The following is a 143,875-nucleotide window of genomic DNA, read 5'->3' on the forward strand; positions in this document are numbered from 1 at the left end:
TCGGGGGCAAAATAGGAATGATACATGCGTCGGTGTACAAAGTAAATTGCGCTGGGTGCAAGATAGGGCCCATAGTGGTTTAGCAGTATTTTATATGTTTTGACAAACATACATATATATAACTTATATTTAATACTGTTCCATGTTGTTTAATTGTTGCTGTGTCATCGATTTCAGATTTAAACACTTCAAAAATGCAAAAAAGAGTTATTCCAAACCTGTATGACTTTAGCCCCTTTCACACAGAGATTCCGGAAAATACATGGATAATGTGTCCCGGGATTTGTCCCAGGATCGTTTGATTTTGGCTCATTCACATTGACAGTGATTTTCCAGAATCTGTGAGTGCGTTCACACACATCCCGTAAAGACACGTGACGTCAGGATGTGTTGTAGAAAGTCCAGTCTAATCTTCTGCTACCGCTCTTTCCATTGTAGTCCCGCACTTGGTGGATTTTTTTTACTAATGATCAGCGCTTTCGATTATGTTCGCAATGTTACTAGGTTCCCATCCCGGCATCAATCCCAGCATCAATCCCAGGACGTGTTTGCGTGCACACAGAAGGCACTCTAGCAATTTTACAGCAATTTACCGGGATCAACGCGCTGTGTGAAAGGGGCTTTTCACTCTTCTGCGAAACGTAAAAGAACGTTGGGCCACATTGACCCCAACATTCATCAAAATATATTCTTTTGAGTTTTACAGAAGACAGACAGTTTTGTAATGAAACATTTGACAGACTATATATTTGTCCAACAAAGTCTCATTTCATTGTAATAATGTACAGTTACTAATTTTGAATCCACATTCTACATCAAGCATCTCAGCTGTTTGAAATAATCTCAGTACTGACCTTCTCACTGATATTTCTTCCTGACAGTTATTTTTTCTCTTGGCACATTGTTTTTATGTGCTGCCAGGGTACCCAGGTGTGCCGTCTGAAGAGCCCAGCTGTGAGTGCTCAAGCTTCAGTGTTTTTAATCAGAGAAAAACCTCCCACTGTCACAGTCTGTCACAGCCCACAGGAACTTCAGCAAGGCGTGCAAGAGAAGAGCTCTCCTTGGCATGCAATGCTGCTGCAGACTGGGATATGAATGCTGAGCCTCTCACCGAAAAGTTTCTAGGCTACTCCGGCCCACTTCAGTCTAAGTGACATTCTGTATAAACCGTCATAGGTAGAATTGCATGTTAGGTCTCTACCATTAGAATTTATTTTCAGCAGAAGGATGTAAACGATGAGGGTCGATTCTGCCGTACATTTCTTAGGCCGTGTGCCACAGAGGCCCCCTACATTTGTACCATAGCTCTTAATAATGAAGCCAGTGACCAGAACAATGGCGGTGCTGTGTGGTCTCCCACTCAGCCTTTTAAACTCATATGCCCCTACAGTATATATCTCCTCTTTCCCATTCTCTCTCGCTCTATCTCTCCCCTGCCCTCATCCTCCGTGTGCTCAGCATTCATAGAGCTCAGTGGTGCGAAAACTGGAAATCCATTTGAAATTCAGCCTCCGCACTCCATGTTGTGTTGGAATGACCCATTATTTCACACTAGGGCAAACTGTGCGAATTCATAAATATAAATAAGCAGCTTCACACCCCTGCCTCTCAAAGCAGCACGCCGCACACAAAGCAGGCCTGATGAATTCAATCACGGAGAGAAAAATACTAGGGCAATTATACGGAGAGGGCGGGTGATGGGCTCGGGGTGACTGTAACTCACTTCACCCGCCAGATCTGTGGGGTGAAAGTTAGAACCGGATATTTTATTCAAATGTGTGCATCGTAAAATCGCATCAGGTGTGGGTTTCTTCTTATCAGTCAATTAGGGGGCGGGGGGTATAATGTCTTTAAGCTTTACTGTTGTAACGGAGTGGAAGAATACAAACAGAAAAAGGATGAAATGTCAAATTAATTGTGGTTTAAATGTATGTAATTTTGTATTTTACTTTTGTATTTCATTTGATCATTTATGTATATTTTGAAAATGATTTAGTTTCAGTAGAGTTCTAATTTGATATGTTTTACTACATATGATTTTACACTTTATCAGAAACTGCACCATACAAATATTAACACCACCAAGTAAAAGTTTTATCAAGTTCGGACAGAATACTGCAGTGCTTTTAGGGTTATACTGCAGGTGCTTTTTTAAGTCAGTTAGGGGATATGATATGGAAGTTTCTACCACAAATAAAAAATAAATTAAAAAGGTATTAGCAAAAAAATAATCCTATTTTTTCCTCAAATTTGTTCACAACTTTATTTCTCACAATTACGAGTTTATAAGTTCCAATTCTGAATTGTTTCCTCAGAATTGTAAATTTAAACTTTTTTGTAAGAATAGCATGTTATTATCTAATAATGTGGAGTTTACAATGCGCAATTGTGAGAAAGAAGTCAGAATTGCGACAAAAAAGCTAAAAAGTAAACAGTTAGAATTATGAGATAAAAACTTCTTATTGTGAGTTTATATCTCACAATTCTGAGGGGGAAAAAAAACTCAGAATTGTGACTTATAAATCATAATTGTGAGAAACAAGGAAAAAAGTCAGAATTGTGAGATAATTCTAAAAATTTCAAGTTTATCTCACAATTCTGAGACAATTTCTTGCAATTGCAAGTTTATATCTCACAATTCTGAGACAATTTCTTGCAATTGCAAGTTTATTTCACAATTCTGAGACAATTTCTCGCAATAGTGAGATATTAACTCAAGAGTTGTGAATTATAAAGTTTGAATTGTGAAATACAAACTCAAAATTGTGGGAAACTAGTCAGAATTATGAGACAAAAAGTCGATGGTGGAAACAAGCTTCCATAATGATATTTCCTAGTGTTTAGCTTTATATTTGTTACGTTGTGGAAGAATACACTCAGAAAAAGAATGAAATGTCAAATAACTCATTGTGGTTTAAAAATAGCTGTTTTTTTTTTTGCTCTACAAGCTGTTTAATGTCATACCTTGTAACTGATGGTGTGGAGACAATTAGTCAGAGTAATTTCAGAAGTGATTGAGACATCAAATTTTTCATTCGATCATGCATTATGACAACATCAGAATTTTAAAATAGACGCATACGTCTGAGTTCGAACGAGCCCAAAATTCATCACTCCCCCTGATGGAAGCAGTATGGTCATTTGATTTGTCACTCAGGGCATTTGAATAAACTACAATCAGTAATTATGGAGGGGAAAATCCATTAGTGAAATATGCCAATCTAATTATGAGCAGGGATGGCGAATTAGCGGGTTGTCCTGGAAGCAGATTGCTGCTTGTGGAGACGCAGCTTGACTCATCATATTGCACATTAAATCTGAAGTGATGTAACTTACAAAGGTCAAACTGTTTTGCCTGATAACACTCATATTCTGCACATCAATTATGGTGCTCAGTGGCCAAAACAATTATGTGTCTTTTTCTTTCAGCCCTTCTGTAGTTAATGTGTGTGTGGGTGTGTATTCACAGTGGCCGTGCACAGATCACACAGTGTGTTAAAACAGTGTGAAGCACCAACACTGTTAAGTACTGTTTAGTTCAGAGTTAAACACACCCACAGTTGAATGCTGTGCCGATTCAGCACTTCACAATGACATTTGCATATTGTTACTAAAGTGCTAATACAATATTTACCAACTTTTCTGACAAATGTATCCCCAATGCACGACGTCCTCAAATAGGCAGAAGTGTCCCTTTGTTGACAGCAAATAAGAAACGTGTCAACAATCTGTGTCTGTGCTCATGAAAAAGAGATGCATTATTTTTTCTGTTATGCTTTCTTGTGCACAAGCAAAACTAATTTTAACTCTCAATCTTTTTGCTATGGAGAGATTATGGTGGAAAAAAGTTGTCATTATGACAAAACAAGTCAGAAAAAATAGGGCTTCCAAATATCTTATATGTTATATTCAATGGTATTTGTTTACAGCAGATTTTAAATTGGCCTTTGTTGGCATAATTATAATTCAGCAGCAACAAGGAGAAAAATGCAACAAAATCAGTAAAACATGAAGAGAGGTGTAATTTGAGTATGTGTGCCTCAACCTGATTGAGGAAACAAAACAAGACAGACATGTCTGCATCTTTACTTCAGCAGAGAGGCCAAGTAAATGCCTCAGACCTCTTCCTGAACCAATCGGCACAGCCGTCCAGCAAGACCAAAGCATGCGTTTCGGCAGAGCAGCGTGGAAGAGGGCTGGGTCAATGGGAAATTGATTTTCTGTGCTGTATCTACAGAAATGCCAACTCTCTTCAAAGAGTCACTCTGTGGAGGAATGGGTTTGCATTGTCTGTTCATCACAGAAAGCCTCAGGAGAAGCCAGAGGTGATAGATGGCAGAACAGAAAGGAAAGAAAACCATGCACTAGAGCCATATATAAAAGATTAAAAACCCACCATCCTGGGCTCTCACCTTTTTTATTATTATTATTGAGCCTTCTATTTACATTCGTCTATGTTGCTGAATTCTCTGTGCTGACTTCCACTGACTGTAACTTCCAGTGTAAGGGAATAACTGACTAAACTTAAAGGTATTTATAGGCATTTTTTTCTATAAACACTTTTTGTTATGCTGGTTGAAACTCTCTTCAATCAATCAATAATAGAAGTGGTCTAAATATTAAAACAACAAACACAATTTTTTCACCAAATGCAATGATATGATGTCCTACCTGCCAGTCAACCTATGTATTTCCATAACTCAACACACCCTGCTCGCACGTTATCACACGTCATCATCGTAAGGCTATGCAGAGTTGAAAGCTGTGAGGCTGCATCCTTCGATGGATGCAGACTTCAAAGACCATGCCTAGGAAGGTCGGAACGAGCATTGATAAATGGGACGGTCTAGCCTAAAGAGGACAGTTCTTGTCGCCTAGCAAATAAGACAGCTGCTGTTGATGAGTGGCTGTAACATTTGTACTGGACTGAAGACTGAATACTTTCTTGAAAGTTACATTAAACATATTATAAAATATATAAAAAATGTTCACCACAGTTAATTTCTGTATTTAATAGAGTATAAACTATATATAATCGGATCTTAGTAAGATATGTTAACATTTGAACTGCTTTAAAGTTTTTATTTTTTACATTTGTATCATTAGATATTTGAGTAAGTTGAAACCCAATATTTACGATTAAAGTGTAATTCGGCAATTTCTCTCCAAAAAATCCTGTCGCCACTGGCTCGCAATAAATTCTGGGGTAGGCAAGTCTGTAAAAAGATCCATCTGTTGTATCCTTCATTGCACGGGAAACCAAGGACGCATTTGAAGGAGCCTTCGAATTGGGACAGCCTTTGTCTCACTGCTGTGGCCATCGAATCCGGCCCTCGAAGGATGCAGCCTCTGAATTGGGATGCATCTATAGACAGACAGTCACCGGGCGTCGTAAACAAACAGCAGCCACCTTTTACAGTTTCTCCTGAACCAAAACAATGAGCTTATGCTGCGTTCATCCCATGTCGTAACAGTAATTACAAGATGGCAACCTGTGACGTTCTTGTCATGGGTTTTGAAGGAGGCATGGCTTTGGAGATGCTCTGAAGGGAGGGATCTCATGCTTTCAAAGCTATCTTGCTATTGCTAGCCTTTCTAAAATTACCTACCATACCTATAACTACATTTCTCAGTAAAGTGACAGCAGTTCCGCTATTTTCATAATAGTGTAGCTTTTCCATTAACAATCTTTATCCAACGAGCAGCGATGCAGCACTACCAAACACGACACAATCACCGCTTTTCACAATCAACAGTCCTCTCTCTCATATGTAGCACTGGAAAGTCTGAATCATTCTAGTGAATCAATTTGTTTAGATGATTCATTTAAATTAACAGATGCACAAAAATAATTCACCAATTCCAATCCATGTATGTACCAAGTTTTTGACTCGGTTATGTAAATTAGGGTGTTTTATTGTACTTTGTATAAATCTATCTGCTTAAGTTTGATACTATCACCCTAATTGTGATTGTTTATTCACTGTAGTTTAACTGTCTCTATCTCACTGCCTCCATGAAATCAAAATGGACTATTCTTATTTTCATGGAATAGTGCAGTATTTATTATAATGATATACTGATGAAGTGTTTTTTGGAGCAAGGGCGGGACAACCTGTCACTAACATGAGATCACAGCAGCAGCAAACCACAACGATCTAATCCATTCCCAATGGACAAAATCAAGACCCGCCCTACTTTTTTTCTTATTCGAGAAGCCGTTTCACTAGGGTATACATCACAGTAGGGAAAAAAAGACTATCAACTTCTGCTTCATGCTGACGACATATACTTAACTACACTGGTATAGTATAGTTTAGCTAAACTCAACTCTTGGACATCATGGACAGGACGTTGAACGAGTCTGCTCTCTAAATAAAGCTTTGTCAGGACCGCCTGTGGCTCTTCATCGATTTATCAGTGAACTGTATGAAAGCACACAGCACTCTCGAAGGAGCAAGACAGATCAGAAATGACTTGAAAAGAGTTTAAAGGATGTAGAGAAATGTTTCTAAGTCTGAATACCAATTCCCATAATCAAGAGCTGTCTTTTCTTTGTTTTATAATGAGCATTGATTGAATGTGGTGGGGAAAAAAGGAAGGCAAAAAAAGAGAAGAAAAATCATTTTTCAATTTTCTCTGTGTGACGGAATGTAATTAGACTGTGTGTAAGAAAGACAATACTATAATATTCATCAGGAATGATTAATTTGAAATATAAAGCATGATTCATTTGAAGTCGTTCCCGATTAACGGTCCCTCCATGGATGGGATTTATATACAGATTTGTGCTGTTCTGACAGACAAATAGATGTAGAAAGTAAACATATGCTGAATTTGTTATTGTAATTACATATAAAAGATGCAACAGACATTTGTAGATGCCTCAAGCGCACCACACAAAACCACAACCAGCCAGTTAAAGCATGCTCTTGCCGTTGACAACATGAGCTAACACAGACTCAATGTTTCTCAACATATATCTGCATTCTCCTGTCCACCCGCTGAATGTGATGGTCTTTGAATCAAGAGCTCCGAGCCAAATTCAAAGTGTGGGCACCTTTCATCCCGGGGGCATCCGCTGTGGGTGATATCCTGTGAAGAAATGTTTCCAGCTGCTCATGAATTCATTATGCATTATACACCTCCTCCAGGTGCTGCAAAGATACCGGCACTCGTTGACATTCTGAAGCCGGTGTGCGCCATCTATCCAGTAGACCTTCCAGCAGCTTGCCAAGGGACTTCATCCAATACTGAAGATGGGCAAGAAGCACTCACTATGGTTCACTCACCTTGTTATAACCTGACCAGAGGCCATAGGTTCCTCCTGGGAACAGTTGTGAGCCCTTGTCACATGCACTATGAAAACTATAAATGCAGAAGGCCGGATGTGTTGGTGAGAGAGGGTTTGTTTCAGAACAGTACAGGGATTATTAGAGAGCACAGTCAGGGTCACACAGCAGACATGTTCAGTGAGAATGAGACAAGGGGTCTATGGAGGACTGTACATGGAGGATTTGTGTTGATATTGTACAGGGATGAGATGTTGACATGTTGCAGGCATGTCAAGAAGGAAAAGATTTCATAGCATAAAGAATGACACACACACACACACACACACACACACACACACACACACACACACACACACACACACACACACACACACACAATAAAGGGTGTATAAACCTTATGAAGGGGTCATGAACTGCATAAAAAAAAGAAAAGCTTTGCATATTAAAATAATAATTTCCAACATCCCTGCCATTACATGTGTGGAATTGTATGGTGGAAAATCAATGACAAAATTAACAGAGCGCACAACTGATGCTGGCGCGCGCAGTAAATGGCCTTCGCGAGAGGATAATAGATCTACACGCGAGGACACGGGAACTCGCGAGCTCATTCAAACCCCGCATGAACATTCCACACGCTCTCACGCTTGATCTCCTCTCGCCTGCTGCTTTTTCTCGCTCGAACACTTTTATTTTTGGCAGTCGATGGGCGGGACTTACTGTTTTAATAACCTCAAATGTCATTGGTTACAATGTCATTGGACGCCTGTCCTTGACTTCACACATGAGACATCATTTAATTTGTTTTATTTATTTATATTAATATGTAATGTGATTTAATGCATTGTTAATATAGAATAGATTCTTACCAGATACTTTATTAACAGGAAGTCTTACTAGTGATTGCATTGTTGTTAAGAGATATTTACAGACTGTAATGACGCATTTCCATGGTTATTAGCATTGTAAATCTACCAAAATTCTTATACATTTTTACGTAATATAAATGGTTCATTATATTTCTATTAAATGTAAAAGGGGTTCTGGCTTCTCAAATTAAGATACAGTACACAGCATTAATTATAGCTTACAAATGCCTTTTCAGAATTTGCTACAGAATACAGAGGAACAAAATTAAACCCAGCAAATTATTAACCCAGCAAAGTAGATATTACAATATTATATAGTGATCTTAATCATCTAACTTTTTGTAAGTGAATAACCTAATAAGAGAAAGTATGAGGCAAGTACAATACACAGCATGAATGATTACACCCCATCTGAACATACAATATCTAAAAAAAAATTAACACAAATCATAGTGTTATAAATATAAAATGTAAAAATGTATAAGAATTTTGGTAGATTTACAATGCTAATAACGCGTCATTACAGTCAGTAAATATCTCTAAACAACACAATGCAATCACTACGACTTTCTGTTAATAAAGTATCTGGTAAGAATCTATTCTATATTACCAATGCATTCAATCATATTACACATTAATATAAATAAATAAAACAAATGTCTGAAGTCAAGTGAATTACGCGTCATTGGACAGGCGTCCAATCACAAAAAAAATTCCGATGTTAAAAAATGGCAAGTGGTGAAATTCAGCCATACATGGGAGTTACCAGTTATAGTTGACAAAGGATAACTTTAGGGTGTTTTGTGTAAACAAATTATGAATGAATGTACCATAGTTTGTCACACTGTCATTCCAACGCATTCTCATCCTTGGGCGTCATAATACTGACGCTTTTGACATTTCGTCTACATCGAATGCACATGGCACCCTTTAGCGTCAATATGAGACGCACAGAGCTTTGTTCGGTTATGGGTAGGTTTAGGTGTAGTGTAGGGATAGGGTTAGACCGCTAGGAGGCGCCTTCTGGCCCATTTCTATCTGCGTCTCATATTGACGCTAAAGGGTGCCATGTGCGTTCGATGTAGACGAAATGTCAAAAGCGTCAATATATGACGCCTTGGGATGAGAACGGGCTGGTCATTCTTATATTCATTGTTAATCTTTTTCAGTAAAGTGACTACATATCAAACAATCTGTAACAAACAAAGCTATAGTGACACATTGTTAAAAAAAACATTGTTACCAGGGCTTGACAAACTTTTTTGCTCAACAGGCACTGTGGATAGTGGTTTTCCAGTTACTAGACGCTCAGCATTGTCACTGGCCACAATTTTGACGTCAACACCATGGGAAAAACTGCCATATCGATATTTTTATATTATCTCATAATTTGGCAGCTGGTATATTAGGCTCCTGTCACTTTAAGACCTGAAGCACAGACCAATTATAGAGAGCCTAAGTCCCTCCCCTTCCGGTTGACCACCATGGGACCTTAATTCGGAAAAATATTGTATGGTAGTCAATGGCGAGAGACAATTGTGACCATCTCGTTTGAATTGTGCCCTGAATTACACATATGATGTTTGTCCATTTAAAAGATACATTTTAAAGTCAAGAAAGTCGCAGTTTGATGTAAAACTGTTGAGGTATAAGACTGTGAAAATACATAATTACAAAGACTACAAACCCAAAAGGCGCACATGTGACATCATACCTTTTCTCTCAATGAATGAAGCTAACTTTACTGAAGCTAATGTCTGTCATTTTTTCTATAGTCTTACGTTATCGTAACGTTACGCCGTCATGCCTGAGTGTTTTGTACCAGACTACACACATACGAGCAACGGATGGTGACGTACATAGTGCGAGACGAGAGATGTAGTTCATTGAGCGATTTTCACATAAAACTAAATGTTACTCTTCTGTTTTATGACAAACTGCGACTTTCTTGACTTTCATAATTATCTTTTAAATTGACAAACATCATATGTGTAATTCAGGGCACAGTTCAGATGGAATAAAAAGATAAGTTGTCTCTTGCCATTGACTACCATACATATTTTTTCCGAAATAAGGTCCCATGAGCCGGAAGCGGAGGGAAGGGACTTAGGCTCTCCATACTGTTACACATGCGTTTTCTATCTCAACTGTTTACATTTACGGTGCATCCAATAGTCGGCACTGCATCATCTTTTATTTTCAGTCTCTCTGAAAAGCCTGCGTCGAACTGAGTCATGTTTAAAAACAAATCCCCAGAAATATGAAGCAAACAAATGAACAGTCTTATTGATGCAATCTTGAACTTCGTTAAAAATAAAGTTAATCCGCTTTCTTAATGTTAGGATCACAAGGAAGGCAATGCAAAGACTGATTTTCCACAACTCCGCAGAGTCCGCACTGCAAAACATCTTGTAATCCTTAAGGCATATCTATCGTTTTGTTGCTCCAGGAATCTGTGTTTGCATCTCTCTCCTATTTACTATTATGACATGCGCAAATCGTTGGGCGGGACTAAAGAGGCAATGATGTAGAAGTAGGCGTAGATTTTCTTCTGCTGAGGTAGTCTTTCATCACACTAAATGATGCACACAAAATCAGAAAAGAGTCGTTTGGGCAGCTTGGTTTAAATAAAAGCTGTTTTCTTTAATAATTAAATATTTTTTTATTGGTAAATGTTCCCTTTGGTGTTCCCTTTGGTCATGTCTTATCTCACCTAGAGCATTAAGTGAGCCAGGACCGGCACTGGTGCATGGCGGCCCCAAACTCTGCCTCACACCTACGTCAACCACCCTCAACCCCAGACGCACTCATTCCTTTTTTATCAGTGGATTATATGGACATATTGCTCCATTATATGATACAATTTCAATCCTTCTAATACATATGAATTTTTCATTTACCTGTGATTTATGAGTACTCTGCACTGAAAAAATATTAGAGCATTTTGACTGGCACCGACATTTTGTTTTTATTACACTGTCAAAATGTCTGATGACTCAAATCTCTGATGAGGTTACTATCTGCAGGGTATGTATTCATATAACAGATCATTTCCTTCGAACATTTAACGTCCATTATTTGTATTTCTTTCAGGCAGAACATTAATTCCACCTTTCAGCTCACAAAGACTCATTGGTCAACATTATGACAACCGCATGGTTTAACTGTCAGCTGTAGGATATAATCATGTATCATGGAAATCTCGGAATAAAGGTAATTTTTATGTCCCAGGGGTTGTTTTTTTATTAAAATGAACAGATTTTAACTTTCTATCTTTTGGTTATATGAAAATCACATTATTTGAAAGTCTTGTGAACTTTTGACCGTGCACTCATTTATTATTGCTAATTTTCAAATGCCTAGATTTTCAAATGCACAGATTTTATTGCTTTACCCTTGTCCTAGACCCAGACTTTAAATATGAAAATATGAAAGTCATAAAATCAAGATGAAATATGAGATTAAATATGATCAAACAAAGGAAAAATGGTATTACTGTGCATCATTTCCAAATAAGTTGTAATTGTCAAATTATGCAAAAATTATTAAACTCCACAATACATGTAAAAAAAATTGCTTTAAGAAGACTGGTTTATACTTGCCGCTTCTGCACATGTGCAAAGGTAGGTGCGACAAAAATTACGTTATCACGGTGTGGCTGGTAGTGTGCGCTGAGTGCGTGGCAATATGCACAGAATTGTTTTGTAACTTTTGTGCGCAGCTCCGCTTCCGAAGAGCCGAGCAGGTACGTCTGTACTGGCATCCAGTTAGCACTTGTCTAAATTAATTGCTTAAATGTAGGTCTCTGTTTAATAAAAATTATTAAATAATAATATTTAATGAAATTAGAAAATATTTAAGAGACTGTTGTGGATACCTTCTTCTCACCGCTGTTTCCTGATGGTTTAGAGGACAATTACTCAGAGAGTCGCCTCCTGTCGTTTCAAAGAATAGTACAACGGCGAGCAGGTCAAGTATAAAGTCCTCGTCCGTTTGGGGAGGTGTGCGCGCAGACATCTTATTCCAGAAATATTTAAAATGTTATTTCCACCACTGCCATGCTATAAAAAATTTGAGATGTGGTAAAAAAAAAAAAATCATGGACATCGAGTTGGAAAATGTTTATAAGGGCCAAAAGTTGAAGCAACACCCTCACATTATACAGGTACACTGTCATCAGTCACCGTGTTGATTGATAGCCCAGTTTTGCTGCTCTCCTCAATCCAAAATACATTCAGCTTTTACTTTGTCACTTCCTCTGGCTATTTGCCTCTAGACTCTCAGCAACAAACAGAAGAAATAGGTATGAATGAGCTCAGTGTCTCTGTGGGTGCCGGCAGAAGGAAGCAGCACAGACAAGGTGGACAGCCAACAGCAGGGTGGAGCTGCTTTAGAGCCCCTCTAAACTGTGCTCTCGAGTGCGGTGCTGCACTCATGAGGTGTTTCTGGACAGTGACAACAGTCTGGAGCTCATGCAGGAACATATCCATAAGCAATCATTTATATGAAGCCAGTTGCCAGGCTGCAATGTCATCTCAGGGCAGACAGTGCCAGTGGTAGGTTATGGTTTTTAGCGGCTGTGCCTCGGCTCCCAGAGTTAAATAACCCCTTCTGGATATTAACAATTCCTTTCTTACTACCTATTAAAGGGGTTATGTTCTCAGGTTTCCTGAGCTTTAATAAATAGCTTTCTCCAGTTTAGTACATTTTGCATTTTATTCATGCTGCTCCAACCTATGACCTCTGTATTCAATGTATCTCAAAGGACCAATGAAAAACTCAACTGTGTTTTCAAATAGATTTAAAGAAGAAAACCATTAAAGAAAGTTATATTCCTAAAAGATTTAAAAACTTAAGTAAATCCTAGGAAGTTCATTTCAGGACCATTATTAGCACTTTAGTTCAGTACTCTGGGTGAAAAGTCATTTGTTTAACATATGAATAGGGAGCGTTTTGTGAAGTTCCCGTGGAGAACATATCTCTCCGTGACAATAAGAAAAAAGTTTTGAATCAGTGCTATGAGCAACCCCAGGTCTTAGGATCGACAGCTCCCTCTGAATTAAGCCCATTTTTCATCAGAGCGTGGAGCTTTCGACATTAAATCGATTCCCAATTGACACAGCAAGGTACAATGCAAGGCAGAAGAATGATTAAATATACTCAGTTAAGTTCAGTCTGAGAGTTCACCCAAAAAATGAAAATTGAAAATATTAAAAATGAAAATATTATTTAATATTCCATTTCATTTTTAAAAGTAAATATTTTTGATGACTAAAAATAGATGACATTTTAGTCAGAGTAAAATGGACTAATATTAAGGAAGGTGTCAAAATATTGGATATTTCATGTGTCAAAATGAACACTTAATCAGAAGTCTCTGAATAGCGCTCAAGTCATATGGACTTCCTTTTAATATCCTTTAATGGTGCTTTTTGTTATTTTGAAGTTTGGTAGCCAAAGTTCTATTTACTTTAATTATATGGGGAAAAAAGTGTCCAGTACATACAGGGCTGTGCCTGTATGATGTTGAGAAAATAATGACAGAATTTTCATTTTTTGGTGAACTATTCCTGACCAAGCTAGAAACTCAAGCCACCTTCTTCCTTCCATAAGGTTTGTCATACTGGCCAACTGGTTCATGTCACAAAACCATTCACCAAGCGACTAGACTGAGATACACATTCTTTACCAAACTGACAGGACAAGATGGAACTCTGCTCCAAAAGTTTGGCACAGGGGGAAGCACACAATCCAGGAACCTTCAGACTGATATACAGACCTTATTTCCAGTTTCTGCACTCCCATCACAAGCATCTGATTACTTCCACTCTCAATGAGGTCACAGAAATCCTCTTTCTCCTTGTGGAGAGCAGGAGATTGTAAGTCCTCATTATCTTCTCTGTTTCTTCTTAAAACTCTCCACATGTGGTCTAATCGTATTACCCAGCTCCTTATTACCAGTGGTATTAGACAGAACATCAGTTCTGATGTAGGGCTTAGCTCTGTTTCTCAGCATTAGTGCCGAATAACAGGGGGTCTCCTCCTCTACACATTATGGTTTATGTGCCTGTCAGTTATTTGCTGTTTTCTATATTACACTTCATGTGACGCAGTAGGGCTTCAGTCCTTAAGCCACAGTTGTTTTTCTGTGTCTTACACCACCCGTGCTGTTCTAACACACCTCTTACTTTAGAGCAGTAAACAGGTGCTGTGAGACATAAAAAAACAACTGCAAGAGACATGTTACACGTAAAAAGTGCAAGACTGACATCTTTAGTGGGGGTCCACCTATTATTCTTTCATCTCCAATTGAATTTTTTTTAAACTATTATAGTATTATATTGCAATATTAAGTTCAGTTCAATACTTAAGCTAAATGTTTCATTGCCTCTCCCGCAAAAATGTTTTAGGTAAAAACCAAAATGTACAAATACTGTACATGTGTACATCAATAATAATTATTATAATGCGATGTAACAAGGTAAAACACACTATAATAACATGAATTTCTTTCTGTCACCATGTAAAACAAAAAAACCCAACTTTAACACACAGTCACTCAGAAATAAATCTCATTAGAAATTTCTACCCTTAAGTAAAATAATTTCCAGTTATATGCAGAAGAAAGCAACAGGGCTAAATAGACGAGAGAAAGAAAAAAAGCCAGCTACGGGGAACCTGACAGAGAGCTGACAGCAGCAAGCCAAGAGACTAGATGCTTCAGCACAAATCCAAAGGCACAATGGACTGGCAATTTAATGAAATAATGAAAAATTAATAGAAGTCGCTTCAGGTTATCATGCCTGAGCTCTAGCGGCTGTACGATGAGGTGAGTTTCCACAACGGCTGATGGAGTCTGTACCTGACTACAGGGGGAAAAGCGAGACGATAAGCAAAATTAAACTAATAGAGCTGCTCTGCTGTGAGCAGAAACTGCTGCTGTTTTCTTACCGTTGCATTAATTAATCTGACCTTCTACTCATTACTGCCAGTGTTACAGCCAAACCAGAATTAAAGAGCCCCACAGCAAGTATGCATAATATAATTTGCCCCCTACTTGCAAACGGGGGAAGGGCATTTCAATAAGTTATGGCACATTAAACATTGCCGAAATAAGAGACTAAAACATACATTGGGATATTTCCATCGACGTAAAGGTTTTAACGAATTATAAAGCTATAAGTGTCATGATTCTGCCATCTAGTCTTTAATTTTCCCTGGTCTTGAGGCAGGATCATGACAGACCCATGTTTTATGTGTAAGCACATGGCCATTTGTTTGGGCTGTGTGCTTGCGTTGTCTCGTCATGTAACCCCGCCCACTTGTTACCCTCGTTTAGTCATCATTGCTTTACCCTTGTCACCTGTTTCCCTCATTAGTTTCTCCCTATTTAATCCCCTTGTGTTTGCTGTCCTGTGCCGGTTCATTGTCATTCTTTATGTGAAACCAACTGTGAGTAACCTGTTGAAAGTCTTGTGAAGAGTTTGTTCCTGTCTTAGCTGTTAGTTTATTGTTCAGTTTTCTGTCTGAGTCTTAGTCCAGTCTTGTTAGTCTTAATATTGTCGATCATGTCTTGTTTTGCCCCCTCGTGGGTTTTGTTTTCCCTGTTTTTCTGTAATAAACGTAGTTCACTTGAATACTGTCTGCATTTGGGTTCATCTCCTTGCACCATCATAACAGTAAGACCCAAAAGACCAGCATCATGCAAAGTTTAGCTGTACAATCTTATATTTATTGGGAGTAGGTCCTGATAATTGCTCATCAGATATTAATAGAGCAGATCACATAGGACAAAAGACCATCAGTGTGTGCAGACAGCTTATCAATAGGTTGACCAATGAACCTATAATTTGAGCCATACAGTAAGCTTCTCAGTGAAATCATTGGTGATTTAAAAATTATGTCAAACATTACATTATAACTAATTAATGCTAGACAAGAGGGATCAGCTCAGGCATAAGAGAAGTGTATTTCTTGCTGAACTGAAGCCAAAGGGCTTCTTGCCAACTTGATCGCATTAGTAATGGTTCTATACACATACATTTTCAGGAACTGAAACATACTGACAGCATCTGAAGTTTAGCAATATATACTGTATATAGTTTGGGGTTAGTGAATTTTTTTAATGTTTGTTCAAAGAAATCTATTATGTTCACCAAAAATAAAAAATATAATTTTTGTGGAAATAGTGCTATTTTTTTCAGGATACTTTGATGAATATATAAAGGTCAAAAGAACAGCATTTATTTGAAATAGAATATTTGGTCACAATTTAGTTTAGGTTTCAATTCTCACTATTAACTAACTATTAACTACGACTTTTGCCTCAATAAACTCCTAATTACTGCTTGTTAGTTCATAAGGTAGTTGTTAAGTTTAGTTATTGGGTAGGATTAAGGGATGTAGAATATGGTCATGCAGAATAAGGCATTAATATGTGCTTTATAAGTACTAATAAACAGCCAATATCCTAGTAATATGCGTGCTAATAAGCAGCTAGTTAACAGTGACAATTGACTCTAAACTAAAGTGTTACCCAAATGCTTTTGTAACAGTTACAAAAACAAAAAAAACTTTGTAACAAAGTCACTTTTTGTCACTTTTTGACCTTTTTAAAGTTAAAATGCATATACTTTCATGTTTTAGATGCTGTCAATACCTCAATATTGTATATTTCAAAGTATATGAAAATGTATGTGCAAGTTTTACATATGATACCAATAAATATTAATGAGATCAGGGTGTTTTTTGTCACTTTTATTAACAGTGGAAAGATAGCCGAACGATAGAGCGAGGGATTCAGGAAATGACACAACACACACGTGCACACGCCAGACGCCACCCACCCAGCCACATCGCCAACATTATTTTCAAAGATTGCTATTGATTATTGCAGGGTGAAACCACCCGTTTATCAGGCTGATTTAATAAAGATGTGAACGTTCGGTGCTCTCTAAACACTCTTCAAGTGTAAAATATTATGTTTGAGTTCAATCAGATTTTTATCAATCAAAAACTACAGAAGGATTGGCGCATTTCCTGTTTATATTGAAAACCACAAATTAGCAGACAGAAGAGCAGTACTCTGACAGCAAAAAAAATCTGTCGAAACATATTATAACTTCAGAGCATGCATGCTTTATGATGTGTTTTCATATCACACAAACCTGGTGAGACAGGATGTCTCTGCACTCAAAGTATCAGAGCCCAAGTTCACTAATGTCAACAAACCTCGACCGACAACACAGCGGGGATGCAGGAGTCAGCCAGCGAACAGGCCAAACATCATATTACCATACCATAAAGATTAGCCAGAAAGCAGACGGATGTGTTTTCTGTATCCCAGCCTCTGTCATAACAGCGCCCACATGGAGAGATTCAATCACGTCTCATTCAGTTAATGTGAAAGCAGCCAAAGCTGGGCCTGATTACCTCTCCAAACAAATCACCTGAGCTTCGCACCCACGACGGCTGACTTGTGCATGAATTCACTTACATACTACACCTCGTAAACCTTTCATAGTATATTAGGAGGTAGTCATAACTGTGGCAATCATCCCTCCAGAGGATGTTAACCGCTCCAACTGGAACGAAATGCCTAACAGATCTGATAACACAAAATAATTTGAGTGGCATTTCGGAGGGTGTCCATATAGCTGTTCATTACACGGCAGGCAAATTACTTCTAATACACGTAATCTTTATGTTCTCTATAATAAAAGTTTAATCCGAGTGATACACACTCAGTAGCACCTTTCAAACGGGATTAGTTTTCTGCATAATGTTTAAGTTGACTATTAACAGGATGTCTGTGATTTCATGATTCGAACAGAATTGGGATCTCTATGGATCATGCGCTCTGGGTGCATCGTGAAACCCTTTCAAATAAACAAGACTTTAATTATGACATTATTAACATAATTAAATAAGGTATTAATTAAAGTAAGGATCATACCTGACGTGATCAGATTTTGTTCATTTAATTTTCCATTTTAATAGAAGGGGATGCCAACTGTATTTGATACTACCAACATATTCAGAAAGTTAACAAAAAGGTCTAAATCCATAATGCAAGTGCACTAGGAAGCACAACAAGAAAAAAAAACTTTATGGTATTCAATGAAGGCCAAAATAAGACATCATTTGATAAAAAAAAATTATATTTCTTCGAATTTTATATATATGAATGTATCGAGCAGACATAACATAATGTGCTCACTACATGTGCATTGTGAAGATATAAAGATGCACAGTAGGAAGAATATAATGGATATGCCTTAAAGATTATTTATTCATGCCTAATTCTAATGAAATATTGCCTATCTGTGTGGGAAATGTATAGACAAGTGATTAAGATATAAATCTGTTGAACATGGACATTTTAAATGCCACTGCATAATAAGACAAGGACTTGACACAACCAGCCTGAGAAATGAGCCTCCTCATTAGCAAAATAAGAGAGCTGACATGATGAAGTGTTATATTAAAATAATGGTTTTATTGTTCCATTTTTACAACTGGACTGGCATTTATCAAAAGGTCACAGACAAAAGTGAAATACTGAGATGTTCAAGGACAGTCAGAGGACGAGGAGAATTCAATAATTGGGCATTAAATGCTTGAAATGTTTAAGTCTCGCCAACAAACCGCAAATGGATAACCACAATAAATGTCACAAAGTCTCCTTATTTTCTCTCTCCGAAGGCCTCTCCGTCGCTCACACGCCAATGCTGGATATGGCAATGGGCTAGCTGGCACAAAAATCCGTAATGACCAGAGACAGTCAACAGCACTTACAGACCCACAGGCATAACTAACAAGTCTGGGTATTGTTATCATCTGTTTGCCGAACTGACCCAAAGTGTGGCTCTGTCAAAAGATAAACCCTAATTACTTTGGCTATCAGTCTTCTTCTGTTTGTCCACATTCTCCTGGGCTTTTCTATTCAATCTAATTGAACAAAAGTACCACATGTAAAGGCCATAAACATGTCCTCTGAGAACATGCTCAGACCTAATGGTGAGCTAAACGGCTCCCTTGTAGCTCATTAAGTGCTTAACAGCCAAAACCAGAATATAATGAGAATAAAAGATGCCTTCCATCTAAATCGAGGGAGCTTTTAATGTGGAGATGCAACTCCGCTGTAACTCACGGTCGAGTTCAGCTGTATGACCAAACAATTGCGGTTATGTGAGATCTAATGGTCCATCCAGAGAAAGTACTGTGTAATTCTTGTTACAAAATGAGGCCAGGCAGATAAAGATGATTGTATGTGTTAATTATCAAATTAATATTTCTATTTGCCATTCAGACTGGGAAACCAGCTAGCTTACCAGCTGAAATATAGGCTGATGTCTTGTGTCTGAATGTCAGACTCAGTAAGAAAGGATAGTTCGCAAACTGGTTCTAAAATTTAATACAATAATTTTTTATGATCAATTTAATTTTTATTAAAACTAAACAGGTAAATTAAAAAATAACTGGAAAAATTCAATGAAATTGGTATTTCAATTTTTTCCATTTTATCTAAAAATGTTGATTTATATTCTATTTTCTCACCATTATATATTTAAATATTACAGTAGAAATATATTCGTTAAATATAATTAAATTAAGCATCTATATACTCTCGTGTATTAAAATAGCATTATCTGATTTACCTAAACTGCAGGAATACTGTATAAATCAAATCAAAATGTGACATTATGACACTCTTAGTTCCACAGAATGCGTTTTTCCATTCCAATGGGCTTTACTTTTCCATTGTTTCTCTATGTAAACCCGCAAGAGTCGGACGTGTATGACCAATGCACTCGCGTCTTTTTCAGCGTCTCGCCCATGACACGGCATTCTAAAAGCGCGTCTCTAGTTTTTCGTTTCACTGACCTGCGTTTTTTTAACAGCAAAAAAGTGTGTTCTGTGTGACCCAGCCTTTTCAATCCTTGCAGTGAAATAGATAAATGCTCAATTCTGAATAAATTACACTGTTTGGACACTGTTGAAGTTTTTTGATTTGATCAAATGTGGTACTTGCCCTGAAACGTTTAAAAAGATGAGAAATGCTATATATGGATGATGATATCAGAGCTAATGGTTTTTACACACTCTTCAGAATTCACAGAATCATCCAATCACACTATACAGCACATGGTGCCACTGGTGTTTCCTTCCGGAGAGAGAAAGAGTGACCATACTGGGGCGAGCCAGTTGGTGATAAGCTTTCATTAATGCTGAGCAGTTCAGCAGGGTTTGTCAAGCAGGGGATAAAAAGCGATCAGATGCAATTAAGCATCAGGAGAGCACCGGTAATTGTATAATTTTTATCGTCAGCATGCTTTATTGCCCCACGTCTCTGAAAAGCAAGAGTCTGCAAATTACTGCATTAGAGCCGGTACTCATCTCATGGCCTGCACACTGCTTGCTTATTAAAGTACCGTCAGTACAGCCACTCAACAGGCAGAGTTGATGAATCACCAGCTAATCACCTCCCTTTACCCTGCTCCTTTATCTCCATACAGACTCCATCTCCTTCCCTAAGCAATCCAGCTGTTTCTGTCTTTTACCCTTTAGCGTCCTGTTCTCCACATGACACGAGCAGCATCATCTAGCAAACAGCTCTACAACATGCGATAAACTGCTGTTTCTCCACAGTGACAGTCAAAGAGTTCAACAAAGCGATCCATTAGTATTCACATTCATCTCAATGGCAGTTGCTTTGAAAATTTAAATCTATTCACTTAGATGAATGCTTAAAAAAGCACCAAGAGGTGTCAGCAAAAAATATCTATGGCTCTCTAATCATGTTTTAAATACTCAGATCGGTTTTACTGAAAAACAACCCAATACTGTAGTTAAATAAAATGTACATTAAAATCGTGGAGACTGCTATTGCTCTCCTGTGCGCCTACTAGCATTTCAAAGTACAATTGAGTTTGCCAAAATGTGCCGTTTTTCTTCTTCTTCTTCTGGTGTTTGAATGCCATTTGGTAAACCAAATTAAAATCTCAATTTCTAAACCAACTATACTTTGGTGGGAAGTGCTTTACAGTTGCTTAAATAGTCGTTGTATACCAAAAAGCATTTAGAAAATGAACAGCCACATTTAATTCTTTGCAAACATTCTTGCTTCATTAAGTGTTAAAGTGAGAAAATATGTACTACCATTATATTAAATTCACCGAAAAGGACATTCATTAAAGTCGCAATTAAATGGAAGTAGCGAAAGATCTTTTTTTTTCCATATTGTGACGTGCGTCCAAGTGAAAGAGATTTATTTTAAAGTAGGGTTCTGTCCATCAGTTAGACTGGATGGAGGCAGATCGATTGATTGGGAGCTTGCAGTTGGCTGTAATAAAGGGGCAGGGTTTGAGTGGGCTAAATGATTGGAGAAGTCCTGCATACATCATCAGAGAGAAGTCTGTTGTTTCACTGGAACGTTATTTCAAAAACACATTTAGCAAATAGAAAAAAAAAAATGTATGCCAATTTCCTTTGTGTTCTGCAGAAAAAAATAAAGCACTACTTTAGTAAAAAGAAGAATTACAAAATATTACTATACTAGTCAAATGTTTATAAAATGTAATACAAGGCTAATTTCTGTCAGTGGAGAAAAATGCTTGTTTGGAACCAACATCTGGTGTAGTTCCAAAATCTACCAGGAGGGGCAAACAAGGCCATGCTAACCAGCTAAACCTTGAGCCCTTGGTGACATACACTTATTCTGAGTACTGTGTCGAGTTACATTGTATCTTGTGACATATGATACTTCTAATCCCATCCTAAGGGATCAACCAAACGCTGTCCCCACAAGGGGGCGAGTGCGCGAGAAACCCAGTCCGAACGGTGACTCATAACTTTATGAAAATAGGCAGCGGGGAGACCTGGGGAGAGGAAATGAGATTTCCTCAGTCTGTCACCGGATAGACAAGGTCGCTGAGAGGAGAGCAGGGTTATGTTTTATGAGGCTTTCTTTTTCTCCAGCTTTCATCGCTCATGTGTCACTGTTGAAAGAGTTTATAAGAGCTGCGGCTTCTGAGTCTAATGTCCCATAATGCCCTTCGCTTCCAGTAATCATTGGTTCATCTGTTCAAATCAAACCAAATGCAGAATCAATCTTTGGTTTGTTTAACGTCTTTTTGAGCGTTTTAAACAATGGAACTGAAAGTCCCCTCCTTCTCTCGCTGTTTTGTTTGTGCTGGCACAATTCACTGCAACAATGTGTTATTCATATTGAGAGATTGAGTAAGTGCACGCGGAAAGCAAAATTCATCCCCCACAAAAACTGCCTGAATTCCCACCATATAACACAGAGCTTTCATTTTGATTTCCATCCTGTCAGAGGAAAGAGCTATGATGTTATTTCTACAGTCGACTTTTCCTTTGGATTTCTGTTTTGGATGAATAGCAAACTCTTTTTTTCGGGTGAAATTAGCTCAACAAGCAATAGCTGCAGGTGCTGGCTCCCGCTGACAATGACAGGCCATTTCATCTTACGCACTCCCGCACGTTCCTTGCAGTGGATGAAAGCATCATTTTCAGCGGCCATCCATTTGCTCCAAGCCCTACACGGTAAGCAAAGCATGCCACTAAAAGGCTCTTGAAAACACGGGAGCAAAGCTGAATCAATCTATTTGCTTACCCTGGAAACGACAAACATACACTCCCGTTTCCAAGCAGCGAGATATTTTTAAATGCATTTATCCTCAACAAATAACAATGTCATGGTTACCTGGAGGGAAGATTTCCCAGAAAACATGATAAATAACGCGATAAAATATCAGAGGGCAAGTAATAACACTGGCTTGACTATGAAGACAACATCAATATGAAAATAAACCATACTCTTTCAAATCAAATATTTAGGCCTACAATATTATAAAAAATTTATATAGACACTATATTGTCACACATATGTTTTGTAATCATTTAATCCACCCACAAACTAAGCAAAAATTGTTTTTACTTGCATTAAAATAAAAGGTCAAAAATAACAATGCATCATTATATTTGAATCCAGAAAAGTCTGACTGCTTATACTGGCATATAAAGTGATCATGAGACTGCAAAAAAAACAACTTTTTTAGACATTTTATCATATATGACCTTGTGTGAACAAGGTAGTGCGTAGCCAAATGTAGACATCATTAGTCATGTCTACTTTAATGAATCTACAGTTTATAGCTTGTGTACAATAATGTCAAACAAAAGGAAAATTTTAACTTGACTTGGAATTACTAAAGGATCAAGCAAAACATCTGCTTTGCTAAATACTATAAATGACTAAAATAACATAAAAGCATCAGTAATTAAAAGAATAGACCAATTATGTGCCTGCGAAGCTTCATACACAGACATCAAAGAAACGACTCATGTGAAAGTTCATCTCTTCCTCATCATTGTGTCGAACCTGTCCTGAGATTTTCCTCATTTCATCAAGTGAATCATTTGTGCAGATGTGTTTCATGCCAAAATTCATCTGTAGAATCTTTCTTCACAAGAACAGTGCAAGTCAACACACCTGAAGCATCTCTTTCAAATATATGCATTTGTTATGTAAATTGAAACTGTTCTGATGGTGTCATAGCAGAAGTTACGTTCATTTTGCACACATTCTCCATTTAGAAGTCTCATAATTACTCTCATTTGCTCTAAAAATTGACAACTACACAATCCATCTGGTATTATATTGACTGTTAAAGAACAACTGAATCATTATGCTAAAAGAAAGATGTATATAGTAGTAGTTCATTCTATTCATTTCTTTGGTGCTTATTTCAGGTGAAATATGAATAGAACAATGACTCAGTTTCCTTCCTATGTCTTTGATTCCATTATATAAATGAATGTTTTTTTTGTTCACATTTAATGCTATAACTCTAACTGAATTTATTCATTCAAAAACAGCTGATTAAATGATCAAATATATCAGCAGATAGTCACATAATGATGCTACATAAATGCTGGGGGGAAAAAACTGTCTGTTCATGTATATCATTATAAAGTGGGCTAATTTCTTCAACCGTAACTCAAACAGCAAAGACTCAACCGAAAGAAATCAATGAATATAATTTTCATAGTTCCCTGTTAAAATGTTTGTGGTAATGCCAAGCATGGATGTGCAAACAGCCTCTGTGTCTTCATTTGACGAAAATTGTAATGATGGTGTTAAGCAGCTGCAATTTTGCATAGGCTTGTTTAACTTGAAAACTTCCCAAGGAGTCAAACGCGGTTGTCGAAAGCAGCAGTGCGACTTTCTTCCCTCAGACTAAACGGTAATTACTATTGCAGCCCAAGCCACATCCCAGACGAAACAGAGAGAAGGAGGAAGAAGAGAGAGGCAGAGAGAGCTGTAATATGAGCTGCTGTCTCTCTACTCATTTCAATTAAACAGTCATCATTAGCATGAGCCACACTCTCCTGTGGACTCCTATTTACTTTGTTTATCTGCAGACTCACTGTGTGTGTAATACACGCTGAAAAACACACATTCAGAGACACCTTATACATCAGTATCTATCAACACATTTCATTTTATCTTACTAATTCATGGCTAGTTCATGTATTAACATAAGCATATATTTAACCTCCAATGATTATTGCTCATGCTTTAGAATTCCTCACCATTCCTGCCACATTTTCAGGTCAAAAGGCTCATGCAAGTCAATGGGCGGCACCAGGCAAAAAACATGTTACGTTTCATTTCTGAAACACTAGGGAAGCACCAAATACAAATCTCCAAAGTTGTTGTGGCCCACTGCGATATGGAGATCTGAGTGACCACCCAAGTTTCGCATATCAAATGTTCCCACCTGGACAAATCGTTCTCACCACTAGCCAGTCACCATGTCAATATGCAACATAAAAAACAGTGATCTTCTGAGATACATACCCTCTCAAGGGGCCTTTAGAGATGCAAAAAGCTTGTTGCTGATGAGCAGACATGTATCTTAAAGCTACACTATAATTTAAAAAACTGCATGTCTTGTGAAAGAACATTGTTTTTTGGTTGCGCTTCAGCTCCTCTGCGCATGAATGTGGTTTAAGGTCTCTGTGTACATTTGGATACAGGGTATCTTATCAGAGCAAATGGACCAAAAAAAATTCACAACTGGTGATTCCCTTGAGGTTAGCCATTTCGAATAATCCATGTTAATTTCTCGTATTTATTGTAATAAACTTTCAGCTTCAACTTCAGCTTTTTTTTGTGTGCAATTTCTGTCCCGACAGTTCTAATATATAACATTATAATAGGGTTTTCAAAGTGTATATGGGTAAAGACGCGGTTTGCGCAATTAATTGTTAGCACTCTCTTATTAACATTTTTCATTAAAAAAAGTTTCATAGTGTAGCTTTAAATACATACATTTTTACATCATGAAAATTAAAATGGTGTCATTTACTTACCCTTGTGTCGCTGCAAACACTTTTCTATTTTTGAAGTATCTTCACAGATCTTTGCCATCTAACTTAAATTTCAGTCTGTTCCTTGCACATCAAATATCATGATCCCCTTTGGAAGACATCTTCTTCCTAAAACATGAAAGCAGAATTTTCATATTTCTAATGTCTGAGAACAAACTCGATTTGATGCAAAATACTGACTTTGTTAAAAGTGTATCTTTTTGAAGATAAACACTGATCTTGTCACTGTGAAAGTTGAAAAAAACAATGGCAGCGTATGGGTTAAAATGAGTAAATAATGAACAAAAGACTCATAGCCTTCCTATTCACATTCCTATGGTAATTCGCATCAATATTAGGTAGCTTCATTGCACATTAACAATGCTACAAGTTTAAAAAGTCTAGACAAGCAACCTAAATGTTTGATAATGGGCCACTAAGGAAACTTACATCCACAAGATCCCAGGAGGGGTTTATAGGGCAGGTGCCCACCTCACCACCCACTAGAGCCATTACAATGACCTTTACATGGTCTTGGGATAGTTCTGGCACAGTCTCAGGATGTTAATAATAACATAATAATAAAAGGCAGATATTCACATCCCTCAGGCCAAAGCGGTCATTCATATGCATGCAAAACAAATAGTCCTTGACCCACAGCTCACAGATTGTTTGTTGCCAAAATCACATCTCAAATGAAATATTCATAGCCAACACATGCCTACACATATCTTATTATTGCACAACACTGCTTATGCATAGTTAAATAGATGAACACAGTTGCAAAAAGTGCCACTGGATTTGCAGCTTTCAATTCCGTGCCAGTAAGAACAACATCGCCTGTACGGCCTCGACTCTCGAAGGAACCAAGGAGGTCGGTCCCTGGTGAGAAATGTGCCCTGGGTTATTTCTAACGTTAAACACATTAAGATAAAGTAAGTGTACAGGAGGGCCTTCTGGGTGCCTACCATGGAGAGTGTGAACTAATTAAACAGCTCTACAGTGCTGTGTTTGGACTGCACTTCCATAACCTGTCAGGGCCATGTTGTATCACACCACAGGGAGATCAGTAGTTGACTAAGAGAGAATCACCTGAGGGCATTTATCCACATTCAATAGGCTAGATGACATGGTTGGGTCAGGGTAGGTCAGACCACACACTGGCTGTGCCCTAAAAAGACAGAAACCGAATGGAATACTGAAGATCTCCAGCGACCTGCTTGTGTTTTAATGAAAAAGAATAAGTAATTCAAACATTGCAAAGTCCTGAGCTGGCTGTCCAACTCTGGTGCTGGAATATTAATATTTTGATTAGTCATCTCTGAAGATGTTTCAAACATGGTTAGTCATTTTCATCACAATGACACTGAAATGATAAAGAACCATAAAGAAAAAAACGTTTTAAAATATTTCACGTTCAAATACAACCATGGAAACCGGAGCAGGAACTTTAGTCACATTTGTCTCTTAAAACTAGAAAAACTTCAATGATTACCTCAAAATTCATTCTTGCTGTCAAAAACACACTCATTTTTTACAGATTGTTCTTATCCTAACTATAAATAATCGAAGATGACGGCTAATTCTAGCGCATTTTGTTTTCATTGCCTGTGTTTTCTTTTTTGAGTATTTTCGGGAAGACACTTCAGGTGAATATATGGTGTAAAAACAAATACTCCTGTGAAATATAAGCTATTAATTTGGCCCTCACAGTAATTAAATTATAAAAAAAAAAAAAAAAGATATTACAAAAGACTTTAATATTTAAGCCATATCACACAAGGAAGAAGAGTGTTGTGTTGTTTACAGCCTTGCTGATATTCGGAAAACAGCGTAATTTTGCTTTAATACAATAGGTTGATAAACAAAGTGAATATTGAGGAACTTACTTTTTAGACACAATTTTAGTGATTTTTTTAGTTTTTGCTCCAATGGTGAAGAGAGATGTGTTCATGCCATGTCGTAATTACAAGATTCCAACTTGTAAAATGCGTTCACGTCATCGTGAACACAGTATAAACGTCTGAGAGAAACACACAGTAAGCTGTGTTTTGTTTCTGTTTGAATCAGTGTTTTGAATAAAAAGGTTGAATGAATGATTCAACAATTCACTTAGTTTGTTCCTGTATGAATCGGTGTTTCGAACAAATCGGTTGAATGAACTATTCAATGACTCACTCATTAAGACAGACACTTGTTTTATTTCTGAACAAATCCATGTTTTGAACAAATCTTTTGAATTAATGATTTAATAACCCACTCATAAAAACAGTCTTCTGTAACAATGTAACTGGCAGAAAAAGTCTATGAAAAATCCCCACTAATGCAGGCTTTCAAAATTTACTCTTGCTGTCATAAACATCTTGATTTTTATATTTTAGAATATAATTAGGAAATGATTAGGAGCCCACTGCTCCGGGTGTGTGTGGTTTGCAGTGTGTCTGTATGTTCACTACTCACTGCCCCTTATGTTTGTGCACTAACTTGGATGGGTTAAATTCCAAGGACAAATTCCGAGTATGAGTTACCATTCTTGGCCTTCACGTCACTTCACTTCTTATAAATAAGTTTGCTTGAAGATGACAGCTGATTCAACCCCTAGTTTTACCAGTGCCTGTGATTTCACCATTCAACTCTTGATACTTATCCACATGCATAAAAAAGACAGCACTGCATCTTAAACAGAATTTGTAATGCGTATAATTCTATATATATCATCTCATGCATGTTAATTATCCATAGTGATGACTAATATTACTTGTTGCTTGAATACATTTAACATAGTAGACCTAATCAATACCAAGAAGGCTGAATTGTGATAGATACACTTTGTGCTGACACAGAGCTCTCTATACTCAGTGGGGTAGAGAGCTAAGAGGTCCCATAGCTACTGAATTAATAATGAACATGGGCACTGCTGATTGGCCTCCTCTCTCCCTGCAGGGTAAAAGCAGCCTGTGTCTCCAAAGTCCTGATTGATTAGCTGCTTATTATTAATAGATATGGGTTAAGACTTTGATATGTCCGGCCTGTTTGAAAACACGCACATCAAATGTGTATAAAAATAGTTCAAATATGTGCATATTGCAGTATGCATAATTAAATCAGAGCAAACCGAGTCTTGTGCAGTTTGTCTTGTTGTAAACAATTGTTCTGTGAAGTAGAATTTCTTTGTGTGAGATGAATGTAATTGATTCCCTAAAGTAGCATGTGGTTTATCAGACTCCATTTTCTTAGTCGACAAGTACATGCTCTTCTGGATTCAAGGTTTCTAACGGCTCTAGCCTTAAAGCCCTAATCAATATGTTGGGTTTGTCTCTTTGAGCTCTACACCTATTTACCATGGAGCACGACCTTGAGACACCACAGGAGAAAAAAAAAAAATATATATATATATAAACCTGCACCATAATTTGCCTTCATCCATACCGATCTCTCTCTAGCTCATTACAATTCATGTCCTACCAGGATCCTGCAATGTGATTATTATAAAAAACTATTTGAAAATTAATCAAATGCAAACTACAGGAACATCATTTTGCATTTGATTGATTTTCAAATCGTTTTTTACGATTTTACAAGTATGACTTAACTAGTAACTATAAGAAACTTCCATGAAACTTCAACACTATTTTAGTAGTGCAAACGCGAATGTACTCTATATATGGTTGGAAACGCTTAATTTCATCCATGTTTTTAAAACTGTGTAAAGAAATCAGGACGTAAATGTTGTATTAAATCATTCTGTAATATCTTTCATAACATGATTGAGAAACTATGTGCAAATGTTTAGTGGAAGTTTGAATTTCTGTGCCAAAGTGCTGGAAAAAAAATTACTCATTTAGATTAAACACTGCTAATTAATATGTACACTAGTGTACATACACAAATATAAAATATAAACATATGTCAGCTATATATAATCAGTGCAGAGGACTGTGAAGGAAATGAGCACAAAACCTAAGAATTTATATTAGTCTCTTACCTTTATTTTCTTAGTACCCAAGTCCTGAATTCTCTACAGAGAATTTATTTCTCCAAACACTATAAATGTCATGAAACATTTTTTTCTATTTTTTTTTTTTTGTTGGGGTCCCAGGAGGATAACATGAACAAATCCAACACGGATGAAATACAAGCAGGTCCAAGACTTTTAATGTCAGCTTAGTTCAGATCATCTCACGTTGCTTATAGGACCGACCGCTTCACTTCATCTGTAGCAACACTAAGCAAAAGACTGTGATTCAAGGAAAACAAGATCTCAATTGTTTAAGATTTAGCCTAACATTTGTTCAGGAAAAATAAACGACAAAGGTACAAATGCTTTTTTGGGGTTACACCAAATTCAACACCACACTGAATCAATCACTCTTTGGGTCCCGAGGCCAACGATCAATCACCATTTGTTTCTACGCCCCAGTGGATCTATATTAATTCAAAACAGTTGACAGTTAATTATAGTCACACAGTTCATGATCTCCCCAATAGCCACTTAAATACAGAGGGAAAGAGTAAGGAAAAGGGCTGATGGGAAAACACAAGATGCCAAGACAAAGAAAACTTTGGACTTGGGTGCAGAAAATATTGTACACACATCCTTCCAGTATCACTGCTTTATCCATCTGGATTCACTCTGTCAGCTACAATGAGCTCATGCATGTGTGCGTTTCACCAGCTCAACACATATCCACAGAAAAAACAGCCCTGAGAATGCAGAAAGAACATTTAAGCCTAACATTTACAATCATCTCAGTGTTAACGCAGCCACGGGAATCTGGCTCAATCCCCCTAAAAAAACAACAGACTCTCTTCAAAGACTAAAACAGTGTGTATCATATGACAACACTAAGACAAGACTCGTATAGCTCAAAGATAAGAGTGTCAGAGCAATCTAGAGGGACAGCGGAGCTGAAAAAAAGCAAATTCAGCAGATGAGTGTTTCTCTCACTGTCCATTTCCTCATCGAGGAATCTGATTCCAGAGTTCACTGCTGCCAGGCTTGCAGGACAGAGCTCCCTGGTTCTTTTCAGCAAGATTGGCAGTATGTCTAGCAAACTGCCAAAATGTATAGTGATACACGGTGAGTTGGAGGAAACAGCCCATTGTAAATTTAATTTCCTTTCACTATATGACTAGCAGTGTGACATTCCATCACCAGCCAAAGCACTGTGAGCTTAGAGGAAACTTGTCTACACACACACAGCAAGCACTATTTCCTGACATCAGAACTTTTTTTAATAATTTTTCAAGCAGTGGGTGACAGTATCAGATCAGTGACCCAGTTTTTCACCACTGCACAAGGGAAATAGCGTAGAAGTACAATGGACACCCGACTGGCCACAGGAGCACAAGGGTCAGATTTATCTTATTCTCTGGGGTGTTATGCCTCCTGGTGGTATAGTAAAGAACTGTACTGAAAAGAGGCTGAGATCAAATGGTTTATTTGGACTGCAGTTAAAGTTACCAGTTTTAAGTATCTCTCTACCCATCTCCTTTATCCATCAACGCTGCTTAAACTCGAGATAAACACTTTAAACTCAAACTGATCTTGACCTTCCTCTTCATATCTATCATTGTTTACACACTAATGTTCAGAAGTTTTTTTTGTTTGTTTTTTCATGAAAGTGTCTTATGCTCAGCAAGCTGCATTTATGTAATGAAAAATATAGCACAAGGTAAAAACATTTTTTTTATATTAATATAACTAAATGGTAATAAAGGTAGACAAATGCAATTAACCCATCACATAATAGAACCAAGAGATTGATATGAATTTAATGTCGAACATAAATAAGATCACAATATATTGTTACTTATAATATTTGTATCTAATTTATTGGAATATGAAAATGTTTCAGTGATAAAGCACAAGTTTATATTATGAATGTTCAGCTGCCATTACTCCAGTCTTTACATAAAACCTTTAGTCTAATATAACGAATTGTTGCTCAAGCTCAACTTCCTGAATGGTATACTTACTGTGTAAGCTTTACTAATTCAAACAGAATATTACATTTCAGTTCAACATTGTTCAAAACAATGTTCTTCAGAACACAAATGAAGATGTTTTTTAAAGAGCGATTTCTGTCCCTCCATTGACAGTCTACACAACTACCACTTTGACGCTTCAAAAAGTTCATATAGTAAAACTATCCATATGAATTGAGCGGTTTAGTCCAAATTTTTCAGAGACAAGATCACTTTATACAATGAACAGATTGAATTTAGCCTTTTTTATACACGTTTAAACATTGATCTAACAGAAGCCTAACCGAACATGCTTGACACGCGACGACAAACCTCACTGGTTCTTACAGGAGCTCAAGCGTGCTACGGAACACGAGAATGAACCTCATTGGTTCTCGCACTTCAAGCAAGCTTGAGCTTCTGTTTTCCATATCAGATGTATTCCTTGATGAATGTTTATATGTGAATAAAAGCATAAATGAAATCAGTTTAGCGTATAAGAGATTGTATCTCTTCAGAAAATTTGGACTTAACCATTCAATTCATATGGATTAGTTTTACGATTTCTTTATGAACTTTTTGAAGCATCAAAGTGGTAGTTGCGTGAACTGTTAATAAAGGGACAGAAATCACTCAGATATCATAAAAAAAAAAAAAAAAAAAAAAAAAAAAAAAAATTAATTTGTGTTCAGAAGAACAAAAGTCTTATAGTTTTGTAACATCATGAGGGTGAGTGAATTACATTTTGGGTGAACTAACCCTTCCACATTATGATTTATGATTAAATGCTTAACATTGGGCAATAAAGTGTTCACTCAGCGCAGGTGAAAGCCTTTAATAGCATGCTTTATTTTTGAACAAACCACTTCTCCAGCCTCAATATTAAATCCAATCAAGTGCAAAAGTTAATGATTAACAAGATGACAATTACAGTAAATGCAAATAACCAACTTTGTGGATTCTTTATTTTTTATAATTTTAAGTGCACATTGCTCATTTCAGTGTTACCAACATGGGTTGCAGAACAGTTTGTTTTTCACTCTCTTCCTCTGGAGCAGCACTAGGCCAGTGCAGGGAAATCTTCTGGATCATCTGGGTTTGGAGCCTTAGGAAATACCAAAACATGAATTAGCCCAAAACCACGAATGATCAATGACACTCTCACACAGCATGAACACCAAGCTGGCTTGCAAGTCTTGCATTTCACAGGAATATGTTGTCAGGGGCATGAGCACATTCTGATGCAACCAATACAACCAACTTACAAATTCAAGTTTTTGTGGAGATCTTTGGGATGGCATGGAGGGAGCCCCACGGCCACGACCACCTCCACCTCGTCCACCTCTCCCACCACGAGAGGGCCGAGCCAGGCTGCCAAAGTTGATCTCCAGTTGACAGGTAATGTCGTTGGCCGGGCGACGGAAAACTACATCCTCTTCATCAATGCCATTATCAAGTTTCTAGAAAGAAAGACTTGCAATTACAAGAGCAGAACTGCACCCAACAAACTCTGAGCCAAGAATGAGACTCCATACCTGAAGGAGTTTGGACTTATGGATAACCACGGCCTTGGACGGGACAGGGGTGTCTGCCTTACGAATATTCAGCTCTACCTTGGGCCTGCTTTGCTCTTGTAGGGCTTTCCACTCATCCAGTGTCATCTCTATGGCAACCTCAATCACTTCCTCAGTCTCAGATGGTCTGTAAGACGAGCAATCATACATTAACATCCATTATGAAGCCAGCACATAATAGTACCAAGTATTGTGTTACAACTATAAGATATTTCCTGCAGCTGTGCGAAACAGACCTGTTTTCTCCATCAGTTGCAACTACCTCTTGGGTCTCCTCAGTTTCAACAACCTCCTCACTAGGTGAGGCCTCTTCAATTTCACTACAGGACAGAAGGAAGATGACAACCATTTTCTCAGCAAACTGAGAAAAGTATTCCAATCGGACATAATATAACTATATAAAATGTGAAGTCACCTCATTTGGTCTCTCATAGAGCCCCAGTTGCGAGATCCACTGCCACTGCGCTTATCTTCCGAACGGACACTCCTAATTTCAAGTAAATGTCTCATTTACCAGAAGACATTGCGCACAAAATGTTTTAAAAGGGGTCACTTGATGCTTTTTAATGTTTTCCTTTAGTGTAATATATCCGTTATTGTGTGTATGAGATCTGCAAAGTTACAAAGCTCAGTCTCCCACTAAGTGATTTATTCTAACAGAGAACACCGCTCTAAACACCTCAATCCAAGCCCATATATTACTTCCTCAAATGTCGGTCACAATGTGAAATATGAGCATTATGAAGAGAGAAGACAAGGCTTCAGTGAATTGCAGTGTTACGTCGTGGAGACATCTCGTGCTTGGATGAGAAAACAAAACCGCTTTGTTTGGCCTTCCAAAAAGAGATGAAATTAGGAATCTGATGTAAATATTTATTTATAAAGCTGTTTTTGAGCAGTACAACCCAAAAGTTTTGTGCACAGCGCATTTTACAAAGGACCTCTTCCTGAACCTGGGAAAGCACAATGCTGGCTAAATACAAAGCACTTACCAATGTGAAACTTTCTGCTCAAGTTGTGCTCGCAAAGTTGCTTCCAATCGTTCAACTTGATCATCCACATTTTTAGAAAATACACTTTGGCTCAAACTGATACAGTAAAACGATGTTTACAACTGCTTAAAGCTGAAGCTCACAATTATGGTACAGGGCGTTACATTTCAGACAAGCTTGAGGCGTTTAGCCAATCAGAGCACTCAGAGCTTTAGGGGAAGGAGGGACTTTGTAGAATTCAGCAGTTTCAGACAGAATAGAGGAGCCGCAATAATGTACAGTATGTGACTTTTTACATCAAAGCTTTTAAACATTAAACCAAATGATGAAGCATCATATGAACCCTTTTAGCTTTCAGACATTAGTTCCCAAATTCTTTAAACCAGCAGGTTCCAAATAGTTATTTAACTAAAAAAAATGGGTCACAGATAAGTTCTTAAATGGTAATGAAGGTAGACAATGCAATTAACCATATAATTGCACATCACCCATCACATAATAGAACCAAGAGACTGATATTAATTTCTTATAAATAATATCACAATATATTGTTACATATTATAATATTTGTATCTAATTTATTGAGTATGAAACAATGTTTCAGTGATAAAGGACAAGTTTATATCTCAATTTTAATTAGGCCTAAGTGATATGGAATTAAATGGATAGTTCACCCAAAAATTAATTGACATTTCCTCACCCTCAAGTTGTTCCAAACCTGTATGAATTTCTTCGTTCTGAACACAAATGATGATATTTTGAAAAATGTTGGTAACCAAACACTTGACAGAAGTCATTGACTTCGGGGTGGGGTCCATCAACTGTTTGGTTAACCATTATTTTGTGTTTAGCAGTACAAAGAAATTCACACAGGTTTGGAACAGCTTGAGGGTGAGAAAATGTCAGAATGTTCATTTTGGGGTGAACTAGGCTATCCCATAAAGTCTAGGCCCTAAATCTAAACCAGATGCCAACCACCACATTACTTTTTTTAAACGGACATTTAAAAGACAGTAAAGAATCACTGCTCACGTTCGGTCACTGCCACTGTGTCGTTCGAACTCCCTCTTTCCTCTCTGGTCAAATCCATCATTGGATCTTGGATATCCTGGGCCTCGGGCTCCTCGTCCACGTCCAGTACCTCTTCCTCTGACAGGCCTGTCCAGCACATCCACAGGCCTACACACAGACGAAGATAGAATGAGTGGCACGCAAAATAATTCCGAAATAGTAGCAAAGCAAGAGCTTTACCTCTCAACAGAGAAACTGAGGGGAGTGTCGTCATCGTTGAATTTGCGCTCAAAAGTCACGCGTCTCTCTATTCGCTCCTCAACCTCTCCACGAGCAAGGCGGACTTGGCCTAGACATTTGGACGAAACACATGCCACAAACATATGAACACTTGAAATGCCTAAAACTCAAGCAACTATCGCACTCCACATTCAGACTCTTCTAGTGGTTGATTGAATTAATCTATAACTTTATTAAACGGTGTGTGTGTCGAGTAAAATTACCCCGTCCTTCACCCAAGTTACATTGTCCACCGCCAACTGCTGGAAGAACGATTGTCCTGTCCCTTTGAGACTCCTTCTTTCCAGCTTTAGTCGTGGTTGAAGTTTTCTTTTGCTCCTCTTTCTTCTTCTTCTGCTTTTTCCCTACTCCTGCTGCGAATAAGATGTCGAAAGGGTCGGATTCATCGTCCAGCAGCTGGCCGAAACGATTCGCAACGGCACATCCATACCCCTCATTAGGCATCTCCTCCACTAACGTTAACTCCTTCATCTTTTTCGATTATTATGAAGAAAACAATCGACTAGATATCATCGAAGGATCAAAAAAGTTCTGGTTTATCTCCCAAAGAGAAAATAGAGACTTTAAACAGAGCCCATTGACTGAGTTCTAGTCAGTGAACACCAACTAATTTAACCGTCAGAAGTGACACTTGTTCATGAAATTGAAATCAGGTTAATATAAAAACAATTAGTCTCCGCCCCGGAAGTCCACTTAGTTTTCAGAACGCCCTCATTAATATTGACTACGCATTCAAATTATAAATATATTGTCATTCCAATATAAGATTGGTACAATTTCTATTTGTGCATTTCCTCACAGCTGTACATTTCATAATATGACTGTCCCATACACAAAGTTACAACAATAACAAAAAGTTGTGCAATAAATTAGATCAAGTGAACTTTTGAGATAACTAAGGGAATGATTGCTGATAAAATTACTTCCCGGTATAAATAAAATGTTTTAAAAAGATAAATAAAATGTACACTGTTAAATTTACTTACATTAACCACTCCATCTATGCAACACAACGAATTGTGGGATATCTTAGATCTAAAAATCGACCAGGGTAAGGTATTTTAGAGGAATAGATTAGCAAACACTGTATTCAGACATGACATTTAATAATCAACTCTTATATTGAATCAAATAAAAAAAATTCATAATACATTTAATGTTAAGAAGACAGAGATGGTTCTTCATGATGTTTTTATTGCCATGACACACAAGTATTGATTCCCAGTCCTGTTTTGAAAATATAATTGTTTACACAATTAAAAAATACAGAGGCTTACACAATTTTGTTTAATTCAGCTTGCCAATCAAGACCCTACAGATCATTAGCTATGAACATAATAATGATATGCATTACATAAACTATTTCAAACAGCCCTGAACATGAGATGCAATGATTAATTCAGTGTAACCTTTGGTCTAGCAAAAATTGAAGAATTTACATGGTATATTTACATTTATGTTGCTTAAGATTTCTATGATCCACAAACTTTTTCCCACAGCTCTCACAACTGAATGACTTTAGACCGGTGTGCACTCGCTGATGGGTCCTCAGATGCACAGCCTGATTGAACGTCTTACCACAAACATCACAACCGAAAGGTCTCTCTCCTGTATGGATTCTCATGTGCATCTGAATACTGCTCGAATACCCAAACCTCTTTCCACAAACCTCACAACTATACGGCTTTTCCTTCGTGTGAACCCTTTGGTGTACCGTAAGGGCGGCTTGTGAGTAGAACTTCTTTTGACAATGTTCGCAACTGAACTTCTTCAGCAGAGGACTGACCAGTCGCTCATGATGCTTCTCTCCTGTGTGTACAAGCATGTGCTGATTAAGAGAACTGGGGAATATGAAGGCCTTATTACAGATCGAACACACACAATCCCTCCTTCCCGCGTGAATGATTCGCTTGTGCCTTTTCATGTAGTCCGAACTGGTAAATCCCTTACCGCAAACGTCGCAAAGGAACGGTTTGCTTGAAGTGTGTTTGTGCATGTGCATCTTCAGGGCGTACGCTGTGGTGTATCTTTTCAAACATATCGGACAACCGTACAGCTTCACTCCCGTGTGACCAGCTTTGTGTCTGTTGAGGTTTCCAGAGGTGGCGAACTTCTTGTCGCATACGTCGCATGCGTATCGCTTTTCCCTCGTGTGCACGAGCATATGCGCCTGCAAGTGTTTGCGAGCACTGAACCGCTTGTCGCAGAGTTCGCACGGATACTCGTAGGTTTTCTCGATGTGACTCTTCTGGTGATTTTTCAGATATCGTTCACAGCTATAAAACGCGCCACATATCTCGCAGCAGTAGGGCTTCTCGCCGGTGTGCAGTGTCTGATGATCGAGCATGTTTTGTTTAATTTTGAACTGCTTGTCACATACGGGACAGCTGTAGAGCGTTTCGACTGCTCTGCATCTGTGTCTGCCGAACGAACGCTTGCCAGGAAAAACCCTCTGGCAGTGTGGGCAAGTAACCGTCTTTTCTGCCGTGTGAAGGCGCTTGTGCTTTTCCAGGGAAGCCTGAAATACAAAAGACTTGGAACATATATCACATTTGAATAGCTGAGCTCCAGTGTGCATCGCCGCGTGTCTGATGAGGCAGCTTCTCATAGTAAAGCGCTTATCGCAATGCGAACATTTGTAATGTTTCACGTGAGCCCGAACGTGGTTAATGAACTTCCACCTCAGTTCAAAACACTTCCCGCAAGTTTTGCAACAGAACAAACCATCATTTGATTGCTTTATTATTTCTGTGTTAGGTGTGGCGTTGGGCTGAACGTCTGCATTTTCGATGGTAATATTCAAACCTTGCACAAGCGATTCGGTTGCATACTGACTGCTTTCCAAGACAGCACAAGATAAGTCTTCGTTGTCCAAGTTATTTTGTAGAATTTCTGTAAGGAGAAGAACACAGAGTATGTTTAAGAGAAACAAACTGGAAAAGATCAAAATTTTTCTACATTTTCTTTTATATGGAAATATTGGTCATTAGTCATTGTTATAGTAAATTTTAACTCATTAAAGCTGTTGTTTTTAAACTTTAGTCACGCCCCCTTAAACCTTGAAAAAAAATCTGGCACCCCCACCCCACAAAAAATGTGGAAAAATTAAATTTTAATTGAAATTGAAAACCTGCAATTGCTTCATTTTCACCGTGTCTATACCTTGCGTGACTAAAGAACTCATTATAATCAGTGATTCTGTTTACACTGGACGCAGTGCGATGCCACAACAAATCCCCGACAGTAAACTGACACGACACGCCATTCTATTTATGACGTACTCTAAGAACACTTGTGTCCGGTCAGGTGTTAACACGGTGTTTGTATTGCTGTTGAAGGGGAGTGGCGGGTTAACAATAGCAGCTTGTGAAGCCGTCCACTGAAGAGATGCTTTTCTATGGCAAGGAAGATCTTCAATGTTCAGACAGTTTGCTGTCAACGGTCTGAAGAAGAAAGTTTCAGAAGAATTGGCATTCGTTGCCGCTTTGTAAAAGGCAGAGCGCCAATCGGCATTCACACACTACATTTTGTAAATGAATATATTTTATTCAAAAAGGTTTTATTCAAATAAACTTTGTTCTTTTAAACTTACTATTTATCAAAAAATCCTTCTTTTTTTCACGGTTTCCACAAAGGATTAAGCAGCACAATTATTTTCAAAATTAATAATAAGAAATGTTTGGTAAACACGAAATCAGAACATGATTTTTTTAAGGATCGTGTGACACTGAAGACTGGAGTAATTGCAGCAGAAAATTCAGCTTTGCCATTACAGGAAATGCGCTTCTGGGTTCTACGTCAGAACGTAGGCTCATTATTGGCCGACGCTGGTCATGCGTGTGATCCTGGCCAATAGTGAGCCTATGTTCTGGCGTAGAACGTCAACAGCGTAGGAGAATGACATGGAAGAGAAGCGACTGTCGTTATTTTTCTGCACAAAAAGTATTATTGTCGCTTGATAAACTTAAAGGGGTGGTTCAGGATTTTCGACATCGGACCTCATTTTCAAGTGAGCCTGGTTGTTATTCATCAGTGGAGACAGTTTTCAAAAAAATTCATCCAGTCCTTACTTTTGGATAGTTCGCCGGTGCTAGGCTAGCGCGAGTCAACGGTGCACGTTAGCCTGCCATTAAAAACAGTTTTACCCACTCCACAGTACACCAAAAGCAAATAAATTATAAAGCCAGACTATCGATGTAAATGTCTGTTTAGAGAATGTTAGAAATCAAACTACCCTTTCATCACATTGCATTAGTTATCATTTGTTCCCTGTATTTATAAGCAGTCTACAGCAGCGGCGGAGTTATATTTGGTTACCTAGGAAACCGAGAGAGCCGGTCCACATAACAATCACGCAAGTGTATTTACCTGCCGATGATGATGAGACTTTTGCCTGAGATGCAAGAGTACTTTGATTTCTAACATTATTCTCTCAACAGACATTTAGATAGATAGATAGATAATTTATCGTTATAATTTATTTGCTTTTGGTGTACTGTGGAGTGGGTAAAACTGTTTTTAATGGCAGGCTAACGTGCACCGTTGACTTGCGCTAGCCTAGCACTGGCGAACTATCCAAAAGTAAGGACTGGATTCATTTTTTTTGAAAACTGTCTCCACTGATGAATAACAACCAGGCTCACTTGAAAATGAGGTCCGATGTCGAAAATCCTGAACCACCCCTTTAAGGTTGAGCCACTGTAGTCACTTGGACTATTTTAACGATGTCTTTACTAACTTTCTGGGCCGGCAAATGAAATTACATAGCAGCCTATGGAGAAGTGAGACAGCTCTCAGTTTTCATCAAAAATATCTTAATTTGTGTTCCGAAGATGAACGAAAGTCTTACGGGGTTGGAACAACATGAGGGTGAGTAATTACTGGCAGAATTTTCATTTTTGGGTGAACTAACCCTTTAAGCACAGCATTTGAAATCATGTCTTACCTTGAGTGGTGACCTCTAGTGTTTCCAGGGATGTATTGACAGCATCACAGGTTTCGAGCTGCACAATGAATTCTTCTTCGTTCAGAGTGGCTTCGAACTCAATGCTCACTTCTGGAGTCGTGTGAAATCGCTGGTGTTTCATCAAGCATTTCATCATTTTGAAAGTATTCCCACATGTCAAACAATTGAAAGGTCTTTCTTTGTGTAAAGCATTGTGAATGTTCAACAGGGCCAAGTCTTTGAAAGATACTCCACAGGACTCGCAAATGAAAGGCTCCCGTCTCACCTCTGCAGCTATATTTGTGCTTGTGGAAGGTTGGCTTTCACTCAAACCCACATTGCCTGCCAGAATGTCGGTGGGTGCAGATGGCAGCTGTTGGTACTGATTATTTGCTGCTTGTCCAGAGTTTTCCTGATGTTCTGATTCCAAATCATAATCCTTGTTCTTTTCAGGCCCAAGAAGCACATTATTTTCAGGCTCAGGTGTGGCTGCTTGACCCTCTGTGAGAATACAATAAGAATACATTTCCTATTGTAATGTATGCAAGTTAAACAAACAAGAAAAAATGTAGGGCGGGACATGGTATTGTCCATCTGGAATTGATTGGATCATTGTGGTTCGCTATTGCTGTGATCTCATGTGAGTGACAGGTTGTCCTGCCCTCATGCTAGTAAAAATGTCATCAGTAAAGAGAAAAGATGTCTATGCAATAAGGAGGGGAAGCTATTTTGATTAAAGATTACGAGGGCACATGAAATAAAAAAAGTATGATGTACACAGATAAATCATTTATAATAAACACTGCAATATTCCATAAAAAATAAGAAACGTCGGTATTGATTTCATTGTGACTTTAAGAATAAAGACATACCATTTAGTTTGTCTTGTTTTGACAGCTGAGACTTTGCTGTAGCTTCCAATACTTGAGCTGAGATGCGATCATGAATCAATTTCACCATTGTCTCTATTGTGGCTTTACTCAACAGCTCCATGAATGCAGCAAACTCCTTCTGAAATACAAAGATATCAGATTTTTAGTTGTATTGTACAGCACTTTGTGTGAACCTGGAGTGACATTGAAAGTGCTTTATAAATAAAGAAAAAGAAAGACAAAGAGATCATTTGAGATTTAGTAATTTGCAAGCACCTTTTACAATTTGCTGCATGTCAAAAAGCAGGATTTGATTAAAATAAATGATTTTTGTTATACTGTCTTACAATAATTACTTTTTTTTGGATCCCTAGAGAACTGCAATGTTTTCTTTTGTTTTCAACGCATTCTGACTAGAACAAGATGCCCAAAGGACAAACATGTTCGGAGGTATTCACCTGTTTGAGTGTAAATATCCTGCACCATTGTCCTCAAAAGACATGAATTTCCAATCACTCAATATGAGTGAACACCGACAGACACAAAAAGCAATGTTGCATATTACATAAATCACCAACTCTAGCATTCAGTTGAATGAATGAGACATGATGTTTTCTACACTATCTATTAAATTGTCAATTTGTCATCTCGTCGCCTTGCGCTGGTGACAAAACATTTTCTATTATCTATTAATGCAGTATTGATTGTGTTTTTCTGTTGTTGCTAGCTGCCTATGATCAGGAGGAAAATCATGTAAAAACACCAAACAATTTCTTTACAACTTGTGTGATGATGAAGGTGATGACTGTCATGACTTTTGACACACAAATTAAAACCTTGCCGAGCACATATGACTAGGTCACAGATTTTTCAGTATATAATTTTTCAAATATATCTGGCATGTTGACATTAAGTAGGTACAGCTGTTTAAGTGTATATTTGCTGTATACTTTAAAAATGCAACTTATCCTTCTGTCAGAACACAGTAGTGTATGGTTTCTTTACATAATGCATTTGTTCATATATTTTCATATGACTGTCATATGTCAAAAACAATTTAGAATTGTGTCTAACGTAATCATCTCTGGTTAATTTCCAATGTGGGGCATTCTTCTGTAAGAATCAGTATTAATTGGCTTTTAAAACAAGCAGGAATTTAAGACAGCATGTTACAAAAACACGCCATTTAATCAACTAACGTTACAGCTTACTGGGAAACAGATGGAGGTTGCAAGTTTAACAGGTTTATTATGTTTATAAAATAATTACATTCAATATGGACTTAATATAGTCGTTACTCTGTGCACTCTTCATATGCCAGTTGCAATTACAATGTAAACAACAACAGCCAGGCAACATTTAGAAGCGTGTTGTGATCAGGAATGGACACTTAATGCGCTTTTCTACTCTAGAACTTACAGTTTTGGCTTGATTCGCCTGTTTAAGTCTGTTTTTGTTCACTGCAGTCCCCTTGTTGCGCTTCCACTCTTCAGATAAGACAGCCGTGAAGTCAGAGAGATGTTTGCTCAACTCCGACACGACACTCTCAACTAACACCCCCATAACGGAGGACAGTAACTCGTGAATTACTGCCGTCATGCTCAAGGAAGATTCTCGGCACTTGACTCCCCAAAATATGCGTACTACCTCATTACATACAATAATGCAGGTTTAAAAAGTATCCTAGCTAGCCCGATTAATTTGCTTGTTTGTGGCGGGTGAACAAACGGAAGGAAATTCGTCTCCCAAACTAAAATCTCGACTGGAGTATGTTTTGTAATAGCAGTACTGCCACCTAGAGGGTTGGAGTTATTAGTACGCTTTACTTCAAGTGGGGGAAGTCAAATGTTTTTATTCCGTCTGTACTGGGAAGCATAAAGTCTCTAAATGTGTGAGATTCATATAAGAGAACTACATTTTTATATTTGCTTATGTTTTTTCAACCCTAGAAAACTCCGTTGTTGTTTTTTTCTGAATTTGTGAGATGCATGGAACAATTCTTAAGAAATTCGTATTATTTTATGCATGATTGTTGTGACTCAAAAATGAAAACCATATATATTTTTTTAACACAAACATTTTTTTTTACTTTTCAAAAATATCTGATTTGTGGATGACCGACGATGCAAAGTACACTGTAAAAAAATAAAATAAATAAAAGTACAATGAACTTGGATGTTTAAGTCATTTTCAACTTAAATTACATTAAACTGACATAAAAAAAATTGTTGAGTCTTGTAGGCTATAAATTAAAAAAAGTTGATGTGATGAGCTAAACCAATGTAAAAACATGTTGTCATAACTTACAGTATCATATCATTTTTTACAGTGAAGAAACAGTTGAGCAAAGCAAAGAAGGCCTAGGCCTATATGAATTAAGTATATTTTAAGAATGTTTTGTAAAAGCTTTAAGTGGATGAGATCCAAATTAAAGAGCTAAATACTGATCATTGCTAATATTTCACCCCTAGAAAAACGTTTTTGTGAATTTGTGAGATGCAAGCAACAATCCTTAAGAAATTCTTCATTATTTAGCCTAATCCATGCAGAGATTCGTATGAAGATTGTAATAACAAAAATGGAAGCAAAATGTATGAAATAAATAAATACAACTTAATACATTTACTAATTTAATAATTCTTTGTGTAAATCTTGCAAGTTACATAAACATGGTGGTGCCCCAGGACCAGATTAGTTTTTAGTTTATTGGATGTACACTTAATAATCTTGTAGTATAACAAAAACAAATATATTACTGAATTGAAGTGTTAGACTTCTGTTCCAGTAAATCTTAATGCAACGAACAAAATGTTAATACACTTCTACAAAATGTATAGCATCAATAAAGATCTTTTACAGCTTGTTTAAGTTCGAGCTTAATATGGGTGTCCCATAGAGTCATTAGTTGTGTTGTGGAGGCTAAGCTCAGTTCTCTGTAGACTCTGCCTCAACTGCCGGGTTCTCAGGCTGAGGGCTCTGAGGAGCAGGACTCTTCACAGCAGGAGTGTATGTAATGGGAATCACTCTCTCGTTGCTCACGGCATTAGGCTCTTTGGGTGCTTGTATCTGTAGCTGGCCATTGTTTAAAGAACAGGTCACCATTTCAGGACTCACACCTTCAGGAAGGTCAAACTCCTGCCTAAATTCTTGGCTTCTGTACGAGTACGATCCTTTCCCGTCATCTTGCTTCTTCTCTGTCTTTCCGCTCACCCGCAACTTCCTGCCCACTTGTTTGACGGACAGCTCCTCTGGAGAGAAATCCTTCGTATCTAGTGTCAGTGCATACTGGCTTCCTTCCTTTCCGATCTGGAATGAGATGGGTCTGAAAGTGGTCATGGGTGAGACATGGTCAATCTCGTCAAAAATCCTTTGGTGCAGGCGTTCCATGAACTCCAGGTTGTGCCTCATCTCCTGCATGTGTCTCATCATTTCTTTCTCGATCTGAAAGAACAGAGGTCTCGTCTCCGGCCACAGGCTGCGCACTGGCCAGTGGAAGTCCATGAATGGGCTGAGATGAGGCTGAAATGTGCTTGGGCAAAGCATCTTTGGTGGATTTTCGGTGCTGTGTTGAGCTGGTCGACTTCGTCTGTGCTTGTGTCCCGATGAACAAGAGTCGATGCTTTTATATGCTGCCTCAGAACATTCCAGTAACGCTCTGACATTAGCACTGCAATGTGTCAGCCTGTCGAAGAGTTGCTATGACTGAGCACTTGCAGTCATGTTCCAAAACAAGTCGGCTGTATTTTCGTGATCCATCTGTTAAATACCAGAGAAGCGCATCGTTGTTCTATTTACAGTGACTACTCATGGCACTCCAATGGGTCTGCATAACTTTCTATTAAGGGAAGAGGTTAATGCAAGAGTATGATATAAGGTTTTCCTTTTATATTAATACTTTATGTTAATGATTCTGGCTAATCAGGGTTACTCTAATAAATAGTTCAATGTTTTCTGTTTTCTGTTTGTGTCATAACTTACTTCATATTCTGTCAGTAGTGTTTAAATTGAATTTACGAGGATTCTAACAAGCTTTCTAATCCTGCCGGATTCTGAAACTGACACCATGCGTTGGCAGCGCCCCGGACGACATCACCGCCTGAAATAGTTTCAAAAGGAAGGAACAAGTTGAATCTAAACAAACAAACGTATCATCACTTGGAGACTGACAGCCTTAGAAAGGAATTCATCTTTATAGAATAACCATGACCTGTCTTGTCAAGGTTGAATTATTATTATTTTTATTTTATTTTTACAGGATTTATACAGATTGTACAATTTGTATTTGAATGACAATGGGCAGTTGACATAAAACTTTATAAATGTTTTTAAATAACTTTCTAAATATTATAATACTACTACTACTACTGCTACTAAATAAATAAATGCCACATATTAATTGAGAGATTTATGGAATATTTACACTTTAAAAAAAATTATAATTAAGTCCTATTTATCTCATTTAACTTGCTAAAAAGGATGTTAAAATGGTGAATAATAATAATAATAATAATAATAATACACAATAGCCTACTAAACAAATGATAAAATGAATAAAAATAAACAAATAAATAAATAATACCCAATGAGAGACTATATGGATTATATGTACTTCAAAAAACGTATTCGTGTACATGTAGGGCCATTTAAGTGAACTGCTAAAATCATTATCAAATATATTGAATAATAATAATAATTCATAATAATTTAATTATTATTATTAATAAATAAATTCCCTATGTTAATTGAGAGCCTGTATGATACAATATTTATCATTTACAAACTCAATTGTCATACTTACTACATGAATATTTAAGTGAACTGCTAAAAAGGTTATTCAAATTCTGGAGGAAAGAAAAGCCACAAAAGTGAATGGACATTTTGGGGATATTTAATTTAATTTTATCAATCAATAAATTCCTCTTGAAACAAACTTTGTTGTATTATTTTAATTTAATACTGTGAAGCTGCTTTGATACAATCTGTATTGTGAAAAGCGCTATACAAATAAACTTGACTTGACTTGACTTGACATGTGTACAGTGTAGCCTACTGACAGTAGGGAGAATCATAAATCATCCAGAGCCGAGCCGAGCACACACTGTCTGCCACTGACTTCCTCTCCTGCGGCTGAAGAGACCCATTCAAACATGGTTCCTCCCGTACAGGTCTCCCCGCTTATCAAGGTACAGAATCTATTCAGACTATGACCCTCAAACCCTTCTTTATATTCATTAACATGTTTCATTCTTATTCGTTTTTATTTATTTATCAGCGACCTTCATTCATCAGCGAATTAGTTTGCTATACGTTGCTATTTGTTAGCTTAGCTTAGCATAAAATGTATTGGTCAAACCCTTAGCAACTGTAGCCGGTGAATGAGCTAATCGTGTTAGCCTAGCTGCCTATCCTCAGCACTGCAAGGTCAGGCATGTTAACTTAAGTTGAAGATTACCACGACGTTGCAAATATACCGGCGAATGAACTTGTCAAATGTTTAAATAGAATGAATAATGGGAATTGAAAGTTGTACATGCCCCTGTTGTGAGGTGAATTTACAAAAATATAAATATCCCTCCCCTGTAGTCACTGATGAGGTCAGTCATAATGCATACTTCTTATATAAAAACAGTATTTTATATTCGAAAACATTTTGTTTAAAATTGTTGAGTATATTGATTAGCCTATAGCATGTCACACCATGGACATTGCTGAATGTTTTTGTACCCATAAATAGACTGTGGTTTGAATGCATTAAAACTGTATTTCCTCACTGTATGTTAAATTTTCGTAGTATTCAGTAAAGAATAGATTTATAAAATATCACAGTGGCCTTTAAAGTCCTTGACAAGTTTACCAGTAAACAAACCAGCAGTCTTCTCTCTGATTTCAGACAGCAAGATGGTCAGCCTTGCTAATTGGATTACTTTATGGGAAGCAGAGATATGGTAAGTTTTTATATATGGTATGTGCCGATGTACGGTACGATATATCATTATAATGAAAATGCATGATATTGTAATCTTGGGCACTTCAAAATACCATGAATAATTTCTTATTACTAATTGTTTCGATTGTTTGAGTGCATTTTAAGAATACTTTTCCATCAACCGGTAAAAATGTATAGATATTGAAAATGATTTGATTCTTTATTATTGTTCAATAACACTTTACAATAAGATTCTTTAAGTGTTTGTATTTTTTATTGAAATATAAATCTGCAAATAAAAAATATAAAAAAGGTTCTATTAGTTAACATTAGTTGATTCATTAGTTAACTTGAACTAACAATGAACAATACTTCTAAAGCATTTATTAATCTTAGTTAATGTTAATTTAAACATTTACTAAAATATTATTATTAAAATCAAAGTCGTATCTGTTGATATTATTTATTAACAGATAAATAATATGGAATTGAGCTAAAACGAACTAACAGTGAACAGTTATATTTTTATTAACTAACACTAACAAAGAATTATAACTACTTTAACAAATGTAGCTATTGCTCATTGTTAGATAATGTTAGGTAATGCATTAACGTAATGAGACCTTATTGTAAAGTGTGACCTATTGTTCTTTATGGTTCTTTTGCACTTTAATCTGTTTTAAACATTTGTTTACTTTATAACATTTTTTTGTATTGTTTTTTGTTTTGTATTTAAATATTCAGAGTTGTTTTCTTCCTCATTAAATAGTTTTTCTATGGTGTTTTTCAATCAATCTGCTCACCAGATTACCTGAAGCCCATTGCTGCTGAAGAAAGAAGGATTGAGGAGGAAGAGAAGAAACTCAGGGAAGAGCGAGAGCGCATTTACAAACAGCTTTCTGAAGGTCTGTAACTAGTTGTGTGTGTATATCTATCTATCTATATCTATCTATCTATATATATATATATATATATATATAATATTAAATTAATTATTCTACAATATAACAAGAATAAAATATGACAAAATATATGTAATAATAGTAATTTTTTGGGTCGTATTTGAACCCTGCCCCGTCTGTTAATTTCGGACCTTGGTGTTTTAATGTGGACATTTTACATTAACCAAACCCATGTAGAAGGATGATACAGTATGCTGAAATAGTGTTTGATGAAAAAAAACTTTTCCCTTTTTTTATTTTGCAATACATTAACAGCATCTCATGATGCAGCACATCATTTGATATTTAACTTTGGGACCGAAGGTTGTTTTAGATTCTTTACCAAAATATTCAATGAAACAAATGCAAAGAAATGTTATTCATGGCAAAGCATTTCAGGGGATGTATTTCAACTTGGTTGATGATTTAGAGAAAGTTATCAAAGTTCTGTGTATGTGTGTGTGGCATAACTTAATGACATGTTTAGTAGTAATACAGGGTGTTAACTTATTTCTGTCTTGTTTCCCAGTCTTTTTTATAATTTAACTAAGTGACGTGAGTTTATGCTTAAAACAAGAACAAATATCCGTCAATGAGCTTTGAAAACTTCCCTTTGAATGAAGTAGATTTTTCTGATCAGAAAACAAGACTTCATATTCTATGTCATTTTGTATCTCCAGTAAATGTATCTTGATTGAATAATCTTTAGACAATTGCACTGGAAAAGAAGATACAGTAAAAGTTATGTCCATATTTTAGTGGTTGTGAGCAAAGGTATTCAAGTTATTTTTTTTATTATTATTTTTTTTAAGTAATGGATATCTGTCTGATGTTTAATTTTCAAAATCTGAATGTTGCTAATGCAACTCATTGTATTTCACTAGACATTTACTGACGTATTGTATTTAATTCAACTTAAATTTTCTTTAAGTTGGTCTTAAAAAGGTCTTAGAAATTGTCTTAAATTTACTTTCATAAAACCGGCAGAAACCCTAAATTCTCTCTTTTTTTCCCTTTTTTTTCTACAGCAAACTCTGACACCATTCTGAAGTAAGTCTCCGTGACGTATCCATTCCAGCACCAAATGAGATGAATCACAATGAACCTAATTCTATTTTTCAATAAAGACAGAAGTTAAAATGTTTTTTGTAGTTTCTTTTTTCCTTGATTTCCTGATTATATGCATCATAGGGATTTCTGCATACTAATTCAGCTAGAATATATTTTCATGTTTATATTTGTATGCACTATGTGCATCTAACAAAACAAGATCCTCTGAGAATATGTTGTAGACTGTTTTGTCTTTTCTGCATTGCCGTAGTGACATTTATAGAGGGAGGACAATTGTATAATGGTTTAGCATAAATCCCAGGATTTAGGTCAAGCCAATACAGTACAAGTGCTGATTTTGCACAAATGCTTCACAGCTACTTAGCTGCAGTGCTTACACTTCATTAACTATTCAAATAAGCAAGATATATATTTGTTTAGATGTCTCAAAACTCTGCTTTCAACATTTCTTCTTGTGTTTATCTGAAACCCAGAAATACTATGAGTTTAAAGGCCCGTTCACACCAAGAAAGATTAACTATAACAATAACTATATTAGCATCCACACCAGCGGACGTTAACGTTCTGTGTATTATAAGTGCACACTGAGTTTTGTTGTCTGCCACTTTAAATCTAATTGGCTGTCAATGTTTTTATCATTCATCAGCTGGAAAAAAATTGCTCTGTAGGTGATTTGAACAAAATCGTTCCTCAGTGCCGTTATCATAATAGTTGTGGTGTGGAATCTGCTATCCTTTTATATTTAGAACTATTATTTATTTATCGTTATAGTTTTCTCTCTTGGTGTGAACGGGCCTTAACAGAGACAAAAACATTGTAAGAATATTGTCAGAGGATTTATTGTGAAATGGAATATGTAGGGATGTGTAGCTGTTCAGATAACCTTTGCAGATTACATCTAGGAAGGGAAGGCTGGAAACTGCTGATAGTTCTCATAGGATAAGAGGCTTTCTTATCGAGTGAGTCACCGAGCAGATGTGTGAAGAGAATCAAATCCTTTGTAGTTTGAAAGAGTCTCAGATTACTATTATTGCTTTCATACACTATCATTCACAAGTTTGAGATTGGTAAAGATTTTTTTCATGTTTTTGAAAGACGTCTCACCAAGTCTGCATTTATTTAATCAAAAAGACTAAAAACTGCAATACTGTTAGTTTAGAATAGCTGTTTTTTTGTATTAATATACAGTAATTTAATGTAATTGCTGAATTCTAAAGCTCATCATTACTCCAATCTTCAGTGTGACATGATATTTCAGAAATCACTCTTTAATATGCTGATTTGTTGCTCAAGAAACATCAATAAAAAATTAAATAAAATAAAAACGTAATATTTTCCTGGAAACCATAATGCATTTTTCATGATTCTTTGATGAATAGAAAGTTCAAAAGAACAGCATTACTTTGAAATGGTAATCTAAGTACTATGTAAAAAACAAAAACACAAGTTCATAAAAATATATGCTTTAATTGCCATGGTACTGAGCAAACAAAGTGAAGCTTAACATTTTTACCAATTTAATTGAAATCACCCATATTTGATGATGTATTTTGGATGGTTGGAGAGCATCTTATTTGATGATGAATCAAAATAATCGAACTCTTGTCAAAAAACATTATGAAACTTGCTCTGCAAGTAAATCACATTTGAGTCAAACAAGTCTTATAACCGGGCCCCAACTGTCAGATCTGACACATCGATTAAAACATCAATTTTCTTATCTACTGCCTGAAACTTCGCAACTTAAATTACACCTTTATTATATGTGAATCAGAAGCAGCAGCTTTGCATAATAAGCATGTACAATTCCTTAAGTGCGCTAAAACACACCTTCATAGTATTTATTTTAAAACTATGTAAAGTCGTACCTCATAAAATTTATAAATAACTTACGTATATTGACACAATTAGATTCACAACTGATGTTTTCAAGATGTTTTATAGACAACCAGTGAAAGAGAAACTTGATTCCTATAAAAGTCAGACATAAGAGGAGAAACATTATGCCTGAATCTGGATACCTTTGTGAATTTAATCACAGACTTGTCAAGGTACAGTGTGATGACATGTCAGCTGAGAACTCAACAGATGAATGGTATCAAGGCCACTGGAATTAGTTTTCTCTGTGAACGCATGTCCCAACAGGGGAGAAACGGAGTAACGGGACATTGCTCAGTAAAACACACCCATGACAGCACTTGACGTAAATAATTCTGAAGGACAATTGCGCATTTCCTGTCAGAAATAAAAATCCATCTATAAAAACAGCTATGACTTAACTAAACTATAACTGACCACCACTGTATTCATATCTTGCTTACAAGAAGCTGTATTTTATTGCAAATTAAAGTCTGTCACCTACCAAAGTCATAAAATGACATTTAGCGACCTGAAAGTTAACTTTTAAACTGTACGATGTGATCACTTTTAGAGGGAATGAATGACATAAAAACTACATATCACTCAAATAATGGCCTTTATGTTCAGGGAAAGTAGCAGGTGACACTAAATGAAACATTATTACAAATTTAAAATGGAGAAAAAGTTATCTTTAAAGTACAATAACTTGCTGTACATAATTATTTGATTCCTTGATTTTAATTACAGACATGCGTGAACTTGTTGTGGAACTGCTTGATATTAAATAGCAACTGGTCACCAGTAAGGAACTGAAAGTAATTTATTGGTTAGGGGATAAATCAGAACCAAATTTGCAATGTTCACCTCTGAATTTTCCTGTAAGGCTGCATTGCGATTAATTGAAACTGATTACCATCCAATGAAAATGCTTAAACCAAACACTATGACCCAAAGGAAACACAATGGAACAGTAATACTAACTGTAGGCAAGATCCAACGTGTGTTTTGGTTAGCAGGTGGTCTTGTGGCTCGCTGATAGCATATAATGCATTGATAGTGTTTTCCCACTCACTCTTGGTTAGATCCTTGGGGATCCTGGGGTTCAGGTTGCATCCCCCCATTTGACATAACAGAGGCTAAGTTGCATCTTGAACTGCCCTGCCCTCTGTACGGTTGTCTTTTCTCTAGCAGATGGAGCAGGTCTTGGACCCTGATCCACTGGTGCTGTTGGACTTTGCAGCTGTAGAGAAACAAATACAAACACAGAATCCAAATTAAAGAAATGTGTTAGATCATACAATATATGGCTGACAGGATGTGGACACTTTCTTGTAATTAACAGGATTGGCCTATTCTAGTTCAGATCTGGGTTCAGGTCAGATTTTTTGCTGTCTGGGTTCTTTAAAGCTCCAATATATAGATGGTTTTCTAAAGAACTAGAGAATAAATAATAATAAAAGAAAATGATTTATTTTTGTGGAAGTCAAAGATATTTTAATTTTTTAATTTTCATCAGGCTATAAAACCTTTATTATAGCAGCAAAGTGATGACCATTTTCCTTTTAATCTGCATAATTATTTTCAATCAAATGTTCAACAAGCACATATAGTTGTGTTTGGGTGTCCACATACTTTTGGCCATTTAGCATTGTCAGTGTACACTACTGTTCAAACGTTTGGTGTCAGTAGGTTTTATTTTTTTATTCTGCAAGGATGCATTAAATTTAACAAAAGTGACAGTAAAGACATGTTGTAATTAATAGTAAAATTAAATTTCAAATAAATGTTGTTCTTTTGAACTTTCTATTCAACAAAGAATCCCAAAGAAAAATGTATCATGGTTTCCACAAAACTATTAAGCAGCAACTGTTTTTAACATTGAAAACAATAAGAAATGTTTCCTGAGCACCAAATCAGCATATTAGAGTGATTTCTGAAGGATCATGTGACACTGAAGACTGGAGTAATGATGCTGAAATTTCATCACAATTTAGCATCACAAGAATAAATTACATTTTCAATGTATTCAAATAGAAAACAGTTATATTAAAGTGTAATAGTATTTCACAATATTACAGTTTTTACTGTATGTTTGGTCAAATAAATGCAGCCTTAGTGAGCATAAAAGACTTAAAAAAAACGTAACAACCCCAAACTTTTGAGCAATAGTGAACATATGTCAAATGTCAACCTGAAGTTTTCATCAAATTTAGTACAAATACAGTAAACGAAACTGAATAAAAGCTTAAGCAAAAGACTATCTAAAATTCAAACCGTTGTTGGCAGCTGCTTCCTGTTTGGCTTTAGTTGCCTCTTCCAATTCCTTTAGTTTCGACTCATATTCCTCCTGCCTCGCTTTCCAATTCATCCGGTTGTTCAGAATGCCATCATACATTGGCTGGATGTCCTTGTGGAAACGAGAGAACTCCTGTGGAATAATAAGAGAAAAGGGTTGCTAATTAATCTTACTGACCAAAACTTTTTCGTTTTGTTTTTGGCATTAATTTCATTGAAATTGATCAGTCTCCATCATTCATAAAGGTACCTTGTAGACAAAAGTACAGACAAAGTCGATAAAACCACACTGAAGCTTTGGCAGCTCTGCAGCTTTGTTCCTGTCCATCATGGGCTAGATTAGGTGAAAAAGACAGACACCACATAAGATTTTCTGATTCTTCTTTTTTCTTTTACCACCAATATTAGAATGGCAAGTTTTGTGTGAAAACAAACAGGTACTCACGATGGGGTGTTGCTCAAGCACAGTCCTCTCAAGATCACCCTGCTCCCAGAATTCAGCTGCTACAGAGAGGGCAACCTAGGATGGGACAAATCACGCTTTGTATATTCCAGAGAAGCAAAAGAGAAGTTATTCTTCAGTTGACATCTCCTACCTTGCTCTGCACCTCCCATGGCTTCGTGATAGCTGAGAGGTCACACGCTGTCATCATCATCGCCCTGGTCAATTAATACAAATATGAAAAAATGAAAAGCACAAAATGATTCTTTTTAAAATATTTATTTTGCCAAAATGTCTAATGTAGCTATAAATGGAAACACTTACATTACAATTTCTTTCCTTGTTGTTTCAAGGGACATGAAGTCCACCCATTTTTTCTCCTCTTCATATGTCTCAGAGAGATCCACAATTTTCTGGAACATTGTCCTCTTTCTTTAAGGTAGAGAAAAAGTTGAGCTGAGTACATTTTTGTTTTAAATTTAGTTTTCAATTATTTAAATGAACAGCCATGGTCATTATGAACTGTCATTGTATAAAAAGCTGCATGACAGCATATGTGTTTGAAACAACATAATGATGAGTGAATAATTTAATAGTGGCATTTAAAACATTCCATTGCTACATATTGAAACTTACTTGAAGTACAAGGCAAGATCAGTTGCGATAATGGCAATATCAATGAGGTGGAAGACATGCTCTGTTTGTCTTCTGTTGAGGTTTTGGAAGATGTTTAGTGTCTAAGGAAAAACAAATATGTAAGTATCAAATCAAATTAACATGGAAGCTTACATTCTGGACAGTTTGCTCATACCTCATCGCCTAGCAAGAATTTGCCAAAATCCAAGTGATGCCTCTCTAGAATGGAGGAACCATGCAGCTTGGCTAGAGGATTTCCGGACCTAACCACAAAAAATACAAAAGTAATGATTATTATTATTATTATTAGAAGCAATAGTAGTACAAGTACTAGTAGAAGTATTAGTAGTTTACTGACTTCACTTGGTAGAGATTATTTGTGCCTCTGTGGTCGATATCATGCAGGAAGCCGGCAGTGATCATGGCCATCACCTCCAAATCTGAGTAATACCTCTTCAGTTTCCCTGTCTGGCTCCATAAATACAAAAAAATATTCTCATTAAGACTTTATTATTGTGAGTATGTGCATCAAAAATGTGTCATGAACAACAAAGTCAAAATGCTAAAATATATTTGTCTGAGCAACCTAACTGGGCATGAGTTTGGGCGGGGCAATCCGTTTGTCTAACCAATGGAAGATGAAGGAGTGTTTGAAACTTGTTCGAAAACAATCATTATTTGCAAAAGTGTTTTAATTATTTACTTAAATTAAAAAATATATTTTGCTTGGAACCTAAACAAGTGCTTCTATAGCTCAAACAGTACAGTATGACGCTAGCAACACTAACATCATGGTTTAAAATGAACTGAAAACATCAGATGATAGAGGCTTCCAATTGCATAAATGTAAGCTGAGCGGGTCATACCGTGAGTAAAGTGAACATGGTTTGCCCAACATTGAAGCCATGGCGCCAGTTGTGGTAGGTGATTTTCCTGTAGCCTTTGCTGACTGAGTACATGAATCTCACTAAAACCTAATTAAAGCAGATAGCAGCCATATTACATATTGTTTTTTATGAAATTTCATGATACACACAAATAAAGTGTTTCTGTCATCATAAACATGAAAATGTACCTCCTGAGGGATCTGAAACTTTCTAACCACCCCAACTTCATAGTACATCTGGATCCCACACATTACAAGCTCCAGTTCAGTGCAGTCAAAGTCTGAAAAATGGAAGGCGTAGATCTCAAACTTTTTTGGGCCAGGCAGCTCTTTTTTCTGCATGAAAAACAACAAACAAAAATGTCAGACAGTGCATAACTTTCTGAGAACACAAAACCAAGTATTTTTAATCATTTGAAGAATGCAATATCAGCTGAAACAGCGTAACTTGAACATCATTAGCATATTAAGAGAGTCACAATAGACATATTTAAAATAATCTGTAATTTTATTGCTAATGGTTTCCTATTAAAGGCGACTTTCTTTGTCTTATCTATCTGAGAAGGTTGGGTTCAGCCTGTACCCTGATTTCAAAAATCTTGAATTAATAAGATTAAAGGAACAGTAAACAGGTCAAAATACCAGAATCTCCAAAAGCTCGTCCTCCTCACAGTCACTTGGCTCTTTGTCAAAATATTTTCTTGTTTTCTAGAATACCAAACAGAACAAAAATTAACAGAAATAAAATACAATCAATTACAGTACAATACAATAAATTAAGTCACTTGGAACTTACAAGGATATTTTGAATCTCATCATCTCGACATTTGACATGGTAAAGCACCATGTCCTGAGCAATGTCCTTCCTGTTCTCCAGCCTATTCATTTTGTCGTAGGTGTCCGTGTTGAGGGCCGACCAGCCCAGAAACTGTGTCAAAGCCTGTCAAGACAACAACGCATTGTTCCATGACTCAACAAGTCAGTGGTGACCAATCTCTGTCATTCTACCAATCAATTGATACATTTTACCTCCATGAGTTGTTCATCATGTTCATCAAATGGTTTGCCATCCTTCCTGTTGTAGAAAGTTGCAACACCAACAATTTCTTCTTTTTTGTTGACAATTGGCAGACACAGCACATTCTTTATGGTCCATCCACTGCTATCCAGAGCTTCCGTCTACAGAATCACGAAGTGTTATTACTGCAATTCAAGGCAACTTCAACGATTAAACATGTTTTAGATAGCAAAACATATCTACCTGAAAGTTGAACATTTCCTCTGATGGCGCATTCATGATGTTGCAAATCTTGAGCACACAATAAAAGTCAATAAATACATATTACATGTAAATAAATAAAAACATTTTTTTTAAATCAACCATACTTTGTTCCCAAAATAATAAAGGAGTAACTTACCAATCCATTTTCTGCTACATATGTGGGTAATCCACTAGACAAAGCCCAATGATCTGGAGTTGGATTTCTGTGGGGGGGAAAAAAGAGAGAGAAAATGTTTTTTTTTTATAATGCCATCTCCTAAAATGCACACTTTGGATATAACACATCAGAAAAAAAAGGCTACTATAAGAAAAAAGAAACCTTACGGTATGACCTTGATGTCCTCTTTTCCGTGCAAAATATAATCAATAACTTTGTAGAAAATTACTTCCTAAGTGAAACGAAAGATGAAAATTTGATTTTATTAGCATTTTAGAGGCAGAATTCTGTCATCATTTACTAATGTCATTCAAACCAAGTATGATTTTTTCAAAAATGTCTAAGCTGCTCTTTTCCATATAACGAAAATGAATGGTTACCACAGGTGTGTCACTGTTTGGAAAAAAAGCAGCTTCGATATTCTGCTAGATTCTACCATACAAAAAAAGTAATATGGGTTTGCATTGGCATGAGGGGGAGTAAATGATGAAACACTTTTGGAGGGTTTTTGGCTGAACTATCTAATTTGAAATATGAAAAATGCAGCCTACTCTTCCGTCTGGAGTTACAGGGCCCGAATAAGGTGGCTGCTCTCCCATCAACACTGGCCAAATATCAAAGAACTCCTGCAAGGGAATAAAACCACCAGGTCAGACTTAGAGAGAAACAGGACAGACTGAAGCCTCTAAATTAAGCATGAAGCCTTTGTTCCTTTCAGCAATTATAGCGATTGACGTACCTTTTCCTTGGTCATGTCCAGCAGGCCCACAGAGTACCTGTCACAGTTGAGGTAGGCTCGCACTGTGTACAAAGCTTTGTGAAACTGTCGTTCAATGTCTGTGAGCTCTTCAAACACCTTGTTAGCCGACCACAACAGCAGCTATGCATGAAAAACATAAAAAATGCATTAAGAACCATTTTTTTTTCAATTCATTTTTAACAATTGCTAGTGTTTGCAAACTTATGCAGACTGACCTGTCCTTTACGTGTTTCACAGTTATGAAGGTAGCTCAGATGAAAAATCTTCAGGTTCAGAGAGGCAACTTTCATATACTTTAAAAAAAGCTTTGAGAAAAAGAGGCATATTTTGAAAATGTTAAAGTAAATAACATGATGCCAAGTATGCTTAAATGTCTCAGTATGTCTTTAGTGTCTCATTTCAACATTTTATGTACAGTAGTCAACATCTGAAGTGGATCAAAACCTTTCATCAAAGTTATACATGAATTCTTGTCTTAGCACAACTTTGATGAACTTTTTTGATCCACTTCAAATATTGACTACTGTATATTACAAAAAATGAACTCTTAAAGGGGAACTATTAATACAAAATAGGACTCTCATCTCATGATTGAGTCTGGATCTGAAGTTTGCGCACGAAGCGTTGGTATTAACCCATCTTTCAGAATCAACGTTTTTGAAAATCCAGCGTTAAAAAGACCCTTGTTTGTGAAGCCGTCCAGCACAAAAATGATTGGCACAAACGTATAAGAATTTAGCGATTTTCTTTGGGACATTTCCTTCGAAAATTTAATTTAACCACAATGTCCTCAGTGACTCAGATGGCGGGTGTCTATGGAGACTTTTATGTGCATTGGTACATCCCAAAACACAATAATAGTAATGTCTCTTTGACACAGACATTGTACAACTCCAACAGCTACAGCGAGGAGACAAAAAAGATGGACTTTGTGCTTCTCACTCAGGGCTGTGTCTATGCTAATAGGGCAGATCATCACCGGCTGTGGGCGGGGCTTATCCCTATAATGACATCATTGTAGGGAGGAATCTGAATCAGCGAGTTCAAATAGACTGCTTTTGATTTATGGGAATTATAAAAAATCAGTGAGTGGCTTTTTACCATTAAATGCTGGTTGCTCTTACACACTGCAGACACACATCGGTGTTCAAACATCTCATAAAAGTGAATTTTGCATAATAGTTCCCCTTTAAGTCAGATAGACTTAATGCAAAAGCAAACACGTATTACCAGGCATTTTTACCAGTTAAAAATGTTCAAATTAAGTGTTAAAATACTTGATCTTGTTGTAATGCAAAAAAAGTCTGGAAGTTGTGCTTGTGTGTACTCTGTATATGCTAAATGGCATTTATTAGTTATACTAATTTGTCTAATCTAATGCAGTGACATGTTTTGAGGCCACTGTATTAATAATAGGTGGTGGACAGAAAAGTCAGACAGACACTTACATCCTCATCTTCATCTGTGAAATAGGGTCCAGTAGTCTTGTTGACTGCCATGATGACGGCTACTATGTCCTTGCCGTTCATAATGGGCGTGGCCAAGATGTTGCGCGTGGTGTATTCAGTAAGTTCGTCAACGAATGTGCTGAAGTGACTATCCTACAGTGAAAGCAAAGTCAGTTATGTCACACACATTGTCCCACACATTTATACTTGTATTTATCACTCAATGCAAATTGTAGTAGGGTCAGACTGCAAACAAACTTTGGATTCAAATTTGTTTTCTCATGATGTTAATTAACCACAATATCTCATCACAGATGAAAGACGTATTTTAGAAAATAACATCTTTAAAAGGCTCGTTTTACTGATATACTGATAACTGACTTTTAATTGTGGCATTAACTTCACATTTATCGGACAATTAATTATTGCAAATGGATTCATTTCTTATGGATATTAGAAAGCACATGAAAAGTGTTTTCGCCCTTGTTTAACAAATCAAAATAATTGTGTAGATGCCATAACACAAACAACATACTGTAAAAATTATTAAATGAAAAATCTTTTCACTCACTACTGTGAGGAGATTTGGTCATTACATAAATGCCACAGGTGAAATAATCCTTCATGCTGGACATAGGTCATGTCATATTGAAATAAATGGGATTATGTCAAGAGGATTTGCCGAGCCTCAAAATATGACCATAGCTGCCGTCTAATAATGTATAATAATGTAATTAGTCTCTTTCAATCAAGTTTTACAAAGTGCGTCTGATCTGTTTACAGATGTTTCAGAGTGGTTCGTACCTGTGTAACATCCTTCACATTGACAGTCTTCTTGGTTTGAGCCACATGTCCTACTATACCGATGTCCAGAGGGAAGACGATCTCAGAGTCTGGAGGCACCACACAGTCATCGAGCTCAGAATCTTTATTAACGTTGAAGAGACGCGTAGCCAGCTCGGCGATGCCGTTCCGTTGTCGATACATGAAGAGGCTACATCGGTCAGCATGGATCATAGCGCTGATCCTCTGCAGAATCTTAAAAACCACCTTCTCCATATTGACGTTCTCCTGCATGTCTGTAATGAGATCGTAGAACATCTCTCCCTCTTCTATCGAGCTTATGGCCTTAAAACTGTCCACATCCACTTTCGACTCCGGTATTTGCATGATCGAGGCCACGGCTCCAGGTTTGAGCTTTTTGTCAAAATAGCTCCTGGCAAAATCTTGATTTCCATCCAGGAACTTCTCCACGTCTTCCTTTTTGACACTCATCGTGGGATCTTCTGGCCCAGTCCCAGTACTGGCAGGTAATGGCCAAGTAATGAGAGTTCAAATGAGTTTTCAGGACAAAACAAATGAGTATTTACAGCCTATATTCCTCAAATGGTTGAGAAAAAGAAATCGTGAGATGAGACGCCTGCCACAGCAGGGGCAACCCGTGTCCAATCTAACTGTCATCAGCAAGGTGTTTTCCTAATAGTGTTGAAGGTGAATCAGGATCTGCTCTAGTAAAACTGATCAGGTGACCTGCATCAAAGCCTGAGCCCACAGATGAAACTGACCAACGTCCTCCTCTGAACTCTCCTCTGCTCTCTGTGTCCTGGGAAAAAGAAGAGGTGCTCTTAACAACAATTTTAGAGGAAAAGCAACAATCATAAAGTATGAGTGGTAATGCACAATCATATGTTTTGTTCCTCTTTGTGTCTTCTCCCAAAAGCCTGGCCTTTATGCTACAAGCTCTTTAAGTTCTTATTAAAAACACACTCCTTATTACTAAGCCCTATTTAACCAGGCCACTAGCTGATTATCTCAGCACCCAGTTGTCTTCTTGCTCAGTGTGACTGATACAATGGGAGCAGTGAAAGGGATTTCCTAAAAAATGGAAAAGAACAAATGTACAGTATATCGGAAGATTCTTCATTACCAGTATTAGGGAAAGTGACTTTTAAAAGTAATGCATTATAATATTGCGTTACTCCCCAAAAAAGTAACTAACTGAGTTACTTAGTTACTTTTTATGCATTGTAATGTGTTACATTATTTTTGCATTACTTTTTCTCATCTGGGCTGGGCTTGCTTGTTTGCTTTTTGGTAACATTTTAGCAAAGGTATAGGCCCTTTCACACCACTAGTTAAATAAATAAGCCTCTGGCTGAAGGAAATTAAGCAAATTCACGCCTATACAGTAGAGGCAAACAAACTGTTTTTCTAAAGTAATTTTTGCTTTTTAGTATAATTGAATTGGATCAAAGAAGGTCAGCAGCAAAGACATTGGTTAATAAAGTGAGATACATGAAATATATTTATGTAATTTAACATTTAATTATTGCAGTTTTGCATAATATTCTGAGTTGTTATAAATTTTGAGGAATACTAAATATGGTTTTGTACAAGATGAGTAAATGCATGCTCACATTTAGTCTACAACTATAACCATCATGTTTAGACAGCGCACACAACGCCTCTGCTCCTTGCTCTCGATTTCACTCAATAGTGGGACAAGAGAGCTGTCAATAATGAGAATACAAAGTAACTTGCATTACTTATTTGAAAAAGTAATAGATATTTTATTGTAAGTTTAAAATGAATGTGTAACTTTACTAGTTACTTAGTAATCTGAATACGTAACTTGACTAATTGACCATTTAAGAGAAAAGAAAAAGTTAAATTAAAACCAGCAATTCTCAAAAAGAGTCTATCTGTATTGCATCATAATTCTATGAACGCCTCATTTTGTATGGCAGTAACATGATAAGCTTGTGTGTATATACGTGTGTGTGTGCACCAATATTGAACACACACATATATATATAAAATAACTGACAAATTATGTTAGTAATTAATTGCTGAAAGATGTGGGTCTAGATGGAATAACGACACAGAGTCTTATCATAAAATACCTATAATCTTTTGTTCAGGTAAAGTACATATCTATATAAAGGCCCCATATCCATCTTAAGCAAAAGGTCATGAGGATAATCAGCATATTAATAGCTCCATACAGTACGTGCACAACACAAGTCACAGCTTTGGCTGCTGAAGGAAGGTGAATACTGGTACATTTCTATTGTGTGGGTGAACCCAGCAGTTTAGAAACTGTACATGATTATTAGCCAAAAGCTGTCAGTTAAGTTGCCCGAGCGAGTACACAGGCATTTTAACTAAATCAACCTGTTAAACAAAACGCTGTCTCTTTGGAGAAACTTGGAGATTCAGGAGGGACAGGAGTCAACTCTCAGTACAGTCTACAAGGGTGTGAGCCTACGATCTCTACATTAGCACATCAGACCCATTACTATTAGGATTTCATCAGCCAACATATTGATAAGGGTAACTTTTTCCTATGAACAAATTTATTGATTGTGTTAATGTTTGTTTGGCCATGAAAATTATATGCAAGACATTTGCATCCTTTGACATGACAAGCAACATGTTTTATTAGTAAGTTTCTACCGTCCTGACCAACATAAGGGCAGTAATCAGAACCTGAATCCAGTTCTTTTGTTACTGTACCACCTAGTGTTAAGCATCAGTAATGTTTTTGCTGATAATAATAATGCCATACAGGAACGAAAACAAAACAACTATATAATTGAAAATAAAAACAAACAAATTCTCAAGCCCTTGTAAATAAAAGACCTCAAGACTGAAGGTTTTAAAGAATCAGACGACAACATAGAGTGTTTTTTTTTTGTAGTCTGAATGCAGATGTTGTCACTGCCTAAAATGCCCACAAGGGTGCAGTAGACCATAGTTTGACTCATTTCACCGAACTCATCTGAACTTACTTTTCTGACATGCAAAAGATGTTGCATTTGTGTGCAGTTTGACTGAACTCAACTGATCTTTTTCTCAAATGCAGTTCTTGGATTGACAGAGACTGGATGGGAGGGGGTGGGCTGCCTGGGTCACTAAAACTTGAAAACCCCTGAAAAAAATGATAAATATGACAGTCAGAAAGTGCTAGCTAGCCACACATGTATTTGTTAACCTATAGCTAACACAGACCTTTTAAAAACCCTTGTTCTCTAAACTGGAGCATGAAACAACGGATGTGATTCCAGAAAACTAGTCTAATCTAGTGCTTCAGCCAATTGGAACATGTGCATGCTCAGCACTTGTGTATGAACTCACACTAAGGAGTACCTTTGTTTGAATAGTTTCATAGATTGGCTAGGAGCAAACCATGAGAACATGGGGGATGTGTGGGATTAGGATCAGGGCTTATGGGTTGAGGTTCACTTGGACAACAAACAAAACAAAAGGGCTATAGATCCATGTGTGTGCTAAAGCTGAAGGAAACAGTTAGCAGGAATTGAGGATATCCACTGAGAAACAACGTAATGTGAAAGGTTTAGTTTAGTTAGAGGTAATTGTTAAACAGCAATTGTTAAAGTGCAAACAATATTTTACACTTTCTGACCTGTTAAACTTCTTAAAGGGATCCTCAATCCCAAACCAATTAAAATGTTGCTATTATTTACATCATCCTCACGTCATTCCAAACCTGTTTGACTTTCTTTCTTCTGCAGAACACAGAGGAAGATATTTTAAGGAAAGCATATAACCAAACAACATCAGAGCCCACTGACTTCCATTGTATGACAAATATATCTCAAAAATATCTTCTTTTCCATCCCACAGAAGAAAATAAGTAAGTAGTTTTGCAAATGAGTAAATGACAGCAGAATTTTCATTTTTGGGTGGAGTATCCTTTTAAACGTTTCCCCCCATAGTTCTTACACCTGTTTAAAGGTAAATGTGCTCCACTGCACAAGAATAACAACAACCAGGGACAAACAAGTCTTCTTTGCCATCTGTTTACATAGTATATATAGCAGACAGCTTGAGAAGCTGTGGCCGAAAAAAGAAATGAAAGTCTTTAAAAAGAAGTGTACTAATCTCTGTGGAGCACACCTACAAATAGATACCATTGAGCACTGTCAGGTGTGCCAGGAGAGGTTAGCCAGGTTAGCCATCTCTCATCTTTAGCATAAATAAATGGATTAGGATTCAAATTATGGCAACACTGCCATTGTTGAGTTACTTAAGACAGGATCTAATTATGCATTATATAAAGGAACCCGTCAAGCATACTGGTAACTGTATGGATACATATTACAGTATGTTGCCTAGATCACCCCACCTGAGAGCGGTCACCGTAATTTTGCCAAGCAAGACATGATCCTATATCAACATATTTTGTTGATCCGGAAACAACATTCCTGTCTGAAAATACAGTCCTTATCCCTACCCCTAAACCTACCTAACCCTACTCATAAGTTATCCTTAAAATGTTGATCCAGGAACATGTTGCACTTGGTGAAATCACGTTCACCACCTGAGAGCAAAGTTTCTTGAGGTCACAGTAGCATCTGAGCCAAGAGATCTCAGTGCTGTAGTGTGGCCCGTGACCAACCAATCCTAATTCTGCTAATTCAGCAGATGTTAGCCACAGATTATGCAGCTATGCATGGGAAGTAGTCCAAAGAACAGTTCAGAAAAGACTTCTGGGGACAATCTAATAACTTTTCAAACTGACAAATGTTCAGCGATCATATTTTACAATAAATATATTCTTCAAAATCAAACATCTGGCTAAGTATCTTAAAAATACAGAATTAGGGCCATATTTACTAAACAGGGTCAAATTAGCATGAGCGCAATTCCAAAATAGCGCCGATGGGAGTGGAAATTTCTGCGCATGATCTACTGACGACGCGCATATTAAAGAACAGACGGATCATTTCCATAATGTCCAAAGCAATCTACCTGTTAGTGTCTGGTTTAAGACGTACTTTATTTGGGTGGTAAATGGCGCAAACACCAGTAAATTGACAAGCCCAAACCTTAGTAAATCACCTTGCATGATATATTTAACTACTCTCCTCCCATACATTTTCCGTCTGAAAGGGAAACTCTTAAAAATGCATATTAAATAAGGAAATATGCAATTTGCATAATGCAATATGCAACAAAAAAAAACACCAAAAGATGATTTGCGATGGCGCGAGCTGTTGGTAAATCTGGCCCCTCTACTTTTAACAGTGATTCCTGAAATACATTTCCAAACAAAACTGTGATACCGGTTATGAATCTCGGGCTAATAGAGCTACCAATAAAACTGGTGTGTTTTTTGTGATGCTTGTTAAGTGGCCACAATAACGGCAAATAATTCAATGCTCTTTTTATTTAAGCATACTTATCCATTTCTGATGGTGCAGCTAGTAAATTGTACTATATATGCGTTTACTTTTTAAATAAATAAATCTTTTCATCAAACTTGCTAATTGATTACTATTAAAATGTATGTACACTTCAAATTTTTAGACAATTTTATAATAGAGTTGAATGATGAGGGAGAATCGGAGTCTGTACAGCATCTTAATGAATAAATATGGAACAAAATAGGTATTGGATAAAATGTTACTTTTATTCAAAGATATCATAGACATACCAGGGTAAAGAAATATCATATAATCTAGATTTTGTTTGCATAATTACTATACCTGCTTTTTGTAGCACGCCAATACTGCACTATTAAAAATAAACACTCCTTTTAAAACCTGATGAATGTGAAGTGAATGCGATCACACCACACAAATCTACCACAAAGAGCCAAGTACATTACATAATGGATTCTCATAACGAATAAAGCTGCTTCCGTAGTCAAGTCCATCTCATCAAATTGGCACAAAGCCACTAGAAGCTTATTGTCATCAAGACAACATTGTAAATCAACAATCACAATCATTCCACCACAACAATTTGTCTAGTCTTGTTTTCTTGTTATTGGACATTTAGTACATCTTACATTAGCTAAAGCTTGTTCATTGGAAACACATTTTACAACGGAGTTACAAATAAATTACTAAATTATGTTTTGCCTTCCTGTATATCTTGCATTGTTTCTCTTATAGTTGATATTTTAACATTACAGATATCAACATACAGTGGAGGAAAACCTTTATTCCATAAATCAGTTTTTCAATTACCAGGAACCTAATAACATTACATAATACAGTAGTTGTTTAACACAATTTCACAAATAAAGCTTCTTTCAGCTTCATCGACCCCTATTCCTAGATGTTTTTGATTTATTAATTTTTAAAAGTCGCACTATATTCCATTTAGTTGCATAAAGCTTTTTTTGTTTTTATGGCAAGCATGGGAGGGTTCAACCGAGAAGCCAGATTACAGTGAGGATTTCTACAACCGGATTAACCATAGATTTAAGAACCTTATTTAGTCACAAGAAGTGAAAATAATCAATAAGCCTGTCTGTAGAGTTGGTATAAAAGAGCTCTTGCTCAGTGTAGACAACACAGTCTTGTGGAGAACCACAGAGAGACCCTACACCACAGAATCCTTCCTTTCGTTCACTCCAAACAACAACAACAACAACAAAACAAAGAGGTAAGATCTAGAGTTTTCATGTAGGCCCTCGGGGTTAAGTAACCGGCAGTTCAAACTGTTATGAGAAAGACTGTTAGAAATAGCTACTGAGTTGATTAGCTTTGCATCAGAATGCTTCACCTGTGCTTTCCTTCTCCGCTACTCAGAATGGAATACTATAAGTTTGCCCTGCTGGTGGTTTTCCTGTCCTACATTGAGCGCTGCTGGTCTGTCTCCTGCGTTGTGGACAGTTTTACAGTCAAGGACGACTTTGACCCCAAGAGAGTATGTAGTATGCAATTTGATGATCTCGGTGGAGATAAACATTTGCTCATTAATAATGTTGATGTAAAACAGAAAGGATGACCTGACCTGCTGTACTGTACCTTGTAGTATGCAGGCAAATGGTACGCTCAGCAGAAGAAAGACCCAGAGGGACTCTTCCTCCAGGACAACATCTCTGCAGAATACACCATTGATGACGACGGCACCATGACTGCCTCTTCAAAGGGCCGCGTAACTCTTTTCGGGTTAGTGGAAAATCTGAAAGTATGAGTGTAATGAAGCATTCAATTCGATGACTGATTCATAAACCAAGTTTAATACATATGGCAGCAATTACGTCACATGCTAAAGTTAATCCTGCTGCTTACGGTTTCTGGTTTGATTCAGAAATCAAGTTTAAATGTATGACAGGAATGACGTCACATGCTAATGCTAATCCTGCTGCTTACGGATTCTGGGTAGATTCAGATATCAAGTTTAAATATTTGACAGCAATGGCATCACAAAATGCTCATTCTGCTTGCATATTTTAGTTTGATTTAGAAATCAAGTTTAAAAATGTTAGTGGTGATGTCACATGTTAATGCCAATCCTGCTAACTCTTTACAGATTCTGGGTTGTGTGTGCTGACATGGCTGCCCAATACAGTGTACCTGACCCTACCACTCCTGGCAAGATGTTCATGAACTATCAGGGCCTGGCTAGCTACCTGTCTAGTGGAGGTCAGAAGACATGTATATTATCACATATTTACCCATTAATGTCACATGAATCAATTGACTCATTTTTTATTGTTTATTTTTAATAAAGGTGACAACTACTGGATCATTGACACTGACTACGACAACTATGCTATCACCTATGCTTGCCGCACTCTGAAGGATGATGGCACATGCGATGACGGCTATGCCCTGATCTTCTCACGCAACCCCCGTGGCCTACCTCCTGCAATCCAGCGCATCGTCCGCCAGAAACAGGAGGAGATCTGCATGGCTGGCCAGTTCCAGCCCGTGCTGCAGTCCGGTAAGTTCACGGACAGAAGTCAGGCTCTCAATTTAGCTGCAAGACAACTAAAGTAGTCGTATTCATTCAAGTTAAATATGCAGATAAAGATAGAGTTCGGATTTCTCTGTCTGATTTCTCTCATTTCTCATTTTACAGGGGCTTGCTAAGCTGTTAGAGGAAACAAAGATGGATTCCTTTAGCATGCTGGCAAAAGAAGAGGCATCCACTGTCATTCCATTTCAGTGCTGTAGAGATGCATATGTGCCAGGGAGACAAATCAATGAACTTCTTATCTCAAGGGAGTCAAGTATTGTGTTTTAAGTGTCTGTGACAATAAATATTTTTTAAACAAAACTTATTTTAGTCATTTTTTATAGAATTTACAGGGGTGGGTGATTGTGTATTGCTTTGCATATCACTGACATCTCTAGTATCACTGGCCATGATGGTGTGAAGTCAGTCTGGTCAAGGATATTTTTTTTACAGATTACTCCAAATTTAAAATATATTCAAATGGATACACAGCAGTTTGAATGCCCCATTCAAATTGAAAGAGACATTATATTCCAGCACATTTGCACTGATAACCAATGCCAAGAAAAACAGATTCAACAAAAAATAAAAAATAAAAATAACAAGAAGTATTTCTGTTTGGGAAACATAATAGAGATTATGGGAAAATGTACACATAAACATGTTTAGAACATGTTTGTGATTAAAGCAATGACAATGAGTAACCATAGTTTCTGTAATGCCAAACCATTCATGAACATTAAAAACTGGCAGAATGTTCCTGTCCAAGTTCATGAGATCTAATTGGGTAAATGTTAAGAAATTACATAATTACTTACCATATCATTACATACCATATACCATATACATACCATTCTATTTTCTATTATACTATTACAGTTATATTTGCAGCAAAAAATATATATTTTGCAAAGATATTTGCATTCCTAACAGTAGCCTATTTACAACATTTTATGTAGATGTGTTTTTCATAGTGATATGAATTCAATAAGGTCTATCAGAAGATCTATCTTTCAATATTAATTTCAGGTATGTGTTTTGCTGAGCAGAAATATACAGGTATAGTCAATGCAACAACTTTAAAATATTAAAAGAAAAAAAGGATTGCCTAAGTAAGAACTGTATGAACTTATTAAGCATTATTACATGTTGGGTCATCCGAGGTCTTGTCAATTTATCAACAATAGGTTAATACCCTCTGAAAACTGTTCTTATAATGACTGTCTGCCGCTAAGTATTCCAATGCCAGCTGGTGTCTTGGAGACAGAACAGATTGTCTGTACTGAGCCAAGTCTCTGCTAGGGAAAGTCAGGGTTAATGACATAAGTGGCTTTTAAAGCCTGGCGATGTAGGTAAACTAGATGTAGAAAAGCTGATCATATCTCAGCCTGCCTGACAGACATTTCTGGCTGGATGAAGGACCACCACCTTCAACTAAACCTAGCGAAGACAGAGCTACTTGTGGTCCCGGCCAACCCAACACTTCATCACAACTTCACCATTCAGCTAGGCTCGTCATCCATAACTCCATCAAGGTCAGCCAGGAACCTTGGAGTGGTAATTGATGATCAATTGAACTTCACAGACCACATTGCTAGAACTGCCCGGTCATGTAGATTTTCCTTGTACAACATTAGGAGGATCAGGCCCTTCCTATCAGAGCATGCTACACAACTCCTTGTCCAAGCGCTAGTTCTATCCAGACTGGACTATTGTAATGCTCTCCTGGCTGGTCTTCCAGCTTGCACGGTCAAACCTCTGCAACTGATCCAGAATGCCTGCAGCCAGAGTGGTCTTTAACAAGCCGAAGAGAGCACACGTCACTCCTCTCCTCACAAAATTGCACTGGTTGCCAGTTGCCGCTCGCATCAAATTCAAGTCACTGACGTTTGCCTACAGAACAACCACTGACTCTGCTCCCTTTTACTTAAACTCATTACTTCAGACTTATGTGCCATCCAGAAACTTGCGCTCTGCAAGCGAGCGACGTCTTGTGGTGCCATCTCAAAGAGGCACAACATCTCTTTCTCGGACCTTTACCATGACTGTTCCCTGCTGGTGGAATGATCTGCCTAACTCAACCAGAGCTGCTGAGTCCATAGTCACTTTCAAGAAACGTCTGAAGACGCTTCTTTTTCGACAGCACTTGATCCAGTAATACTAACACTTTCTCTTCTATTCTATTCTATTCTATTCTATTCTATTCTATTCTATTAATTTTTTCTTTTTTATTTACATGTACTGCATTAGATTAAACTGAGAGGGGTCATAACACTTGCATATTGTTGATCTACTGTTAGTTTAGCTGCTTCTATTGTTCTCATTTCTTAGTTGCTTTGGATAAAAGCGTCTGCTAAATGAATAAATGTAAATGTAGAAAAGTCCAGACTCTAGACTGGAAGTCTGAGTCAGTTCTCTGAATGTAAATCTTAATATTTACATTTCAACACATTTCAACACAGCTCCCTCACAGCTCAGGACCTGAAGTGGGCAAATCACATTGACTCCATTGTGAAAAAGGCCCAGCAGAGACTGTACTTCCTTCGCCAGCTGAAGTAGTTCAATCTGCCACAGGAGCTGCTGATCCAGTTCTACTCAGCCGTCATTGAGTCTGTTTTAAGCACTTCCATCACTGTCTGGTTTGGTTCAGCTACCAAATCGGACATCAGGAGACTACAACGGACAGTCCGGACAGCAGAGAGGATTATTGGTGCCCCCTTGCCAACCCTCCAGGACCTGTACTCTTCCAGAGTGAGGAAGAGAGCAGGTAAAATCATCACAGACTCCACTCACCCTGGACACCCCCTGTTTGAACTGTTACCGTCAGGACGGCGACACAGATCACTGGCCACAAGAACATCCAGGCACAGGAACAGTTTCTTTCCACAGGCCATTTCCCTTCTGAACACTTAACATGCCCCCCAAGGCATATGCCTGCAAGTGCAATACTCCCACTGTCTAGTGCAATATTCTCTTAACTCAGGTGATATTTATATTATATTTATATTATTCATACTACTCAAAATACTGTAAATATGTTCATAATCTGTAACATGCACTAGACTCCCACTGTCTAGTGTAATATTCTCTAACTCAGGTGATATTTATATTTATATTATTCATACTTCTCAAAATACTGTAAATATGTTCATAATCTGTAAATGTTTATTCAGACTAAACCCAACTGTGACCCCTTTTTTTACTTTTTATACTATTTTTTTTTTTATATATATATTTTATTCTTAGAATTTGTATTACTATGTTTCTTGTTGTATTTGTATTTGTATATGTGCACTGGAAGCTTCAGTACCCAAAAAAATTCCTTGTGGGTGCAAGCACACTTGGCAATAAAGCTCTTTCTGATTCTGATTCTGATTCTCTTTTGGTTATAACATGCATCATTATGCAGCAACTACATTGAAACATGTTTAAAAAATAAACATTATAAAATAAAATAAAATAAAATAAATTACATTTTGATAATGCCAGCCAAAAAGAACCAATTTGATAGAAAACCCTTACATTTTCTAAAGACTGTCTCTGGAAACTATCTACATAACTGATCACGAAAGTTCACTGAAGTGCAGACATGTACACATTTTAAAAACATTGTGATAAAAGCAATGAGTAACCATGTATACTAATGTCCCATGCACCATTCATGAACATTAACAAAGTGGCAGAACGTCAGCAAATTTAAATGACCATATACGGACCTGTTTTTAAAAGATAATTAACTTGGGCTCATGCTTTGTACATGCTGTTAATGCTGTGGGAAACAAAATATATATTTTGAAAGGTCATAATGAGTCTTGCTCCACCAGATTTACTACGTCACAGCTTATATATATATATATATGTATGTATGTATGTATGTGTGTATCTATATATATATATATATATATACACATACACATTAATTTCTTATTCAAACTAAATCCTGTCATCCTCTTTCATCCTTATCCTTTTCACCAAACATGTGTTTTAGGTGGACAGATCAATACACTACAAAGAACATGTAGAATGTTGGAAAATAACAATGTCTTTTCTGATTCTGTTACCAAATGCTTTTTAATCTTTGCTATTACTTCAATGCAAATGAACAAGCGCGCCATTATTTGTTGCGTAGTGACGGTCATGTTCAAGTAAGCCAAATGTATTTAATATATCATCGATGACTCACGAGTTGAGTATTTGCGCTAAATTCACGCAGATTTGGCTTGCATGAACTTCCTCAACAAAGTGAGTAAACATAGTAACACGCCAAATTGACAAGTGATTTGACAGCGTTACCCCAAGTTGATTTTTACCCGCATTTGGCGGGTTGGCGGGTGTTAATTTCAAACCCTGAGTATGAGTAAAACAAAGCCTATATGGTAAACATAACTTGATGGTACTTTTAACATTTTGATCTACAAGATAAGTAAAGGATTTTTTCCCCACATCATGGTTACTCCATGATGGAACAACAAATGTTGAACTACATTTGCATAATTTAAATGATAACGTTCAAGAATTAATAGATATAATAATAGTAATGATACCTATCATAGGCATATGTGTCATTTTGCTGCATTGACACTACTAAAAATGACCTTTTTCAAACAGGTTTCCTCAAACATACCATCTGCCCAAACATGGTCAGACAAAGAGATAGCCATGCCCCAAACCCACACCATTGGCTGAGCTGTTGGCAGGCAGATCGAGATGCTTGAACAAACAGAGAAATGTTTTGACAGCAACACAATAGAATAGAATAGAATGAGGCATTTATATAGCGCTTTCATATGGACTACTGTACACCCAAAGCGCTTTACAATCATATCAGGGGATCTCTCCTCAACCACAGACTTATACTCTCCTCAACCACAATAGCCATAGACACAAACCGTGCAACACTTTTACAGGAAAACAACCTACAAAAGGGTTATTAATATTAAAATTGCCTAAGACAATTAAAAGAAAGCATTAACAAATTTTTTTTTTTTTTAAATAACACAAAAATAACGCTTCACATTTAAAGTATGCTCAATGCATATATTGAAGTCCTAAAGTCTGTGGTTAATGATCATGTTATCTATGTGTCAATACAAAGTTAAATTCCAGTGCAATTGTATAACAAAGAAAAAATGACTGTCATGTCTCATGTGGCCCTTGTGCACTACTCAGATGCTTTCAGCTATGTATACATTCAGTAATACTAAGAAATGACTGTGGGTGGCACTGTTTCCATGGTGATCAGCCCACAGCCCCTCCTTCTTTCTCTTCCTCTCTCTCCATCTGTGATTGGTTGCTGAGGGTTAAGCAAGCGAAGTGACATCTTTACCCACAATCCTTTGCCCCATTCAGTCAAGCTACTGTGCACCGGGAAATTCAGCAGTGAAGGCATGGCAAATGTATTCTTCATTCTACTCATCCGCTCATATAATAAGGGTGAGTATTATATACATTAAATAATATTCATCCTCAGTCTTTGTATGGTGGTGGGCTTCCTCTTATTCACAGACTTTATATATTAGTGTGATATCACAAAAATATTTCATAAGAAATGTAGATAAAGCAACATCCCTTTAGGCAAATTCATGCCATGAAACATTTTTTAAAAAATTAAACACTTAACAATATAACATTAAACTGGTAAAACTGGTTTCCACACATTACTTAAACTCAAACTGCCCAACTACTATTAAGACACAGCTTACATTAGACTTCATTGTTCCAAGAACCATATTTGAATGTTTGTCTCTGTCATTCACTCATAACATATTTAATCATAAAGTATATGACTCATAACTGACTTATGTAATATAAAGTGGACCGAGATCTGTCTCTATACAACCAGCAAGACTTGATAAAGACTGTATGACTAAAATCAAGAAGAGTGGACAACTTACAGTTTGCAGAATAAACTGGTTTCCTGGACGGTTCCTTTGTTATTTAGGCCTATTGACAAAACAATCTCTATCTCTCTCTCTCTCTCTCTCTCTCTCTCTCTCTCTCTCTCTCTCTGTTAGGGGTCTAGACACCACAATAATAATAATGCAAATTAAACACACAGACAAGCACACACACACACACACAAACATGAAAAGAAATTTGTAGATATTCGATCGTATAAACATTTGTATTAAACCATTGTCAGGTTTCAACGTTAAAATCCCATGTGATCTATGTGAGGTTCCATGGGACCTATATTTAAAAAGCAGAAAATGTATGATAAAAGACAGAGATAAAAAGCACCCTGCAGAAATGTGTGTGTAAATCATATTTCACACGATTTTTCACAGTATAATGCTATGGATCCTGGAAGTAGCATGAACAACAGCATGCTGAGAGTAACATTTATAGACACGACATGCCATTGCACATCTCTGCATTGCCTGAAACAAAGAGCCACTTCTAAAACTAGTTCTCTTTAAAACTCATTTAACTTGTTCAGATCAAACTTTGATTCTGCTATTTTCTTTTCAAATTTTAAATTATATTAACACTGAAATGAGCTAAAATGTGGCTTGCGTTACACTACTCAGTCCAATCTATAAATCATTTAACTAGTTCAAACGAAACTTTGATTCCATTAATTTCATTATTTTTCATGGAACAATCTGATGTGTGAAATGTTTTGCTCCGTCTGATAAGAATCAGTAAAAGATTGACTTTGTGTCTTATTGCCAGGATGCTCTGCTATTAATCAATACATAACATTACAAACTAGCATATGTTTAACCCAGGAGTGACACAACACTTCTGCCTTCTGTTCCTACAGCCTATGAAAACCACTGACGTTGGAATGAGGGACTGCCTAAATGCAAACTGAAGCATGGACTTGCACCACTGCTTTTCATTTAGCCGGTGGGAGGTGGGGTAAAGAGGTTAGTGCATAAATTGACATTCAATTTATAGCTTGATTTCTATTCTTTAAGAGACCACTTATTCAGGTGAGTGTTGTATTTAATAGTTGCTCACTTAGATTGTAATTCCTCTCTTAAAATCAGACACCTTGACCACATCAAGGACAACTGCAGAGGAAAACTAAATAGTTGTTAATGCCAGTTCAAATATAATAAACTTTATTAGACGTCATCATGGAAAATGGTCTTATCTAAGTGGTGATTTTACGACCCTCCAATAAAAAGGCAATTATTACATAAATAGCATGCAAGCATAGTTCACTTTGATTCCAGACGTCTTTCATTGTAAAGAAGGACAGGCACATCCAAACTTAGATGCCTGCCACATTGACATGAAGAGAATTTAATGGGACAAGGAATCAAAAAGAAATTTTGGGTGAGATTTTTCTTTGAACTAATTAGTAATTGGACGTTTTCACTCAAGAATTGCTTTGAATAGCCCCATCACTTTGCTTAAATCAATGTGCCCACATCATCTGACCTTGTCATTTGTGGAGTGGGGGTTGTCACTTTTATCAATGATTATTAAAGGCAATGGATTTTATCATCATTGCCACCATAAAAGAGTTGTATAAGCACAACACATTGTGCATACAAAATCCTAATAATAATTATGGCTGAGATGTAGATATAAGATCAAGCTTTTGTTTCTTAGTTTCGCTTTAGTCTGTAGATCAAGCAGCTGTAGAGGCTGTGAAAAGAGAAGCACGTGATAATCATTTATAATGATTGGTGAATGCTGTCTGTAAAACCTCTGATAATTGTGTTAACTTGTGTGACTAATTATTGACTTGAACCAGCCAAAAAAAGAAAATGGAGAAAACTGTATTCCATTCAGACTTGTTCTAAGCACAGCGATTAATCAGTTACCCCTATTTAACAGACATCCAGTTTGATCTTTAAGGGAGATCACTTACTGATCAAAGGTCTTTGTCCCTTTTTCAGGAGCTGTGTTAAAAGCCTCATCAGTGCTTGGGTCCCTCATCACTGGAAGCCATGGAGGACCTAAACTCTGTGACTGTGGGCCCACTAAAGCGCCGAGTACGACAGAGGAGAAGGATTCATGAGATTATCAAGACCAAGTTGCAGCGAAACCTCTCCTGCTCGGGACCTAAAGTGAAGAGGACTCTAACAGGCTTCTTCCCCGTAGTTAAATGGCTTCCAAAGTACAAGGTAAAGGAATATATATGGGGAGATCTGATGTCTGGGCTCATAGTTGGCATAATACTGATCCCTCAAGCCATTGCGTACTGCCTGCTGGCTGGCTTGGACCCCATCTATGGCTTATACACATCGTTTTTTGCAAACATCATATACTTTTTCATGGGGACGTCAAGACATGTTTCTGTGGGCATCTTCAGCCTCATGAGTCTGATGGTTGGACAAGTTGTGGATCGAGAGGTTTACCTCGCAGGCTTTGATTTGAATGACGACAGTACAAAAAACGCATTTGGGTTAAATGGCACTGCGGAAACCAACACCACTGTTGTCAACTTGAAGATCACGGCTCTGAATATGGAATGTGGAAAAGAATGCTACGCCATTAGCATTGCCACAGCTTTAACTTTACTCGCTGGAGTCTACCAGGTACGTACATATTCAAGAAATTTGCTAAATGTACTTTATGACTTCAAAAATGTAATCAAACAAAAAGTAGTAAAATGTTTTCATTTAAATACATGCGAGTGGACATATCTTAATCATTATTTTAAATAAATAAATCAGGAATAAGGTGTCAAAAAATGGGAGCACTGTCATAAAAAGGTCAAATCTCATTTTCATAATTTTCATAAGATACTTTAAGAGACTTATGAAAATTATTATGTTAAAATGTTGGCTATTTCTTTAAAAATATATAATATTAATAATCTTAATAATGACATCTTCCAAATGAATAATATGATTTATATTTACATTCTTACTTTATGCCCCAAAAAATATCCACATACAGAAGTTTAAAAAGCTCATTATAGATATCACTGTACATATGAACTGTATTTTTTTATTTACTTCTAAATGAATACATTAGAAAAAAAAATCTATGTCATGTCGTTGACCTGAAGGTGTATTGTATTTTCTCCTCAGGTGTTGATGGCTGTTCTCAGGCTGGGGTTCGTCTCTGTTTATCTCTCTGCTCCTATGCTCGATGGCTTTGCCACTGGGGCATCTTGTACTATCCTCACCGTTCAGGCAAAGTACCTGCTTGGCCTTAAGATCCCTCGACACCAAGGCTACGGCACAGTGGTGGTCACCTGGATCAACATCTTCAAGAACATCCACAAAACCAACTTCTGTGACTTAATAACAAGTGCCATTTGCATCATAGTGCTGGTTGCAGGAAAGGAGATCCAGGATCGCTACAAAGACCGGTTGAAGATACCAATGCCCACAGAACTGGTGGTAGTGGCAGTTGCCACGATAGTTTCCCATTTTGCTGATTTAAATGGGCAGTTTAGCTCCAGTATCTCAGGTGCCATTCCAACTGGTTTCATTCCTCCAAAGGTACCAAGCGTTGAACTGATGCCCCGGGTAGCATTTGATGCCATTCCATTAGCTGTCATCAGTTTCGCATTTACCGTTTCTCTATCCGAGATGTTTGCTAAAAAGAACGGCTACACGGTTAGGCCCAATCAAGAAATGATAGCAATTGGGTTCTGCAATATAATTCCTTCATTTTTCCATTCTTTCACTACAAGTGCAGCCCTTGCCAAAACTATGGTGAAGGACTCAACAGGTTGCCAGACTCAGGTCTCCAGCATAGTGAGTGCCTTAGTGGTTCTACTAGTCCTCCTCTTCTTTGCACCATTTTTCTACGCCCTGCAGAAATGTGTCCTCGCCTGCATCATCATCGTCAGTCTGCGGGGCGCCCTGCGCAAATTTCGAGACGTCCCTAAACAATGGCGTGAGAGCAAGATTGAGGCGATTGTCTGGTTGGTGACCATGAGCTCAACTGCTCTAATAAGCGTGGAGCTTGGATTGCTGATCGGAGTGGTCTTCTCTATGATCTGTGTGGTGGTCCAGACTCAGAATCCTAAGGTTTCGTTACTGGGACAAATTGAACAAACCAATGACTTTGAGGACATGGAAGAGTATGATAATCTCTCGCCTATTCCAAAAGTGAAGATCTTTCGTTTTCAGGCGCCTCTTTTCTACGCCAATAAAGACTTCTTTTTAAAGACTTTATATAAAGCAACTGATCTTGAGCCATTCCTTGAAATAACCCGCAGGAGAAAACTGGAGAAAAAAGCTAGAGAAAAAGCTGTGAAGAAGACTGATAGCGTAGATCAAACAAATGGAGATGTAAGTGTAAGCTTGATTTCAAAAGATTTAGATTTTCATACTATCATCTTGGATTGCTCCTGCATTTCCATAATCGACACAACAGGAGTGAGCACCTTCAAAGCGGTTTTAAAAGACTATAAAGAAGTTGGCATCAATGTAATTCTAGCTTGCTGCAACACAACCATAATAGATTCTTTAAGGAGAGGCTCTTTCTTTGGGGCTGGTGACAAAGACATGGAAAGACTGTCATTCCATACCATCCAGAGTGCTGTTTGTTTTGCTACTGGTACGACACAACCGGTTAATGACTCGTCTGTGTAATGTGTCCACAAATGGGCCTCAAGAGTCGGAAAAAGAAAATGTTTCGATTAAAGCATAAGAAACATGAAATTCAACTCCTGGAAAATGATCTCATGTTGAACAAGTTTATGAAAGCATCAATTGATGGCACAAAAATTCCACTCCTGTTTGAATGTGAATATTCTGAATGGTGCTACTGTACAAATTCATGGTTATGATTATACACTGTAAGACAAAATTGCATTATGTCTCATTTTAACTTTTTTAACTGTTTTTGTGATATATTTCTAATGACAAACTAATCCCTCATAAATAAGTGTAAAATTTAAACACAGGACCATGAGAAGGCAATACAGAGTTGTGATTTTAAGTTAGCCTATACTACTGTATTTTATATGTGAACATGTTTTTTATGGTTTTCTTCGGAAATAAAAGTGAATGATGATTTTCACCTGGAGAAGTGATTATATTTTAAACCTGTGTCAATAACTATTATTTGGACTTCACCATTTGGATACACTTGCTACCTCAAGGTTCATACAGTACTTGTATTTAGCTACATATGCACATGAATATTGTAAAGCGGGGGGTTAGCTATTTCTTTTTCAAACAAATGATGCCTTGAGAGGAGAGACGAAGCTGGAATCCCCTGATAAATATTGCATAAAACCACATATTATTATTTTTTACATATTTTGCTATGTGTTCACATTCAAAAACGTTTTAATTTTAGTACTTTATAATATATGTTATTGTGCTACTTGTTTTCAGTTAAAGGTATAGCGGAGGATGTTTTACTTCCTGGTGGGTAGTCTAAACTATTGGTCCTCCTAATTGTCAATCATTCTGGTGAATCAATCAAACTTTTCAAAAAGTGGAGAGGGCGGGTCTTATCTAAAATTTGGAAAGATCCTCCGCTATACCTTTAACTTTGTACTATTGTTTACTACAATTATTTTGACAATTATAAAACAATAATAGTTGGACCCCCTGCAGACCTAGTTTAAAACCCCAATTGCCAATGTTTTGGCCAAGAAACACACACAAAAGTGTCATTTCAGCTTACTGTAACGTTACCTGATTTGAAGATTCTCCACTGACTGCAGATTTTGTGGTTTGCAGGCCACCTGGCTTCACGGTTCATCATTTGTTCAGTTCTTTTACAACAGCAAAAGTGTAGTTTCTTATCTATTATGTTTAGTGGAGCAAAGGTCCACAGGTTATCTGAAGGTTATTCCAATAGTTTTTATCACACTAACATCATAAAAGTTGTGACGAAAAATAAATAAAAATAAAGTGAGATTGGAGCAAAGGTCCACATGTTATCGGAAGGTTATTCCAATATTTGATCACACTAACATTCAAAAGGTTGTGAGTGACGAAAACCAAACAAACCTTCGTTATCAAATCACTACGGAATGCGTTTGATTAATATGATAAGGAAACTATTCCGCTCCAGGACGCAAAGTGGCGCACTACTACAGACTCTATATGAGTCTCTCTTTTCTTTTCACGCTGAATCCAGTGAAGAAGACAGAAGTCAGTTGCGATTCAAATTTTTACCGCTCACTGGCTGCGGGGAGAGACGACTGTTATTCATTTTTATACGTCATATTATATTTAGTTTATCGACGGAGTTGTGCGTTAATACGGTACAACGATGTCTTGTCGAAGAAGGTAAGTGTGTATACGCGGAGACTGTTAAACATCGCGAGATTAAATTATATTATGGCCGTGTCTCATTATCTGGTTATTTACTGTGGCTGGCAGTGGCAACATAAAACACATTACATACCTAACTACATGCATTTGTGTAATCCAGCGAGTTTTATTGAAGCTTTAAAAACTTTTTTGGTGTTCATATAACAGTGTTAAATGGATAGTTTAGGCAAAAAAATATGATCATAATAATAGCAGTAATAAACATCCTGTCATCATTTTGCTCACCCTCATGTTGTTCCAAAACTGTATAACATTCTTCTGAACACAAAAGGAGATCATTCACTTTCACTGTTTTGCAAAAAGATAAAAATGGAAGTGAATTGATACTGAGGCTGTCAGTCCTAAATTTCAAAGTCCTTCAATATTCATTTAATCTAATTTATTTGCTTTTGTTTTCATGAGCAGTGAGGCTCTGGCATTCTCTCTTGTGACTGAGATCAATCATGCGATGGCCAGGCTTGTAGACATATGGGACAGCATCGGCATCATGGAAGAACAGAGAGTGGAGCGAATGCAAACTGTGAAAAAGCATATAGATGTAAGTTATGCCTTTGCATGCATCACATCCCTCACATATTTAGGCTTTATACTTACTCTTAATTATACATGTTCTCTAGGGGCTTTTACATTCCATGATCATGGAGGAAGAGGCCTTAAGACACCGCATTAGAACCGATATAATTTCTTCCCAGAAACAATTGGATACCCTGTGCTTGGAACTGACAGTGGAGCCATACAAAGTAAGAGCTGTGAAATATTCTGATGGCTGATTACGGATTCAGCCATAGACTTTATTCATTCATTTATTGAAAAAGTTTTTAAATTAAAAAGCTACTAAATATTACAAACATTTTGATGAATGATTTTCCACCTTTGTTTAGTTCAAATTTAATTGAGTTACTTTATAATGCCGTTTATTATGTTAAAATGACCAAATCAACACACATCAGGTATTTTAATCTATTAAGGCATGTCTCAATTTTGGTAATTTTTTCCCAGAGAATTTCAAACTTTGTATGCTATTCATGGAAAGTTCCTGTTTTTCTTTTATGGTTATCTTGCAATCATTTATAGTTTGAGGAAGATCTTACAGTTCTGCAGTTGGAGAAGAACCTGCGGTGCCGTGTGGATTCTCTTCTAAAGGAGAAGAATGAACGTTTGAGTGAGCTGAGCGATTTGAAGAAGCAGGACGAAGAGTTGTGCGTTACTCTGTGCACTACCCCATACTACATTCCTTCAGGAAGTGTGCCCTCTCGAACCCAGCTGCAGGAACTCCAGGAGCATGTCGAAAAACTCGGCAAAGAAAAAGTATGTATCCTAAGTGTTCTGAACACTCATGAGTTTCTGTCCTGGATGCTTTTGATATTTTAGCTCTGTGTTTGTAGGAGAGCAGGGTGAAGGTATTCTCTGGGCTCAGGGAGGACATCAGGACTTTAATGGACGAGATGGGACATGAACCAGAGAGCAGTCTGGAACGGGAGTCTATATGCCCCGACACTGACATTTTTCTGCTCACACATGACAATATCAAAGCCTTGAAACTGCTGCTCAGCCAGGTGCTACACTTTAAATATTTTATTTTGGTTTTGAAAATGTAATTGTTTTTTCTGATTTGGGTGGTTAGAAGATATAAATACCATACCATACCTAGTGGTGCCATCTAGCGGTTATGTACAGAACAACTTCAGCCAGGGTCCAAAATGAACATGCCAAATGCAAATAAAAATCACTGCAGAGCATATAAAACTGTTATATTTGCTAGCTGGTCAATAACTATTATTATGAAATACAAATTTTTATTTTTTATTTTACAGTGCACTAGTATATTGCATATATGAACTTATTTAATTTTAATAATTTATATAATAATTAAATTAAATAATAATTTTACTAATGATTGTTGTTGTATAGCTGATCATGTGCCTGTGGGGGTATTCCAGAAAGCATATTATGTGAATTACATGGGTGCGTTTTACTCTTGAGTAAGCGGATAACCTTAACTTTCAGTTCCAAAACCTGAGGTAACAATGTAAGTAGCCATAGTGACTTATTCTCTGAACATAACCTGCTCCGGTTAGTTTACTTCAGAGGTATTCAGCGCATGCGTGGCCTATTGATTTTGGAACCTGTGTAGCAAGGTTTGGGTTAATCAACCGAGAGTTCACGGTGTGTATCATAAGTTAACCTTGATTTCTGGAATACCCCCCCAGAAAAATGCATTTAATGCTTGATTAATATTTATTCCACACAGCTTGAAATGAAGAAGGAATCCTTGATTTCAGCTCGTGACAAACTCAAGGAACGAGCTACGAGCCTGTGGAATCGTCTGAGTTGTCCTGAGCCGGAAGGCGAGGTGTTCCGAGAGTCTGCGATGAGCACTCTCTCTGATGATATCAGGCGGGTAAGAGCTTTTCCATCTAAACCACAGGATGTCATTTCAGAGCACTAGAACCCTGTCGTAGATCTTAACTCTCCTTGCGGTTTACCAACAAATGCTAATGGGGTGCATTTCCTCTTCCAGTGGCGGGGCTGTGTGGAACATCTGGAGAAACTTCAAATGGCTCGACTGGAGGAGGTGGTTAATAAGATCCGACAGGAGCTTGTGGTTCTATGGGACAAATGCATGTTTGGACCAGAACAGAGAGAGCTGTTCAATGTTCACTTCTGTGATAGTAAGTTACCCAAAACTTAAAAGCAGTCAAGTCATATAAATATATTTAAAGGGATAGTTCACACAAAAATGAAAATTCTGTCATCGTTTACTCACCCTCAAGTTGTTCCAAACCTGTATGACTTTCTTACTACTTCTAAACACAAAAGAAGATATTTTGAAGAATGTCGGTTACCAAACAATTGTATTTTTTTATGCCTTGGGTCTGTTTGGTTGCCCATATTCTTCATAATATCTTCTTTTGTGTTTAGCAGAGGAAAGAAATTCATACAAGTTTGGAATAACATGAGGGTGAGTAAATGACAGAATTTTCAATTTTGGATGAACTATCCCTTTAAAGGTAGCCTGGAAATCCAGACCTAAATCTAAAAGATGAACCCGATATGATTGGTGCAGCTCAGATAGAGGGGCATATTTAATGAGTATCGTTACTCGACACCATAGTAACTCACTGAGCAAATTCAACTTGTGCTCTCGCGAGAACTCTGGATTACCAGGGTACTTTAAAGGTACATTATTACCCATTTTCCACCAGTATGGCTCGCATTCTGGAGCCAGAGCCTGTTGTTTCCACAGACTTGAGGAATGAACGCTGACATAATGCTGCTATGTTGTTTTAAAACCAGTCTTAAAAAACATTGCGCGTCCCAGTGTTTCTGCAGGCAGTGCTGCACTTCTGTTTTGCTGACCACAGTGCAGGGAGTGATTCTAGAAAACTGACAGCTCGCATAATCCACCGGTGCTCTCATCTGTCATATTTGGAAATAAACTGAAACTGTTGATTCACTCACTCTCTCTCGCACACTGGGTCTCTCTAGTGTGCATAGTTTTATATATTTAGATATAAAGAGCAATATAGTGTGATGTTATTAGATTGCTCAACGAGACAGCGGCAGCGTTTCTCAGTCACCCGCTCTCTGACTCTGTTCAAGACCAGCAAGTTTTTAGGGCCTGAGTTAAACCGATCTCTCTGTCCCGGAAGCACCTTTTCTGCAGTGGAGAAAGATTTTGCGGAAGAACATTGTTATGGTTGTGCTTTGACTGCTTGACTTCAAATGAATATGACCCTTTACAATAGATAATTACAATGATCTCTGTCAGTGAGTATCTGTTGGATAAAATGCTTTATTCACCTGGTGAATAATAATAATGCCATCTTCATGTCGCTTTTACAACATTTCAGATCCCTCGGTTGTTGCCATCTCCGGAAAGCCAAGGCAATGTTGATTCTCGTTTAATTATGAGCTCTGTCTCGTTATCTTTTTGCCAGCAGACTCCTCTGTTCTGCATTTTTTTATTTTTTTTATTTTTTTTTTATGGTTGATTCCGTGGAGGAGGATAAGATTAAGCGTGCTCCATGCCAACCTTTCTCGCTCGTTGTGACAACTAACCTGTGACAACTAACCCATGCCACTCCCACATCAAACACACACCAAAGTAACCGGAGCAAACTTTTTTCTATTTACGGATATGATTAGATGCGCACAGGCGAGTGACACATGTACGCAATTTCCCACCTGGTCTAAAATATTAACACTTATAATAGGTGACCACAGCGCTAACCATAGTGAATCAGGTTGACACATTTTTTGGAGGAAGGATTGATGATTTATCGACTCAATATTTAAATTGTTAATTTTGAACAAAAAAGTAACATTGGTTTAGCTTTAATTCCTAGCTTTTCTCAGCAAATTAATTTTAATGAATTCATTACCATTTTATGGAAATAGTTTAAATATTGTAAAGATTACCAACCGTATTTAAAATCAAAATATCCGTCAATAAAAATTGACTCCTTGCTAATGGAAAAGGGCTTTAACTTCATTCTGGTTGAACAGATCACTACACCGAGGAACTGCTGGCCCTCCATGACACGGAGCTGCTGAGAATGATGGCTTTCTATGAGGCAGCACAACCCATACTGGAGGACGTAGAGAAATGGAAGAGGAACTGGGCTCTCTTTCAAGAGTTTGAGGTTCTCTCTAGTCCCATGCTTACAGTCAACTCAACCGTATGTGGTTTCACACGTGTCATTTTGTTCTATACGTTTTACTTACCAGAGAAAGGCTGCGGATCCAAATCGCTTCAGTAACAGAGGAGGGTCTCTGCTCAAAGAGAGTAAGGACAGGGCCAAAGTGCAGAAACTGCTCCCAAAGGTACTTAAAAAAATGTCCTGTTTTGCAACCTCAATAATGATTTTAATTTTGGGGTGACCTATTCCTATTGTAAACAAGTTGTGGCTGTGAACAACGAAAAAAATGGTCAATTTACCTGTGTATTTCTACACATACAGCTGGAAGAAGAGTTGAGAGGCCGTGTGGAAGAATGGGAAAAGAATAAGGGGTCTTTCTTCCTTGTGCAAGGTCAAAGGATCATGGATTTCATCTCCAGCCAGTGGGAAGAGCATCGCTTGCTGAAAGATAAGGAGAAGAATGAACGGGTGAGTTTCACTTTATGGGTGTTTAAAATATCAGATGGCGTGCAATTTAGTAGTACATACTTGTGACAAATATCTTACCCTGATATATTTACATACTGTTTTGTTCAGGATTTTTTTTTTTTTGCTTTATTACACTAACCTGAATGATTCTTGCTTTCCAGATGACAAAGAAAACCGAAATCTCTCAGTTTAAAACTCCAACAAAGAGAGCCCTCGGAGCAACATATACCACCCCCACCCCTAACAAAATTAAAAAGGTACTCGTTTTCTTACTGAGAATGTTGTGTGCAATAACAAGGATTTTATCGAAACACATGTTCCTCTTTCAATTGATTCAGACAACCAATCAGCTGGCACCTCGCACTGCCACCGTTAACAGTGTCAGTAGCGCCAGCGGCAGCAGCAGCTGCTCATCCACCACGTTTCTGTGTGTGCCAGGAAGGCCTCAACTCTCTGCCAAGGTGAAAACACCTGATCGGGGCAATCAAAACTCAACTCTGTGATCAAAGCTTTTGGCTTGAGATCAGTCCAAAAGGAATGTGGTTAGACTTATAGGGTTAGTTCACCCAAAAATGAAAATTCTGTACTCTGTACTCGCCCTCTTGTCGTTCCAAACCCGTAAGACTTTCGCTCATCTTCGGAACACAAAATAAGATATGAAATCTTGAGAGCTGTCTGTTACTCCATTGACAGCTATACAGCTACCACTTTGACGCTTCAAAAAGTTCATAAAGAGATCGTAAAACTAATCCATATGAATTGAACTGTTTAATCCAAATTTACTGAAGAGACTTGATCGCTTTATATGATGAACAGATTGAATTTAGGCTTTTATTCACACAAACATTGATCAGCAAACATAAACAGAAGCTTAACCAAACTTGCTTGACCCACGAGAACAAACCTCTTGCGGAATCTCAAACGTGCTGCGTAACACACGAGAATGAACCTCATTGGTTCTTGCTGAATCTCAAACGTGCTGCGTAACACGAGAATGAACCTCATTGGTTCTCGCAAGTCAAGCAAACATGCTTGAGCTTCCATTTCCCACAACTGATGTGTGAGGTGATGAATGTTTATATGTGAATAAAAGCCTACATTCATCATATAAAGTGATCGTGTCTCTTCAGAAAATCTTGACTAAACCACTCAATTCACATGGATTAGTTTTGATATCTCTTTATGAACTTTTTGAAGCATTACTGTGGTAGTTGTGTAGCTGTCAATGGAGGGACACAAATCGCTCTGATTTCATCAGGAAGATCTTCATTTGTTTTCCGAGGATGAACAAAAGTCTAACGAGTTTGGAACGACATGAGGATGAGTAAATGACAGAATTTTCATCTTTGGGTGAGCTAACCATTTAAGTTCAGTGTTAGAATAGAGATGTTCCCTCAGCTAACACTAGATGACACTGTTGGATCAACAAAAATTTGTACTCTGTAAAACTGTAGGTCAAGTCTAATTTTCTTTAGTATGTTGTTGGTAGCGTCTTTACACTGAAGATCAATGATGCTTCTTAATTTTTGTGTGGTTTTGTCTTTGGTCTAACAGAGGAGCAAGACAACAGAGGCCAGCTCTGGCCCACGTGTGCCGCTGCAGGAGTCCAACAGTGACAAGAAATTGGTTCCAATGAGCTACTCAGCCTTTACCGTAAGACCAATCACTCAGTTCTAGACCACTTCCCCGGATGTATATTAACTCCAAATGGAGCATCGGTGATAGGAAGGATGCTCATTTGTGACCGCTAATTCCCCTGAGAGAGATCATTAACATTTTAAGACCCACACATAATAATGATTGTGTTCAGCTCGTAAAAATGTGTTAATAAACGTGTTGTCTTGTTTCCCATTACAGAGCGAGCTTTCCAAGAAAGCCAACAGTGATGCTTTTCTCAATTCCACTGTTAGAGACATGCTTTGAATGGACTGTCAGCATTGTTTTTTATTATTTATTTTTATATGAGGTTTAGGTCATATATAATCATGTCAGGATTTGAAACTGTACAGGATAAAATGATTCTCAGGTGTTTGCCTTATTTACATTTTAACAATGCAGTGACTTTCCAACAACTTTGTTTTAAAAGGCACAATTATATATATTTTTATATTGCTTTGTCATTGTTTACCTATTTAGTTGGATTGTGTATATATTAGCTCATAAAAGGTCAGTCATTTCCTTGTGTATATACAGCACTTTTAATAAAATGCTTCTTTTATACATTCAAAATTGAATCATTATTTTTGTTCTGATTTCTGCCTTGGTGAGCATGAGACTAAACATTTTACTGACCCCAAACTTTTCAATGGTGATGTATATTGTGAGTGGATGTCAACACAGTGCTTCAGAGATCTTAGCATCATTATATATCATCAGATTGATCGCCACTGGCAGAGCATAAACATCTGTTGTGTACCTTAACTTCACATTTGAAATCTTCACATTCATTTTGCAAATGGATAGTAATTTATTTCTTTGATGGTCAAGTTTGAATTTTTAAGTGGCACTAGATACCTCGACATGTAATTGGCTCATTTGTCCAAAACAATGTAATGGCCTGATCAAGCTAATGCTTTCAAGGCCATATGAAGCATTACACAATTAAAATATTCTTCACCATTTAGCTGTCTCCTAGGACCCTCCATCAAGCCGTCTGGAGCACAATGGAAAGAACAATGGCAAATCAATCAAACAGATGCTTTTATGTAATGGATGAGAAGTGCTGAACAGATTTTATGTAGTTTTATGAAACTTTTGTTTTTAGATTCATCTTCCAGATACACTGTACATTAAATTCAGTTCGATTACACAATGATACAATAAAAGTACGAATGTCACACAGTGACAAGCCACTGCTTCTTTTCACAGAAGTCAACTACATGTACAACATAAATACCTTAATGAATTAAAGAGGGAGTATCAACTCCTTAGTTTTAAAATGAGTGTTTGAGGTTCACTGTATACAAGAATAACCACATGCTTAATGACAGGCCGTTTTTAACGGTCTGCTGAGCAGTATATATTTGTCATTGTTAGCCTTTACAGCCAAAGCAGAAGTATCCCAGACAGCAACATATTTTCTGCCCAGATCCGGCTCACATCTGGTACACATGGAATCCACGCGTACCAGATGTGGGCCGTATCTGGGAGGACAGACACTATGTTGTTGTCTGGGATTGCTCCTAATTTGAAAGATGAGAACTACATAAATGAGCAGTAAGCTGACAACCCCATATAGCTTGAAAAATATTCAAGGGGATGATGAAATATCTGTACAGAGCAGTTTTCTTTACCTTTACCTTTTTGTTTCAAACTTTAAATGCCTGGGCCTATTATCTGTTTGCTTTCGTCTGATAAAATGTCTGCATGCTAACATCATCATCATCACACTGTAGAAGTTCTGCCAAATAGGCCTATAAACAATCTTTGATTTGTCATACATCACGGAAAGCGAAAACCCATCAAAAAGCTAACTGCAATGAAGTCTCTTGATTTGACACATATGTAGGCAGTTGTCTGTATGTTCTCATCAAACAACATTTGTAGGCTTTTGAACTCTTGGCTATGATGCACCAACAGACTCCTGTGATTCCAGCTCACTCGACAGAAATCGGTTGGAATTGTTGCTGTGTCTTCGGCTTTGAAGAAATTTCAATCTGAAGATAAAAAAAAAAAATATACATTTATATTCTGCTTGGTTGGCAAAGAAGCTTTCTTGGAGAAGAAGACAATGCAGTTCAGTGCAAAAAGAATATGCTAATGTCAGTGGACAGGGAATAAAAACAGATGTGAACAGGAAAATGAGAAAAGCCAAAAATACAAATCAAAAGTAATGAAAGTAAAGACGGATCAGACCAGAAACAACCTAAGCTCAGCAACAGATTCTTTGTACATATATAGTAATATAGAGCCTTATGGACTGGCTTTGGACATACAATTTCTAAATGCCCCTGTTATGATGTCTCAGTAACTCCTCAGGGAAAAAAGTTGTTCTTGAGCTAAAATACACAGGAACCCTTAAAGGGATAGTTCACTTTGAAATTAAATTTTGGTATGTTTTAGCTTACCTCAAGGGCATCCAAGATGTAGGTGTCTTTTTTTCCGCAGTAGTTTCAATTTTGATATTTTTAGGTCAAACCGTTCTTGTCTGTCAGTCATATAATGCAGGTTGATGGTCACTTGTCTCAAACAGCATGCACAGAGTCCAAATTAGATGTCACACTAGATGTCGCCTTGGCTAATGCGAAACCGTAGCCAAGGCGACATCTATTGTATATATCTATACCCGCCCGCGCTCTCAGATCACTTGTACGTGGCTGAGTTCAAGAGGTAAAAACTATATAAAAACTGTTCGTTTTCTCACACAAACCGCTCGTTTCGTGTCTTTGGCCATCAATGTGTACTTACGATGGGGAATTGTTTAATTTGGACGACGGGGAATTGTTTTAATTTGGACTCTGTGCTTGTGTTTTGAGACCGTGACCATAGACCTGCATTATATGACTGACAGACAAGAACGGTTTGACCTAAAAATATCAAAATTGAAACTACTGCGGAAAAAAAGACACCTACATCTTGGATGCCCTTGAGGTAAGCTAAAACATACCAAAATTTAATTTCAAAGTGAACTATCCCTTTAAAGGATTAGGTCACCTCAGAAATGAAATTTCCTGATAATTGACTCACCCCCACATCATTCAAGATGTTCATGTCTTTCTTTCTTAATTCAAAAAGAAATTAAGGTTGTTGAGGAAAACATTCCAGGATTTATCTCCATATAGTGGACTTAAATGGGGTAACGTTACAAGGGTACAACGGTTTGAAGGTCCAATTGCAGTTTCAGTGCAAGTTCAATGGGCTCTACACGATCCCAGCCGAGGAATAATGGTCTTGTCTAGCGAAACGATCGGTAATTTTCTAAAAACAAAAAAAAAAACAAGAAAAAACAAAACAATTCCAAATATACTTCTTAACCAGAAATACTCATCTTGCACTAGCACTGCGCCACAAGGTTCGGTAAAAAAAAAGGTAAGGGTATAGGGCGAAAAACTTAATTACATTTTCTCCTCCAAATTCAAAATCGTCTGACATATTGTTTTACCTTTTATTTGATTAAATTTTTACTTTGACATTCTTTGCACGGTCGCTTAGTAAACATGTCGGTGTCACGCGTGACCTTTCAACAGGATTACGTAATGCGTGGCGCATCGCAGTGTGCTAGTGCAAGACGAGCATTTATTGTTAAAAAGTAAGCCTATAAAAAAAATTCGTTTTTTGGGGGGAAAATGACCTATCCTTTCGCTAGATAAGACCATTTTTCCTCGGCTGGGATCGTGTAGAGCCCTTTGAAGCTGTATTTAAATAACTGCAATTTAATTGGACCTTCAAACCGTTGTACCCTTGTACCCCATTGAAGTCCACTAGCCTATATGGAGAAAAATCCTGAAATGTTTTCCTCAAAAACCTTAATTTCTTGTCGACTGAAGAAAGAAAGACATGAACATCTTGGATGACATGGGGGTGAGTAAATTATCAGGACATTTTAATGTCCTGTGAAGTGAAATAATCCTTTAATGGGTCCAATGCGTTTTAGCTGCTCTTATTTGTTTTAGATTTAGAGAAAGTATGGTTTCCAAAAAGGATCTCTCCTAATAAAAAATGTCAACCCAACCAGGTGTGTCAATCAAATTTAGACATTCATTAAAAAATAATTAAACCTTGTTGAAGACTTTTTGCTCAATTATGGTGCACATCCATTAATCCATTAAGAGAGCCAAAAATAAAACTTGAGTTACAGTTGCCATTTAGATGACATCTGTGACTAAATATTAATTAAAAGAAAAAAATTCTTCATCCAGAACTCCTAGCGGGTCGATTTACCTTGATTTTTATTTATTTTTATCTTTTGCTAATCTGGAACATATATTTTTATTAATGTTAGTCTCTTGACCAAAAATCTAAAATATCAATCAAAAAATTAAGTAAAAAAGTAATACTGTGAACTATTATTACAATTTAAAATAACTGTTTTCTATTTGAATATATTTAAAATTATTTTTATATTTAACCAATGAGGTTCATTTATTTTTACATTTAAAATATTTTAAAATAACTTATAGATGAATAGAATTTGAATTTATTTTAAAATATAATTTATTCCTGTGATTGCAAAGCTGAATTTTCAGCATCATTACTCCAGTCTTCAGTGTCACATGATCCTTCAGAAATCATTCTAATGTTGATTTTCTGCTCAAGAAACATTTCAAGAAACATCAAGAAACTCAAGAAATGTTGTTCTCTGATGAATACAAAGAAAAGAAAAAAATAGCATTTATTAAGTCTTTACTTTTGTAACACTATAAATGTCTTTAGAATCACTTTTGATTAATTGAATGTGTACTTTATCTTATTATTTTATTTACTTTTATTCATAAGTATTACATCTTGACTTATGTTGTATACAGTCCACATATATATTCTATATTGACACTGCAACTTCAAGGGCTTTACAAACCGTAAAGCCCTTGAAGTTGCAGACATCAAAATTTGAAACTGCAATTTGCATTTTCAGTAATCAGACCACAACTAAAAGCAAAAAAAAAATATATATATTTCTGCCACTGGTTGGCGAATGTTACATCTACTTATATTCACAGGCCTTGTGACCTATGTGTCCCTTCCGCTTTCAAGTTGTTCCTACGTCTCCATTTGAATGACTAGCGCTGTTGCTCAGTGATAAAAAAGAAACCATCATCATGGAGAAGCAGAATGTGGGACAGAAACTCTAAAACTAGCACTTGATCTGCATTATCTCACAACTACAGCAAGTTTCAGTGAACCTGAGCTCACTGCAGATCTTCCCAGGATGAAACTTTGCACTCTCTGCACATCCATACATTATCATGCATTTAAGCAGAGCACTCTACAAAAAAACTCTTCAGCATGGACAGCATGAGTGTCACATCCCGTTTGTCTTGCATGAACAGGGCTCCACAGGGTTCTGTCCTCAGCATGTTGTTCATTTAACCACGATACAGCACAATAACAGCTGTTTGGTGGAGCGAAACAGCTGAAAGAATGTGTTTTGGGTTCAAGTATGCTAGGGGAGTATAGAGTGATTGACTTGTGAGTTTCACTCGAGCGAATCTTGGCTGAGGGTCGGCAGGGTAAGACTGAGGAATTCTCAGCCTGACTGTCACACAAGCCACAAACTCACTAAGTTCATAATCACTTTCTCATCTCTCCAACCAGCTTTGCTTCCTTCTTAAAATGGGACTTTTGAGATTTGACCTCTCAGCTTATAACAGAAGTCAATGCAAACTTTGGAGGGATAGTTCACACAAAAAGGAAAATTCTGTCATTAGGTACTCACCCTCATGTTCCAATGCTAGTTTTATTTTTCATGGAAAACAATAAGACAGATAAATAATTTCACACAGGTAATTTTCATACAATAGCAGACACATCAGTCCAGTTCCAATAAGGAAATGCACCATAAAATTCCATAAAAGTGGTCCATCCGACTGCTACAATATATTTCAAATCTTCTGAGGCAATAAGGAATTAGCTAAGAAAGATACAGACATGACACTTAAGTCATTATATACAATATTTTCCTTCTAAGCTGTTACCTTGAGAATCGCTGTGACTGGATCACTGAGTTTTACTTGAACCAAATCAATCCAACTTGTGAATGGGTTTTGAAAAACATGACGTTGGGTAAATGACAGAATTTTGGGCGAATGATCTGTTCTTTTTGCCAACAAAAGCACTATATTGCCTGAATAATATGAGACTGGTATACGTATCTAAAAATACACATCATTTCATGATCACATGGTTTGGTACAAGGTTCTACAATGCAATAAGCCAATCAATTTGAATAGAGTGGAAATCTTTTTCCTCAGTGATACATTTGTTTTGTAAATGAATCCTGATTTATTAGAAGTAAATGTGTTTGCTTATGATGCCCAAGAGAATGAGATTAACCTTGAATGTCAGAGTGAAATCTGATCAAATTATTCTTATCGAATCAACTGTCAAATATTAAAACCTTCTTAACTTTTACTCATAGAATGCCTTTTAACGTTATGCAGCAGGATTGTTATTTGTCAGTTGTACACAATGTTGCATACCAGGGTGGGTTATGTGTTAAAACATGAACATTGCTAAGGTCTCCAAATGCATAAAGTTCTGGGAAATTCTCAAGACATACATTGACTTATTAAGTTATATTGCTGACGAGATGGTCAAACTTTAGAAGTTCTGTTTAAAATTAACCCTAAATAAATTTAGCAGTAGCAGTTTGCACTAAACATTATTAAAGCGTTAGTTCACCCAAAAATTTAAATTCTGTCAAATTCCCTTATGTCGTTCCAAACCAGTAAGACAAATAAAGGTATTTTTGATGAAATCCGAGAGCTTTCTGACGAGAATACATTTTTTTTGCGTAAAAACCCCCAAAAGTAATTAGTAATTAATGACAAAATTAACTAACCCTTTAATGTCCCAAAAGAAGCAATGAGCCCTTTAGGTCAACATGCGTGTCTTGAAACCTTTTTTCATGCCGTTCTCATGAGCTGTTCTATAATAAGACTGAGATTGATAAGATCAGTAATCCAGTTCAGATGAGTTTCCCCTTTTATGAGCTACATTATACTCCTAATGTCCAATAATTCTCCCCATATGCCAAAACAGATTCCTACAACACAGCAGCCAGGCTTTGAAAACTTTTGTAAAAAAAAAAAGAAGAAAAAAAGCGGCTTCTCTGTCTCAAGGCTTTCTTCTTTGACTGATCTCTGTCCTCTTCTTGTTTCTATCCTTAGCTATAAGCTATAGAAAAATCTTTCAACATTCCCAGATAAGAAGAGAAAAGAAAGATGAGGGTGGAGAAGAGAAGATAAAAGACAAGTGGAGAAAAATGTACATGTATTTAGGCGGCTCACTGGAATTTTCTATTCTGATTGGTCAGCTGATATTTCTGCTCTTCTAATTCCGCAAAACTTGTAAGGAATTTTGCGGGCAAAGAAGGTCCATTGTTAATAGTGTAGCGATACATTAAGCACCCCATATACAGAGGTACACACTCGCCATAGACACAATCCAAAGCGGAGGCGTTATAGCATTGCCAGCGGCACTGAGTGGAGTTTTGCCACTATAGTGGGCATGCACCTTAGCGTTGCTCAGCTAATTTCAAGGGCGAAATCCAGTCATTCCAATTGGAATTCGCACAACTGGGAGTTTTGCGTGAGGGCGAAAAAGTTCCCACGCAGATACAGCTGATGTTCAAGTTGGTCACACGAATTTGGTTTGAAAGTGACTTCTGTGTGAGCAGAGCATCATACCTACACTATTAACAATGGTCCTTTTCTTGCTCACTTGCTAATGTGACTGTACCTAAATTCAAATCTTACTATTCTCAGCAGAACTAATATTTAATGTCCTCCGTTCCTCTTTTGCATCCTAATTACCCCAGCAGGGTTTATTCTGTGATAATGACCGGCTAACTGTACATTAACTGAGCAACATTGTCCTCTATTATTTGTAGATATTGATTGGGAATTGTATATTGGCAAATTAAATCCAATAAGTAACTGCACAAACCAATTAGTGCCAGAGAAGAGGAATATCCGTTAACATCTCTCAACCTTCTGCTTTTAAAGTAATTAAGTCTAAATGTAGTAATTAGTCTGTAACTGTGCCTGACATATAAATCAGACATTTAACATTATCCCTGATTCTTTCTTCTGCACTTCCTCACCGGTGTAAGTTATTTCATGATTTTTAGTTTTTAATAATCTTTTTGGCATACAATAATAATGATTTGTATCAAAGTGTGACTTGAAACTGAGCACACAAGTTTACTTTGACAGCAAACCGCATTGTTCTAACTGTGAACTTTGCTAAAGATAAAACAGGCAGTACGGGTGGTCAAAAAAAAAAAAAGAAAGGTCCAGGGAATGTATACTGATATATCTAACCAAACAAACCTTCCTTTTGATTTCCAAATCAAACATAACCACATCGCAGTATGATCATTTAAAAAACCTCCCAAACATCTGTAACAAATCAAATCATAAGAGGATACGGATTTCTTGTTAGAATCTATAAGGCCTTGAGTAATCCGTGCACATTCTGCATGGGAAAGAAATGATTCAAAACTAAATATTTTCAATACTGTCAATGAAAATTACAAAAGAGGCCATACTGAAATTCTGCCCAGCCAAATCTGTTGCACTTTTATATTTAAATAATCATCCCTGACAAATTGGATCTATATGTTCACATGGACACCAGCGTTACAAACCCTCTGGACTGCCATTGACCTTAAAACAAGAAAAACATAAATGTCAAAACAATTTTTTCACACGGATACCAGGAGGACAAACCTCTGGGCCCCTGTACAAACTACAATTGTACTTAACAGCACTTTCAAATCTAAAATAAACAACATATTAATGCTCAAAATTAAGAAATGAGACAAAAAATGTGAAATGTCATGGGGAAAAAAGTGACAGGCCCAGAAATAGAGAGCGTTAAAAAAAAATCAATGTGACTCCCTGTCCACATTTTTTAAAACCATGGGGCAAACTATTTAAAATAGATATGCATGCAAGACCCTATCCATTAGTCTGATGACCAGCTCATAGCCTGACCTGACATTAACCTGAAGCACAAGGATTTGGTGCAGCTGAGAGTGAAAGTGGTGCAGTTTTGACCAAACATGGAAACATCATTTTTAGCAGTGGATTATAGTGGATTTCTCAAATGCTCAGTCCGAACATTTTTTTAATCTTCACAAGAGAAACGGTAAAAATAAAATGTGTTCAGGTTGCTGCCTGTAGTTACCAGTGATTATCTAATTATTTTTTACAAACTCATCTCATTTAACAGTTTTCAGAGCAACAATTAAATTAATAAGTGGTCTTTAAGGCTGGATATCTTTAAAGGGATAGTTCACCCAAAACATTTTATTCTGTCATCATTTACTCACCCTCTTGTTGTTCCTGTGTGACTTTCTTGCATGGAAAACAAAAAGGAGATGTTTAGTAGGATGTTCAAACTATTTTCCATAGAATAAAAGTTAATGGTGATCAAGGGTTTTCAAGATAAGTTTTTCATCTAATATTTAAATTTTTTACATTTTAATTACCAAAAATGACTTTTAAAAGTTTTTGTTAAAAATAGCAACACTGATATGGAATAAAGAAAATTTGAAAACTTTGGAAAGACATTAGGGTGAGGAAAAGATTATATTTTGGACTGTCTAACAATTTAGACAGATGCTCAATGGTGAAAGTCAATCCAAGATTACAGCAATATTCCAGCACATTTTATAATTTGTTATATATAGTCAATTAGTTTAAAACTGCAAGCTAATTAGTAATAATAACAAATAAATGCCCTCTTTTAAACATGGCACGGAGGTTTGCCCACCATTATTTATATAGGTTGCTAAAACTGCCACGTCTGGGATCAATCTGAAATAAAAACTGCTCCGGCAAGCAGGAAAGGCTTGTAAAGTACATTGTAAAATCAATCAGACCCATTAACCCATTGCTCCTGTTAACCCACTCCAAGTGTCTGAGATCTTAATGGCAGAAATTAACAGTTATTCAATATTTAAGGCCTTTTCTGCAGTGCCAAATTCATCACAAGGCAGAGTTAGCTTCAAAATGGCTGCAGTCCCAGGGTGGATGCGTTTTAAAAAAATGTGTTGAGACAGGTCTGTCCATCTCTGAATAAAAGCGGTGTCAGGGTGCAGGGCCACATCAAATTAAATTTCTCTCTATTGAGCCATTAACCAGACCAAAATCTAATGGGAATTTTTATAGGAATAGCAATAACAACAATGTCCTTAATCTAAGATAGGACCATAAAACATGTGACCATCTTCATCTCAGCTTCTATTAAAAGAAATATCAGCAAGAGAACGCTCATTCCTGAATCACACTCCTTATTAAATTGAAGAGTTGCAATAAAACATTCTCTCATATGGTTTGCTTTTATTTCTTGGCTTTGAGTTTCACAGCTGTGTGGAGGGTTTGATTTGACCTTGGCTGAATCTGAACGCTGAGTTCAGAGTGTGAAGTTTACCTTCAAACTTATTGTTAACGTACATATCTTTCTGAAAAAGTTTTGGACACAGTCCTGCATTATTATTTCTTGGAAACCCACAAGCTTTTGTGGCACCTGGTTCTGACTGAGCCAAAGGTCCAAAGTTCCTCTCACAAACGTGAAGTTTTTTCAGTCACACCGAGCGAAACGTGAGTCCGGCTGCTACTGAGCGGATTCAGAAAGCTCAACTCAAAGCCCTCCGCATGAGCAGAGAGCGGACTTAAACCGCATGGCTATATAGCGCTAAGCCGCCCAAATGTTCTTCGTTTGGGAGAACGTCACATTCCAGGCATACCTCCGAAACGCTTGAGAAAAAAATGTGTAGGCTAGAATAATGGTAAATATGAAAGGCTGTGATTGACAGATAAGGTTTGCTGGATGGTGGCCATTAGAGAAGTCTCTATGGAAACAGAAGCAGAGAGATATGCGTTTTCTGACACCTTTTCTGCATCGCCAATCATCAGTCTGATAATGAACAAAGTGGGAAAAATGCAGCATGAAAATACTTCATGCGGGCATCAAGGCTGTGGCTTTCAGACAAAAACCTCACTTCACGCTCCATATTTGCTCATGTTGCACAAGGACAGATTCTGTAGCAGCCCCTCACAAAAGAGACAAAGTGTAACTCTAAATCCTTATAGTTATAGCTCACGAAACACTGGAACAAGCAGGGATGTTAAAGCAATTAAACGAGCCCAATGTTTACTATTAATTTGGATAAAATAATATCATCAGGGGACTAAATTTCAGTGGGGATAAATCTGAGAACCAATGATGATTTTTCCTTCAGAAACATCCTCTTAGACCTTTTTTGACATACACAGGAATTAACTATTTTAGGTGATCAAGCATTTGAAAAAATAAAATAAAATTTTCAACATATTTAAATCCAACATAGTTTAACAAAATGTACTAGCTAAATATACCAGCCCATATTCAAATCAAACCTCCTCTTTAGTGGTGTTTTTTTTATTATCTTAAAACATATTTAGAGCAAACTTGTTATGTGACAGAAACATGGCAGATATATAAACATGTTGCTGAATTTATTTTGCTAATGACATTTATTAAATTAACATCAAATTAGCTATGAATTATTAAATTAACTTTTTACCCCCAAAATGGCAGATGTGGGGTGAAGTGTCAGATGCCTCGGGGTAAGCTGTGACAGCAACTCAGCAAAATATAGTTCTGTCACCAAATGCAGGAAATACAATTAAAATATTATTACTATTTCTAAATATATTACAAAATGTAAACCGTTAAGTGAATTTAAATATTGTGAATATTAAACTGTTAATGTACAGCAAAATAGGACTTAAAAGACTTTTTTTTTTAAACACCACATGACTGGGTGTCACAGATACAGAAGGAGACAACACAGGTAAGTGGCGGAATACAGATGTTTATTTGCAGGAATTTGCAGCCAGATAGTTTGTTGTTAACTTAGCTCGATGAGTAATAGTACTCTTGATGTCTTTCCAGACAACTGAACGTGTAGCGGACATGGAGGAGTAGAGTCATTGCAGACAGAAGACGGATACTGGAGACTGGAACAAGGTGAGTAGATTAGGTGAGTTGAGTAGATCAGATCAGGTACAGTAGAGTAGATCAGGTACAGTAGATCAGGTGAGCTTCTGTGTAGACGATACCAGACATCACTGGTGAGGAGATTGACAGCTGATATACAGTGCTGATGTAGGTGCAGATGATTGAGGAGTGTGTGCAGGTGGTGAGCATGAAGGATACTGGGAAGTGTAGTGCTGAGGGTGACTGAGCTGTTGACTGTGACAGTACTTCCCCCTCCCGGGAAAGCGCAACCTCGCTCAAAATGGATTCCATCCAGCATGGTAGGATTGTGCATCCTGGAGTGGTGTCAGGTGATAGGGATACCTCCAGGATGGCACCAGCAACCCAGGTAGGTGCTGGCAGCTTAGGAAGTCATGGTGGATCGTCCTTCGTGACCTCGCCAAGGAAGTCTGGCTCGGCCACTATGCCCGTGGACATATAGCAAAAAATAAATAAAAAAATCTTGGGAGGAGCTATAGGTTCATGGGCTGGCGAGGATTCTGGAGCAGGCTTTGGGCTGAGCTCGGGGACTGAAACAAGCACTGGGCTGAGCTTGGGGACTGGAACGGGCTCAGGAATTTCCCTCACGGGAACAGACTGGTGAACTTCTCTCATGGGAACAGACTCTATGGCTGGCACACTGGCTGAAGACTCGGGTGTGGTGGCCATCTTGGCTGAAGACTTGGGCGCAGCGGCCATCTTGGCTGAAGCATCGGGGCGTGGCGGCCATCTTGGCTGAAGTGGACAAGGGTGACTGTGGCTGAGTGGTGGTTGTGTCTTCATCAACCTCACCAATTGTAAGGGAAGAACCACACACCCACAGCGGTCTTAAGGGTGTCATCGTTCCAGGTTACCTGATGAGAAAGCTTGAGGAACTCCTCTACATAATCCTTGATCCGGTGGCCATCTTGGAAATGGGAGATCAGCCAATCAGCGGGGTTAATAGGATTGAAGAGAATGCTCATTGTTCTCAGTATAAAGTGGTCTGGTCTTCTGTCACAGATACAGGAGACAACACAGGTAAGTAGCGTAATGCAGATGTTTCCAGTTGCAGATGCAACAGGAAGCATGAGTAGGAGAGTGACAATGGTGAGTATAACTGCAGTCAGATAGTTTGTAGTTAACTTAGCTGGATGAGTAATGGTACTCTTGATGTCTTTACAGATGACTGAACGGGTAGCAGATGATGGGGAGGAGAGTCGTTGTAGACTGAAGACAGATGACAGATACTGGCGACTGGAACAATGTGATGGCGAACACAGGTGAGTGTCTATAGGTGTGTTCGACATCTACTGCGGCTGGATGTAACCGATCGGCAGGAGTTGCCGCTTGCAGGCTGGGAGGAGCTGAAAATGGAGACGTGAAGTCAGACACTTTCTGCTTCCCGTAGTGACGCTGAAGTGAAATAAAATGCAATATTTGTCAAATACACAGATGTTTCAGAGACATTGTCATTCAATACTTTATGTAGACCTATTGCTTAATACAGCGTCTGTTTGTAGTGGGGGTCTAAATTTTATCAGTTATTTTTTATTTTGATAAACATGACACAATATAACATAGCGACTACATGAAAAGAGGTTTTACTATTATAAAAAACAGATTTGCGAGCATTAGTGGACCTAAAGGTTTTAGAATAAACACGAAACACATGATCGTTTTCATGCTGTGAATCCGGCCAATCGCGGAACAGCTGTGTCGTCATCAGAGCTTGTGCAGCCGCTCTGGAGAAGCTGCACAGAATGAATCAGACGGCTGCTCTCGAACCGCTCTCACGGTACTTTGATGGCATACGTCACAGTCACGTGGCGTCGGCACTGTCTCAAGTCAAACAAAATGTCTAACCAGCATGCACTGCTTCTAGTCAGCTGCCAATCGTTCTGCGCAGCGCTGCATGATGTTGAACAAGCCTTATGCGTAGATGAGACCAGACATCAATGGTGAGGAGGTTGACTGCTGATATAGGGAGTGCTGATGAGTGTGACGGCTCGCAGGTGCAGATGATTGAGGAGTGTGTGCAGGTGGTGAGCATGAAGGATACTGGGAAGTGTAGTACTGAGTTGGTGACTGTGATACTGGGCAGGGGCTTTGCACCACACTAAAATAATAATAAAAAAGAGACTACTCATGCAAACTAAACATCACTATTTGTCTAGAGCCACTTAAAAGTAATAAAATGGTGAATAATTCCTCAAAACATCATTGTAACAAAGCAAATCATAAGGATCCACCCATTATATTGGTGCATAAAACGAAGTAGGCTATTTTGCTAGGACGAGACGGCAAACCACTGAGCGTAGACATTCAGAGTACTGGCCTTCCAAAATCAAAAAGGTCAAAACATCAATGAAGTAATTCATTTGCCTGGTGTGAAAAACACACACAAATAATAGAAACGCACAAATAAAAGACGGGAAAATAAATAGTGGTGTATTTAAAATGCCTGTGTTGTTTTACGCAGATCATAAAATTTCAGAACGATGAATATTCCACGGTCACAACCATGTGCTTTTGTTTTGATCAAGAGCCGCAATGATGTCATCTATACTTACGCAAAACGAGTCTGTGGGTAATTGCCTTTGTAATGGCAGAGCCCGCTTAAAACAGTCTGAAACCTTGAGGAGAAAAACAACTGGAAACGTGGAAAGACTTGTTGCTGAATATTCTACCAGCTCTTGTGGCTAAACGCAGCTTTTCACTTTCAAAGTTACTGAGCGTGTTCTAGCCGATTATGTCATTTTTAAGTGTCTTGTAAAAAGCTGTATGGAATTAGCATGTTTCTAAATGGGTTTTATAAAAATAATTTTCATGATAATGCACACAGCCTAAGATTATTATCATTCCTAACATTTTTATCATCTTCAGCATTTTGCAGGCCAAGGACTTGATAAACATATTGTAAAGAATTGAGGATTGCATTTTATGATTTACGTTATGATACTTGCATTACAAAATCATTAAAGTTATCATTATTGATGAGAAAGATTGGCACATAACATTTTAATTTTACTACATTTTGTGGGAGGGACGATGAAACATTATAGCTGAACTCTGGCTCAACTTAGGACTTAATATTATATTATGTTTATCGCACATGATCTTTTAGCAAAATGATGAGAACTTTTGAAAAATGTTATATTATTAAAATATAATTGATAAGCATTGGACGCCCCATCAAAGACCCCTGCTAAAGATTTCATGTTAACATCAAAAACAAAAATATATATAATTATTAAAAAACAAAAAGTGATCAAAAGTGACAGTAAAGACATTACACTGTTAAAAAAACATTCTATTTCAAATAAATGCTGTTCTCTTTTCCTTTCTCTTCATCAAAGTATCCTGAAATAAATGGTCACTGTTTCCACAAAAATACTAAGCAGCACGACTGTTGTCAACATTGATAATAATAATAAATGTTTTTTTGAGCAGCAAATCAGCATATTAGAATGATTTCTGAAGGATCATGTGACACTAAAGACTGGAGTAATGATGCTGAAAATTCAGCTTTGCCATCTCAGGAAAAATATATTATAAATAATATATTGAAATATAAAATTGTTCATTTAAAGTGTAATAATATTTCACAATATTACTGTTTTACTGTATTTGGCGAGTCTGAAACTTTTAAAATTGTAAATTTTACAGAACCCCAATTTTTAAATGGTGGATACTGTATGTGCATATATACACACTTTTACTTTTCATGGCCTTTAGCAAACAACTAAGGGTATGTTTACACGACAACGATGTACTAAAAATGGAAATGTTTTTCCTTTGCGTTTTCCATTGTCAAAACGATCCCGTTCACACGGATCTGCGAAAACTATTAGAAACGCTGTATTCTGCTGTCAGGCCAGTAGTTGGCGATGTCACTTTGTAAAGAAACACTACGCTCCTATAGACTGAACACGTAATACGCATGTGTATGATGTCATCGTTTTCACTAATTCATGCACTTTGAAAAACGTTTTCAAAAGTTTGCGTTTTTAGGCCTCCAAAACGTCGTTGTGAAAACGAACGGTCAAAATGCATAAAAAGTTTTCGGTTTTTAGTTAAAAACGCTGTCGTGTAAACAATTAAACTAAATTAAAAAGGAAAAGGGTCTTAATGATGCATGGGTGTCTACCCAGAAATCTCACTTTACCAACATTCTTACATTTATCTCTTTTCTCCCCAGAACTCATTTCTGAAAGCTCAGAGTGTTCAAGAGGGACTAACTGTACCTGAGAGAAATGGAGGTTCCGTTGACAGACTCTGAGTTTTGTCTGCTCGGACTAAAGTCCCGCTGCACATCCCCACAGCACAGGATCCTCAGGAAGGCTCTCCGAAAAGCCCGGTTCAGAAAAGCATACAGGAACGGATTCAAGGCCGAGTTGATGTAACCCAACCAGAGCCAAGCGGTCCACATCTGCCAGGGCACGCTGTAATTAATGAAGGGATCCACCACGTTGGTAATGAAGAAGGGCGCCCAGCACAGACAGAAGCAGCCCATAATGACAGCCAGCGTCTTGGCCGCCTTGGTTTCATTCTTAATGCGACTGGAGCCTGGCTGATCGTGGTTAGGGTAAGTTGAAGAAGGGGCCGAGCCGGCCCGATGCAGAGATCCGATTCGCCGAGCATGACCCATAGCAGTGATGTAGATTCGCTGATAGGCGAGAACCATCAGGACCAGAGGCACATAGAAGGCCACGGCTGAACACACCAGGGCATAGGGTCGGTTCACCATGAACACACAAGTTGAATTGCGGGAAGAGTTGAATTTTCTTTGTTCGATCTGGAAAATTTTAATGAAAAAACAATTAAGTATGCATCGATATTAAAACTCTGGCTGATACCAATAACTGATCATTATTTTCATGGTCAATAACATAAAATAACAATTCTATAATATTTTGTCTGAATACATTTTTAAAAAAACACTAAAGATTAAAATCAATCATTTTAAATGCTACATATGAATTTAAGCATCACAACATTATAATGTACTGTATAAAAAATGGATACAGTGTAATTTGTTCCTGTGATGGCAAAGCTGAATTTTCAGAAACCATTGCTCCAGTCTTCAGTGTCACATGATCCTTCATAAGCAGTGTTGGGTATAATTCATTACTAAGTAATTAATTACTCTAATTTATTACTTTTCCAATAAAAAAGTAAAGTAATAGATTACTCTTAATTTTTCAGTAATTTAGTTACTTCTTATGTTATTGCATTAAATACTGTATAGAACAGTTCTTTATAAAACAGTAGTGGATTTGACATCTAAATTGAATATCTAATTTTAAAATGTATGTTTTTGATGTAACCTTCTTCCTTTAAATACTTTAGTCAGTTCAAGAATACATTATGCAATTTTAAAAACTGACTGAGGTTGATCTGGTGTAATTAGTGATACAATGCAATACTTTTTAGAGAGAGTGATTACAGAAGTCTAATCATAGTTAAAATGCTGTAAAGTGAGAATGCTTTCAAAAATAAAATCATAAATTGAATTTATTTATGATTTAACTTCTATTAACTAATTCAAATCAATATATGGTGTAACGACCCCTTGCGTTTAAAATGGCTTTTGTCCAGGTACACTTGCGCATAGTTTTTCAGGTAGCTTTGCATGAAGGTTTCTAAGACTTTTGCACAGTACTGCATGTTTTTTTTTTATCAATGTAAAAGTCTTCACCTTCACGTTTACTTTAATGCATCCTATCTAAATAAAATAATTAATTTCTTCAAAAGAAAATTTACTGACCTAAAAAACTTTTGAACAGTAGTGTAATCTGTTGAATTATTATTAATTAATTGTGGTAATATATATTTTTAATTATTACTATAATTACCAAAAATATATCCTGTTTACAAAAACGCAACATTTCTTAAAATGGTCACGCCTAAGAAGTGACATCATTTAGACCCTTTTCTACAGAATACCTCAAGTAAATTAATTATCTCATTCCATTTTTTTTAATTGTTACACACTTTTTGTAACATTTTTATTTTGGAAAGTAACATTTCTTTTTTTTTTAAATGGTTTTATAATCCAACCTAGAGAGATCTAGCGGAGAGTAATTACTTAAAGCTTATAATGCATCAGCATAACAAGAAGAATGAACCAATCTACTCCTCACTTACAACGCTCTCGATTCCAATAGTATTCCAGCTTTGCATGATGGGAAGGAAAGAGATGAAAAAGGGGATGACCCAGCATCCAACCAGCATCAGTGAGACTCTTATAGGTGTCATCTTGTTATTGTAGACCAGAGGCCGACAGCAAATCGCATAAAACCTGCCCAAGACAGAAATTGCAAATATCTGAAGAATGATTCACTTGATTCTGTCAGTACGCTGTCTTACGTAAACACTGCGTCCCTACATACTGTACTTCAATATACCCTGATGATACTGCCGATCTTTCCTTGAAAAGTTAATGCAGTGAATTATAACTAGAAAATATGCACTTACTGGAGACCGCAGAGGCAAAGACATCATGAGTCATATGCGGATGGAGAAAGAACTTGGTGACACAGTGAGATAGATCAACAGAATTTTTTGCTCGAGGGAAAGAGAGAAATAGATAGAGAGAGGCTTTGAGAGACTAAGAATGAATCATGTTACTGCCATATGGACAAGGTGCGCTGCATAAATCACAGCTGCTCTCTTTCGGGTTAAGAGTGCTACAGACTTCCCAATGGGTGAACACGAGAAAATTTGCATACGTAACACAGCAAATTACACATAATTATCTGACACGCTGACAAGCCCCTTGGAGTTAGCGTGAAGACATAAATTATGTGTTTCTTTTTTTGTGCATACGATTTTGAATGTACAGTTTACTCAAAGACACATAATAATTCGAAACTGGACAAAATATAAATTAGTCATGACAATACAGGCCGGACAGCATCTCTGTATATTGTAGCACACTGTAATTTGGTGATGCAAGATTACAGGGCTTTGACCTATATAAGAAAGCCTATAAATGCCAAAATGCAGTTTAGAAAGAAAAAATAAATGATTGTGTGTATATACTGTATCAAAATACAAATGTTTTTTTAAAGAGAAAAAATGTACGATCAAATCTAGGAACGAAAATTGCTATCCCAAAACTGTCTAAATTTAGACTTCTCTTCTCAACATTGCCATGGCAACACAAGCAGTTATTTGTGTAGGACATTAGGAATTATTTATTTATTTATTTTTTACAATATTTGCTTCATGAGCTGCACTTACCTGTCTAGTGCAATGCAGCACAGATGCAGGATAGATACAGTGGTCAGCTGCACGTCCAGTGAGGTACGGACCAAGCAGAACGTCTCTCCATAACTCCACTGACCCGTGGTCAACTCTATGGTTGCCAGAGGCATCACAACAAGGGCAACTAGAAGGTCTGCAAATGCCAGGGATACAACGAAGAAGTTGGTCTTCTTCTTCCTTTATTCAGAACAGTAGATACACACAAAAATAAGATTGATAGACATTAGTTCACAGTACAAAATAGTGTCTTTACAGTTTGCTAGACAAAAGAGTGTCTATACAAAAATACTCGTTTAAGAAATTTAATGACTCTTTATCATACTTATGGAGCTTTTTTATGGAAGTTCTTTATATTATCATATTCAAAGTTTCTAGTTTCTAGTGTTTCTAATGCAACAGCTGAGAGAGGGATGGGAAATTTGACCAACGTAATCAAATCTCTTAATATTTTTTCCTCTTCTGTAAAGTCGTAGACATGCTATCATCATGGATTTAATATTTTGCTATTGGAGAAAAGGGGTACACAAAAAAAAATATTTTTTGTATTTCTACATCACTATAGAAGTGACCCAACTATGATGACTTGCACTTCTGAGAACCCTAGAAATGTGAAAAGGGTCAACTATAATATCATATGAAAATTTCATTGCAGAAATGATTTTCCTTGTATTTTTGTCTTACTTTGCAGAAAGAAAATATCTAAGCTTCTTTGAAATGAGATCGATTTACTTGAGATGCCTAAGATTTTAAGGTTTGTTTTCAGAGAACAAATTGAGGATTATTTTGAATTTTCTTGCCCTTTGTTTTCTGGTTGTAGGAAAAAACTAACTGCACAGTGGGGTTTCAAGATTCAAGATGTATCGTTTGTCTGAAAACAAATCCTTATATCATGTGTAGTTTGGCTTCTCAAGTAAATTCACCTTGTTTTAAGGTTTTTAAAGACATTTTTAGTCCAGACTCACACAATTGGTTGAGCCATTGTTGCTATGCGAGGCTGGTCAGGATTCTCAAACAAACAAAGCAATGTTTTGAAAACAGAACTACATTTTGGGGGAATCAGCTTACTTTTATATATCTTGCATTTTAAGCCTTATTTTTACCATAAAAAATGTACATTGACACAGTAAATTTAAATGTAGATATGAAGCACCATTACCTTAGCTGTCTGTCTTTACAGAGAGCCACCATCACAAGCAAATTACCAAGCACAGTCAGTATGATGATGGTCACCAGGATGATAGACAGCATTATTCTTGAAGTGTGTTTAGACATGACTGGATCCACTGCACTGTAGACAAAAATATGCCGATAATTATTCATGAATATAAGATAAATACTTATTAATCTTTGTAGTAAAAATATCTGAGGTGGTTCTTACTCGTCCGCTGAGTCTGATGCTGTGGCCATCACTGGTCATCTGTATGGAAGTGGTCAGATGGAGTTTGGTTCACACAAGACACAGCAGTCCCACTCCTGTGGGACAAACACAACTGATTTGGGTTCTCACATCCCAGATTCAATCATATTCTTTCAGCATGAGCTTCAAAGTGAGAGCATTGAGAATAAACCATCAGCACATTTGCAAATGAAACGGGCTTCTGGGATATAACATGGGAATATGAGCCACGATGAGTCTATGACCCCCTTTAAATATAACTTTCCCTGCACTTTATAGACTTAATAGATGTTTTTGCTGCTGACAAACACATTTCTGGATTGATGTTGATAAAGGGGTACTTTAGAATTACTGATGGGGCTGTGGATAAAACAAAAAAGGTTAGGAAAAACTGGAAAATTTAAGTCTTATTAGATTCTCAATCTCAAAACGCATCAAAATATTGAAGACAGGAAAACTTCAACACAAGCACATGCACTCCATCATCGCAGGGTTAATACCCACAGTGGCCATATCGCACCCTGTGCCTGAGCCATAACTCAAGCAGAAGTGGAGAGAGCTCTCACAGGGTAAACACTGGAGTGTGTGATGTGTTTGCCCAGCTGGGAGGCTCAAGTGGGTATTAGAGAGAAAGCTCGGACGCTTCTTTCCTATTCTGTTGGTTTCGTTTGAGTTTCAAATGTGCCGCATGATTATATAATACCCTGTTCACATTAAACAAAATAGGCTATTCTGAACAGATACACAGAGAGGACAGCTGATTTACACATGATGCTTTTTTTAAAGGAGAGGGTAAAAGGGTCATTCTACAAAACAGGTGCCATTTGTGTCCCTGATATGTATGTGTAAAAAATAGTCAATTTAACAATTAACATATGAAGGCAATTTTATGTGTCAATACGGAAATACATGGATCTGTCCCTCATCTGTCAGTAGGGGACAATTTTAAAATGTCAACCCTGTTACCATGAATTTGCATAGTGAACAATTGACAATTGAAAAGTTTACAGTTTAAAATCTTTCTAAGAAGCAACTTTGTTTCATAATCTTGAGGACAAGCCTTGTCAAATTAAATTGTAACTGTAACTGTCAACCCTGTTACCTTTCAGAAGCTATACAGTTATTGAGTCCCAAAATGCATTGAATTAGCCTAAGATATCACAATACAATTTAATTTCTCTTTTAAACACATTATTTAATTGTTAGAATGTTTCAAATCTAATGAAACATTTGAGACATAAAATCACACTGGGAATGGCACCCGTTTTTTTTCCGAATGACCCAAAAAGATAGCTGAGCTGAAGTATGAAAGCTGATGCCATGTGACACAACACTAACTTTCACTAATTTTAATTAGTGACACTAGATCATAAGATCTAAGAGCCCACTATTCCCTTCAGCTCAAGGGATTTCAAACTTGGTTAACTGGCTGAAGCATATAGATCTGTCCAGATTAATAATGTGGGACTTTGTACTTTCCTGTTTTTATCAAAGCATTGAAAAAATTTAATAAACTGGTTGGTACAATTATAAATTAACTTCAAACTCTTTACTTAAAGGGATAGTTCACCCGAAAATGAAAATCATTTACTCATCATTTACTCACCCTCATGTCGTTCCAAACCCGTAAGACTTTCGTTCAACTTCGGAACACAAATTAAGATATTTTTTATGAAATCAGAGCGATTTCTGTCCCTCCATAGACAGCTACGCAACTACCACTTTGACGCTTCAAAAAGTTCATAGAGAGATCGTAAAACTAATCCATATGAATTAAGTGGTTTATTTACAATTACAAATTACGATCGCTTTATATGATGAACACATTGAATTTAGGCTTTTATTCACATATACATTCATCATTCATCAAACATCAGCTGTGGGAAATGGAAGCTCAAGCATGTTCGCTTGACGTGTGAGAACCAATGAGGTTCATTCTCGTGTTACGCAACACGTTTGAGCTTCTTTAAGAACCAATGAGGTTCATTCTCATGTTACGCAGCACGTTTGAGCTTCAGCAAGAACCAATGAGGTTCATTCTCGTGTTACGCAACACGTTTGAGCTTCTTTAAGAACCAATGAGGTTCATTCTCATGTTACGCAGCACGTTTGAGCTTCAGCAAGAACCAATGAGGTTCATTTGTCGTGTTACGCAGCACGTTTAAGCTTCAGCAAGAACCAATGAGGTTCATTCTCGTGTTACGCAGCACGTTTGAGCTTCTTTAAGAACCAATGAGGTTCATTCTCATGTTACGCAGCACGTTTGAGCTTCAGCAAGAACCAATGAGGTTCATTCTCGTGTTACGCAGCACGTTTGAGCTTCTTTAAGAACCAATGAGGTTCATTCTAGTGTTACGCAGCACGTTTGAGCATCTTTAAGAACCAGAGAGATTCATTCTCGTGTTACGCAACACGTTTGAGCTTCTTTAAGAACCAATGAGGTTCATTCTCATGTTACGCAGCACGTTTGAGCTTCAGCAAGAACCAATGAGGTTCATTTGTCGTGTTACGCAGCACGTTTAAGCTTCAGCAAGAACCAATGAGGTTCATTCTCGTGTTACGCAGCACGTTTGAGCTTCTTTAAGAACCAATGAGGTTCATTCTCATGTTACGCAGCACGTTTGAGCTTCAGCAAGAACCAATGAGGTTCATTCTCGTGTTACGCAGCACGTTTGAGCTTCTTTAAGAACCAATGAGGTTCATTCTAGTGTTACGCAGCACGTTTGAGCATCTTTAAGAACCAGAGAGATTCATTCTCGTGTTACACAACACGTTTGAGCTTCTTTAAGAACCAATGAGGTTCATTCTCATGTTACGCAGCACGTTTGAGCTTCTGCAAGAACCAATGAGGTTCATTCTCGTGTTACGCAGCACGTTTGAGCTTCCGCAAGAACCAATGAGGTTCATTCTCGTGTTACGCAGCACGTTTGAGCCTCTTTAAGAACCAATGAGGTTCATTCTCGTGTTACGCAGCACGTTTGAGCTTCTTTAAGAACCAGTGAGGTTCATTCTCGTGTTACGCAACACGTTTGAGCTTCTGCAAGAACCAATGAGGTTCATTCTCGTGTTACGCAGTACGTTTGAGCTTCAGCAAGAACCAATGAGGTTCATTCTCGTGTTACGCAGCACGTTTGAGCTTCTTTAAGAACCAGTGAGGTTCATTCTCGTGTTACGCAACACGTTTGAGCTTCTGCAAGAACCAATGAGGTTCATTCTCATGTTACGCAGCACGTTTGAGCTTCAGCAAGAACCAATGAGGTTCATTCTCATGTTACGCAGCACGTTTGAGCTTCCGCAAGAACCAATGAGGTTCATTCTCGTGTTACGCAGTACGTTTGAGCTTCAGCAAGAACCAATGAGGTTCATTCTCGTGTTACGCAGCACATTTGAGCTTCCGCAAGAACCAATGAGGTTCATTCTCGTGTCTACGCAGCACGTTTAAGCTTCAGCAAGAACCAGTGAGGTTCATTCTCGTGTTACGCAGCCCGTTTGAGCTTCCGCAAGAACCAATGAGGTTCATTCTCGTGTTACGCAGCACGTTTGAGCTTCAGCAAGAACCAATGAGGTTCATTCTCGTGTTACGCAGCACGTTTGAGCTTCAGCAAGAACCAATGAGGTTCATTCTCGTGTTACGCAGCACGTTTGAGCTTCCGCAAGAACCAATGAGGTTCATTCTCGTGTTACGCAGCACGTTTAAGCTTCAGCAAGAACCAGTGAGGTTCATTCTTGTGTTACGCAGCCCGTTTGAGCTTCCGCAAGAACCAATGAGGTTCATTCTCGTGTTACGCAGCACGTTTGAGCTTCCGCAAGAACCAATGAGGTTCATTCTCGTGTTACGCAGCACGTTTGAGCTTCAGCAAGAACCAATGAGGTTCATTCTCGTGTTACGCAGCACGTTTGAGCTTCCGTAAGAACCAATGAGGTTCATTCTCGTGTTACGCAGCACGTTTAAGCTTCAGCAAGAACCAGTGAGGTTCATTCTCGTGTTACGCAGCACGTTTGATCTTCTGCAAGAACCAATGAGGTTCATTCTCGTGTTACGCAGCACGTTTGAGCTTCAGCGAGAACCAATGAGGTTCATTCTCGTGTTACGCAGCACGTTTGAGCTTCAGCAAGAACCAATGAGGTTCATTCTTGTGTGTTACAAAGCACATTTGAGCTTCTACAAGAGGTTTATTCGCGTGCATCAAGCAGGTTCAGTTGAGCTTCCGTTTATGTTCCCTGATAAATTTTTATATGTGAATAAAAGCCTAAATTCAATCTGTTCATCATAAAGCAATCAAGTCGCTTCAGAAAATTTGAACTAAACCGCTCAATTCATATGGATTGGTTTTATGATCTCTTTATGAACTTTTTGAAGTGTCAAAGTGGTAGTTGCGTGAACTTTCAAAGAAGGGATTGAAAGGCCTCATATTTCATCAAAAAGATCTTCATTTGTGTTCCGAAGATGAAAAAAAATCGTATGGGTTCGAAGTGAGTAATAAATTACAGAATTACATTTTTTGGGGTGAACTAACCCTTTAGAGCTAATGAACATCTTATACTTGAAACTGCACCCTAAAGTGATGTATCACAACCTGGATGCTAAATTATTGAACAATTTACAATAAAACTGAAAAACATTAACTAACATATTGATGAAGTAGGCAGCTCTAGGTGTCAATAAAAATAACACCAGTCTTATAGGTATATAACTCTTGGCAAGTTATTGTCATTGTAACCTCTTGGCAATACTCGGTTGTTGGGATTTGATTGGCTTCTCTTATACAAAACAAAATAACGTGACATAATTGACATAATGAAAAGAATATGCACTGACAAACCCTCCGATAAACAATTTTGACACCTTCCCACACAACTTCTTTTTTTAATTTCACGCCACCAGGAAAACGGAGTGACATTTGCATTAAAGGGATAAAATACAATCTGTGGTGACACTTTTTTTTTTTTTTAAATAAACATAAGCCATAAGCCTCATAAATAAGTTATGAGAGTGACATTTTTACACAATCATAAAAACCATATGGGAGTGACACAAATAGTGGTCTGAAACACACATTGATCATGTACTTGTGTTAGCTCACTGTGATTTTGCCAAGTAAGACATATCTTGTTGATCATCATTCCTGTCCGAAAATGTAGTCTTAACCCTATCCCTATCCCTACCCCTAAACCTAACCTTACCCATAACTTATCCCTGAAATCAGAGTGAAATGATATGTGAATAATAACACTGATGTAGAACCACCTAACCCTGGTTGTAAGCCTAAACTTGACATAAATTGTAAATTTGTCCCCCAAATCTGATTGGTTGATTTGAATGTTGTTCCAGGATCAACAAAGATGTTGATCCAGGAGCATGTTGTACTCGGTGAAATCACATTCACCAGTGAGGGACCTACATGGCGATATAATAAAACAATAACAACCTTAACATCCTTTTAAAAACAATCTTTTTAACTGGCTGAAAATGGATTCACAAAGCCTTTGCTCATCATGAAATAAATGAATAAATAAATAAAGCTATAATGTGGTTTCAGTCTTGATCAGGATCAGTTCCTCTGTACAATTACAATGAATAAACTATGATGACAATCACATATTTGGCTGTTTAAAGTGTGCAAAATCAGTGCAAAATCAGTGGCACAACATTAATTATGATATCTTCAACAAATTCATGATTATTTCAACCACAGCTGTAAATTTCATAGTTGGAGGCAAATTTCTCCAAAATCAGTAAACAAATAAACTCTGATATTCTCTAATAGAAACCAATTAAAACGTGTCATTATTCTTTACAATTTAGGAAAAACAATCTACATCTTATCAAAAACATTAAACAAATAATAATAATAATAATAATAATAGCTATTATTATTACATTAAAATATTTTAAAATAGACATAATACGCTATGGTGCTTAGAATAACCTGTTGCACATTTTGACACTTGAAATCATTTAAAGTACGAGGCAGCATCAAAAACAACTTTACTCACCCAGGGGCTCCGAGTTTCATGTCTCTATGAATCCACACGTGTTTTTATAACCTGTCATATTCCATCACAGTTTGTCGGAGACTGAAGTGCTCTTCTCTGTTCTGTGTCACAATTAAACAGCGGCTGCAAGCAGCAGATCATCTATTATTGATGTAATTGACCAGTGCGTTGTGAGTCTCTGCCTGTCCAACACAGAACACACAAGCGTTTGTAACACACCACAACAGAGCAACAGCGCCACCCAGTGCCTCAACTCACTTTATTGCGCTTTTTCAACAAAAAAAGGCCCATTATCTTTCACGTTTCCGTTTTTCTTCTTGAAAAATTAGCTGTTGGTATTACGTATGCAATATCCACAATGTACTTTACCATATAAACTTGTAGTGTCACGTACAAGCGTCAGTTGTTATATTAAGCAAAATAGGATGCTGTAGTAGGCTAGTAGGCGACAGTGTCAAAAATGGAAGTGAAAGAAAATTTATTACGAACTAAATGGTTACTATGGAAGCCCGTTTCCGCCACGTTTGAGTAAAAAAAAGAAAGAAAAAAGATTCAAGTCATAATAATGAGAAATTTTCTCATAATAATGACAAATAATCTCAAAATAATGAGAAACTTTCTCGAAATAATAATTTAATATCTCGTAATAATGAGAACATTTCTCATAATTATGACTTAACATCTCATATTAATTAGAAACGTTCTCATAATTATGACCTAACATCTCATAATAATAAGAAACTTTATCGTAAATGATTTTCTCGTGGTTCTACGCATGTGCAAAGCAGCGGAGAGCAAGGGAGTGCCACGCTCGCGACATCCGCTGGTCAAAGCCGTGTAAATGCATCACAGCAAACATGGCACGCTCTGCAAAACAGTTGTTTTCATTAAAGGGATAGTTCACTTTGAAATTAATTTTTGGTATGTTTTAGCTTACCTCAAGGGCATCCAAGATGTAGGTGTCTTTTTTTCCGCAGTAGTTTCAATTTTGATATTTTTAGGTCAAACAGTTCTTGTCTGTCAGTCATATAATGCAAGTATATGGTCACTGTCTCAAAGAGCATGCACAGAGTCCAAATTAAAACAATTCCCCGTCGTCCAAATTAAACAATTCCCCATCGTAAGTACACATTGATGACCTAAGACACGAAACGAGCGGTTTGTGTGAGAAAACGAACAGTATTTATATCGTTTTTACCACTTATACACAGCCACGTCCAAGTGATCTGATCTGACGTGTACGCAGACTGGTGCATAGATATATACACACTAGATGTCGCCTTGTCTACGGCAGTTCATTGGAACGAATGTCTTTAAGGCGACATCTAGTGTATATATCTATGCACCAGTCTGCGCACACGTCAGATCAGATCACTTGGACATGGCTGTGTATAAGCGGTAAAAACGATATAAGTACTGTTCAATTTCTCACACAAACCGCTCGTTTCGTGTCTTAGGCCATCAATGTGTACTTACGATGGGGAATTGTTTAATTTGGACGACGGGGAATTGTTTTAATTTGGTCTCTGTGCATGCTCTTTGAGATAATGACCATAGACCTGCATTATATGACTGACAGACAAGAACGGTTTGACCTAAAAATATCAAAATTGAAACTACTGTGGAAAAAAAGACACCTACATCTTGGATGCCCTTGAGATAAGCTAAAACATACCAAAAAAATTTTTCAAAGTGAACTATCCCTTTAAAGTCATAAAAACTACTAAGTGCAATCTGTAGTAGCCTATCATTAAATAACATAAATTAAAAATCATCCGTATATCTTCCTTACTTTTCCATGCGCACGAAAAGGTGTGAAAGTGGAATGCAGAAGCAGGACGGTTACCATGGTAATTGGTAACGAATGACGCCTGCTTGTGCACACCTATGGAAATTGTGTTACATGAATTTACAAACCTATCAGATTAAAGTTGGAATATTACATTTATTCGTTAAATTTAAGTGTAACATATTCATGTAGCCTAACTTATATGTGTTAATATAACACGTATTTTGCGGATGCGTCTAGGATATTTGCTGTGCAGGTTCTTCTGGAAGATATCAATACAGAAATCACCTTTAAGATGTTTATGACTTCTTTGGGGACATTTACACATAAGTGGGCAGTGGAATGGGGGAAAACGCAAGGGTTTTTAAAAGCTGAATGCGCGTGTCATGCGCGAGACGCTGTAAAAGACGCGAGCGTCCGTCTAGTGCGCGTTTGCCTAGAAAAGCAATGAAAAAGCGCGTTCTGTATGTTAAGTCATAATTACGATAAAGTTTCTCATTATTACGAGATGTTAAGTCATTATTCCGAGAATGTTTCTCTTTATTATGAGATGTTAAGTCATAATTACTAGAAAGTGTCTCATTATTTTGAGATGTTAAGTCAATATTACGAATATTACGAGAAAGTTTATCCTTATTATGAGATGTTAAGTCATTATTATGAGAAAGTTTTTCATTAATATGACTTAATCTTTTTTTTTTTTTACTCAACCGTGGCGGAAACGGGCTTCCATAGGGTCACGGAATGATAGTCTGCTGTGTGGAGACCACTGTCATTGAAATGCCTCATTAATTCATTCATTCTCAGTCTGAAGATTAAAAAAAAACTTCTTTCAAACCACGAGATGGCGAAAGAGCACCAAACATATGCTAGGCTACTGCGTTTTACTAAAGTCCCTTTAATCTGTAATCGAATGGGAGATACGTCCTTATATTGCCCTGCTGAATTTGTGTCTCTATTGTAGATATTGGTCAAGTTAATAAAATCCTGAGATATAATCTATATCAAATTATTTACATACAATAGGCTACTCTATCTCATATCAGACTCAATCCACAAAAGTAAGATTCTGCATTATGCAGGATACCCAAAGTCAAGCTGATAAATATGATTAAATAAAGAATTATATTTATAAAAAAATGCAACCGCCCTGCAAAACATGTGTTGACCTTGTTCATCTTGCCAACAATAAGTAATTTACTGAACAGAGGAAAATACATATTAATTCAAATAGCTAATAGATCAAACAGCCTAACATTGTTGGGATTTTGTTTCCCAATAAGAAATGAATCAGCAAACAAAGAATGACCTTGATTTACATTCACCGTGTTTGCAGAAGAGTAAAAATCTTCTATTCGTGGACACGTCATGACTTCAGCTTGTTTTCAGTCTGTTAAATTAAATTAGGCCTATATGACAATATACAGTGAGTTATTGATATCACTGCCATTGATATCACTGCTTCTTTCACTTTACCATTACAGGAACGCCACTTCCTTTACAGCTAATGCTGTATATTAGAATTTAGCTTAATAACAAGTGACAGAAGAGAGACTGAGTAAGGAAGCTGCACAATATAATTTAATCTCTTTCAATTCAGTGACACAAAAACAAAAACACTTGCAAGCATTGCCGTTTATGTGATTAATGATATTGCTTATTAATATTAACAAGACCTTGCTGAGTTGTAAAGTTGAGTGCACAGCAGAAGAGAGGAACTGGGTGGTTTGCTGCTGTAGACACAGCCATTTGCAGACAATGGTGAAATTTTAGACAGCTCCGGTGTTTCTGGTGACTTTGCACTCTTCAGTATTGAACAGATTTCAATACTACCGCAAATGCTTGATTTTTTTGTTCTGAGAAAATCAGAGCGCTGAATTATTTAATTGTAGTAACAGATATTTGTAGAACATATTGAAGCAGGAAGAACAAAAAGTGTTTTAAAAACGTTTTTCTGTATTTATTTTTGTCAACAATAACATGCTATTACTAAAAATTAAATAAAAGAATTATTGTCAACAAAAAGCTCCCACATTGTCTGCCTTAAGACTTGTATGCCTTGATTTTAGATCAAACCTAGATTTCATCATGGAAAAATAAATAAATGATGTTGATGAGCTTGGCAGATGCAGGATGGAGTTTTTCTTAAATGGTTTACTGAGCAGCGTGTGCTTTTTTTTCAGACGTGCCTCAAAGAGTCTGGCTGAAAATAATGATTTGCATGACTCTTGTTCAGTCTGTTGTTATTGATTTACTCTCAAGCAGTTGTTATGAAACAGAGAGTTGGACATGATTGAGGGTAAAGGGAATAAATATACTCATACGCCATCATTTATTTATTTATTTATTTATTTATTTATTTATTTATTTATTTATTTATTTATTTATTTATTTATTTTGTCTTGTTCCAACATTTTGTTTAATCACTGTAGATTGGTATAAGGGATCTGTGTTAAATATTCATGGTTTGTGCGTAGGGTCTTTCATTGCTTGCCCTTGTCCCTCAACTGAATAATGCCTAGGTCAGAGCTTACTCTAACTCTTCGGTTATGATTAGAAATTGATCATGGGCAGTCCGATTTATTGTGATGACCTGGGGTCAGGGGATGAGGTCATGGCACCACATCCGCCTCTGAGCCATAAATCAAAACACACATCCAGAGTGCAGAGGTAAAGCAAGACACACACCCCCTGCATGCATCCCTAAGGTGCTTTATAATTCCCCATTTGTTTGGAAATGAGTGAATAATCCTGGCAAATGGAGTGGAGTGTGTGCCCAGGCATTTTCAGCATCCTGTGTCCACACTGCCAGAGTGTATTATTAACCGCGGTAAGGTCAGCGAGTCAGGCCGTTCTCTGAAAAGGAGAACAGCAAGTTTCCATTGAACCTGCTATGGAATTTATCACATATAACTGATCAATCTAGTTGGCACTATAAGGTGGACAAAGTACACAACTTCCTTACTTGAGTGAAAGTACAGATACTAACTGGTCAAATATTACTCTGTTACAAGTAAAAGTTGTAAAGACCGATTTTTACTCAAGTAAAAGTGCAGAAGTACTGGTTTTTAAAAGTACTTAAGTATCAAAAGTAAAAAGTAAAAAAGTTTTATTATTGTTGAATTGTTGTATGTAATACTTACCTTATGCCTCTGAATCTATGCCTACCTACCCTCATATCAATATCAAATGTATTTCTAGAACACCGTTCCAGTAGTGGGATTGAATGTGAGATTGAATAAGTGCACTCAATAACGTCCACAATGGTTTCGGACACCCAAATGGCTGTTCCCTCAAATAGTGCCCTATTTAAAGTTTTTTGGCTTTTAGTATGAATATGCTAGCCTTACTGTTATGTATAAGCTAGTGAGCTCCAAAACAATGACAAAATTCGCATTTAGAAGACCAAACCCAACGCTGAAAATGAAAATCGGGTTGACGTCAGAATCCAACATCAGTCGGTTTCTGACGTCAACTCGACTTTCATTTCCAACCAAAATGCAACCCCTGCAACCAAAATTATCCCCTGACCGACGTCACTACTTTCTACTCAAGGACCTTGACAGAAATGTAGTGGAGTAAAAAGTACGATATTTGTCTTTCAATTGTAGTGAAGTTAAAGTCAAAAGTTTCCAGAAAAAATAACACTCAAGTAAAGTACAGATACTCAAAAAGTGTACTTACGTACATATGTACTTTGTTACTCTCCACCTCTGCACAAGAGTTCATATTCAAACCGCTCAGAGGATCTGAAAGAAATGTATTTGTAACAATATAGTGAAAACTATACAAATACATTTACATGTTGTTCAGTCATTACTTGAAGAGACTTTCACATTTCTTGCTCTATCTATACACTGCTGTTTAAAAGTTTGGGGACGGTAAGATATTTTTAGTAATTATTTTTTTTTTTTTAGAAATTCATATAAGGACACATTAATTCAAGTCATTTATAATGTTACAAAAAATATATTTCAAATATTAATCTATTTATCTAAGAATCCTGAAGCAGCACAACTGATTTGAACATTGGTAATAATACAAAATTTTTCTCAAGCAACAGCATATCAGAATGATTTCTGAAGGATCATGTGACACTGAAGACTTGGAGTAGTGATGAGGAAAATTCAGCTTTGTCATCACAGGAATAAATTACATATTAAAATATATTGAAATAGAAAATGGTTATTCTAAATTGTAATAATATTTCACAGTATCACTGTATTCTTGATTAAATATCTGTGAGCATAAGTCTTCTTTCTTACCAATTCCATACTTTTGAATGTGTAAACTGCACACAGACCTCAGGCATGAATTCTGAAGCCACTGTGTTGCACAAACAGCTAAACAACTAAACACAACAACTAAAACCATCGTGGAACCTCATAAGTGACCGATCATGAGCATGATGCAACTCCACACGTACAACAACATTAACTTCAAACAGCAGACTTGCAATTGATTTCAATAGAGTTTGTGTTCTACAGAAGAAAAAAATCTTCACAAGGTTTTGGAACAGAACAAATGCCTGCACTCCCCGACTTCAGGCTGCTTTTGATTATTTATGTTTGTCAGATTGTTAGGCCATAAGCCAAGTCTGTCTCATACGCTGTCCTAATAGGGTTATAAATAAAACATCAACACCTGCTCTATTCTCAGGGAGGATTGAGCTGTTTCCTACTTTAAAACAACTCACTCTCTATATATTCAAACAGAGACCACAGTTCAAGACCATCATTGAGTCATTAGTATTCACACCTGTGTGCTTGAGATAAAGCATGTAAAACCGACGCATAGAAGAGCTTAGTGGCTTACAGGTGGCAGGATTTTTCTTTTTTTTTTACAGTTTGCTCAGCGTGTGACAAGACGTCTACAGTCGGTAAACAGGATGCAGCAGCCACTTAATGACACATTAGTGCCATCCAGACAGGGTTAATGCGCTGACAAAAGCTGAGTCAAGAGTGTAATTGTCCCACTGGGTGCTCTGTTTAGATGTAATGGCACCGTCTTTACATTACAGAGGTTTATGCTGAAGTCTGAAACTGTTAGGACTGTTTTGTGATTAATTATTAATGCAAATTAAAGTTCATTAATAAATCATTTGCATTAATAGTCATGGGTGTTTTATAAACTGGGAACTGTAATGAAACTACATGCACGTTCTTGCACAATTCATTATGCTAATTGGATTTAATGGCCTAATAATTGCATAGCTGGCCTTGTTAAAAAGAATTACAAATGTTTTTACACTTCTTGAAAATGCCTGTAGCCTCCGTATGTGCGGCCCAGTTGTCATTTTGAATGTCCTTCCTTGTGAAAGTGAAATATTAAGATCCATATTCAAAGGTAAATGAATCTCCGTCTAAAAAGCGATGAACTTTCATGCTGTTGCTATGCTGTTGCTATCTTCAGCTTTACCAGACGTTTAAGAAGCTTCAGCTATTATTGATATCAAACCCAGGTGCCACATCCTGTGGTATATACATTTTTGTAGAAGAAACAATGTCTGGGACAAATTCAAATGAGTTATTTTAAGAACAAATGCAAATAATTTACTGCAATTGATCACGTTGATGTTCATTGGTCGTTGCACTGTAAAAAAAAAAATATATATATATACTGTTGGTTTAACTTAAAAAAGTAGGTAACCTGGTTGTCTTAAAATTAAGTTAATACAATTGGTTTAATCTACAGAAACTCAAAATATTATGTTATCTGAACTACATCAATTATCTAAGTTGATTTGACAATACAAAAAATGTGACAACAAATCATGAAAAGTAGTTCTCATTGGATGATATCACACATATCTAAATGCTATTTAACCTCTTACATCTTATATTAGAATTTTGTGATATTATAGTTGTTTCTAATATAATTTTTTGATTAAGGAAGTACAGAAAAAAATTCAACAATATTTTAATTAAATCCAATAAATTAAATTAAATCATTTTTAAAGACAATAAATTAAATTAAATAATTTTTATTTGATAAAGTTCCCTTATTGCCTGTAGATTGTTGATGCATCACCTCTTTTCTTGTTATATATCACAGACATTTTTATATATAAATACAATGCGCAGATATATCTTGCCCTCAAAGTTCAGTTTCTTACCCAGATGGTCTCCTCCCACAGTCCCACCTGCAGTCACCTCGTGTTCTTCAGTCACACACACTTATTTCATCAGTTATTATACCTTCCCTCTTTGACCCCGCTGACCCCTCGCTCTGCAGCCTGTCTGCTCTCACAGTCAATTTATAAAAACACTACTGTGCTACGTAATGTGCCAGCCTTTCTCTTGCCTCCCCTCTCAGCGGGACGTGCCATGGCACGAACACGACTTACCTCTTAGTTTGCTCTACTTTTGTAACTTGACAATTGATTTCTCAAGGCTCCAACTGGAAGAAAAGAAATATTTTTGCATTTATAAAAGTCAGATAACCAGCGTAGTGTGATGATGTGTACTTGTGCTCTTAAGTGCTTCCATTGTGTAATTACATTGCAGATCACACAGGATAATTATAGTGCGAGTCTTACCACAAGGTTCCATTCAGTGCTATTCACGTGGGAAGTCAGTTCATTATGTGCATCAGCGTATCCATTATTTTATTCATATTCAGATGACAGTTTTTACTGTAACTAGTGAAAAAGGATAGCACAGTTCTTGAATTCACTGAATGGCCAATTTTTGTGTCATTCTAAGAGAAAGCCTTGTAATTGATGCGCTACTGTTCACGGAACTGCTAAAATAATGCTTGTTTCCAAGTAGGTTTCAACTCAAAAGACTGGCAGTAAATGTGCCATGGTATTTTATCTTGGGTTACCATGTAAAATGCCATGGCACATAGGCTAAATATGGTAATAATTCAGTACTGTGATATATCAATATACCGTAGCACTGTCGTAGTGAGCTACTTTTTGAAAGGTAATTTTGAGAAACTATCCAACTATTGCTGTGTTAAATGGAGTGACAAACAGGGCAGGACTGGAACAGCAAAACATTTTAAACATTTGCAAAAGATTACTCGCTTCACCTTACGTCATTGTTCATTTGCGGTGACAAGTGTTGGCCCTTGTGGTGACAAGTGTTGGTTGCAACAATATTTTTTTTTAACCTCAAATAAAGTAGTTATGTTGTGAATATAACACATTTAATTTAATTACATTTAAAAAAAAAAATAAAAATAACCCCACCATGTCTGCAATGGATATCACCCCTTTAAGAAAAGGGGGGATTTTATTTGGACTACTTCCTGTGTGTAAGGTCATTGCAGGTGATGGTTGATCTGAGGGGTGCATGATGACTTTCTTGTACATTTTTTAATGGATTTGCTAAATTTCATGAGTTACATCTTATTGGAGTCTGTGGTGGTACTTGCAGATTTTACATAATTTAATCTAAATTCTGATAAATATTGTCTTGTTAATATTCCCCAAATATCCCCTAATCTTTAAACTATGATAGCATGTCATTTTTTATTTTAATATTTTAATTTTCCTGTTTCCCTTGGCAAAAATAGTCATAACACCACAGGCATAAGTAGTTAGTTAGTTATTTGACTAAAATTAATTAAAAATCCAAATGTTCTTAAGCTTCCATTTTACTTAATATAATATATTAAACAAATTCTAAAATAGATAGCAATACATTTTCATTTAAAGTCACAATGAAATCAAAACGGACAAATCTTGGTTTATTATTGAATATTGCAGTATTTATTTTATAAATGATTTAACTGTGCACATAATTATTTTAAAAAAAAGAATGTGCCCACATAATCTTCTCTTCCCTCTTCTCTGATGATGTGTTTACTGAAGCGAGAGCGGGACAACCTGCACGTCACTCACAGCAATAGCAAACCACAACCATTCAATCAATTCCTGTTGGACAAAATCAAATCAAGTGAGAAGCTGTTTCACTTGGATATACGTCACAATAGGGATGGAACTATTGCTATAGGGATATAAAGGGATGACTATTGCAACTTCAGTTTTTAAAAAGCCTTTTGCCTTTTGGAGTTTGCCACTCCAATTGAAGAATGACCCAAATGTCATATGTATAATTCAGGATATGAACATTTGACATGAAAAAACAAACAAAAAAACAACAACTCTGAGTCAGCCTTGTCCCCCTTGGTACAAATCAGCAACTGTGTCTCTGTGTATCGGCTGCGTGACAGTAAGGTGTCCCATTGCAGACGCTGCCAGGGACTTGTTTGAGGACACAAGGGTAACATGGGCTCCCTGAGGCATGAAGAGGTGACGAATGACACGTCATCGTTCTTCTGGACTTTCTGCCTGTCTATTCACACTCAAGTGCTGACCTCATCAGCATCTGACGTGTTGTCTCAAGTCTGTAAATCTAATCATGGTTGGCATGGCCTCATAGTTAGTGACAGTGTGTAGTCGGGCTAAGGGCTGGTGTCTACTTGGAGATGAAAATAACTGTGATGCTGAGCAGAACAGCCAGTGGTAGACCCTCAATCTATCCAGCCAGAGAGAGAGAGAGAGAGAGAGAGAGAGAGAGAGAGAGAGAGAGAGAGAGAGAGGGAATGGGCCTATAATGTTATAATGATCCATATAGTAGTAGCCTACATGGCTGCATTTACTGTAGTTTATCCTAGGAGCCAAACAATCTATTTACAGTGGCTGATTTCATGTTTGCTTTTAAAGGGATAGTTCACCAATAAATTAACAGTCATTTGCTGACCCGTACCTGAATGAACTATATAGTATACAAATCATGTGGACTATTTTTATGATGTTTTTTGTCCTTTTTGGAGCTTGACATTTTCTGTTCCCCGTCCACTTTCCTTGCATGGAAGAGACACTCAAGTTTGACAACTGTAAGTAAGTGGTGAGTAAATAACACAATTTTAATAAAAAAACATAAAAAAAACATTGCCTTTAAGGAGAGTTCATCAAAAAGAGCTGTGGTTCCTGCAGAGTTACATGCATGTTGTGTCTGTGAAAGCACATTGATGCAGTCTGGTGCTGCAGGGCATGCTGGGACAGTGTGTGGAGGTCATGATGAGCGGGAAGGCAGTCCCCGTTTCAGCAACATGAGCTGTGACAGATTCATCTGGCTGTTGGCAATGACAGATCAGAGACCACAGTTCAGTTAGGAGAAAGAAAGAACAGCCCATGGGTGAACAAACTATTATCTGTTTGCTGATGAAGAGAGAGATAGTGGTTATATGTTGGGAATTTTATTTAATTGGCTGTTTAAATACACATGATATCAATTATTTAAATAATTATATTGAAAATACTTTACTGGTGAAAATTTTGGAATTAGGATTTTTTATTGTTTTTTAAAGCTGCAGTCCGTAACGTTTTTGGGTTAAAAATTATCCCCAAATTTTTTTGAGCAAGTACATAACCAGCCAGTGTTCAAAACTCTCTGCTTGCCTTATAGCTCGATTCAAACCGGTAAGCTTGTAATAATGGTGGATTTCTGTGGGAAATTCGAGAATGGCGTCATTACGTCACATCTGTACACATTAAGAAGGTGTCTCGGCTAGTAGGCTATTTTGCGTGTGAGGATGTTGGAGGTTGAGGTTTATAGCCTTTTCTCACACCACTTGATACAATTAAACTTATCAATTTGATGGCGGATCCAGAAAGGTTCAAACGACAATCACCAGTGACAACTGGAGATACACCCGTTGTAAAATGCAAAAGACTTCGGACTTCAGAGTGGCTACAGAAAAAAAGAGACTGCAACCATGCGAAAACAAGGATAATATCAGAAGGGCTTTTGAAAGATAATTTTTTTTATTATATTCCATCAAATATGCATTAAATATTCCATTAAATATGCATCTGATTACAGATACGTGTGTTTGTATTTCAAAGAGAACCAGTTCTAAGGAACATTAATTTGTTAGTATGACAAAATTAGACTGCACAGAAATGGAAACTGAACTACAGGTAGCCCTAATACACATTAAATGTAGTCACGCAATGCTGATGTTGTTAACATTAACAATTTGAGAACAAAGTATAATTTGCACGGTTTGACGTGATATGATAAGCGATCGTTAGATTTAATCAGCGCGATTTACTGCAATGCTTTTTTCCCCTTAGTTGGTCAGAACAAAAGTGGATGTTACTTGTTCAGATGACATTTTCCGGTGAAAACTCTTATGTTGGTCATACTTCCAAAAAGTAGAATCTGTGATTGCGAATGACAGGATCCACACCGGCACGGTGACTGACAGCCGCACATTCTCCTAAAAACATTGGATTCATCCGCGCTGTGCCGTGCCGAGGCACAACCCATAAGTTGATAATTCCGCGAATAACTGCAATTGCAGATTTCAAACAGAGATGGCGACAAAGAGGAAAAACGACGGACTGCAGCTTTAAAGTTAGAAAGCAGAATACAGAAAAAAAATTATTACTGACTTTGAAATATTACAATTTAAAAGAACTGCTTTCTAAGCTGTAAAAACATTTGCTGCCTTAAATTTTTAAGTACAATCAACTTGGATGCTTAAGTCATTTCAACTTAAATTATATTAAACTGACTTAAAAAATGATTTGAATCTTGTATAACTTATTAAGAAAAGTTGAAAATTGCTTAACTTATTTTGATGAGTTGAAGCAATGTAAAAACATATGTTGTCATAACTTATTGATCACATAACTTTTTACAGTTTATTCTAATATATTGTTAAAATGTATTTATTGCTGACAAAGCTGAATTTTCAGTATCATTACTCCAGTCTTCAGTGTCACATGATCATTCTGATATGCTGATGTGGTGCTCAAGAAACATTACTAATTATTATTAATGTTTAAAAAAAAAAATTCTGCTCAAATATTTGTGAAAACTGTGATTTTTTTCATCTTTGATGAATAGAAAGATAGAAAGTTCAAAAGAACACTTTATTTGAAATAGAAATCTTTTGTAACTTTTTAAACATCTTTACTCTGACTTTTGATCAATTTAAAGTGTTCCTGCTGAATAAAAGTATTAGTTTATTTTAAAATAAAATCTTACTGACCCCTTGTGAGCAGTGGTGTATACATTTCAATTTATATATTTCAATTTTATATATTGGTGGAATTTTAAACATCAATAAATATTAATATCCTTTAATGTTCCAGAAAATCATTTATATGTTATGAGTATGATAACATGTTGATGGGTAATTCACACTGAAAAATCATTATTATAACCACCACTTTTAAATTCCACTGGTAATTCTGTTCCCTTAAATTCCAATTCAGTTTAGGCAAGGCAAGGCAAGTTTATTTATATAGCACATTTCATACACTATGGCAATTCAAAGTGCTTTACATAGAGAGGAATAAAAATAATCACAAAATAAAAGCAAGGAAAATTCAAACAGTTATTCAAAAGCTTTAGAAAGGAATTATAATAATCACACTATAGCAATTCATAGAGCTTTGCATAGAAAATAGACACAAAATAAAAGCAGGGGAAATTAAAACAGTTATAAAAGGAATTAAAAGAGATAAATGATACAGTTATAAAATGAATTAGAGTAAAAGGAATTAAAATAGTAAAAAGATGATATATAGAATAAACTTCTCATCTGTTGAAAAAGGTGAGCAGTTGCTCACAAATTTGGTCATCAGGTCCATTGGGGTTTCCCACACTACTACAGTACCGTGGATTATCTGAGCCCACCAGATTAGTAATCTGTATCAATCCAGACCAGTAATCTGTACAAGTCACCACAGTGTTCTCTTGATAATCCGTACCAGACTAGTAATCTGTACTGGTCACCACAGTGTTCCCTTGACCGTCATGAGTCAATCCCTCTCAAACTCCACAGATTTAGTGCAAAACACCGGTTATCAATCAATGCCATTTGAGTTCAGTTTAGAATCAAAAGGAAGATTACAGTAGTTTAGAATCAAAAGGAGAATAGAAAGTTTAAAGTTAGAGACAGAACTGGAATTTTAAAGGCATGCCAACTTGGCGCATAACCCTACAGGCTACAGAGCCGATCTTCAGAGAAATGGCCACTTAAGGCAGGAAATGTGTTGCTTTTAAACTTCCGGAAGCATCTGAATAGAGCAGTTAAGCCTCGGTCCCTCAGGTACTGCCTCTGCGATAAAAGCCGTAAGTGGTTTGAAGCTTTTTGAGATGAGTTGCATTTAGAGTGGCTGAGTACTCATGAGGCACAGGATTTTACCAACCAGAGGATAATGCCTTTCATAAACAGACGTACTCTCTCTCTCTCTTACCCTGGTCATCTGGTCTTAGTCATGGATAGTTGCCGAATATGGGTGTCACAAGGTACTTGACTGATACCTGGTGTGGCTTATGTCATGAAATCATGCATTAGTGGTTAGTGGTTGTTTTCTGCAACAAGTATAACAATCAGTATTGGTTGGATTTACCAAATAAGCCTGTTTTCATTACCATAAATCTTATCAGTGGCTGGTCTAGAAACCTCAATATGACCTTGATTTGAAAGGTTTGAGCAAGAGTACATGGTTGCCATAGTGACAGTGAGCCGTGGAACAAGGAAAACAGGAAGTAATGTTCATGCACCATCCTCCTTAAAGTGATCAGCACTGTGCCAACTGTAGTCTGATAATAAAATCCAGATATTGGATGATTCACTGCGTCATTTACGTGCCTCTAGCTAACACTGTTGGATTATGAGCTCTGGCGGAGAGAGGTGGTGCGGGTCATGTGACACAAGAACATGGGCTTTAAATCATACAGAGGATGGTGACTCACCCTACTCTACTGGACATACATTTTTTCTTACCTGAGTGTGTCTGAGGCAAAAATTGCATTTGGACTGCAGCGATTTGATTAAATAAGTGTGCTTCGCTAATGCCATGTTCATTACTTTAAATTGCAGGAATGAACCATCAAATATCATGTATTGTTGGGAACAGCGTCATTAGCAAAATTAATGAATGAAATATTACTTTCACGAATATTTACTCTTCACATGTGGAAGATTTACTTTTAGTCTAAGCAGACGTTTTCTGTCATGCTTCATTTTGATATAGACTTCCACACATACACTATTTACACTCATTTAACACTCACTAAAAAGCTTTCTTCTGTTCTGGTTAGCCTGAAAGTCTGTCGTGTTGAACATCCTGTGTCACTCGACAAGCAATTACCAGAAGCAGGCCTGGTTTAAGGACGCCTGCTTTAAATCTCCCATCAAACTCTGATGTTCTAATTGCTTTGAAATGCAACTTTGGGATTTTAGTTTCAGAGAAGTGGCTTTACTGATTCAGGTGGATCTTTTATTAGAAACTGTGTGAGTCATACACTCACGAATTACTTTCCTCAGCCCTTGATTGACAGATCCTCCTCTCGCATAATGGACAGCGGCTTTTACAGAGATCTCAGATCTATCCCGAGTTGCAAGGCTGTGTTAACAGTTAATGCACTTCAGAACACGCCGGTTTCATTTATAGCACAGATGAAATTATGTTGTCATTTTATGTAGAATGTCCAGAAGTGAGCTGAAGTAATATTACTTTACCATAAAAAAGATGTTATCATCAATAGTCTGAATTTGTGTCTAGGACTGTCTATTGATTAATAATGTAATTATTAAATTATTTTACACAATATGTACATTAATCAAAATATAATTAATATTTGCAGAGAAAAGCCTCCAAATGAAGATAATTTTAAAAAATTACATTATTGTGGCAGACAATATTTATTTGTTTAATATATTTTTACAGGTTTTTTCTAAACGTAAGGTATAGCTTAAACATATGGCATAACCAGCTATTAAAAAAATATCACATGTGGAAAGACCTTTGTGAACAGTGCGTTCACAAAGGTCTTTCCAAGTGTGATATATTTTAATAGCTGGTTATGCCATATCTTACTGTTTTTTAAGCATCTCATGAGCACTGTCTTTTAAGACGCTGTATCAGGTAACAAGTAATTCAGATTAGAAAAACACATTTCAAGACATTTTTGGTTCATAGTCATCATTTGTAAGAGTGGTAGCATGCAGTATACAAGCTTGAATTTCTCCAATCCCTTAGAGTGGAATTTACCTACAGGTCAGGAGGCATAATTCAAATTCTTGCAGTCAATATATATGCATAATCAGTATATGTAAATTAGTGAAAGTTTTAAGAGCTCCTGAACTGATCAAAATCAGATGCTCGGTTGGTCATGCAAGTGTTTGGATGATGTGTCGTTCATTCATGCTGTTTTCAGTGGGGAGTCCTCCTTTCTCATCTTTGACAGCACATCGGATCTGGGAATGAGTCTCCTACACTCCTTAAGCTCCTCAGAGACAGGCAGCAGGCGGTTGTTGCCATGGTAGCTGGTCACCTGATTGTGTCTTTGCCAATAGGGATTCCCCATTTATAATATAAGGTGTTGCTGGAATTCTCATCAGGGTGTGTTGCACGTGTGTGTGTGTGTGTTTGTATGTGTTTGATTAGCAGATGTGCATTTCCCCTTAATATAGTGCATTGTTTCCCATGGGATCATTAACGTTCTGTGTTAGGCTATATCTTATCCGTACTTGTGTGTGATTGTTTGTTGGGAAGGGGGAGATTGAGCTTCCTCCCGTGATGCCCTGAGGACGGGGGTATGAGTCAGGAGTGAGTCAGAGAATCCCCCTCCCTACACACACACACACACACACACACACACACACACTGACACACACACACTGAGATGGAGGGAGAAATGGAAGATACTCAATTTATCACAGTGCATAGATAGACTACCTTGCTGACATACTTTGTTCTATTTATAGAAATGTGTGTGTGTGTGAGAGAGAGAGTATATATACTATTTTATTTATATAACGCTAAAGTTTTTATACGATTAAAACGGATGTGCATGTACCATATTTTAAATATGACAACAAACATTCATAATAAGAGGCCTCATATCTGTTCATATTTGGTAAAATGGTTAAATTTGTCATTGAATCATTATCATTGCTTGTATAACAGAATATATTTGCTTATATTTGAAGAAGGGGTATGGATTCAAAAGGAGGAAGAGTCGAAGACAATCGATCAGTTCAGAAACATCTCACTGCTGATTGTTGAGGGGAAGATATTCTTCAGCATTGTAGCTAGGCGGCTGACCGACTACCTCCTAAGGAACTCGTACATTGATACCTTGGTCCAGAAAGGAGGGATCCCGAAGGTGCCAGGGTGTCTGGAGGACAGAGGCGTGGTCACACAGCTGATCAGGGAGGCCCGGGAGAACAAGGGGGACCTGGTGGTGCTGTGGTTGGACCTCACAAACGCCTATGGGTTCATGCCCCACAAACTGGTCGAGGAGGCCCTGCGCCGTCACCACATCCCAGACAAATTTAGAGACCTCATTCTGGACTACTACGACAGTTTCAGTCTGAGAGTCTCATCGGGGTCTACAACATCAGACTGGCACAGGCTTGAAAAGGGTATCATCACTGGATGTACAATTTCAGTGATAATATTCGCACTCGCCATGAATATGCTGGTGAAGTCTACAGAGGTCCAGTGCAGAGGTCCCCTCACCAAATCCGGTGTCCGCAACCACCCATTAGGGCTTTCATGGATGATCTGACAGTGACAACACCACATGTCCCAGGGGGCAGGTGGATCCTGAAGGGCTTGGAGGAGATGACCACCTGGGCTCGCATGTGCTTCAAGCCAGCAAAGTCTAGATCTCTGGTGTTGAAGAAAGGAAAGGTAACCAACAAGTTCCGCTTCACACTTGGCACGACCCAGATACCATCAATCACTGAGAAACCAGTGAAGAGCTTGAGAAAGGTATTTGACTGCAGCCTGAAAGACACGGCAGCCATCCGGGCAACCAACCTTGAACTGGAAGACTGGCTAGCCAGAGTGGACAAGTCAGACCTACCTGGCAAGTTCAAGGCTTGGATTTACCAGCATGGCATCCTCCCACGGATTCTCTGGCCCCTCCTGATTTATGAGGTTCCAATCTCCACCATCGAGGGCTTTGAGAGGAGAGTCAGCAGGTTTCTACGGAAGTGGCTGGGTCTACCTCGAAGCCTGAGCAGCATCGCCTTGTATGGCCAGAACAACAAGCTGAAGCTCCCTATCAGCAGCCTGAATGAGGAGTTCAAGGTGGGCCATGCCAGGGAGGTGCTGCAATACAGAAAGTCACAGGACCCGAAGGTCTCCCAGGCTGGGATTGAGGTGAGGACAGGGCGGAAGTGGAGGGCAGCAGAGGCGGTGGATGTGGCTGAGTTGCGGCTACGCCACAGGGCACTGGTGGGAGTAGTGACTCATGGAAGAGCTGGCCTGGGTAGCGGCACAACATCTCGCTACAACAAGGCACAGGGGAAGGACAGGAGATCACTGGTGCAGCAAGAGGTGCGGGCAGCAGTAGAGGAGGAGAGGGCCAGCAGGATGGTTGGAATGCGGCAGCAGGGAGCCTGGACAAAATGGGAGCATGCAGTGGACCGCAGAGTCTCATGGGCAGAGCTTCTGAAAGCAAACCCTCATCGAATACGGTTCCTGATCCAGGCTGTCTACGATGTACTACCAAGCCCATCCAACCTGTTCAGCTGGGGATTGGTGGAGTCACCAGCCTGCAACCTCTGCCTGAAGAGGGGGACCCTGGAGCACATCCTCAGCTGCTGTTCGAAGGCCCTGGGCGAGGGCCGCTACCAGTGGCGCCATGACCAAGTCCTGAAGCCCATAGCGAATACCATCAGCTGTGGAATTGGCCACTGCAAGCGCCTTCGTCCAGTGAAGAACACCATTGCTTTTGTCCGGGCTGGGGAGAAGCCACCACTATCTGCCAGGGCCGCCTCATCTCGCCTGCTAGCAACAGCACGAGATTGGGAGTTGAAAGTTGACCTGGGGAAGCAACTGAAATTCCCAGAAATTGTCGCCACCACAACACTGCGGCCTGACATGTTACTTATCTCAAAGACCTCCAAACAGATCGTTCTCCTAGAACTCACCGTACCCTGGGAGGACCGTATCGAGGAGGCCAATGAGAGGAAGAGTGCAAAATACACTGAGCTAGCGGAGGAGTGTCGGAACAATGGGTGGCGAGCGCGGTGTGAGCCCATTGAGGTGGGATGCAGAGGGTTTGCTGGCCAGTCTCTCTGCAGGGCCTATAACATCCTGGGCATCATAGGGGCCAGTAAGCGAAGGGCCATCAAGGAGGTCACGGAGGCAGCAGAAGTTGCCTCAAGGTAGCTGTGGATAAGGAGAGGAGAACCATGGGTGGGTTAGGGCTACCTGGACACAAGCTGGGGCCTGATCAACCCCGGCTGGGTCGCCTGGGTGAGAGTGTATGATGCTCGAAAGACCCGAAACACTCCGTGACCCCAGGTAACATCACTGATGATATGTCCAGGTTGCATCAAGTCGATGTATGTTATAAGCTTGTGCCACTGTGAGAGCAGGTTTATATTTAAACACCAGCTTTATTAGAAACCATTAACATTCTTCAAATGTTTTCTGTAAAATCAGCCTACATTCTCTAAAACCACTACTCTTAAACCTTTATGTTCTTTTAACTAAATTAACCCTCCTACACATTTTTGGTTGTATATTCTCTGATATTTTGTTGCAGTGCAGTGCCAGTACTGTGACCCACATTTCTGGCCACCAATAGTTGTTTGTATTGTTCTGGATCAGCATTTCCCTATTGGCTGCTTGCGTCTGTTTTGACCTTAATACACACACACACACACACACACACACACATACATACATATATACATATATATGTAAGGGATAATGTACATCCAGCCAGTGGTTCTCTCAAAATAACCCCCAACAGGACGATGAGGACCCCGACGCGAAGTGTATCGCTTATTACATGGCTACTTGCCACATAAGTAAATAATTAGACATGAAATATTGATCCGAGTTGAAATATTTTATTAGGGCTTTAAACACAAAGCTATATATATATATATAGAATTACATTGACAGGTCATTCATCCAATTCAGAGCACCCTCCATTTGCTGTATGAAAACAGAAGGGTCGACGACATGCAAAACGTGATATTATTGCTGTCACTGGTCATATCTGGCATCTATCCTCAAATCAGTACTCGGACAGCCCGCAAGTTCACCTGCCAATGTCAATCTCTGGGTTATAACCATAATGAACCATCTGCCCTGCGAGGTCAAGTTGCTTTGGAAGGAGTAGTGTCTCACAGCTTCTTTGTTCCTGCTGGTTTGTCTTGTCTCTGTGGGCATCCGATGGAACAAACACTCTAGTTCAGTGTGCCCGCGACTTTCATCCTCCCCCCCGAGCATCACAAATGACTCTCTGGACGTGTAATAGGATGCTGTGCATGGATGGCCATCTCTGGCCATCACTGTGAACGAGGCCGGGTCAATCTCGCATCAAGAGATCCAAGTTAACTACGATGACAACCACGCTGTTTGACTTTTTATTCCCCTTCTTCCTTATTTATTTTACATCAGGTGCAAAAAGAAGATGTGACTAGTGCCGGTGGAAAGAAAAGCTGTGATATTTGGTGACGTGGAAGGGTCTGGTGACTCTGAATGAGTCTGGCTAAGTGTGAAAATACACGTCTGAATAAAGCAGATGACAGTATAAGCTCAATTAGATCCTGTCAGCGTGTGACTATACATGGTTATGTGCACATGTTGAGACATATAGTACAGAGTATGAGACAAGCTGCATCCTTCAGTGAACCTTATGAACCTCTACAGATGTATGTAAAGGTTATAACAGACTCATGACGAGCCAACATTAAGATATTAAGTAAGTATATATTCAATAGTGAATCATGTACATACAAAGGACAATTCCAAAATTTAATTCCATTTTATATGTTAATATTATTGAATGGACCTGCGGTAACATGAACTTACAATGAATTGTATTTCTATTAGCTAACGTTAGTAAAGATGAATAAATACTGTAACAAGTGTATTGCTCATTGTTAGTTAATACATTCTCACTTTAACTAATGGGACCCTAATGGGACCTTATTGTAAAGTGTTTTGTGTGGTACCTGTCTAGGCTTTTTTCTAAAGTTTCAATGAAATAATTTGATGTTGTAATTGTTAGGTTGCAATTTGATGTTATAAATATATATATATATATATAAAAATCTAGGGATTCAAAATATATTGGTACCCTATTGGTTACTGGCCTATATTCAATTTAAAAAATAAATACAAAATATTTATCAGTCTTGATGTTGGATATTTTTTTATTAGATATCTCATCAGAAGATACTGTATATTTTATTGAGATTGCTCATTTTCCCTATTTTTACATTTAGTTCAAGGTTTTCTCTCATCTAACACTTTTACTTAAAGTGAATGTTTAAAAACACTAGTAATGTAATGACACTGTTACATGTAATCTTCAGCAAACATCAAAATGAATCCATTGTATAGTGAAGCCTACGTTTTTGTTATATTTTGTATTTAAACAAAATAGTATACAATTTTAATACCAAAAATGTATCCACTATCTGCCATAACATGAAAATAATTACCGGCTTATTGGTATAGGCCAGGATTGTATTATCAGTACACTTTCCATGGAGGAATAATAACTGTTCTGCCAGTCCCTGATTACAATTCAGCATGATATAACCATTGTAACTGGAGCTGATGATTGATAAATTTAGTCTGGAGTCTGAAAAGAGCAGTCATCTGCCTCAAGCTTCAGTGACTGCACTACTGATGCCTTAGCTTGAGGATGTGGAGAGCTGGCGTTACCTCAACCCGTCCTCTGCTCTAACTAGTGAGTCACCCTCAGCTCTTTATCTGTTATAAAACACCACACATATACACACTGTCCTGTTCCGGATCAAATGCACTAAAAAGTATTGACGCGAGCTGCACGGACCCAGGTGGGCTCCCTCACCCGCTCTCACGTAGCCTCACTATTTGTTTCCAATCATCAGATACATTTAATGGACTCTATTTCCCCTGCTATTAGCTATATATCTCTCTTTAGTCCATTAGGTTGCTGGAAAAAGCAGATTGGCTATACAGTGCCTGTAAAAAAAAAAAGCATCTAGATGTTCACCGTAGATGGTCTACAATGGGCTTTATATACAACCTTATCAGTGTGCTGAGTGAGTCAGTGAACGGGGAGATGGGTTCCTTCATTGTTATCGTAATTTTTTTTCTGTCTCTTTTGGAAAATTACTTTTGATACCGCAGCTGGTTCTGAACCTTGACCAGCGTAGCGTAACCTGAGTTTGCGTCATCAGGTAGTGGCTCACATATGCCTGCTGTTGTTAACCAGCCTGTCAGGGGATGTGGGCGTTCATATTAGAGGTCTTGATCTCTTCCTTTTCACCATCTTTTAACCTATTTTTAGTTTTTCATTTCTTCAGAATTTGTCATTGCAATGTCATTGTCATTGTCACAGAAAGGAAAATGCCACCTGGATTCCAAAACCAAATACTTTCACTAAAGGCAAGCCACCACATGTGAATAGGGTAAATATATATTACCATACTTCCCCAGTTGAATCACAGTTCATTTAGACGATTGTTTTGTATTACACGTTTTCTGAAATGTTATGCTTAAATATGCAAATGAGACATTATCGAATAAAATATGCACTATTTTGCGTACACTTCCAGAACAGAAATCTGAACATTGGATTTTTGTTTTTTAAAGAGGGGATTTTGGATATCTCTTCATCACCATGTTTGTGATCAAAATCACCACGTTTTTAGGAATCATATGTTATGTAAATCAGGCAACTGATATAAAAACAATCTAAAAACCTTTGGAATATAGATAGGAATACAACTGTTTGATTTATGAAACTGCTACTGAAGTGAGGATTTATTGCTTCGATGCATGAGAAAATAAGATATATTATGGAAACAATATAGCCCAAAATCTCAAAATTGACCATAAACAAATATTTTCACCTGTGGTGTCTTGCCGTCATAAACAAAAGTGTGAGTTTGTTGGCAGGCCTATCTGTGTGTCCAACCAATGGCAGACAGAAAACGTGTTCAATTCAAAATTTCACTTCACGTGTGGTTTAAAAAGTCCCAAGCTTGTGATGGAAAACTCACATTTTGTGTACCTAAACCGGACCCGTCTGTGACCATTAAAAGAACTTTGTCCTCATTTCAAGATTCGCTGTTGCGGATCAGCGGGGGCCTGATTTTTGGATCAAATCTCACAATAGAGGAAGCAAGACACCTGCTCCCCCCCTCTCCCCATAGACACACAAAGCCCTTCTGGAAGTTTCTGTGCGTGGGCCGTGTTCCACTTCCCCTTCCTGTGCTGTGCCAGAGGCAGTGGGCAAGTTATTCCCCCTCATCCTTGTCTGTCAGCTGCTAGAATGAGTCACTGGGCAACGGGCAGCAGGCTGGGTTGCCTCTGCCCACTAACACACCCCTCTGCCAGTGCACACAGATGGGCCCGCTGATGGAGACAGGCATTTTGTGTGTGTGTGTCCCTGTCCACCTACTTGCATATCTGTTGTTGATCTATTCCCACACACCTTAAGCAAAACAATGTTTCTTTGTTAGTGTTCAGGATCTGAGTTTGTCAGCCTTTTCTGACCCAGGGACCCCAAACTCTGACTTTTTACAAGTTTACATCAAGTGCTTGATTTTCATGATAACAAACACTGTTTAATGTCTTCCATTAGTAATACAAAAAAGTCACCAAATTGGCAATTCTGAATTTTAAATGGAATATTGCAGCATTTAGTAAAAAAGAATAATCTGTGCACATAATGTTTATTTAAATTAATGTGTTGTCGTAGTACTCAATCAAAATAACTTCCCCTCCCTCTTGCAGAAACATTTGCATTAAATTGATCAAAAGTGACAGTTGCTTGTATAGCCTGTTTTATGGTATAATGCTTGTTCACTCCATGAAACACCAGTGGCAACAGCTTTCAGTGTTTGTTTGTCATGATAAACACTTCTCTGAGCAGGCAATGCAACTAACTATATTCAAACATGAGACAGAAACATAACAAATAAAAATTTCTAAACAGGTTCATAACACACAGAGAGTAAATATGCTGCAAGAGCTTTACTTTGACTTATAGTGCCCCTTTAAATAATTGCACTCAACTACAGTTAAAGTCTTTGTATAATAAGCAGACTGGTTGTTTCTTTTGGGAGCGTGAAAAAGTACTTGTCAGTCCATTCTAGTTTAAAAAAGTCATTTTTTTTCCTGTCTATTTTGCATTTCTCTCTGCTAGGAGAATGACATAAAGCCACTGTAAAAGGCCCAGTAAAAAAATAGGTCTTTTTTTAGCTCTTTAAATCATCTTGACAGAAAATTTTAAATCCAGTTGGATAATTATTATTTGTAGCTCAACCAGTGAAAACCACTTACTTACTGAGAGGCACATTTTTGACAGAGCCATGTGGGTGGCAGAAGCTTAGACCGAATAATAATGTACAGTTCTGCTCAAAAGGTTGGGGTCGTTACATTTACATTTATTCATTTAGCTGACGCTTTTATCCAAGGCGACTTACAATTGCTATATATGTCAGAGGTCGCACGCCTCTGGAGCAACTAGGGGTTAAGTGTCTTGCTCAGGGACACATTGGTGTCTCACAGTGGATTCGAACCCGGGTCTCTCACACCAAAGGCATGTGTCTTATCCACTGCGCCACTACCACCCCTATAAATATGAAATATACATTTATCTTATAATTTATTTACATTTACGCATTTGGCAGACGCTTTTATCCAAAGCGACTTACATTGCATTATCCTATACATTTATACATAGGTATGTGCAATCCCCTGGGATCGAACCCACAACCTTGCGTTGTTAACGCAATGCTCTTACCACTGAGCTACAGGAAAGCTCGTTCTTTTTTATTTTTTTATTCTACTTTAAATAAATGTTGTTCTTTTGAACATTCTACTCAAAGAATCCTAAAAAATGGCTTCCAATCATAGCTTCCACAAAAAATGTTAAGCCGTTTTCAACATTGTTTTCAACATTGATAATAAAAAGGAATGTTTCTTCAGCAGCAAATCCACATATTAGAATAATTTCTGAAGGATCATGTGACAGTGAAGACTGTGGAGTAATGATGCTGAAAATTCAGCTGTGCCATCACAGGAAAAAATTACATTTTACAATTAAAGGGGTCCTATTATGCCCTTTTACAAAGTCTTTTGTTTTTAGGGTGTACTATAATATGTTTTCATGCTTGATTGTTTAAAAAAAACATTATTTGTCACATATTTTACATTATTATTACAGGATCTCTCTCCCCAGTCTGGCCGAGCTTAGTGCGTGTTAGGGGAAATGCCCCTCCAATTTTATCAATTTTAAACAAATTCGAGCTCGATTCAGACCCTGACAATGTTAACGAACGAGAGGATCATGCAGAATGGAAAGACTTTGCAAGCACAGTTCTTCCCAACATGTTCTCTACATGTTGGGATTATAATGTTCAGGAACAGTATTTAAAATAAGTTTTAACCACTCTAAGTTCGTCAGCCATAGAAAGGTCAAACAAATGAGTTTTGGAAATGTTGTGGAAAAAACAGTGTCTCTTTGACATAGCAACAAATCTATCGTCTTCTCTAGCACAGCTCAACCAGGCCTCGTCCCCTTTTGTGCGTATTCCGTGGGCAGGGATTATTTAAAGGAGGAACATTGTGACTTCATAAGATCCTGAAAAATCACGTTGTAGTCCAAACAACTAGTTCGTTGTAGTTCTTGAAAAGATTTCTGTTAAATAAAATATCTCCCTTTGGAGTGGACTTTGAGCTTTGTAACCTTGCAGATCTTTTTTATGCTCAGACAGCAACATTACACACTAACTAAAGTTGAAAAAGTGGAAAAGCATAATAAAAACACAGTTAAATATAACACAGTTATTTTAAACTGTAATAACAATTTATAATATTATTATTTTTACTGTATTTTTGATCAAAATAAATGCGGCCTTGCAGAGACTTCTTTAAAAAAAATCGTACTCCCCTAAACTTTTGAATGGTATTGTATCTCAGTGTAAAAAAGAAAACAGTCTAGGAGGGATAATTGGGTAGAAAAACTAACTTGAGCGACTGAGCAGACCTGCTCTAAAGAATCACAAGAATCCACCAAAGATTAAATAAAATGCGTTTTCTTTCAACAATAAAGCTGTTGATCAAATTGACCACTTTTATAGTTAATTTTAAACAAGGAATCAGTCCACGGACTGTCTGCAGTACCGCCATGGACCACCAGGGGATACTGATGAATACTCAGTAGGTAATAAGTGTTTCTGATCACTTTTTTATGAGGGATTTTTTTACTCTTGAATGATCAGTGAATGAGGTGTTCAGTGTGTATGTGCACATTAGCTGGGATCAGCCTGTGTTATACAGATTGCCTGATTTGAGTTTAAGAAACAGTATTTATGATCGTTTTTTTCTTATTTTCGAATTTTACTGGTTTGAAATAAATCTTGACAAAAAAAAAATTGGTCTTTAAATAGATAGGAGCCTATTACCTATGTAGAATATGGCTCTCTAGGGCATTACCAGTATGGCCGCCAAGTGAACTTACTTGCATCAGAGTACACCATGATCCAGAAGATGAAACAAAGCACATCTGACAAAGGGACAACTGCAGTTCTTCAACCCCCCCTTAAAAGTAAAACATTTTTATCTCGAAGTAAGCCAATATATCTCTTCTCTCACTCTCTCTCTCTCTGTGACTTCCTTCCTACATCCTGAGGGAGGACAACAAAGAGCTAAAATATATTAATAATTGATGTACGCCCACATTCACAAGAAGGAACACCCGTCCCTTCTGGTCCCCATGCCTTACTTTCACTGACCACCATTCATCCTGTATATCCACCATATCTATATTCATGCATGGCACATCCCTTCACCTCTAGTACATCTAGTTCTGAGGGAGTTTTTCATTTCCTCTCTGCTTACAGCCTTGTAAAGCACAATGTCAAAACCCAGTATTCACCCCCAGCACACTCTCACTGAATAGCAACAATCTACAAAGCTTCAAGGTCTGCATTGAGTGACATGGTCATCTTTTTCTGGGAACAGCTGCTTTGAATGAAGCCAGATGGCTCACTGATCATCATGGCTTTTCTTAGTTTGTTCTCAGGAAGGCCAGGAAGGTAAATCTTTTTTCAGAGAAGGAAATGACTGAAACTAGAACTACTTTTTTACCTCATCAAAAAGTATTGGTCCTAAAGAAATATTGTCGTATTGAAATTAATTAGTTTAGATGTACACCCACACTTAAGATAAAGCATATTTTGCTTTTGCCTTATGCTTCATCCACACCCCTAGGTGTCAGTGTAAGTCCAGGATGACTGCATATCAATCAGCTCAAGGGGTCAAAGTTTGGCTGGTTTGCATATCTATCTATCTATCTATCCATCCATCCATCCATCCATCCATCCATCCATCCATCCATCCATTTTTGCAATATATGCAAATATTTAAGGACTTGACTGACTACATCATTCGCAGTGCTTTACAGGAGTGGACGGTGTTTAAGATATCTTTTGGCATGATTGGCTTGTTTTGCTCTCTGATTGGTAGAGATTTCTCTGCAGAATCATGGGTATTGTGTTTTTTCACCAGTAATTCTTATGTTGAACATGATCATTTAAAAAAAGCTGAAAGATGGCTTCAACAAAAGCATATACCTGGTTGGGAATCAAAAATAGATCAGATACTTCAGACCAGGAATCGAATACTATAATAAAGTTTTCGATTCCACTTATCGATTCCTGTGTGCACATTTTAATTTGATTTTAAATGATTCAAGCACAAGAAGACGCGAAAGAGAACTTAATTCGGCGCGTGCACTGTTTTCTGTGCTGGGAACATCGAGAGCGCATGTACAAAAATCTGCCTCTCATATAGTACACAAATACTGAATTGAATTGTAAAAAGTCAAAATATCCTCGTAAACACAGTCAGTTATGTCTTAAGTGAACGTAAACAGTTGAGAAAGAAAAATTCATGTGTAACAGTACATTGGATCTGTACATTACTTCTTAAAGTGACAGAAGCCTAATAAACCTGCTGCCATCTGTGACATTACTGTTAATCAAAGAACAAAAGAAAAAGAAAATCTCTCTCTGACCTTGACTGAAAATCTTTTGCAACTTTAATAAGGAATAATCTATATTTTATTTATAAAAAAATAAAACTATGTTTATTTGTTTGTGCTATAGCTAATTTGCTTATCTATTCTTATTGTATTACTGACTGTATACTTGTTTTAATAATGTTTGAAATTTATATTAGTCTAGTTTATTAGTTAGTGGTTCTTTTGACTGCTGATTTTTGTTCATGGTATTCAGCTACAACTGAATGTTTAGCAAACATTTTAATATCTATATATTTGAATCTAAATGTTTTTTGTTTTTTTTACCATATTGGAATCGAAACTGGGAATCGACAAGCAAAATTGGAATTGCTCAAATTCAAATGATACCTAAACCAAAGAAAAAAAGCCATACTTTATTTTAAGTAATATGTTCTTATTTATCTTGCAGGGGGGGAAGCACCAAATGAATCTTATTACTCAGAATAATGACTTTGGTGACTTTGTATCAAGCTCCAGCCTTGACTGCTGATGACATAACATTAGCGGATGTGGAGTGGGCAGCAAGTGATAGGTGAGAAATCATCCAGGTGTGCGCACGTTGACACGGCAAACAGAGCGGGGGTGTGGATTCGTTTCCGCCACGCACCGCAGTGACGTCTCTCTAGGATTGACTTGCTTCGAGACACGGCGCCTGCAGTCACCTCATCTGTCCAACAGCCCTCTTGTTTGTCATTAGCCATAAGATCCGAGGGGACTGCCCATCGACAGTCGTATTGATGGCCTGTGTTTGCCGTTCACTGTTTGTGCTGGTCACAGCATGTTCGGTAATTACACTCTGAGTGCTACACCAACGCACTGGCGTCTGGTAACCACAGCTGCCCAATCCACCATCACTACATCTCGACAATCCTGATAAGCACAAGGAGAGCTTCGCTTTATTCCGCCAATATCACAGTGAAAGACACATCTGCCTGAAAAAGATAATGATCGCTGCTGTCGGAAATTATTCACTCGCTCATTCATTTTCCTCTTTGATGAGTTTTGATAAGAATTTTAAAGGTGGCTTACACAACCTCTGCGGCTATTGAATGTCCAGCAAAAAGCCTGAATTAGAATATGATTTTGCAACGCACTCGGCTCTAATTTCCCCAAAAGGATGTTATTTTCTCAATTTGAATTAAAAATGCTTCCTTTTCATAAACTGTTGACCTGGGCTGACTAAAGAACCGTATGTCTTTAAAGCAGTGATGCAATCAAATGAAGAGAGAGTGACCTGCTTTCGGCTGCCAGAGATGAGAAGCGGGGGCTTTAGAGCTGCGCTTTTACAGCCCTGATACACATTCAGTAGGGACAAGTCAGGCGAGGTCTGCCACATTTCAAATCAGCTAAAGCAGGTAGCACATCTCCTTATTATTATCAGTGTCAAAAACAGGATGAATTCTGATTATATATATATATATATATATATGTGTGTGTGTGTGTGTGTGTGTGTGTGTGTGTGTGTTTGTTTGGTTCATGCTATGTAACAAGGACAAAATGCCCCCATAAATATCCAAAATCCTTGTGGGGACATTTTTTTTGGTCCCCATGAGGAAAACAGCTAATAAATCATACTAAGTGATGTTTTTTGAAAAACTAAAAATGCAGAAAGTTTTCTGTGATGGGTATAGGGTTTAGGGGTAGGTTTAGGTTCAGTGGATAGAATTTACTAAAATATTTGCACACTATAAACATCATTATGTCGAGGGAATGTCCCCATAAAACATGTAAACCCAATGTGTAACCTTAGCAATCTACATGTCAAAGAAAAAAAACTAAAAAAGTGAATATATGGAATATATGTAGCAAGCTTAGAGCTTTTACCTTATTGTATCTGTTACCAAATAATTTCCTCTGAATGAGTCAGGGGATTTTCATTTAATTTTTTAGTACGCATTATTTTGGATCACCTACACAAACAAAACCAGGTGGCTGAGCTCAGCTAAGCCATAAACCACAAGAGAACGCTGAATCCTCCACCCCCTCAAGACTACAATCTGCAGAGTTGCCCATCTGACCCAGAGAAACCTGTCTAGCCAAAGCATTTATTGTGTCTTGTGATATTTAGTGAGCTTTTTCTTTAAAGAAACATCTTTGCCCCTGACCTTTAGATATATTTTAACTGAGAAAAGACTATATAAATACACCTCTGGCAAACGGCATGATGCTTGTGAAGGCAGGATTTTAAACTAAACTAATTTCTTGAGGTGGTGTTTATGTAATGGACTGGGCATGTCTTTAATCATGAGAGTGACGCATCACTGCGATAATCAAAGATGAAGTACAAGGACACAGGCAGATTGCAAACCGGGAGAGGTGCTTGGCAAAATATAGGTCAGTTCTGTTACTCAAAGTCTCCAGCCCACAACCCCAGTGACGACACCGGAACCTGCCGCAAACACGGGTCATTAATGTACTATTTCAGTGTTTGAGCCCCAGCAGCCCTCTGAGGGGATTACCACACAGATGTTGATATTGGGTTTTCAGACTAGACTGACATAGCAAGTGCAACGAGGGGTGTCTGAGAAGCTAATGTGTTTTTGATGGGAGTGAATGGTAGGAGAAAAGAGTGGCAGCTGCATGGAGAGGTTTTTGGGTAGTGGACTTAATACAGAGATATTTTAAGAGTCTGTGAATGGGAGAAAATGTAATGCTCAATATGACAGCTGTAGTCCAGCGCTACAGTTAAAAGAGCCAATAAAAAAATGTCATTAGTTTTTCGTTTGTTTACTCTTTTCTGT

At 37.4% G+C, this 143,875-nt stretch overlaps 9 protein-coding genes across 21 annotated transcripts; 4 read left to right on the top strand and 5 right to left on the bottom strand.

Annotated features, from left to right (window-relative positions):
• Window positions 1–32,352: 32,352 nt before the first annotated feature.
• On the bottom strand, window positions 32,353–36,147 carry LOC309478345 (intracellular hyaluronan-binding protein 4). 2 transcript variants are annotated; one of them, XM_082141970.1, is made up of 8 exons: window positions 35,624–36,147; window positions 35,349–35,457; window positions 35,130–35,276; window positions 33,521–33,592; window positions 33,342–33,425; window positions 33,067–33,232; window positions 32,797–32,991; window positions 32,353–32,636 (listed from the first exon to the last, which is right to left on the bottom strand). In XM_082141970.1, exons 1-8 carry the CDS (start codon window positions 35,877–35,879, stop codon window positions 32,592–32,594), a joined length of 1,074 nt encoding a protein of 357 aa, XP_081998096.1. In that variant the 5' UTR covers window positions 35,880–36,147; the 3' UTR covers window positions 32,353–32,591. The 2 variants fall into 2 exon arrangements, with proteins under 2 accessions (XP_081998096.1, XP_081998095.1); XM_082141969.1 differs by having other exon boundaries at window positions 35,612–36,147.
• Window positions 36,148–36,582: 435 nt separating this feature from the next.
• Window positions 36,583–43,077, bottom strand: LOC309478323 (uncharacterized protein). Of its 2 annotated transcripts, none has more exons than XM_082141930.1 (4): window positions 42,645–43,077; window positions 41,226–41,361; window positions 40,354–40,854; window positions 36,583–38,300 (listed from the first exon to the last, which is right to left on the bottom strand). In XM_082141930.1, the coding sequence occupies exons 1-4, from the start codon at window positions 42,822–42,824 to the stop codon at window positions 36,844–36,846; spliced, it is 2,274 nt and encodes a 757-aa protein (XP_081998056.1). In that variant the 5' UTR covers window positions 42,825–43,077; the 3' UTR covers window positions 36,583–36,843. The 2 variants fall into 2 exon arrangements, with proteins under 2 accessions (XP_081998056.1, XP_081998055.1); XM_082141929.1 differs by having other exon boundaries at window positions 41,226–41,364; window positions 42,645–43,073.
• Window positions 43,078–43,911: 834 nt separating this feature from the next.
• On the bottom strand, window positions 43,912–44,973 carry hspb9l (heat shock protein, alpha-crystallin-related, b9-like). Its single transcript, XM_082141991.1, has one exon. It carries the CDS (start codon window positions 44,766–44,768, stop codon window positions 44,151–44,153), a length of 618 nt encoding a protein of 205 aa, XP_081998117.1. The 5' UTR covers window positions 44,769–44,973; the 3' UTR covers window positions 43,912–44,150.
• A 1,278-nt stretch (window positions 44,974–46,251) lies between these two features.
• On the top strand, window positions 46,252–49,236 carry atp5mea (ATP synthase membrane subunit ea). Its single transcript, XM_082141996.1, has 4 exons — window positions 46,252–46,408; window positions 47,116–47,170; window positions 47,958–48,056; window positions 49,121–49,236. The coding sequence occupies exons 1-4, from the start codon at window positions 46,373–46,375 to the stop codon at window positions 49,144–49,146; spliced, it is 216 nt and encodes a 71-aa protein (XP_081998122.1). The 5' UTR covers window positions 46,252–46,372; the 3' UTR covers window positions 49,147–49,236.
• Window positions 49,237–49,361: 125 nt separating this feature from the next.
• Window positions 49,362–66,849, bottom strand: pde6b (phosphodiesterase 6B, cGMP-specific, rod, beta). Of its 2 annotated transcripts, XM_082141913.1 has the most exons (24): window positions 66,714–66,825; window positions 62,721–62,860; window positions 59,734–60,532; window positions 58,930–59,082; window positions 57,697–57,786; window positions 57,461–57,601; window positions 57,273–57,347; window positions 56,889–56,953; window positions 56,701–56,767; window positions 56,544–56,591; window positions 56,312–56,461; window positions 56,079–56,222; window positions 55,925–55,990; window positions 55,472–55,618; window positions 55,263–55,370; window positions 54,755–54,864; window positions 54,572–54,659; window positions 54,397–54,497; window positions 54,085–54,192; window positions 53,915–53,978; window positions 53,764–53,838; window positions 53,569–53,652; window positions 53,298–53,451; window positions 49,362–52,263 (listed from the first exon to the last, which is right to left on the bottom strand). In XM_082141913.1, the coding sequence occupies exons 3-24, from the start codon at window positions 60,202–60,204 to the stop codon at window positions 52,208–52,210; spliced, it is 2,565 nt and encodes an 854-aa protein (XP_081998039.1). In that variant the 5' UTR covers window positions 60,205–60,532; window positions 62,721–62,860; window positions 66,714–66,825; the 3' UTR covers window positions 49,362–52,207. The 2 variants fall into 2 exon arrangements, with proteins under 2 accessions (XP_081998039.1, XP_081998040.1); XM_082141914.1 differs by lacking the exon at window positions 62,721–62,860 and having other exon boundaries at window positions 66,714–66,849.
• On the top strand, window positions 66,092–67,984 carry rbp4l (retinol binding protein 4, like). 2 transcript variants are annotated; one of them, XM_082141990.1, is made up of 6 exons: window positions 66,092–66,348; window positions 66,495–66,612; window positions 66,721–66,857; window positions 67,222–67,334; window positions 67,423–67,635; window positions 67,774–67,984. In XM_082141990.1, exons 2-6 carry the CDS (start codon window positions 66,496–66,498, stop codon window positions 67,782–67,784), a joined length of 591 nt encoding a protein of 196 aa, XP_081998116.1. In that variant the 5' UTR covers window positions 66,092–66,348; window position 66,495; the 3' UTR covers window positions 67,785–67,984. The 2 variants fall into 2 exon arrangements, with proteins under 2 accessions (XP_081998116.1, XP_081998115.1); XM_082141989.1 differs by lacking the exon at window positions 66,092–66,348 and having other exon boundaries at window positions 66,366–66,612.
• Window positions 67,985–72,947: 4,963 nt separating this feature from the next.
• On the top strand, window positions 72,948–78,594 carry slc26a1 (solute carrier family 26 member 1). 2 transcript variants are annotated; one of them, XM_082141941.1, is made up of 4 exons: window positions 72,948–73,083; window positions 74,417–74,588; window positions 75,507–76,148; window positions 76,647–78,594. In XM_082141941.1, exons 3-4 carry the CDS (start codon window positions 75,558–75,560, stop codon window positions 78,162–78,164), a joined length of 2,109 nt encoding a protein of 702 aa, XP_081998067.1. In that variant the 5' UTR covers window positions 72,948–73,083; window positions 74,417–74,588; window positions 75,507–75,557; the 3' UTR covers window positions 78,165–78,594. The 2 variants fall into 2 exon arrangements, with proteins under 2 accessions (XP_081998067.1, XP_081998066.1); XM_082141940.1 differs by having other exon boundaries at window positions 72,949–73,083; window positions 74,417–74,522.
• Window positions 78,595–79,660: 1,066 nt separating this feature from the next.
• On the top strand, window positions 79,661–87,205 carry prc2 (protein regulator of cytokinesis 2). Of its 3 annotated transcripts, XM_082141945.1 has the most exons (14): window positions 79,661–79,820; window positions 80,271–80,403; window positions 80,483–80,605; window positions 80,940–81,173; window positions 81,251–81,421; window positions 82,117–82,266; window positions 82,387–82,537; window positions 84,375–84,511; window positions 84,597–84,692; window positions 84,830–84,976; window positions 85,138–85,233; window positions 85,315–85,437; window positions 86,531–86,629; window positions 86,834–87,205. In XM_082141945.1, the coding sequence occupies exons 1-14, from the start codon at window positions 79,804–79,806 to the stop codon at window positions 86,897–86,899; spliced, it is 1,743 nt and encodes a 580-aa protein (XP_081998071.1). In that variant the 5' UTR covers window positions 79,661–79,803; the 3' UTR covers window positions 86,900–87,205. The 3 variants fall into 3 exon arrangements, with proteins under 3 accessions (XP_081998071.1, XP_081998070.1, XP_081998072.1); XM_082141944.1 differs by having other exon boundaries at window positions 85,138–85,437; XM_082141946.1 differs by lacking the exon at window positions 85,315–85,437.
• A 498-nt stretch (window positions 87,206–87,703) lies between these two features.
• On the bottom strand, window positions 87,704–121,348 carry LOC309478342 (5-hydroxytryptamine receptor 4). Of its 6 annotated transcripts, none has more exons than XM_082141967.1 (10): window positions 119,361–119,439; window positions 118,780–118,844; window positions 116,772–116,951; window positions 113,307–113,488; window positions 107,292–107,386; window positions 107,070–107,201; window positions 105,890–106,090; window positions 104,792–104,945; window positions 102,889–103,439; window positions 87,704–88,632 (listed from the first exon to the last, which is right to left on the bottom strand). In XM_082141967.1, exons 5-10 carry the CDS (start codon window positions 107,318–107,320, stop codon window positions 88,539–88,541), a joined length of 1,161 nt encoding a protein of 386 aa, XP_081998093.1. In that variant the 5' UTR covers window positions 107,321–107,386; window positions 113,307–113,488; window positions 116,772–116,951; window positions 118,780–118,844; window positions 119,361–119,439; the 3' UTR covers window positions 87,704–88,538. The 6 variants fall into 6 exon arrangements, with proteins under 6 accessions (XP_081998093.1, XP_081998089.1, XP_081998088.1 ...); XM_082141963.1 differs by lacking the exons at window positions 87,704–88,632; window positions 119,361–119,439 and adding exons at window positions 98,797–100,057; window positions 121,211–121,348; XM_082141962.1 differs by lacking the exon at window positions 87,704–88,632 and adding an exon at window positions 98,797–100,057 and having other exon boundaries at window positions 119,361–119,440.
• Between the last annotated feature and the right edge of the window lie 22,527 nt (window positions 121,349–143,875).

The sequence above is a fragment of the Leuciscus leuciscus genome (genome assembly GCF_965113295.1).
Source record: "Leuciscus leuciscus genome assembly, chromosome: 16".
Classification (NCBI taxonomy): domain Eukaryota; kingdom Metazoa; phylum Chordata; class Actinopteri; order Cypriniformes; family Leuciscidae; genus Leuciscus; species Leuciscus leuciscus.

What these genes read in the sequence shown, in the direction of transcription:
- pde6b (XM_082141914.1), bottom strand. Translation starts at nt 60,204, where the DNA reads ATGAGTGTCAAAAAGGAAGACGTGGAGAAGTTCCTGGATGGAAATCAA. An exon ending in TCACAGATGAAGATGAGGAT is followed by an intron (nt 57,787 to 58,929) that starts GTAAGTGTCTGT and finishes TTTTTCTCAAAG; the next exon opens with CTTTTTTTAAAGTATATGAA. An exon ending in ACAAGGAAAGAAATTGTAAT is followed by an intron (nt 53,979 to 54,084) that starts GTAAGTGTTTCC and finishes TTAATTGACCAG; the next exon opens with GGCGATGATGATGACAGCGT.
- LOC309478342 (XM_082141963.1), bottom strand. Translation starts at nt 107,320, where the DNA reads ATGGCCACAGCATCAGACTCAGCGGACGA. An exon ending in GCATCAGACTCAGCGGACGA is followed by an intron (nt 107,202 to 107,291) that starts GTAAGAACCACC and finishes TTTTGTCTACAG; the next exon opens with TGCAGTGGATCCAGTCATGT. An exon ending in TGTAAAGACAGACAGCTAAG is followed by an intron (nt 106,091 to 107,069) that starts GTAATGGTGCTT and finishes TTCTGAATAAAG; the next exon opens with GAAGAAGAAGACCAACTTCT.
- prc2 (XM_082141944.1), top strand. An exon ending in ATAAGGAGAAGAATGAACGG is followed by an intron (nt 84,977 to 85,137) that starts GTGAGTTTCACT and finishes CTTGCTTTCCAG; the next exon opens with ATGACAAAGAAAACCGAAAT. An exon ending in TGAGCTACTCAGCCTTTACC is followed by an intron (nt 86,630 to 86,833) that starts GTAAGACCAATC and finishes TTCCCATTACAG; the next exon opens with AGCGAGCTTTCCAAGAAAGC.
- rbp4l (XM_082141989.1), top strand. Translation starts at nt 66,460, where the DNA reads ATGCTTCACCTGTGCTTTCCTTCTCCGCTACTCAGAATGGAATACTAT. An exon ending in ACGACTTTGACCCCAAGAGA is followed by an intron (nt 66,613 to 66,720) that starts GTATGTAGTATG and finishes TGTACCTTGTAG; the next exon opens with TATGCAGGCAAATGGTACGC. An exon ending in GGCCGCGTAACTCTTTTCGG is followed by an intron (nt 66,858 to 67,221) that starts GTTAGTGGAAAA and finishes AACTCTTTACAG; the next exon opens with ATTCTGGGTTGTGTGTGCTG.
- atp5mea (XM_082141996.1), top strand. Translation starts at nt 46,373, where the DNA reads ATGGTTCCTCCCGTACAGGTCTCCCCGCTTATCAAG. An exon ending in AGGTCTCCCCGCTTATCAAG is followed by an intron (nt 46,409 to 47,115) that starts GTACAGAATCTA and finishes CTCTGATTTCAG; the next exon opens with ACAGCAAGATGGTCAGCCTT. An exon ending in TTATGGGAAGCAGAGATATG is followed by an intron (nt 47,171 to 47,957) that starts GTAAGTTTTTAT and finishes TCTGCTCACCAG; the next exon opens with ATTACCTGAAGCCCATTGCT.
- slc26a1 (XM_082141941.1), top strand. Translation starts at nt 75,558, where the DNA reads ATGGAGGACCTAAACTCTGTGACTGTGGGCCCACTAAAGCGCCGAGTA. An exon ending in TACTCGCTGGAGTCTACCAG is followed by an intron (nt 76,149 to 76,646) that starts GTACGTACATAT and finishes TTTTCTCCTCAG; the next exon opens with GTGTTGATGGCTGTTCTCAG.
- LOC309478345 (XM_082141969.1), bottom strand. Translation starts at nt 35,879, where the DNA reads ATGAAGGAGTTAACGTTAGTGGAGGAGATGCCTAATGAGGGGTATGGA. An exon ending in CTCAGTTTCTCTGTTGAGAG is followed by an intron (nt 35,277 to 35,348) that starts GTAAAGCTCTTG and finishes GTCTGTGTGTAG; the next exon opens with GCCTGTGGATGTGCTGGACA. An exon ending in ATAAGTCCAAACTCCTTCAG is followed by an intron (nt 32,992 to 33,066) that starts GTATGGAGTCTC and finishes CTTTCTTTCTAG; the next exon opens with AAACTTGATAATGGCATTGA.
- LOC309478323 (XM_082141929.1), bottom strand. Translation starts at nt 42,824, where the DNA reads ATGACGGCAGTAATTCACGAGTTACTGTCCTCCGTTATGGGGGTGTTA. An exon ending in AGGCGAATCAAGCCAAAACT is followed by an intron (nt 41,365 to 42,644) that starts GTAAGTTCTAGA and finishes TTTGTATTTCAG; the next exon opens with AAGGAGTTTGCTGCATTCAT. An exon ending in AAAACAAGACAAACTAAATG is followed by an intron (nt 40,855 to 41,225) that starts GTATGTCTTTAT and finishes GTATTCTCACAG; the next exon opens with AGGGTCAAGCAGCCACACCT.
- hspb9l (XM_082141991.1), bottom strand. Translation starts at nt 44,768, where the DNA reads ATGCTTTGCCCAAGCACATTTCAGCCTCATCTCAGCCCATTCATGGAC.